This window comes from Acipenser ruthenus, chromosome 12 (assembly GCF_902713425.1).
Source record: "Acipenser ruthenus chromosome 12, fAciRut3.2 maternal haplotype, whole genome shotgun sequence".
Taxonomy (NCBI): domain Eukaryota; kingdom Metazoa; phylum Chordata; class Actinopteri; order Acipenseriformes; family Acipenseridae; genus Acipenser; species Acipenser ruthenus.
In genome coordinates, this window is record NC_081200.1 from 7907949 (window position 1) to 8052127 (window position 144179).

At 35.2% G+C, this 144179-nt stretch overlaps 2 protein-coding genes across 5 annotated transcripts; both read left to right on the top strand.

Moving 5' to 3' along the window:
• Positions 1–40287: 40287 nt before the first annotated feature.
• LOC117417393 (phospholipid scramblase 1-like) lies at positions 40288–50827 on the top strand. Of its 3 annotated transcripts, XM_034029531.3 has the most exons (9): positions 40288–40486; positions 41469–41501; positions 42313–42363; positions 45130–45215; positions 45816–45858; positions 46505–46725; positions 46963–47124; positions 47487–47648; positions 47959–50827. In XM_034029531.3, the coding sequence occupies exons 2-9, from the start codon at positions 41489–41491 to the stop codon at positions 47983–47985; spliced, it is 765 nt and encodes a 254-aa protein (XP_033885422.3). In that variant the 5' UTR covers positions 40288–40486; positions 41469–41488; the 3' UTR covers positions 47986–50827. The 3 variants fall into 3 exon arrangements, with proteins under 3 accessions (XP_033885422.3, XP_033885425.3, XP_033885424.3); XM_034029534.3 differs by lacking the exon at positions 41469–41501; XM_034029533.3 differs by lacking the exons at positions 40288–40486; positions 41469–41501 and adding an exon at positions 41525–41998.
• A 12891-nt stretch (positions 50828–63718) lies between these two features.
• On the top strand, positions 63719–99954 carry LOC117417148 (procollagen-lysine,2-oxoglutarate 5-dioxygenase 2-like). 2 transcript variants are annotated; one of them, XM_034029019.3, is made up of 20 exons: positions 63719–64045; positions 78194–78285; positions 78897–79033; positions 81104–81267; positions 83365–83477; positions 84236–84299; positions 84394–84491; positions 85112–85213; positions 88306–88431; positions 88524–88645; positions 88932–89036; positions 89667–89792; positions 90457–90598; positions 91465–91527; positions 93897–94010; positions 95086–95151; positions 95441–95545; positions 96210–96356; positions 97266–97391; positions 98862–99954. In XM_034029019.3, the coding sequence occupies exons 1-20, from the start codon at positions 63940–63942 to the stop codon at positions 99015–99017; spliced, it is 2274 nt and encodes a 757-aa protein (XP_033884910.2). In that variant the 5' UTR covers positions 63719–63939; the 3' UTR covers positions 99018–99954. The 2 variants fall into 2 exon arrangements, with proteins under 2 accessions (XP_033884910.2, XP_033884911.2); XM_034029020.3 differs by lacking the exon at positions 91465–91527 and having other exon boundaries at positions 63720–64045.
• Positions 99955–144179: the final 44225 nt, after the last annotated feature.

Sequence of the window (144179 nt, forward strand, 5' to 3'; positions counted from 1 at the left end):
GTTACATACCAGAAGTACCTGACTGATGTTGTTTTCAGGGTCACAGAAGCATCTTGATGGAAGAGGTTTAAAGGTAAATAACAATTGGGTTAGGTGGGTGGTAATTTTGATAAAATATAAAATATGTTTACCAGTGTAAAGGTCACAACTGCATTCAAGTGTTGTTTCCATGTGATAGTCTCTGGTTTAATAAAATATACTTTATTCTAGAGCAGTAAAATAAGTTAACTTTAAATACATTTACAATGTAAGTAAGTTCAGGTGCAACTTGTTCCTGAGCTTTATTATTTTTAAATAATAAGAATATTTTACTATATCTACAGTAGCTGAATACGAAACAGTTCCAGACCATATATAACTACAGTACAACCTAATGCTCACTGAAATTAGAAATTAGATGGTCAATATGTGTATAATATCAGCATATCTCCCTATAAACTTCAAAATTGCTTTCCCAGTACCACAAAGTACCTCGGCCCAATTTAAATATTTCAGCTAGTTTTATATTTGGGTCAACATATTATTGACATTTTTCAATAAATGTTTGTTTTTCTTACCAGAGATGACAAACTGAAATATGGCCTACCTGTTCATATCACCCCAAAGACACCATTACATATAGTCAATAGATTAGTGTGCCTAAAACCCTTTCAGGGTATTTACTGTCAACAGTGACTGACAAACGCATTAACAAGGAAGCAGGCCCCAATTAATCATTTCAATCAGGGTACACATTTATACAAAGCACAAGGTCTCCTGAAGTGATTCAAGCCAATTTAAAGGGTCACAGCAATACATGCTGCTGAGGCTGTGGCTGCACAAAAGTGGTAGTAGCCTGAAATCTCTCCATCAGTGACCTTTTCTTTCCGAAATGCAAATAGGTCATTACAGATGACGCTAATAAATTACCCTTATTAAACCCACAACCTGACATAGCTTCATGTCTGCAAGCTTGGCAGTGGACACAAGAAAAGCAGACAGTGATGTAAGGCTCTTAAAATTAAGACTAAATTATGAAGGAAAGACGTGACCTTTTCAGGAACAATAATTAAACCAGTGCTATAGATGGGTGGAGAAATGTCAGCATGCTGAGCATATTTGTTTTTGTATACATATTGTCAAATTAAAAGGACTAGGTGAGTTAGTGAAGATCTACTCCAAAGCAAATCCATGCAGTATTGTACCTAATAGACAACTACATGCCTTTTGTTGTTGAACTGTTTTCCAAATCAATGCAGACAATGTGAAATATTTTCAAGTCTCAAGTTTGTTGGTTAAGCTTGTTTCGAAGGCACCAGGGACAAATCCAAGGCACTATTGAGAACAAAAGCAACAAAAGAGCTACACAATAGAAATTATTATTATTATTATTATTATTATTTATTTATTTATTTATTAGCAGACGGCCTTACCCATGGCGACTTACAGTTGTATACAAAAAATATATATCAAGAATGACAAAATACAATGACTTCAGTCCTAATAAGAGTAAATACAAAACACAGTGCGATTTTATATCAGGGCAGTTCAAGAGCAGATAAAAGTGTTGATAGTTACATCAGGGTTAGATATGAGTGCATCCAGAACGAGATAGCAGACAGACAGGTAGAGATACGGGAGGGGATTGTTTGAAGGCAGAGGGAAAGAGGCCAGAGAGGAGAGGTGTTGAGATGGGAGATGAAGGGGAGTAGAGCAGGAGCAGCAGCTTGAAAGAGGTGAGTGGAGAGGGGGTCCTGGAGGAGGGAGGAGAGGTCAGAGTCTGAGAGGGGAGAGAAGGAGGAGAAGGAGGGTGAGTTAGTAGGGGAGACAGGGGGTGTTGGGGTTGGAGTGGGAGGGGGTGAAGGGGAGGGAGAGGTGTTAAAGAGTTTGCTGATATCAGAGATTTTAGAGGAGAAGAAAGAGGCAAAGTCATCTGAGGAGATAGAGGAGGGAGGAGGAGGGGGAGGGTTGAGGAGGGAGGAGAAGGTAGATAATAGTTTCTGGGGGTTGTTAGTGGAGGATTGGATAATAGATTGGAAATAGGAGCGTTTAGCAGAGGAGCGAGTAGAGGAGAAGGAGGAGAGGAGGGAGCGGTAGAGGTCTAGGGTTTGGTTCTCTTCCATTTCTTTTCAGCAGAGCGCAGCTTGGTTAATATTATACTCTCTCATTGTTGCTATCAGGCTATTAAATTGCTATCCTATTCTGTTTCATTATAATGTAATTCAGTAGAAAGCTATTAACTTTCAATAACTGCCTGTAGGTAAGAACAATGGTGAAAAGCTTTATAGTTGATGCTGGGGAATTAAACTGACAGTTTGACCCAGTAACCAACATGTACACTAAACACTGTATGTGAATTGAAAATAAAATTACTGTGCTTGACAGATATAATAGTTTAAGTGATTTTAAATTAACCACATCTCAATGACCATATGTGAGGAACACACAGATTCTCCTGCGATAAAAAAGGCTCAAGGGACTCATTATACAGAGAGTAGTAACTACAAGAAGAACTTTGTAATTGATACTACGTTAATATATTGTAAGACATGCAACCTAAGCATATTCCAGCTATAGATGTTTAACAAAATATATTACAGATTCATACAAAAAATAATTATAATACTATGAACCTGATTTGCCAAGATCTCTGCACCAAAATTAAGTTTGCAAATTACATTTTGGTGTTAAGACCTTGAGAAATCTGGTCCTATGTATTGTATAATCTATATAAATTCATGCTAGTAAATCTAATATTTTGTTCTTTTAGAGTACTCGATAAATACTGTAAGATGGAACTGATGTGCAGAATCATAGTCTTCATTAACATAAATTCTAGACCAGTCATAAGTCTGACTTGTGGTTGAGAATTTCAATATTTCTTCAGCAGCCTCCAGCTACAAAACATCTTGAACTGGTTACATAATGATCAAAGCAGCACAACTATCTTCTCAGGTTTCTGTATATACAGTAAGCTCTTTCAACTTAAAGTATTAATGGCATACAAAGGTTTGACAACAAAACAAAAAAAAAGTTACATATCTGAGCTCTTTTTTGTGTGCTGCAAGAAAAATACATCCCTATTGGATCCGATTATGAACAAATGCATGATCAGAAGCCATGAAACAGATTTAGATCCTGCATGGGAACTGCAGTATAAGGAAATGAAGCCTCATTTTGTGTAAATCTGTGTACATATATATATATATATATATATATATATATATATATATATATATATATATATATATATATATAACAGATGGCTGCAAAATATCCCCATGAAGGTTAGCTGTCCTCTTTTTTCCATGGTCCACTTCCATAAGAAGGATCTGCTCCTTTTTGTGAAGGCCACATACCTGCTGTTAATGCCTTATGCTAAACCATTGTTAAATGTCTGATTCCACTAAAAAACAAGTGGTGTGTGGCAGACTTTCAGTTGTATACAGTCCTTTATTCAATGGCATTCAAAATGCTGTGACTAATCAATGCGGACAGGTTTATAGTAATTTATGGTGTTTTTTTATTACTTCCGAATTAGGATAATCGCTATATACAAGAACACATGATCTGGTGTAAACTGAAATAAAGACATATTTTTATTTTTTGCTATCTAATGCTGTGGTATTACAAACAAGATATGAAATTCAGATGTTATGCTAGCTTTACAAAAATCCCCATTACATACAAAACAGCGGGGTGGGCTCAACTGATCGACATAGTGGCAGATATAAATACTGGAACTGAGATAATTAAACAACTTGTGTATCAAAGTTATGAAAACTAAACATCTAACAGTGCATGTAAGTCTGAGAATGTGATACGCACTGTAGAGGCTCCATTGCAGATATCAATTGAATGCACCCCAGTCTCTATTTCTTAATATAACCAGGTAAAAAAAAAAAAAAATAGCGAACAAGTTCTCATTAGACGGCTCACACTGCAGCAAAGACAACACCCTGTTAGTATGCATTACAAAATATAGAAATAAAACCAATGTTGCATACATAATAGTTATATATTTAAAAAAAAAAAAGAACCACATAAGTAAAAACAATACAAAGAAGAAAAAAGAGTCCCCATTCACTGCAGAAAACAATTACAAGTCAATTGCAAATCCAAGTTATGATTAAAAATGTAAACAGAAACTTTAGTAAATTGGTTATCTATCTATCTGTCTATGGGTATGTCTAAAATGTTATCACAAAGGGAGCACAACTAAAAAGTGAATAGAAAAGAAACATGTTTCTAAAAAACGAATGAGCCCTATAAAGATGCAAGTGGTGAAGCTAATTGTAACGCTTATGAAACTAGCAGGACACAAGCTACTCTAAAGCATTCCTTTATAGTTTTATACTGTTATTTCTGTCTGGAAATGTGCCTTTGCTCATGTTTCAAAAACAAAAGTTTGGATTGTTTCCCAGAAAAAAAGGGATTCATTTAATTTGCAGCTACTTTAGATTAAGCTAATGCTATATAAAAAGGTTGATCCCCGGAGGTACATATCGTCAGTCATTGATGATGTGAATTGAAGAAGTGCATTAAGGATCATCATCTTCTAAGGTGATAATGTATGACAAAGTCAGATTGTTTAAAAACACGGTTTGGGTCAGATTTTGGACAGTTCGTGAACCAGCAGGAACCGCTGCTGTCTGGCTGAGTAGATAATGACATCAGCTGCTTCTCTCCAAAACAACAGGTGCTTTGGCATAAAAACTGTACTGTCTTACTGAGTCAATGACATCAGTTCATACTTCAGTTTAATTATAAACTACTTCTGTTAATTCTTTAATAATCAGCCATCTTTGTAAATGTCTGCATACGGTCGCTTAGATTAATGTGGGCAGTGTTTATATATTGTTAATCACAACCAGGAAGACTGAGCTTTTTTAAAGGTTTGGTGTACCTAATTGTAAGAAAGATATTTGAGGTGACATTTCCTAATACATGGAAGCTAAAGATTATATTAAAAAAAGACCCACCTCATGCAATATATGTTGTACCACCTTCTTATATTGTTTCAGTTTAAACATCAAAAGAAAAGCAACAAGAATCTACCCTGAAAACACTAAAATAACTATTCATATGAAGTATTTACTATTTAGAGATAATGACATGTGAGATTGTGCTGCTGAGGTATCTGGAACTTGCATTGAAAGCATCAATGTGTTACTGTACTTAAGTTTCACTTAAGAACAAGTCAGTAAATCTAGGGTTTATAAATCCCACTTTAAGAAAGTGCAGCTGAATTTACATAATTTTGACGTAGGTCTAATGTATTCTTTCCCAGCATTGCTGGGAAACAGATCACTCAATTATATTAACATTTAGAATTACTTTAATTTAAAGAATTTAAATGCCATATGCAATGCTTGGCTAAATGCCTCTTAAATTAAGTAATAAATTGTCCTTGCTTATATTGCTAAATGTATATCAATATTTTGAACTTCCTAAGTACAATGGAATAAATACTTCATGCATAAATATTTTCCACCAAGGTTATTAGTACGCAATGTGTTCCAGCTCTCCCAAACAAAATCAATTATTTATCTATGACAGACTTATAAGTAAGGAGTTCAAAACTAGTAATTTAGATTGGAAGCGAATTGGGACTTATGAATTTTTCATTAAATAAAAAAGGGAAAAAAAGAGGGCAACAATGTACAAGTAAAGTGGCATTTACTAAACAAGGGCCAAAGAATTAGCAAGGTTGATATTTTCAAAAACAGAAATGCATTTTTCAAGCATATATTTTCAAGGGTCAGTGATGGTAGCAGGACAAATTGTACACATTTAACCTTTTACTTTTTCACCAACATTCATCATCCTTGCAAAATGATTTGGGTAAACTTGATGACATCAGTTTCATATTGTAAGCAGTACGGCTGAATATAGGTATTTAATTTACTGTTGAGAATGAACCCTATATTGCCAGAATACTGGACATTGATTTGATATTGAACTTGTGTGCTTGAATTGTTTTCATTGTAATCATCACATTGTGTAGTTAACAGACAGCAGGATCCAGTCTTTGTTCAACAGCTCAGACACTGACTAAGGCCCGGACCAAATCAAAACTTTGATAACCTGCTAATCGCACTTAACACAACTGTATTTAATAGCGTTTTCTTTTTTTTGTAAGTATCTTATTTCTTCTACTCATAAAAAGAAAACGCTATTAAATACAGTTTTGTTAAGTGTGATTAGTGGGTTGTCAAAGTTTTGATTTGGTACCAGCCTAAGACAGACTTCAGAAAGTTACTTGACCTTTGTGTTATTCAGTCTTCTACACCTGGGCAGAAGCAGTTCTAGGATACCTGCATAGTTTGTATAGATAATCCAAAACACCCACCGTAAATTTGATGAAATTAAACTTGACAGTCGGAAGGGGAGAAGGATAAGACAAGAGTTTTTAGGGAATATTGTGGAAGACGATTATGTTTTTTTTTTCTTTTTATGAAGACAAAGTAAAAAACATTAAAAATATACTTATTGTACCACTCTTTATTCAGTGCAGTGTAAGTGATCGTGCACAAATTAATCTGTGGAACAAAATTAAAATTTTTACAGTTTTTTTTTTTTTTTTTTTCTTGGCCAGCACCAGCTTTCTGTTATTCGTTTTATTTTGACCACATACATGATAAAATGAAAATGAAAAAAAATACAGAAGCAGTTTCATTATTTTCTAAAGCAGAAACTCTCTCTGGAAATTGTAAGCAGATTTAGGTGAAACATTTGGATGACCATATGGAACTCTTAGTGGCGCCACGGGACCATGCAGCTCTGAAATCTGATCAGTATCTCCCTAGTGACAGCTGGAGTCTTTACACCATCAGAACATTTTTAGACTTCTAATTTGTCATAACTACCTCCTGTGGAAAAGAAATATGTTATATAGTTGGGTAAAAGAGTTTGAAGATACATAACTGATACATATATGCTGCTTTAAATGTATGTTTTTTAACGTAGAGCACAGCTATGCTTGCTTGGTATAATATTTTAAAAAAATCATAAAAATGAAAAGAAACTGTGACAAACATGCTTGTTTTCTGCCTTTCTGTTTCCAGTTCTCAGAAATATGAATGTGTACTCGCCTCACACAACAGAAACTCTGTTTATCCATGAAAATAATAGTAATAAAAAAAAAATCTTAAAACAATCATTTGCTGTTTGTTTTCAGGCCATTGTAAAATCCTGCATTTTGGAGTTTTCTTAAAAAGCAATGCTGCACAGTTTAACAATTACTTATTTTCTCCATTGTCCATTTGTAAATATCAATGAGAACTTCTGCTGGGATATTTTTGAGAGGTGCTTCATTAGGGTTACCATGTGGCTCCAGATTAACCGGACGCTGTGAGACAGAACGGGATTTCAAACTTGTCCCTAAATTGAAATAAATGAAGGTGTAAATGAACCATCCTTAGCTACAATTAAGAATGGTGCTTAAATAACCGCATGCACGTCAAATAATTGTATTATACTAAGAATGAATTGCAGCCAGTCGCTATTTTTTTCTGTTTGTTAAAATTCAATCGGCCATATTATTCTGCAAATACAATCAAAGCATCATCATCTCGTTGCTCTATCGATAGATTAGCTATTCGTTCATTAAGATCTGATCAGAAGCAGCTGATCAGTGTGAATTGTTTGCTGCGCCCAAGCAATTCCACCACAGCAGGATTAATCTCAGCAAAGGTGGAGCTCATTTATACGTGAATTACTTTCAATTTAGGGGGAATTCTGAAATCCCGGTCAGTCTCAAAGCGTCCGGTTAATCTGGAGCCATATGGTAACCCTAGCTTCATACAGTATTTGTGTCTAGTTTATTTTCGGCTTGCTTCCTGTAATTTGACCAGAAGACTGAGAGTATTAGTTTTCTTCAGCGATGGTTAAATTAAGCAGGAAGTGATGCCCAGCTAGTCAGAATAGCACCCCAGGATCCCTTTCAGTGGTTTTCAAATTCAAGTTTACTAAATCCTAGTGATGAGTAGACTATAGCTTTTTATTTCTATGAACTGCTTTTTATACTTGGCAGATAAACAAAAACAAAAACATTTGAAAAACACTTCCTTTATAAACACCCTGACTGCAAACGTCTATTGTTGCGATGCACTTCCGTCTGTCATTTTACTGGACCGACGTTTCATTGGACTTTTTTTCAAGCCAGATATTTTTCTTAGCACATTCAAATTCAATACCCCAATTCGTTCTGTTCACTTCTTAAATATGTCAAAAACAGAAATACATTGATGTCAAGTTGTGGCTATAAATGTGTTTGGGTAATCAGTGACAATAAAGGCCATCAAAAGAAGCTATTCATAATTGGAACTGTAAAATGCCTGGTCCAACAAAAGCCAAATTGCCAAGCAGATGTTGACGCCTTCTGATATAAACAATAGTAAAATCCATTAAATGCTCCCCACCCAACAAAAAAAAAAATCAAAATGAATGTCACTAAGAAATCTCTAACACGTCTTTAAATAAGAGTATGCTACATAAATATCCAAGTGATTACTTTCTCTTTCAGTATGTGCTTAAATAAAATGCTAAACTGTATGTACTATAGGTGAAATATCTTGAATAGTCTTGGTGTCTCGTAGAGGGAATGGGCAAAGTGTTTTTTTGTTGTGTAGTAATGCTTCCTTATGCCGGTTGTGGATGGGATCTCCACAGGAAGCCTGTGTATTCTCAGGTGGGTTCCCCCAAGGTATTTATTAAATTAATGGGTATAGCTTTGAGGTTTTTAAAGTATGGAACAGCCGGGAGAGTGTTATCGTAGCATGACATTACTTCGTTGTAAGTGTACTTTAGTGGTTTATTTGATTATTGACAACTTTTTTTGAGAAAGCAGAAATAAACCATCAAAACGAATGGACCTGATATTTTAGTAGAGTGGGCCTATTTTCTTCAACAGCTGACAGAAATGAGACTTGGACTTGCAAAGAATTGGCAATTGATGCATAACTGGCAATTGCGGAAGATTTAAAATAAAGAAAGGACTGTTGAGGAGGATATTGCACCTACACAATTATTCACAGAAGATTTGAGCCTATTTAACTATTTATATATGTAGGTCAACCCATTTCCCCACATATACATATGCTTGCTGTTGAATAATTTAGAATGTATTTGCATCCTTTCTTTTTGTGTATTCATTTTTTTATGTTTTGAGTACAGTATTATATGTACATGTTCTAATACTTTAAGCTGAAATCTTTAAAAAAACAAAAGTGCTACAAAGGTGTATGTATTTTTTTTATTAAATGACTAGCTATTTTTTATTATCTTCTTATAGAAACTCCAGTCCATCATTTTCAACCAAATCCTTTGTTCCCTTGGAAATGACAGTGATTTATGCTTGTTGAAACTGGCTTGAGATGTCCCTTAAATTGTGAGCGGTAAACAAACTGAGCTGCACTGTAGTTTAGCTCTCTAGTGCAAGTATAGATTTAATCTGCCTCTAATAAAGGTCACAACTCCTGAGAGCTTTTTTGCTCAGCTCCACATCAAAGTGTAAATCCGGTGATTGCTGCAGCTGAAAAGGAAGACAATAAGACTGCATTTGTAAATGGTTTCTATGGCTCAGTGTGTATAAAACCCTCCAAGAATAGATCATAATACTTTAGGTTCTATCAGGACCTCAGATCAATGTGCCAAATGACCTTTGCATTATATTCACAGCGATGCCAGTGATGTCATGCAATCTATCTGCTAGTCTACCAAAAGAATACAAAGAAAGAGTAGCTCCATCCAGCACCACACTCCTACTGTGCAACAAAAAAGACAGCATTAAAGCATCATCTACAAATATATCCACCTGAAAAAGATATATGATTGATCTCTAGGGATTAGGGACAGATTTTTCCTGTATAAAATATGAACTCTACGGAAGCTGGTTATGGACATCTTTGCTAGAAATGTTACCAACCACAGTTGAAGCAGCCTTTTATTTACATGTAAATAATGATCAAGATGCAGCTAATTTCACATGTATTTAATTATAAGATTTATATATTTATTTTGTTATGCAACTGTGTATTTATTTATTTATTTATTTATTGTATTTATTTATTTCTTTGTTTGATTGTTTGTTTATTTCTCTTAAAAAATGTTGTTGCAATTACTCAATTTTGATTAGTTTATGAAGGCAAACTAGTAACCTTTCATTAAATGTTTAATCTCAAACCCTTAAAATAAAAACATTTAGACAAATTCCTTTTAAAAATATGAAACACACACACATGCATCAAGCTCCATGCTTTCTCTGCTGGACAGTAAAAAACAAAACAAAAACGGAGCTCTCCATGTATCTCTTCATTCTGTGGGAAGGGGTAGAACTTGGAAGCGGCTTGGTGTGGAAACCGAAAGGATGGGCGTTGGAAGCGTTTGTTTTGCTATGTTTGCGTTTGCTGTCAGCTTGTCTGTCTGTGTCATGGAACTCTCCCTTTGGAGACTCCTCACAACAAAAAGAGGCTTCCCTTCAGACATAATAGAGGTGTTCCTCAGAAAAGAGCAAGCTGAAGCCATCTCTGTATACTGCTTTGTCATGGCGAGAGATGTTATAATTGCTGTCTGATTGATAGGTTGTCAAAGGGGTTATTATGGGCTGTTGCCTTGGGATGCCCAAAGTTGTTGATAGGAGAGAAATGGTTAAAAAAATGAATAAAGCAGATAAAAAAAACAACTACTGGCGAAGGGGTGGCAAGGTCAAGTATCAAGCGTTTCTGAAGGCTTTGGAACCGTTGAAAATGTAAAGCAATGAGATCACACTGTATTATATTGTGTCTACAACACCACAATGACCCAGCCATGACTGCTAATGCCCCTCCGTCACTAAGGGTGTTAGAGGAAGCAGGATTACTTATGTGTCCCATTGATTCGAGGGTCAGTTCCATTGTGTTGGTCGCTGCATTAATTATTTATTATGTAAACCTGGGGCTTAGGATTTGGGAAAACATTTGTTAAAATGTGAAAATATGTCAATGCTCTGCACTCTAGTGTAGGCCTGTAAGGGTTTGATATTAGTCAAATTGAAATCTGTTCTGTTTAAAATGTATATGTTTTTAAATTTAAAAAAAAATCTATATATTTTTGGTAAATGTATTATCAGTGACACTCGTCAAGAAAACATATATCCACATTTGCTTCAGAATGTGTATGTTCCCAACAAGTTTCTCTGCTGTTAAGTTACCTACAATTAAATTGGACCTATTTTAAAGTTATAGTCAAAATGATGTTGACAGAGTTTAAGACATGGCATTAGACAAGATTACATGACAGGCTTGCATGACATTTCTCACAAGTGATGTTTAACTCTTGTATTTGCGATGTGTATTGAACTCTGATGGGATGCCTTTCTTTAGTTAAAGGCAAAGGAGGGTCCAGGGAGGCTAATTCCCTGGTGACGTTAAACAAATTTAAGGTTAAGTATTTGTCACTGTGCTCTAGTTATAAACAGTGTCACTCTACACCAAACTTAATTGTCAGTTTGTTTTTTCAAGCTTCTGCATTATGCAGAGTTTCCCTAAACGGTCCCTAAAGGTCAATTAGACCTGATGTTGCACTTTTTTTTACCAGAACAAAGCAAGCTTGTGTCCCTTTATACGGCAGTCTGGGGAACAACATAATTAGCAGCTGTAACATAGTTTGTTTTAGTAAGCTTAATTAGTTATTCATTCATGGTTAATTGTTAAATGACATTGTTTTTCTTTTATTATTTTAACCCCATTGTTAGCAAATCTTCAGACTTTATTTGAAAAGGTGACGTCATGTACAGTACATTTAAATCAAATGCAAATATGTCTCTGTTTTACTTCTTCAAATCTCTTAGGAGAACTCTGGCCTTTAGAGGGAAAATAATTATTATTTTATCATTAGACACGTATTGTATCTAAAAAGACAAATATGTTATTTTTCCTGGACAATCAGAAATATCATATATCTCCTTGCAATCATTTATTTTCTAGACATTTTTCTTCAATTTTTCACCTGTTATATGTGTGAAATATTCAGAAACTATGATTAGCCAGCTCTACTATTTACTAGTCGCAGTAACCTTTCTGTTGTATTTCGCATCTTTCAATGCATAGTTGTCAGATTGCTACTGCTCTTCCAAACCTGTGAAAAGTCCTGATCCGCAAAGAAGCCTTTCCTGAGGTACTGCACCTAACGAACTAATGAACTACTCTGTCTTTGTCACAGATGTTACACTAAGGATGGGAAATGGTTGCTCTTTATTTATTAGTGTTCTACCTGTTTTGGCAGATACCAAGCTCTGTTACCAGCTTTGTATGACAGCAGTTTTTATTTACAAATTTTGTTTTCTGTACAGCCATCCTGGTTCCAAAGTTTTCAGAGCGGAGCCACAAGATTTGTCACAGTTCTGTGTCAATAAATTCTGGTTCCTGCTAGTGTAGCTCACTTAATGAAATATCAAATAAGTTAGGAAATTGGGAAGGGTTGAATTCTGATTTCAGCACAGTGTAGCATTATACACTTTGAAGCACAATTGAAACAATAGCATAAAGCAAAGAAGAACAACCTTCTTAAAGTATAGGGCACTTTTGGCCAAACTTTCATTCATCAAATTTCTAAATCTTTTATTTTATTTTTTATTGCTTATTATTTCTCTATTTAAAAAGTAAGGGGAACAACAACTCAATCATTCTTATAGTAGCTCCTGCTCAAGGGCCAGTTTTGGCTGAATGTCAGATTAATTTTTGATAGAAATAGACAATTATACTGTGACAGAAACCAATGCCTCTGCTATTGGGTTGTTAATACATATTGCCATTACAAAATAATATGTATTTTAAAAATAGCATGGGCATTGCAGTACTTGGTCATTAGTCTGTATATATTTGGCATCATCCTGTTAAAATGACTACTCAGAACATATATGTTCAAGATAATTGCATACCATTGTTTTGATGCTAGAAACTAGAAGGCTTTAACATGTCAAGAAAAAGAAGAAAGTTGTGCATTGATGTCTCAGATCACAAAGCTGTACATGACTGTCTGCTTCTGATCACAGCCAACACTTTGAAGTTTGTGGTTTTATACAAACATTGGAAAAGACAAGGCTCTCACCTGCGGACGTTTTCCTTGCCTTGTTCCCACATACACTATCAGAAACGACTTGTTTTTATCTCTCCTCATCTGACTTTGTTTGTTTGACCGTTAGCTGTTTAGTGCCGCAGTCAAACCAGTGATATAAAACAGGCAATAATCCACAATAATGTCTACATTGAGAACAGCAAGAAATAACACTTGCGTAAACATGCATGTGTATAAAATCAATTCATAGATGCATACATTTTTAATTGAGGCTCACAAAATAAAAGCAATTTTCCGATTAATAATCGCTTAATCAATTAGCTGTAGTTCTTAGGTTGTATTTGTTTTCATGATCGTTTAGGCTGCTTGAAATTTAAGTTTCTGTTTAAAGCAAGTTTTAAGATTCTGATAAAATGAATATTTAGCAGTAATAATGAATACGATTAGCTTGTCAAAGTAAATGTGCTGTAACAAAGCATTGGTCCAAACTACAACCCCACAATGTTACAGGCTGCATTCTTCCAAATCCTATGGGCTTTAACACCGCACACACTGTACACTTACTGAGAAACAGTAATGTGGACTTGGACAATGTAATGGCAGGAAAACACAATTCTCACTAATGTATATTTTAAGGTGTAAAACTAAAACGTTGAAATAAAATGATACAGTGTCTAAAAATATCAGAATTTATTCTTGATTTTCTTGAACAGATGGCGGGCTATTAATTTATGCAGAAATCATTATTTGCTATTATATGGCAATCAGTTCTGTACAGAACGGGTTAATTAAGTGGAGCTGGCTGAAATCAGGCCTACACCTGTTACAAAGAGGGAGTAAATGTGGAGTGAACATGAATCATTCTGTTCAGGTGAAAAACGTCTGGTTTATAATCGATTGCCTTCGATCACACCTCCCAAAGTTTGTGGTAGCCTTAAAACTTTTCAGCTTCAGTTCACAAAGCAGACTTAACATTCTGTAACAAAAATTAAGCATTTGGCTATTTCACCTTTTACTGACCTTAAAAAATATCTGGAAAATACCATAAACCAGCATCTAGAATAAGCCTGGGAGTAAAATAAACCATAGCTACATAACAATATGTGTACTACTGTATATTAATGCCTTGTAGTTACAATGTGGTAAGATACATGTACGTGTCATCAATCTGTAATACCAGATATCATGTTTTACAGTGAAATAAGCAGAACTATATAACAAATGTATGTGTACAATAGTTACGGTTTATGGAATTATGTTGTTAGGTACAATCGCTTTAACCAAATTAAAACTTTGACAACCCGCTAATCGCACTTATCAAAACTGTATTTAATTACGTTTTCTTTTTTTTTGTAAGTATCTTATTTCTTCTACTCATAAAAAGAAAACGCTATTAAATACAGTTTTGTTAAGTGCGATTAGCGGGTTGTCAAAGTTTTGATTTGGTCCCAGCCTAAGTCTTGTGTATCTAAACTAATTTCTTTTAATATCAAAGATCAAAGTCACTTTTTGAACCTGCTTAATTCACACTTCTGCCTGATCCTTGTCTTTCTGACTACATAAGAACATAAGAACATAAGAAAGTTTACAAACGAGAGGAGGCCATTCAGCCCATCTTGCTCGTTTGGTTGTTAGTAGCTTATTGATCCCAGAATATCATCAAGCAGCTTCTTGAAGGATTCCAGGGTATCAGCTTCAACAACATTACATTGATCAAATAGTCGACTCCATGTCTATTACTGGGTGGTACCTTTAAGTTAGGTCGCCTAGTCAACTTGCCTAGTTGCCTAGTCATAATAGACAGGCTCAATTCTCTGCCTAAGGTCCTTCTAAAATTATCACTACAACTGCCGTGTATAGCGAATACTTAAAAGTCACCTTTAAATGTTTACGTCTGGCACTGACCTGCTGCTGTTGTAGTCTTTCTTAATCCAGTTCGACATAATGCTTTTGCCCTTCGTTTTAAAATAAAATATGTTGTATAAGGAAGTTGCACCAATGAGAAAATCTTGTATTGTTAATAAGAATGAAGTTCATTTAAATGTTATGATAGTTTTCGTTAATGGTTTCAAAGCAAAAGAAAATAATGAAAATGTATTCCAGAGGCCTGTTCAGGGATGAAGTTGGAGTGGTTTTTGAGAAGTAGGTGGTGCAGCTCATAATGATTATTTCTAGAAGTAGCTTCCTTAAGATTATAAAAAAAAAGATACAGGCTGGCTCTAACAATATCACAGAAGCCTTGGTTTTATGGAAATGCCTGCAGTGTTTCCGTTTACAGAATTGTCTACAGTATGTGTCAAGAAGTGGATTGAGTAGTAACGGCTTACAGGCTCACAACAGCAGTTCAGGCTACATTTTGTATTTTTAAAGAATCCCCCTTAATTGTTCAATTGCATGACTTACAATCCGATTTGAGAAATTCCTTATGTTTTATGATTTACATTTACATCATAATAAGATAAGTGATAAAACAGCAGTAGGCAAATATTCCATTGTTATTGCTGTAGCATCAGGACTGTTTTTGCCAAAATATAAGGCCCAAATCAGTGCTTCAGTTACTATCTATTTGGCACAGGTTGCCTAGGTAATTATATAATGTGTCCAGAAGGCTTAAACCTCAAATCTTGAAGACAGCCTACACTAAGTATTTTATTATCCTGTTATCACGTGTAAGCAAGAAAAAAAAAAAGAAAAAAAAAGAAACCTTCTCATTATAACTTAGATCGGGGGTATCGTATGAAAATGTGTCATTTTGTGGCAGTAATTTTAGAAAGCTGCTGCCGCCACACTTTCACGGACTCATATCTCATACGTTAATTGAGGTTGCGACTTTACATTTGCAGGGTTATTTAAACACGGTATGGTATATGTGTTGGAGATTATGATATTGACAACTAAAATAAACAAAATTTGCCCAGCGAACAGTGTTCGTTAGTGAAAGAGAGACTTACTGAGATAGTACGTATCTGTATAGAAGGCATGCAGTTTTACTCAAGATATTGTAACGAGTTTCTGTGTCAAAGTACAATCAGCCCAGTGTACTGACAGAATAATGTCCTAAAGATTTGTATTCGTGCTGTCATTTGTTTCGTAATAAAAAAAATAATAGGGTGATTTGGGGAGGTCAAAGTGTCCTATCAATGTACAAAGATTAAAAAAACAAGCAGCGTAGTTCTCCATCCAAATTCAAGTAACACAGTGAGCGTGGAAAGCTGAGTGAAGCACAGTTATCATTCCCAATCTGTATCTTAAATATGTCCTATAAAATGTTAGATTTCAACAAATCTTTCTATGCCATTTATATCATTTGATAGGGCCTTGTATTGCCAAGGGGATTAAAAGCATCAAATCTAATAGTAGTGCATGTAAGTCTTTATGTATATTTTGTACTTTAGAAGTGTGTCAAATGTGAGAGAAGGACATGTTTTAAATAGACCCCTCGCATACAACTAACAAACTAATAACCTTTTGTGAACTTTCCATTTTCATTGAAGTTTGCCTAATGAAATATTAATTTATTGTTGTGCCCTAAAACTAAATTTAGCTTAAAGAACCCATATACTGAATGTTCATATTTAAGGGGAATGTGCTGTAGTTCCCCAATTGGGTATTCAACAGCACAGAACTTCTCCAATGCACTAAATGCTTACATGAGTTTTTGAATGTCATCTCTTGGCAAATTATAGCTTTCTAAATGGAATTCCTAACTATGAGGTCCCATCACAGCAAGGAGTTTGCTGTATATAAAATAATCAAAAAGCTTGAAACTGCACTTGGGATCTGTGCATCTAAGTTCAGCATGTTAATGGAGTGTGCAAAATACACATGAATAGAAGACTAAACACATACAATCAAGATACAAAGTTTCAAGCCGTCTCCTAATAGTCAGAGTGTTGTGTTAATAATCAGAACCAAAAGCCACTCAAAATGTAATTTAAGATATATATATATATATGTTTTGTTGAGGTGTTTTTCTACTTCAATTTACCAAGACACATCAACAGCAACATGGGAATGAACTTAAAACTGAAAAAGGAAAGAAAAGGTTAAAAGTAGCAAACCTGCTGATTTGCCTTCACCATTATTATTTATTTCTTAGCAGACACCCTTATCCAGGGCAAATTACAGTTGTTCTAAGATATCATATTATTATTATTCATTTATATACAATTACCCATTTATACAATTGGGTATTATCTGGAGCAATTTAGGTAAAGTACCTTGCTGAAGGATACAGCAGCAGTGTCCCCCACCAGGGATTGAACCCACAACCCTCCGGTCAAGAGTCCAGAGCTCTGAGCCCTAACCACTACTCCACACTGCTTCCCATGAGGATTCTATTGGAGCGAGTGGGGGGAATTCATTTTCTAGATTTCCATCACAATTTGCACGATATATTATTTTCATTTAGGGATTTCAAAAATAAGCAAGCATTTGCCGTAAGTCAAACAAGATTTTTAGGAATATTAGAGTAATTATGGGAAAATGTTGTTGAAAATGTATGGCTTGTTTTAAACACTTACACTGTCATGGTTAAAATCACATTAGGTATGCTTTTGCTAGGCTCTGCGTGGCATAGACGAGATTCCTGAAGTGCTATCTTGCTGGTGCAGCCATTCATTCCCCGATTATGAAATGATGTAGAGCTGCTAAAGATAAAGTTTCAGAACCTAGGCTTTGTACATGGTACTTCAAAATTCTTCATCAGCTTGACCTGTGTTTTTTACACTTAGGTCATAAAGTTACAGTTACTTTGTGGATCTATGTGGTTATTTTATTAACAATGAAAGTTTACATGAAATAAAACTACACAGTACAGCGGACATAGATAGTGTTCAGGTCTATTGTTTTAGGTTAAGAAAATGTTCGTTTAAACTGTTTCTAATAAAGTATGCATTGAACAAACTTGCTTTACATTAAAAAGTCATAACAAATTTAGGTTGTGCTAACCTGATAATTTTGTATTATTCCCTTATATTACCCTACATTGATCTAGTCAGTAATAACACTTATATAAGGGAAACAGATTACGTATTCCCTTATTAATTACTTTGTATACATGTATAAACCTCATGCTAGATACATGTATTTACATTTCATTGAAATATATTGGCATACTTCCCTTAAACATAACCTTGTATGGATCAGAATAAAACATGAAAACATATTTTGAACAATACGATTTAAAAAGATAATTCTCTTCAGGGAATAAAGACAACATAATTATGTGTAGTCAACAATATTGTATGTAAACCCATCCTTTACATTAACACACGCATACTCATCCTTTACATTAACACACACATACTCATCCTTTACATTAACACACGCATACTCATCCTTTACATTAACACATGCATGCTCAACCTTTGTGTAAAAATGTTTAAAAACTATAATTATTATTTGTTTATTTAGCAGATGCCTTTATCGAAGACGACTTACAGAGACTAGGGTGTGTGAACTATGCATCAGCTGCAGAGTCACTTACAATTACATCTCACCCGAAAGACGGAGCACAAGGAGGTTAAGTGACTTGCTCAGGGTCACACAATGAGTCAGTGGCTGAGGGGGATTTGAACTGAGGACCTTCTAATTACAAGCCCATTTCTTTAACCACTGGGCCACACAGCCTCCTATAAAAAGCAGTTACATGAAATCAATACATGTGATCGAATTTAAAATGTGTAGAAATCCTTAATTTGAGATGATTAAGTATTACAAATGAATTTGAAGATCTGAGCTTTCATTTTACAAACACCTCTGGCATCCAAACTGCCCCCTTATAATCTGTGTGTGTGCCGGGACAAAATGACAACCAACTGTAATGTTGTTGAAGCTGACACCCTGGGATCCTTCAAGAAGCTGCTTGATGAGATTCTGGGATCAATAAGCTACTAACAACCAAACGAGCAAGATGGGCTGAATGGCCTCCTCTCGTTTGTAAACTTTCTTATGTTCTTATGTTCTTAACTAAATCCAGCCTCTCTCTCTAGGAGCAGTTCTGTAGTAAACTAAATGATATATTTAAAGGCCAAGGAGGTGCTGTAATTATTTCTGGATTTTTGGGAGTTAACAATATTACAATGATAATTTCATTACCAATATAAAGAGATTTTAAGATTAGTTTGAAAATATAGCTGTATTTAAATAAACCTCATTCTTTATTACTAATTAATTTAAGGGTGTTCATTTTTAAAGAACATAAACTTTATATTTTTAGAGAGCAGTGAGATATTAACCCTTATATTTACACTCAAATTACAGGTAATTGTTTTTGGATTATATATATGTTTTTTTTTATGCATTATTCAGTTTATTAAAATGGAATGTGTTGTTTCTAATTCTAATGAATGAGACTTTTTTAAATTTAAAAACCTTTCATTAATTCATTAAGTGAAGAAGCTGTTACTTTTTAATTGAAAATGAGCCACAAGTTTTCCGACATATATTGCTTTAGTTATGAATGCAGATGGTGACATAGTTTCTGGTTATTACAGTGTGTGCTTGAAATTGATGACCAGATGTGCCTTTAAATAATAGTGCTAAAACAAGGATTTAAAACAGTTATATAAATACATTTTATTATTAACAATATGAATTTCACATATGTCGCCATATGTTTTGCAGGTATGAGGCACCGAAGGGTGGATATTTGATATCATTATAAAAAGCAATTCTGCCAAACAATTACAATTCAATTTTAGAGCAAAATGGCAGAGTTCTTGTCTTGGCACACATTTAACACATAATAGGAATGTTTTGAATTTTTAAATATTACAATGTAATATTTAGAAATGGTTCTTAAATATGAACTTTGGAGACAGGTATGCTACAGACACAAGATTGTATTATAGGTTAGTTAAGAATTCATATTTATTTTATCAAATTCATTTTACGAATACAAGAATAAATAAGTGAAGGGTTTTGTGCAAACATACCTACATTTAAAGTACCAGTAGACAGTATGTACAGTACAGCATGTAACACTAACAACGCAGAATTTAAGATAGGATTATTGAATTAAGGCCTGGGATTTAGGGCACATTTGACAGGAACTTGATATAAACAGCTTTAAAAAGTGGACATATATACAGTAGCTGATCAATTAACTACATTAGGTGGAGGCTGTGTGGTCCAGGGGTTAAAGAAAAGGGATTATAACCATGAGGCCCCTGGTTCAAATCCCACCTCAGACACTGACTCATTGTGTGATTCTAAGCAAGTCATTTAACCTCCTTGTACTCTTTTGGGTGAGACGTCGTTGTAAGTGACTCTGCAGCTGCTGCATAGTTCACACACCCTAGTCTCTATAAGTCGCCTTGGATAAAGGCGTCAGCTAACTAAACAAATAATAATAAGAATAATAATTACCAGTGTCAGGGCTGGCCAGTAATCTTCACACTATTTAAGAACATAAGAACATAAGAAAGTTTACAAACGAGAAGAGGCCATTCAGCCCATCTTGCTCGTTTGGTTGTTAGTAGCTTATTGATCCCAGAATCTCATCAAGCAGCATCTTGAAGGATCACAGGGTGTCAGCTTCAACAACATTACTGGGAAGTTGGTTCCAGACCCTCTCAATTCTCTGTGTAAAAAAGTGCCTCCTATTTTCTGTTCTGAATGCCCCTTTTTCTAATCTCCATTTGTGACCCCTGGTCCTTGTTTCTTTTTTCAGGTCAAAAAAGTACCCTGGGTCGACATTGTCTATACCTTTTAGGATTTTGAATGTTTGAATCAGATCGCTGCGTAGTCTTCTTTGTTCAAGACTGAATAGATTCAGTTCTTTTAGCCTGTCTGCATACAACATGCCTTTTAAACCCGGGATAATTCTGGTTGCTCTTCTTTGCACTCTTTCTAGAGCAGCAATATCCTTTTTGTAACAAGGTGACCAGAACTGAACACAATATTCTAGGTGAGGTCTTACTAATGCATTGTAAAGTTTTAACATTACTTCCCTTGATTTAAATTCAACACTTCTCAAAATATATCCGAGCACCTTGTTGGCCTTTTTTATAGCTTCCCCACATTGTCTAGATGAAGACATTTCTGAGTCAACATAAACTCCTAGGTCTTTTTCATAGTTCCCTTCTTCAATTTCAGTATCTCCCATATGATATTTATAATGCACATTTTTATTTCCTGCATGCAATACTTTACACTTTTCTCTATTAAATTTCATTTGCCATGTGTCTGCCCAGTTCTGAATGTTGTCTAGATCATTTTGAATGACCTTTGCATTATTTAACATTTTTTGATGAATATGTATGGGATCTTGTTCCTCTCATCTGTGGTTTGCTGAAAATGAAATACTAAATACAATAATATACTTAGCACATAAAAAATGCATTAAAATGTAATTTCCTTAAAAATATGTTTTTAATGTTTGAGCTGCTAGATGATATTGCTTTATTCTGTTTTGAAGTTATACAAACTTTGGTCATTTGTTATTTACTTATTGTACATGAACTGTTACTAACCATCAGCTGTACAGTTTATCACAGCAGCCAGTGAAATCCCCATCACGATCCTGGAGAAACTGAAGTGTAAATATGATGTGATTGGTGCAGTATTCTACTGCCATCCAATGGTGACTATGCTCTATGAAATACTGGCTGCATATTGCAATGGTGCAAACAGCATCATCAACTCACATCACGGTCATATTCATTTCAGAATCATAATGTCATTGTGATACTCTCCTTTTCTCTATTTTGTTGTCTACAGTGATTTAACTGAAAAGCATAATACCTGCTTTACCAATCAAATGTCACTTTATTGTGTTTACCCTGAACTAAAGGTAATTGCACATTTGTAATATGTATTCATCCTGTTTTGTGATTACATCACAATTATCATAGTAATGTTTTTGTGTGTTAAAAATGTATACCAATTTGTATTCAGCTTAAAATTGCAACGGAAAGTAATCATGAAGCGTTTTGAAGAGCAGTTTCAGTTCAAATATAGTGCATAAACAGCAGTGTTACAGCACAGTGCCTTCACAAACAAAGCACCAGACATGCACATGATTTCTTAATATTTATTTTTAAGTGGCGACTAATCCACGACGTATTCAAATATTTTCAAAATTAGTAGTTGTACAACCACTACTCTAAGCTGCAGCATGCAAAGACACTGTTACATATAAACTTTCATTCAAAGACCACAGAAAAACTTTTTTCCTGAAGATACAATGCTGGTGGATGCTTTGATGGCTGTGAGCAATTGATTTCAAGCATGAGTAACTCCATAAGAAGCAGCTCCAGGCACAGCTGTAACCTTGGCAATGGAAATGGTGAAAATTTCCGATGATCTTAGGCCAGCCATATTCTAATTCTGTACAAATAAGGACTTTAATAGAACACACGTGAACAGGGGAAAGGCCTATTCAGATCTGCTTGGAGTACATTGATGTGTGAATCTACAACAGCAGTAAAAGAAGCACAGCGACATAGCTTGTGGTAAATGGGATGCAATTTTTGTAACTAAGTCGTGGAGAATCATAAACATTGCTGCCTTAGTCAATAACAGTCTAAATGAGTTATTGGACCAACTCCTTCTCATTGAATGTTAGACCATTCTTATTTTTGGAGTGCATCCCCAGTTCAGGATTGATCTTTGAAACACTGTCATCAATATGATCAGAAGATGAAAGGGATTGATCACCATAGGTCCAAGTATTTATAAGTCATTGCCAAATGCAAGCAATCAGTGAGGAGAGTATTGATGTCCTCATATTTGTTTTCTAATAATTTTGGGCTGAAAAGTGTTGATCTTGGATATGTTACAGTAAATCATTTTGTGTTCATGTTTGTATCTCTTATGTTAGGTAATATGTGAGCATTGTTAAATTGTTAGTATAAAGGCCGCTTATAACCAGATTTTCAAATTGCTGGTAATCTGATAATAATTATAATTTAAAATAAAATTCCTTGTGTTCATTTGTAACAATACTGGTACCCCAATGTGTTCATAAAAAGATACAAAGGTCTGTATGTTTCACAGCTGTACACAGATCCAGTATTCAGAATTCTAACTCTTAATGTTATTGAAATCTTACTGATTAGGAACGAACGTGTTATTGCTGTTCTTAAAATCATCAAGCTGTGAATGCGGTACTCTATCTCGTAATTTCAAAATGGTGGGCTATATTGATAGGCGACGCTGAGCTGCAATTGCATTTACAAAAGAGCGATAAAACATTCCTATCTCCACTGTGCAAGAACATGACCATCTGGTACAGGCATGCTTATGTATACCAGACAGTACATTTAACCCATTGTTGCATTGCGTCCAGCACACTGGATATGTATTTTGTGGTGAGATCAGATTGTTTAGATGATTTTGACTATTTAAACAGACTTAATGTAAAACAAAAAAAAAAAAAACGGTTTATTAAAAATGCTTAAAATGTAATAAGATTCTGTAATAAATTATCCATATAAAAACGAGCGTGATTTAGCTATGAGGATGAAAAGTGAATTGAGCTGCCCCTAAAATGTCATTAGAAGGGTACGTATCCTCTTACACCAGTATATTGCCATCTCAACTAAAATGAGAAAAGAAGAGTTATTGCTGCACTAATCAGAATTGTTGCCAGTCTTCAAAATCCAATTATGTTTGCATTTCTAATAACACTGCATAATTGCAAAAATAAATAAATCATCTGCAGCTCCGCAATGGAGATGGAATTGCAATCTTTATATACCAGTATGAATAACTATAAACTGTAGCATTTTTTGTTAATATGAACAATTTACATTTCTTATTATTTATTATTATTAATATTTATGTATTTATTTATGCTGCTTAATGCAAATTTCAAAACACCCACCATTATATTTACTGTGCACAGCAGATATCATATGTGATCATGATTTTTCAAGACTTCCTTTCAAAATCATCAAAATTATATGTTGCTAGAAGCAAGGGCATGAAAGGTTCATTTTCTTCAAAGTGGTGCAGTCATGTTTCTGCTACAGTGTTACCAATTATCAATTGTCTGCATATAATAACCATATGCTATCACATTCCATATAGCTTTATTTGTAGTAAGAATTAATCCATAAGCAAAGCAATAGAAATATTAACAGAAATGTAGTATAGACTTGTTCCCTCAACAGTTTTGTGTCATTTTCTTCATGGATGTCAGAGCGACATCAATGAAAAAACCAGCTGAACTTTATATAACTGAAGCCCTCCTGCCTGTCCTTTCCGTCACCCCTTCATTAAGGGATTTGTTTTGCTTATTTCACCAATGAAAAAGAAGCTCAGTGTGTCACACAACACATTGATCAAGTTCATTATCCCCTGCAGGGATGCATATCCCTGATCACACCATTTCTGGAGTACACAGATGAAGGCTACATCTTAAGAAAGTTTGCATTGTTACAATATGTTCTTGAATATACTATATACTACATACATATAGACTCCACCCCCCCTACCCCTCCCCCTGGATGATTTATATAATGCGACTATTTATATGTGTGTTTTATAGTAACACATTAAGTGTACCTTAATTAAACACAATAAACACATACTGTACACTGTACATCATAGCAAATGCACAGGTAGTTGTGTTACAATGCAGCTTGTGCACGCTTAATGTGTTTTATGTATTTACCTCACAAAGCAATTTTATCACATTTACCTTAATGATGATGTTCATGCAGCTTTCAGCTCTGTTGTCTCAAGTGTTAAAGCAGACACATACCAACACTGCTTTCCACATGAGTACCTTCACTCTTTCACTTGTGTATGCACTTAACCACAACAAAAGACATCTAGTTTCTGCATTAAACATTCAGTAAACATTTGTATTACTTCTAACAATTTAAAAAGGTTGGTAGTACTTTTTTTTTATTTCGATGGACTACGCACACTAAAAGTGTATGTTGCTTGAAGAAAATTCTAAATAAAATGTAAAACATTGCACGCTCCACTGCCTTTGTACAAAAAACGACGCATCAATACCTAAAGTGTCTGGGGAGTTCAGGACATGTAACCCTTAGCATACTTCAAGGTATAAAAGCAGAATATTGCAAGCTAATGTAAGTTAAATAAGTGTGGAGTTAAATTGGTTAGTGGATACCTCAGTGTATCTGTCCAGCAAACAGCATCACTCAGGCACATGTACTGTACTTTTAAGTTCACTCTTCATATCTCCTGCTACAAGAACTCCCAAACCTCTCTGCAGGTAGTTTGCTATTGCAGACTATTGGAACATATGTTTTTTTTCCCTGAGTAAGGTCAGGAAAGGGTCATTCATTCATAGTGATACAGCATTTCTTTATCCAAGCAGGAAGCGTATTTTAACATTTCCCCAAACACAACATCTCATGGCATATGATGAATTATCTTTTGTGCTTCTGCATTTATACATGAACGGTCCTAAGCAGTTTGTAATTGTACAAGGATTTTTATTTTTTATCACTTCATGAAAATGTTAGGTTAATGAACATCCTCCTTTGTCTGGCGAGACTCTCCAAGTGCTGTTTATTTTGTATCTGTGTATTTCATTCAAGAATGAAATCTATTTTTCTTAAGACTCTAGCGTGTAGTTGGAGCAGATTTATGAAATCTAGCAAACCTAATTCCCTCCACATACGCAGTTAATTAGACTTTATCAAATGTTGAAATAACTGTAATAACCTTTACTGTGAGTGTTTAGCTTTTACAAATTAAAGCAGTAAAAAAAAAAAAAAAAAAACATAAGGCACCAGAACGGTCTTTGTGGGTTGTTGTGTGCAGCCCTGCAGTTATGGATTCTGCTGGAGAAATGAGATTAAAAGTTCAGTAATGTAAACAAGCCTAGCTCTTTGTACAGTGCTATAAACGCTCGCTTGTAGAGTGTGTGGTCGTCGGTTACATGGTGCAGTGACCCAAATCCTTAAAGAGTGATGCTTGCCAAGTTAGAGAGGTAGAGTGTAATAGGCAGTGTTGTGGAATGTACTGTGATTACACATTCTGACCAGCTGAGATAAGGTTTAAAGTACTATAACTGGTCATGAACACAAGCCTGGCTCGCTCCCAGTTGTTGCTCAGCCCCTGTCCTGTTACAGTAGCAATTGTATTTTTATTTATTTTTTGGTTGCAATTGAACTACATGCATACACATTATTATAAATTGCATTTAAATGATTGCTATCTTATAAGCTCTTGGAGAGTGCATGGTCGTCTGCTGGTTGTATTGAAAATTTATTTAGAAATATTTGAAATACAATGCTATAGATTAAATGTTTCTGTTGCTTCCTGGGACATGTGATGTACTTCAAACTCACTCCAGTGGTCTAGCTACAGATTAGACCATGTGACCTGCAAAGGTGCCAGGATGCAGCAGTTAATCTACCCCTTTGTATAATTAAAAAAAACAAATGAAGAAACAAAATATGCTTATCACAATATAAAAAGGGGGGTAGTGCAATAATATTGTTAATAAAGCTGACAAGGTAAGAAAATATATTTTAATTGGTTAGCAGTCTTTTAGCATGTTTTTTTTTTTACTATAAACAAAAGAAAACTAGTTATTATATATTGTTTTAGTTCATCTATATTATTATTATTATTATTATTATTATTATTATTATTATTATTATTATTATTATAAAAGGCTGGTAAACCTAACACATGTTTTCTTATAAGGACAGTTAGCAATAGCAATGTAGTCTTTGGATTTCAGTCCATTCTAAGGGTATTACAACACCTCTTGTAATTTATCATATTACTGAGAATAAAAAGGGGCATTCGGTTGATGATAATGTCCTTTGAAGAAACATGCAACTGCTGGATTAGTCCATGAAATAAGCCCTTCTCTTTCATCAGATAAACTGTGGCAAAAAAACCATAATGCATCTTTTTTTTGCTACTTTCTCTGTGATTATGCTAACAAGCAGCGCGCGGAGAAAGGATTAGGCTCGATCGCCAATCAGAGACAATGCACAGCGCTGTCTTTATGGGGGAAAAAAGGTGCGAGGAGATATAGGCTATAGAGAAGAAATTATTATACCAGCCTGCAGGAGGGCTATACGACTTAGTCAGTAAGTCAGGCCTTTAGATGCAGGGATATAGGTAATGCTTAGTCACTATTATGAACTCTACAATGACATCTTAGAACACCTTTGATTCTAAAGCAAAGACCTTAATGCAAATATTCTTCTGACAGGTTCCACTTAGTGTTTATCACTCAGCACGGCAGCCATGACACCTGGCTGAGTAAAAATCGCAGTGGGAGTCTTGCACTCGGCCTGCCAGCAGGGTGTGGATATCTGCAGGAATTGAAAAGACTAAAGAGGCAAGCCACATCTACAGAATAAAAAGCTACTCCAATTTTTTTCTTATTACTATAAAAAAAAGTCTGTTCTAATGGAAATAACCCGCACAGAAATAGGATGCAAAAGCTTCTATTCTTTTTGCGATAATAGTTGGTTATTGATATAGTGTTCTATACAGGATATGTAGAGATAAAATGTTTTTTTTTTTTTTTAAACAAGCTTTTAACAATGGACTTTTTGAAATGTGAGTAAATCAGTTAACAGTTAAGATGAATGTTATTTGAAGTTAAGCATTAAGCAGTCCAGGATTCTGTTGGGCTCACTGTTTTAAATTAGTAATTTGTTGTATCTCAAATACAGTCAGGACTCACCAGTCATATTTGTTTTAGTACAGACGACTAAAATAACCCATTTTAATAACTGAGATAATTGGTGCAATTGTCACAATACGAATCATTTTGAAAAAGTAACAGGCATTCTGTATACCTCTGTTTAAAGAGAGTTATACAGAAGCATTGTTAAGTTTCATTCAACCTGTAGCTATCTGCTTGAGGGCTAACATTATCTCTGTATTTCTCTCAAATACTTACTCCTGTTTGTTTGAATTCATTTACCAAATGCAGTTATGCAAGATTTGCCAGTTGAGTTTTATAAATAATAAATATCTGACATTCCAATTATTGTTAGGTATTTTTAATAATTACCTATGCAACCAGTCCAAATGTAAAACATGTTTATGTTTGCAATGTGATTGAAATGTTAGATATTAAAAAATAAAGAAAATGATTAAAATACTTTCTAACTGCAAATGGTATATTTAAATATTAAGTCATAAGTAATTATGCAGAAAGAAATATTCATCCCTGTAGTTAGAGCAATTATAAAAATTTCCATCAAGGGAATTCCCAGCTTGATTTTTTTTTTTTGTTCTGAGCAATAGTGATTAACATTATGGTTATTAATTGAAGTCATTTACCAAGACTTGGGGTATTTTTCTTAGAATGAGTGTCAAGTTTTTGAAAGGTCTGTTAAGAATATTAATACAAGATAATATGCAAGTAAACACATTGATTTTATTTCTGTTTTTCTTTTTTCCCCCCCAAGTTTGAATGGCCAGGAATCTTGTATAAATAAAATGTGCAAGCACCCTTTTCTAATAATGCTCCTGGTATTTTTTAAGACATTACAGTATAAATTATAGAAAGCACAATGACACTGCTTGCATATATTACAATTTCATATATTTTAGTTTTTAGCTTTTATATTATTTAATTAGTATTCTTTTTAAAATATTTGCAAAAAAAAAAACAACAAAAAAAACCTTTTAGAATTGAATTTAAACAGAAATGTATCCAAGACTGTTGACATACCATTAAATACATTGTATTAACATAGACGATATTAGATTTGGTTTCTTAATATACTGTAATATATTAATTAGTGCCAAATGCCATAATAAACACAAAACTGTAGTACTGTAAATTAGATGTCCTATATTTTCCCCTCAGGGTAAATTGCAGGCAAATTGTAAAATGTATTACATTGGCAATTTGCCCACCACGGAAAATCGGGCCTGATATGTTCAGCCTATTTAAAATAACACTTTAGTCAATGTTGTAAACACATAACCTCTTTGTTGCTCGGGGATCCCATCAAATAAACAGTAACGTTTTCAATACATCCCCATACAATGATTTTAGTGTTAACAGGGTTATTGTGTACATAACTTAAAATGCACAGCTGAAGTAATTGTTTAAACATTGTCACTCCTAAGACAAACTACTTCTCTCTAGCGGGGATACTTTTCTGCCAGAATACAGACTGTTTTGCTGCATAACTGAGTTGTAAGGCCATTATTATTCACTACAAAGAAGTGTAAATACCTATCTGCTCTGCAGATATAGATTGCTTTATACCAAGACAGCAGTCCTGGGACCAGTGCCCAGGCTGCCACTTTGAATGTCTATTTGTATGCTTGAACTAAATTAAAACACAAAAACCCTATTACTTGCTTCTGCACAGTTTTAGCATGGAAGTAATACACACATGACATGAAGCTTTTAGAAAAGCTATGACCTGTTTTAAAATCCACATGAGTACATAGGGAAGAACACAGCAGTTGTCCTTTCATAGAATGTTATTACAGGGGAAACTGGGGTCAAATTGCAGAAGTGATAGATGGAAGGTGCTTTGAAATAAGTAAGTTCTCTTTTTCTGAGCATTACACATTGACCTTGGCTGCTCTGAGAATTACATCCATCACTCGCGTGAAACCATTCCAACATGCTTAACTAGTCTTCAATATGGCCAATTAGGAATAACTGAAATAGACTGATCTGCTGTGTCAGTATACAGAGGGATAGATTTTTTTTTTACATGCATTTTCTTATTTTTCAAGTCTGGGGCAGTGTCATATTTCAGCACAGCCAGACTGCAGACACAAATGTTTTAGTACCTTAATACGCCTCACACAGTAACCAAAAATCAATACCGTACCAATACCATAGGCTTGTGATCAAAGAATAAAGTAAAATGATAAGAACAGCAAATTATATATTTAAACCATGGAGATTTTGTAATAGGCATTTATGAACATTTACTGCTAAATACATCATATATTACATTTTTTTAGTTAGGTAAACATGTATGTGATAGGCTTACTTTGTTATTGGCATACAGTATAGACAATATAAATGAACAAAACTTCAATTTATAATAATAAAGCACTCCAGATGATTAAGGTTCTAGTGAATCCCCATTTGTATACCTTTACAATATTGAACATTATGCAACAGGCACACGAAAAGCATTAGCTCAGGATTATAAAATGCAGAAATTGTAAATTACTATTCCACTTTGTGGTTACCATAGCTATACCATAGGATTGTAGTCTGAGCCCCCCCCCCCAAAAAAAAATAAAAAAATAAAAAACGAAACCACATATCATGTGGTCTGTTTTACAAGAAGGAAGCGTGGTTGCTTGGTTTGTTCATACATTGTGTGAGCAATCATCTCTAATGGTTTACGGGCAGGAAAACCATTAACACAGTATTTGATTGCCTTAATTATTTGCTTTGGAAATAATTTACCTAAGCTAGCCCAACTGAGATTCTGTTCCCATTGAGTTCCAGCTTGTGTCCATTTATACAGCTGTGTGGTATGGAGTCACACAGAGGTAAAGTGAGTTCCTTGAAGTCACCAGCTGAGTCAGTGGCTGGGCTGTGAATTTGGGATATCCTCATTCTCCCACTCTAACCACAAAACTACATTTTGTGCTTATTTCTAACACTGACATAGCTGGTTTTATATACATATATATATATATATATATATATATATATATATATATATATATATATATATATATATACACACATGGATACATGGGTGAAGGCTATATTTGCATCCTGAGCCATTTGAAAAAAAAAAGGCATAATACCACAGTAGTGACGTCAAAAAGTGATCATTCCTCTAGAGGAAATATACTTGAACTTTGACTCATTTGACTCCTTGAGACCATCACTTTCAATTCAAACACAAAATGTCACTTTTTCAATCACTCAACAACACCCACAGTACAGAAACATTCATTAATGATCAACAAAATGATAATATGAGTAAAAAAAAAAAAATGATGTAAAGCTGGTACATTCGTATCTCAGAGAAGCTGGAGAGGAACGGGAAATGAAAACAAGGTAAAGGCAATCATCCAAATAAAGCTGAAGCACTAACAGATAACGGCATAGAACGTCTGTACAGCACTGAGAGCCTATGTTTAAAAAAAACAACAACTGTACTGCTGAACTTCGTTTTCTTTAATATTAGCATCACAAGGGAATCTGTAAGATAAATTAGTCGACCTTTGGTCTCAGAAACCCTAGATGGAATTATTTTCCTGTAACTCACTGAAGCCCATCTATTATTCTATTGATATGGAATTTGTAGTTTATATATATAAAAAAAAAAACTAAAAAAACATCAAAACAATTCCAAGTATTATTTTATATAATCCAGGTTTAAAATATGTTTTCTTTGCTAATATTTGAGATGTTTGTTTCATATGAATATAGGAATTGTAATGTTCTCAAAACTACAACTTGACACACACCAGTCAATGTAAACATTCTGAACAGCTAACAAGCACTTCTTTAGATTCAATCAGAAATATGGACAATTGGAAAATCTTATTATTCTAAATATAAAGCATTATCTGTAAGGACATTGTGTATTATTATTATTATTATTATTATTATTATTATTATTATTATTATTATTATTATTATTATTATTATTGACATGCAGCATCTGATTTCTATTGGAGATTAGGGTTGTGTTCTGGATTCTTGTACCATTACTGAAGTGAAAAAGCAAGTCAATGTCTGAAATGGGATTTGAACCCAGGAGCTCAAAACACTGCCTTAATATGTAAAATACATAATTATGCCAATAACAATAATATACAAAAATTAAATAAAAACCAAGTGATGATAGGGCCCTTTATTCTAATACACTATTGTTGCCATGTGACAAAGAATTCCTGAATATATTATAATACGTCCAGTATAAGATAAAGCAGTGTACTGTAAATAAGACATAAAGCATTCATTTTGTTAGGGCAGCAAACACACCCTGCACAAACTAAAATGGAGAGGGCTTGTTCTGCACTAAATCAAAAAACTTGGAGTCATAGCACCCTCTATGTGTGCTTGTGTGTACTGCATGTCCTACTGCTCTAATTGTCTGTGTGCCTGCAGCTACAGAATTTTAACAGAAACCATAAAGGGAACTTCTTTAAAGGTTTCATCAACTGTGACTGGCCTCAGTTGGCAGTAACCCATGTTATACAGGCCACAGTTATGACATCCTCAAAGAACTGCCCCCAAGGAGGCAATGTCTAGAAGGAGAAGATCTGCTCAGAAGTTTCCCACCTTCCCTGAACCATATCTGCAGAGCCACCCCAGGAGGGGAGATAGCAGCTTTGAAAAATAACACCTTTGTTATTCCAAGTGTTAGAGATGAAGCAGAATTTGCAGATGGCCCTGAGGTTTTTGCATCCTTCACCAAACACAGATGGAAACAAGGCTCTTTGAACTGCACAGAAAATCTTTTACCGTGGCTTGCAAAGAGGCAGCCACTGGTGGCTTCAAACCTGTAATTTTATGGTCAGGTGGTGATAGCAGATTGTTTTTGTAGCATTAGGAAACAGATGTACTTATAAACATGCCTTTTAGCTAAAGCATTTGGATATTTCAGATATTCTGTAAGCTGATATAATATTTAGTACTGCTTCTATGGGCTGTCTACAGTTCAAGAAATGTAGCAACTGTGCAGTGCTTAACAACAATACTCTGTAATAATCTCATTTCAGATTGTACGTTATTACAGGTTATTTGCATGAAACCTTAGACAAACGTAGACAAACTTTTATATACTGTACAAATGTGTCTCACATACAAGTAGTTCATGGACAACTGGGAAACAACCCAGGTGTTGGAAAACCTTAAAAGTTTGTGTTACTGAGACTGAATATAAATCATTCTTCTGCTAGTGATGGTGACAGCACATTTTCACCAACAGGGGGAAGAGAACAGCATGCTGAACTTATAACCTGTAGTTTGAAATCATTTTTACAGACGGCTGACAGTTTTTAAGATTTCACTTTGACAGCGTGTTATTGATGCCTCATGCTACTTTCCTTTGCTAGGCAGAGGCCTGTTCCACTCCTGGGCTTTAGCACTTGATGAAGAGAATCTGTTTTCTTGGCTGCGGTACTGGAGCAGTTAAATCTCCATTACATATTACTAAACTGGGACACATTAAACTGTAGATTGAGTTGATTTTTCTAAAACTTTTATGTACTGTAAATGCAACTACTGTTTTATTAATGTTGGACTGCAAATGCAAAAGCAAATCTAAGGGGCTTCACTTCTATGTTGGGACAATGCATATTTGTCATTATTATGATTATTATTATTATTTTTATTATTATTATATACTGAATTGAATACGTAATTGTTATCCAAATAAACCTCTTTGAACTAAACCAGTGGTTCCTAAACTATGGACCAGGTCCATCCTACTGAGTGGGCCATAGATGCAAAATCATCCCAGCAAAAAACTTGTTGACTGTTGCACGTTTACCAAGTTTTTGCTCCAGCACACAACTACAATGAATAAACATTAATCATTTTTCAAAACTAGAAACAATGTTCTCAATATGTTTATTTGGGATCTCCTATTGTACTTGCATTTTTAACTAGTTTATTTTTTAAATTGTGCAAACTTTGCACTGTAGTAAGAAAACACTTGAAGTTAATCATTTTTAATCACTCAGCAGTAAGTTAATGGAAATATGACAGTGTGAGGTTGCTAATAAAGAACCCATTCAATAACCAAATGAAATTATTTTAATTTTTCATTAAAAAAAAAGGCAAAAAGTATTTCTTGATTATTAAAGTACATTTAATAAATGCATGTTTAGGATGTACTAATGAGGAGAAAAGAATGATGATGATTTCTTCATGTTGGGCTGCAAGGCAATCAATAGCAGCCCTGATGTGCTTTATTGATATTGCAAGAGCGCAAAGTGCATTGAGAATAAAAAATGATCCTGGATATTACTTGAAATAATGTTTTAATGAGTGGCGCTGGCACATTGGTTGATGTTTACACAGCCACATACAGTTGTTTGCTGGTGGGGAGTGTGAGGGCCTGAAGGAAGTGCTGGTTAGAAAACAAAATAATCATGCAACAGATTTGGCAATGTTCTGATACTTCTGATACGTTACTGAAGTACTCTGCGTCATTCATGGGGTTATTTAATTCTAAGAGGTACACTTCTGACGTAGTTTGCAACTTGCATGCATCTTTATCGTTTTATTAACTTAAATTGGTATAGGCCTACTTATTTGCTTGTTGCAAGTTTACTAATTTAAAATGATCTGAAATTTGCATTTTATGAATTTAATAATTAGTAACAATCTATTATGCAATTACTTTACTTCAGACACTGCTTGCAGCATAACATGAATCACTGAGAAGGGCCAGATGCACAATTGAATGTATGCTTGTATGAAGAGAGGACATCCTGTATTGATACCCATACCATTGAACCCCCCCCCCCCCCCCCTTATGATGTTTGCAATCAATGTGAATGGCTCTGATGATACAGTATTGGAGATAGAGTCAACTGAGTTGAAAGGTTAAATAACACTTGATTTCTGATATATAAATATTAGAACAACAGACCCTTTCAGACTGATCTCAAATATCATAAAAACATAAGGTATGGGTAAAAAATATTCTAATGTCGTTGCTATACGCTCTTTATAAATGTGTATACTGATACTTTCAATTGTTATCTATACATTCAAGATAGGCTCTAGTTTACAGTATGTATTGGTTGTGACAATACTAGTGTGAGCACTATTATTAGTAGTAGTAGTAGTAGTAGTAGTAGCAGTAGTAGTAGTAGTAGTAGTAGTAGTAGTAGTAGTAGTATTGTTCTTAAATTTAAGTTGATCCAAAAAAAAAGGGGAACACAAAAAAAAACTGGAAGAGGTATCAAAATAATCGAAAGGTACACATGGGTCTGCAGGCATCACTACATGCATGGGATCAAAGAGAATAGGAGGGTTTGGAACATTTCCAAAACAATTATAGTGAGCCTCCCTGGTAACTAGTGCTGTGTGGCTGTGTGAAGCTCGTTGCTTACCCTGAGATAACAGCACTGTACTGGCATGCATCGGAATTAAAAAAAAGAGGACGCACCGCACACGAGAGGATATATCTGTAAATATCCAAAAATCTTATAGGCTGGCAAATGCGATAGTGTGAAATTCTGTTTCTAATTCGATTACAGATTTTACATTTAGAAAACCTTGTTTGAAGATTTTCTTGAGATAGAGACAAAAAAGGATAGCTTAATCTACTCCTCGCAGGACAATTACCAGCAGAACAAACATCTGTCTTGTTAATTGCAACAATCTCATATAACTGAACAATATGCACACAGGCTTAAAATGCTGCCTTTGTTAACATGCAAGGGGTAGTCTGTAACAGAACTGAGTAAAGCATTCTGCAAAAGGAGATTTCCCTAATGATTAGTAAAATGAAATTGTAACCTCAAATTGTAATCCTTTATATACTGTATGTATATATATATATATATATATATATATATATATATATATATATATATATATATATATATATACTGATGCACAATGAAAACACAACAAAGTTTTACATCAATAGCTCATTGGGCACATACACAATGTTATTTACATTTTAAATAGTGAGCAGATAGGTTTAGCATATTGCAAATATATTAAATGATTACTTTTCACAGGTTTTTACGAAAGAGGACATGGACAACATGCCCCACATGTCGACCTGTTCCTATCCAATTTTAAATAACTTTAGCATAACAGAGGCAGAAGTGTTAAAGGGACTAGAAGCTCTTAAAATAAACAAATCCCCCCAGTAGTACTCAAAGAAATGAAAGAAGTTATTTACAAACTGATAACCAAGATCATGCAACAGTCTCTTGACAAAGGGGTTGTACCGACAGACTGGAAAATTGCAAACGTAATATCGATCCACAAAAACGGAGACAAAACTGAACCAGGTAACTACAGACCAATAAGCCTTTTATTATATGTAAACTTATGGAAACTATAATAAGATCTAAAATGGAAAATCACCTATATGGTAACAATATCCTGGGAGACAGTCAGCACGGTTTTAGGAAAGGGGGATCATGTCTAACTAACCTGCTTGACTTTTTTGAGGATGCAACATTGACAATGGATAATTGCAAAGCATATGACATGGTTTATTTAGATTTCCAGAAAGCTTTTGACAAAGTGCTGCATAAAAGATTAATTCTCAAGCTGAATGCAGTAGGGATTCAAGGATGCATGCACATGGATTAGGGAGTGGTTAACATGTAGAAAACAGAAAGTACTGATTAGAGGAGAAACCTCAAAATGGAGCGAGGTAACCAGTGGTGTACCACAGGGATCAGTAGTAGGTCCTCTGCTATTCCTATTCCTCTAAATCAAAAATATTCACACAATGATAGTGTTGTTATCATTGCATTATCAAACTTTATCAAAAGAACTGTACCTTAGAAGTAGAGGAAATATAGTCATGCTGAAGTCACCTTTGTTGTCAAGGATAAGTGAGTTTTTTATGATATCACTGTTAAAATGCAATTAAATCAATTTCTCAGCCATTAAAAAAAAGGAAATCACAGGCAAGTTACACAATACAATACAGAAGAATACAAAAATCAAATAGCAACCAGAGTACTAATGTGCTACTGTAATGAGTTATACAGCAATATGTGACTCTAGTGCACTCTGGAGACCCTTGTAGCCACCAGTAGCTCCACTTTCTCATCCTTCAGCCATCTCATTCCACATGGGTGTTCCTATTTGGTGTTCCTATTTAGGCTTGTTCAACAGACTGAAGAAATCAAGACGTGATACCGGCATCTAAAAATAAACACAATTGTTCATTTAGATCCTCCAGCATTTCTCTCCAGATTCCTTTACCTCCCCTAGGTCCATATTACCTACACTATAAGATTACTGCCTCTTACTCTAAACACATTTAACACTGTTCTTTGTGAAACATAAGAGTGGATGCAGACACATATACCTAGGCCTATAATCAACCATCTACCGAAGGCTGCTGTCTTGATTTAACTGTAGGAAAATCAGATTTTCTTTCTGTGTGTGTGTGTGTGTGTGTGTGTGTGTGTGTGTGTGTGTGTGTTTTTTTTTTTACATATCAAATATTACATTTGCACAGAAACAACATAATCATCCCCTCCAGTAACATCTAAAGGGCATGCTTGCCTGTTCTTTTAATTTAACAGGTTATCAACTTTAATGACGGCTTTTAATGGCAACCACATTAACAAAATAGCCTTTTTTTCCAGCTGAAGTAAATGTGTAAACCAGAACGGTGGAGAAAATGAATGTTTTGTCAAGTGTCCAAACAGCAAGCCAGGGGTGCAGTGTTAGAAGAGGAGCAGAAACTGTCCGGCTATAATGTGTAAAAAGGTCACTTTGGTTGAGTTCAAACAGACTGCAGGTGTCTCTACAAAGGCTGGTTGTACTGAATTTGTTTGGACAGTTGTTGCTTGGGAATGTTGTTTAATTGCGAGCTGCTGACACAAGCACTTGGATCTTTAAAAACAAAACCCTTAACTGTTGCATTGTGATTGTTATTGCTTATTAATGATCTGATTTGTATTTCAGATTTACACTGTAAAGTACACTTACTACACTTTTACATATAAAACCAACACTGCTACTGTCCATCAGATGAACAGCTATAGATGAAACTGGAAGACATGCTGCAGAATTTAAATTCAATTGGTTTTATTGTTTAGTAGCAACGTAACATATAATAAGGACCTATTTTAATGATATTTGCAAATCTGATATTCTCAAGTTCTCATTTTAAAGTATTTTTCATTGTATTTAGTAATGTTAGTAAGTGAATATAAATTATCCCTGAGGGAGCCAGGGATAATTTATCCTCAGCGTCGTTTTAACATCAAGTGTGCCATTAACAGGATGTTCTACATGTACACTGAGAAACACTTCTTTAGAACAGTTACCCACAGCTAATTCTGTTCCACACACACTTGCAAAACCTTTTATACAATTAACTTTCTTTCATCATAGCACAAAAGACACTCTCTTATGCATTCCAGTTGGTGTACATATATTTTCCTACAGGTGAGGTGTATGGAAGAACTGACTGTGTCCATTGATGCAGCATTTTATAAATTTATACCACAAGCGTGGGTATATCTACATTTTTGTTATCCTATTCGAGTGGGATAACATGCTTACCGGGCCTAGTTTTGAATGTGTCTTTGTTTATATTCCAATCCAGTGGTGTACTGCTGAATACTTGAAGGACTTGATGTAGATAAAAATGTCCAACTATTGAGCGTGTAACTGAAAAAGATAGAGACAATTTTGACCTAGTTGTAGCTGTTCTTTTTTTGTGGTTTGTACGTGCATGGTTTATATTATAGTAATGGGGCTATTGGCTTGTACTTTTGATAGATACTATTCTGTAACTGAACAAGGTGGTGTGGTTAAACAAGAAAAAAAAAATATATAACCTGTTTTCTCTTGTGGTTTTTCACTACATGCAGCCAATTTTGGATGCATGAGAGAAGCGTGGGAATCACATTACTTGAACTAGTCTGCACAGCAAAGCACATCAAAAACAAAAAGGGGTTTGTAGGTTTTAAAAATGTTCACTTCAATAAAAACAAAACAAATGTAATCAGTTTCTATACTATAAACTCCAAGAGATGCACATCCACTTCCCTGTTTGTGGTGCAGTTCACTATGCTGTACTGCAATAGATGTACGTACATTATTGTGAATACATCTGTGCAGAAACAGAGATGAACATGTATTTTTAAGAGAATTTCCTTCACAAAACTAAAATAAAAACTAAATTAAAAAAATGTTGATGTTCTACAGTTCTACCACAAGATGGCGCCAATGTCAGTAAACTTGACATAACATACACCCAGTTGAATTCAGGATTTGAAACAGTGTTGTGTGTCATTTCTATAGATACTGCGCACCAAAACAAAGCAGCAGATTCCTTACATACCTGATTAAAGTTGCAAACACAACTGGTCAGACAGGCAGACTAAATGGCGAGTTGGCATGTGCGTCGTATCCACGAATACACGAATCATTGATGCCACTACAATCATGACACTACAGGTCATTCAAGGGGACAAACTTGTTGGTTTCCCCCGCAGCTTTCTTGAATTCCTTATTGACATAATCATTAAAGTGTTACAATGCATCCCTCCGGATCAAAATAGAACACCTTGCAGTTCTGATATGGGCAGCCCATGGTAGCCCCACACCCTATTGACAATGTATTTGGCAGGCTATTCCTTTGACAATCCCTTATAGTGTAGTTGTATTCATATGTTTTTCTATATGAATCAGACCAGACTATGTATATTTTTAACCATAAACACATACTAAGTATATTTTTAATCTTGATCCTTTTCCCTAAGTGTGTATGTAAATGCGGTGAGATGACCAAACCCGGAGGACAGTTTAAACCGATCTGTTTAGTGCCATTAAACCAAATACAGATCTGTATTGATATTCAACAGTACCAAAAAAATAAACAATAAAATTAGTATCTATTGAATTTTGCAACACCCTCCCGCTGTGACTTTACTCCAATTACTGTAATTACATTGTGTACTTACTTTAAAAAAGACACCAAAAAGTTAAACTGCAACAGCATATTATAATACGTTGGCAGTTCTCACACATAGATAAAGCATTTTCAATATAATTTCTTCACTATCTTACAATAAAAAATAATGGCAATAAAAAACATACTACTACAATTACTACGTTTAAGTGTAGAATCAAACTATTATTAACGCGTGAGATAAGCAAGCGTGTGCGTGAGCGAGATAACAAGCAAATAGACTTGATATAATACAGAATCTATCTGCAGACTTTGTACTTTTAAATAAAGCATCATTCGTATTGCTATTTGTCACCTTTACCACAAAACCAGATTGTACTTGAAGTAGATCTCATTTAATCGGGACTGTCTTTAATAGATTGAATCGACCATATGTAAAAATGAACGTAACAGTCCAATAATATAGTCCTTTGTTGCTTATTTTTTGATAAGGGTTTCTTGCTTTTTCAACACGCATGCAATTTGAGGTTTAGCACTCGACTTGCATTCCGACTAGAACGACCTGATGAGGTCTCATTTGTTCTCTTTTTCCTTCAAAGTAACATTGGTGACTGCTGTTGTTTTAATTTAATTAAGTAGCTTAATATGGATCCTGACGGGTAATAAGCATTGATAATATTTGACACATATTGTAGCCCTATGCACGTGAGAGAGCATAGGGCTAGGCGTCAGCTGCAAGCGAGCCTGCCACTTGATAAACCCACGTGATCATAACAAGGCGACCACAGAAGCCAGACGTCGACATTAGTGCAGCAAATGATATATTTTGAAAACACCCAATTGGTCTACAGCAGCATAAACAATTTGAGTGCTCTGTATTCAGGTTGCTTTGTATAAAGCTAAAAACAACTTGTATTTGTGTGATTGTGTGTTGTATCAGCTTGAGTTTTTGGGTGAGTACTAAATTTACAATTTACAATGCAACGAGTAACAAAAAAATATGAAATAAATGCGTTTAGAATCAAACAGGTTACCTTATCCTTGGTTGTTTATATGCACTTCAGTGTCTATACAGGCTACTCTGTTTACTGGAAGTCTGGTAACTATAAGCAAATAAAGTGATTCGGATTCATACAATTGGCATCTCAGTGTGAAGACAAATCTTACGAAATTAAAAGCATTTGTATTCTACCAAACACCAAGATCCGAAAACACCGTTGAAATGTACTTCCCGTTAGTTCCAGATTCAGTAGCTATCACCGCATCAGACACAACGTAGTACAATGAGGTGTATCCACTGTGCAATTGATGGTCTATTACTCGATACATATTAATATAAGTATTTTAGTAATTACTGAAGTCATTTAGTAATGTATTCCCTACTGGATCGAGATATGTTGGGAAAATTTGACTAAAAGCTGCCTACATGAGGTTCTATAAATTACTATTCTGGTTACAATACCCTTAGCATTAATCATGGACTATCGCACTTGTTACATTTTCCTTTCTTAACGCAGACCAAGGTGATTGGGCAATCCAGCAGTTGAACTATTTAATCAGCTATAATACCTGGAGTTGTCTCTTTGACTAGTCACTTGCTTTAATCGTTTAGGCTAACCCTCACATAAAGAGTTCACTCATGTGAATTAAGCGTGTAAGAGCAGGTGCACAATTACTACAATGGGAGGATCCATCATGTATAACAATTGCCCTCAGATGACACCATAGGACCTTTGTCTGTAGTGACAACCATTTTTTAGATTTGAAAATAGTAAGTGATTCAGAACATTTTGCATTTCCTATTGAGATCAGTTAGTTTGCTGTAAGGAGGTTATATGCTCCATTTAGAAACGCAGAAAAACAAGCAGAGCAGACAGTAGAGCAAAATGTGCAGATGCCTGCAAACCTTATCTCAACGCTGTGTTTGTTTTTCAGGAAAATAAGTGGGCACTGTTATGGAGTACTCGGGTAAAGTGACTTTTCCATATGTGTAGAACCAAACATTAACCTAAAGATATAAGAATTGTTTGCAAAATGCTGTTACGATATATTGCCACCAGATGGTAGCAGTAGTCCAGTTAGTTAGAAGATGACACACCAGTTTTATCACTGACCACACAGCTACTGTGAAGCCCTAATGTACACATAAGAGGAAATGATCTGCTTTAAAAGTCAGGGAACTCATGCGATAGATAAAATATTTATTACAGATTAGAAACGATAACGATTTTATGCGCATTATACGTTCTAGGATAACACATTTAACATACAATACATCTGTGGCCTTTGGCCTCGCCTCAGGAATCTGACCATAATTTTTCCGCTGATAAGTGGAGAGGCTGATTGTAGGAAAGCCATGGGCAGGGGTTAGATAGCTGCCCTCCCCCTTAGACAAAGCCAAAAAAACAGGTGGACTGGGGAGGAGTAGGCAAACCCTAACGGACAGCAGGGAGGTAATGGATCAGGTAAGATTTGAATCCTTTCCCTGACGATCACTGGACAAGCGATTACGTTGTTAGCGATAAGGTACTGCTATTTCGATTGACAATTGTCTTGTTATCGACACTTAATAAGCTTGATTTGAATGACTGATTTAAAAGTGAGTTCCCTGCCTGAATCACCGCTTTGCTTCATGTTAGTCAATTAATGTGAAATGCTCTGTGCATCAAATGCTTGCCCATCACCTTTGTGTGAAGTTTCATAGAGAGGCAAAATTGTATTTGGATGGAAAGTGAACTATTCTTTGAGGTCCTATAAATTGTTGCTATCGTAATTACAGGTGATGCACATCCATGTCCAAATCATGTACATCCCGTGCCTCAACTACCAGGTAAGTGTCACTTTGTGCTGTGTGAACAATTCATGAATTTGATGAGCAATCTATTGATTGCTGTGATTGCTTTGATTAATTCAATATTCAGATAATTAATAAACACAGCCTCAATGGCCGTGGGAAGGCTGCTCATCAATTGATAGATTATACATTTATGAATCGATTACTTATAGTGCACTAGTCTCCATGTATTAGTTATACTTTATAGTAATTTCAAGAAAGAAACTGCAAAACAAAATATGATAAGTAAAATAAATTTTATCCATTGTACAATGCAATTGATTCTGTATTATTGAAAAGATATTAATATATGTACTTAAGTAATTATTTGACATCAAAAGTATATTCTATTGGCTAATGGAAAGCTACTTCTCTTACTACACAGTAATTACAGTAGTTGTAACCTCTCTTTAAAAATCATTTAGAGTTAAGAATCGTATATGTTTTACCAGACATTTTGTTTAACTTAAAGCTGTACACATTCTGCCAAGGTTTTATTCATATTGCAGTGAAGCTATTGATACTGATGATCACATTGCTGATAAGGGATAACCACACAAAACACATATTAAAGGGTACATAAGGACCTTTTTATTTTACTGTGTTACATGTTCCCATGTGTTGCTACAACTGTTTACGTAAGGTGTGTGTTTTAATTTATTTTAATTTTTTTTCATTTTGACCACTTTTTTAAATTTTTAAATTGCATTTCCTGCCTCAAGATGGCTTCCCATGTACCTGCATGGACCTCTCAGAACTACATTTCCCATCATCTTCCTACTCACATATGTAACTGAGATGGATTTACCAGTGAGCTGGAGGATGATGGGAAATGTAGTTCTGATAGGTCCATGCAGGTACATGGGAAGCCATCTTGAGGCAGGGAATGCAATTTAAAAGTTTAAAAAAGTGGTCCAAATGGAAAAAAATAAATAAATTAAAACAATACACACACCTTACGTAAACAGTTGTAGCAACACATGGGAACATGTAACACAATAAAATAAAAAGGTCCTTATGTACCCTTTAACAGTACAAGTAGAATGTTACACCTGTTACAACTGTCGTTAACCCTGGTGGGCAAAATAGATGTGTAAATATCATACATTTTTTGTAATATCATTCTAACAAGTTATTGTAAACACCCTTTTACATGCAATGCACGTTTAATTTATAGCATTGCTCTTTTTATGACTAACACCCAAAGTATTAGCATAACCTCTCTTTAATTACCGGTACTATAAATTAACACCCACTGGCTTAGTACTTAGAAGTTTGCTGTAAATCCATCTCATAATAAAAAAGTACAGGGTCAAGTAGATTTCTTTTAGCAAAAATAGCGCTACAGTCATAGCATGCCACCTCTATTTTTGTTGTAAATGTAGCTCTTGTTATGTTGACACTGCACTCTCACTTGTCAAGGAAATGCATCTGACCAGACTTACATGCTGTTGTAAAAAATTATTATTCTGTAGTGGCTGAGTTTCTGCTCAAGCTGAAACAAAGAACATCATCACAACTGGTTTCACAAATAGCTGAGGGCCTGCAGCACGTTGGAGAAAACATGCTTTGCAACCCCTGCTCTCTTTATGAGTTTCCATACTGTAGGATACTCAGTTGAATAGAAATGTAATTTGCACAGATATTAAATTATATCTGTAAGTGCATGGAGGTATCCGAGGTAGAGGAAACATTGTGGATTGTTCAGTAGCATATTATGGTGCGGCCTGCTGTTTATTAAACCAAAATCACACACTACCAGACTGTTGGCCAAAGAGCATGACAACATTGACATTACAACTGCAAAAAGACATCTCGGTTTCGGTTGTTGCAGGTACCATATGCAATGTGTACTGTATTGTTCTGAACAAAAACATAAAATGAAAAGAATAAACTTCAGCCACTCTGTAAATACATACACACTGTAAGATGTGATATAAACTTAAATTCTATTCCAAAAGCCAACAGTTGGTGGTGCTGTGGTAACAAATAACCTTTTTTTTGTTTCCTTATTTAATGGGCAAAATAGCAAAATGTACTGTTATTTACACAAATTCTGAAAGAGAAAGTGTACTTTTCTTTATATTTCACACTTAATAATCCATTTATGGGCCCAATTTCCAAAATTTTGTCCTGATTGACGAGGAGGGAACATGTCTACTAATTGTTATAAAACTAGACTAAACATTTAGGGTGGCTCAGGAAAGTGCAGTTAAAATAATTGGCTTGTTTCTTGCTAACATACTTATGCAAACACAATGTTCTTATGACTTGTAATCTGTATTGTAGATTTTTTTTAACCAGGAGATTTGCCCATTGAGACCAAGGCCTCATTTACAAAGGTGTCCTCGAAAACAATAAAATAAAGACAAATGCAATGCATAAAAAACCTATACAATTATGAATGAGTAAATCTGTATAAAAGTCTTGAGGATTATGTCTTGTGTGTTCTCATATTTTAGCCACACAAAACCTCTGCTGCTATAGTATATAGTCAAAATTTGAGGGGTGTGTTTATATTAAGCAAACAGACCTTTTACAGGTAATGACTTGATAGGTTACCAGTATATTCATTGCAATAAATAAATAAATAAATAAATAAATAAATAAATAAATAAATAAAGCATTCTTTATTGGTCTTTTATAAAAAGGATTCCTTCAGTCAGCACCAAGTCTTTAAAAGTACCTTCATGTAATGAAACAGTGGCACACACCACTTATTGGTTTCTTACACCTCCCTGTTGCTTTCTGTTACAATCCTAGTATACATTCCACTGCCAACTATCGAATCAATGCCAGCACCACAGAGGCTTGCAGGCTGTCCCCCAGGACTGGAATATTTGACACAGGTAAACAGTATACTTAATTCCCGTAACAGTTTATTGGTGTTTTGTATTTATTTCCTTTTTTTTTGGATATGTTAAATATATACTGCTCTATATGTTTTTACCTGGTAAATGCAAGGTGAGTCCTACAGTTAGATTGGCGTTCCTGGCTGTGCCAGGTTGCTGGTTTTTGCTGTGGATCTTGGAGCAATGCATTGGTTCTGGCACACCCATAGATTGGGAAGGCTAAATTGTCAGGGACTGCCTATAGGCTAAGCACTCAGTGCACAAAAAAAACAATTTTTCAAGCAAGTATACTAAATAGACTGTTCATTGAACAAACTGCCATTATATTCTGAAATCTAAATATGTATATTATTGCGCACGGATATAACAGACATTCTGAGTTTATCACGAACTGGAGAGTGATAACATACATGCTATACAACATATTCACAGGAGCTTGGTATTTTATCCAAGTAAAATGAACCACTTTATAAAATTGCAGTTTTCAAATAAAATTGATTCCTGTTTACATGCCCTTGACTTGAAAAATATCCTTTAGCTATGCATATACTTACATTCTCAAGATTTGTTATTTATTTTGATGTAATATCTTTTCAGATTGATCAACTGCTTATTCATCAACAAACAGAGCTTATTGAAAGTAAGAGTGTTATCTCCCTAATGTAATTTAGATTGAAAACAGAAAGTGTGGTTTCTCAAATGTACAAAATGCCACGATAGGCTATAAAAAAGAACCACAATATATATATATATATATATATATATATATATATATATATATATATATATATATATATATATATATTCCCTGAAGTGTGTTGTTGTTGTTATCTTTGAAAATAGTTATTAAAATTGCTTCAAAATTGTGTAACTTTTAAAAATGTGCCGCTATATATCTCAAATAGACAGAGTTATTGGTCTGATATTTTGATTGTTGATCAGCACAATTGATATTGATGAGACAGATGAGACTTGGCAGATATAAAAGTCCCTATACCTCTATACCTGGTTTAACACAGTCCCAACATAGACAGGAATGTGGCAAAATATAGGTGAACTGTACATGCAGTTCAGGCATTGACACAGGAGCTGTTCAATTGAGAACATTTTACCCGTCACTCTGGCTGTCATAATATTCCACTATTCAGTATATGAAACTACCCCTGAACCTTATCAATATTTAATGGAAGGGCTACCATACTGTACCATTTAATGAGAGTATGCACATTACAAATATCTGCTATAAAAAACAAAAAAAAATAATGTTATCTTTGTTCTTTAATTAGTTCTTCTAGGCTGCGAGAGTAACAACAAATATCAAATTAAAAACAGTTTAGGACAAAAAATATTTTTTGCGGCGGAAGAAAATGACTGCTGTACCCGAAACTGGTGTGGGCCCATGCGTCCCTTTACCATAAAGGTCCTGGATAACTATGGCCAAGAAGTTTTAACCCTGAGCAGACCTTTGAAATGTGTTGGCTGCTGCTGTCCCTGCTGTCTTCAAGAGGTAATAGATATTTTATGTAAAAACTTACTGATACATTTTATTTTTATGTTCATAAATGTAATGCCAGATATCTTTTATGTTCATAAATGTAAGTTATCATTCTAAATTAAAATAGCTTAACTTTATGTATTTTTTCAGGAAAATGTATAATCTGATTCAGAGCTAATTTCCTAAAAATTAATGAAATAAAATACCCCTGTAGTCATTAATGAGTTTTTTTTTTTTTTTCTTTTACAGTTAGAAGTACAAGCCCCACCAGGCAATCCAATTGGTTATGTCATTCAAGACTGGCATCCCTTAAAACCTAAATTCACCATTCAAAATGAAAGAAAGGAGCCTGTCCTGAAAATGGAGGGCCCATGTTGTGATTGCAAATGCTGTTCTGATACTATCTTTGAGGTACATACAGGTGAAAAAAAATCGTTACCGTCAAATCAGCTGAACTATAAAATCAATGCAGACAATCAATGAATGTTCATATAGTTATCAACATTTTGTCCTTCATGATGAGTACCGGTTGAATGGCAAGTTTCTAAGTGGGTCAGATTTACCCCCTGGCCTGATTACAGCTTGGACGCAATGTGGCATAGACACCACAAGGTGCTGTAGGTGCCTCCAGAGGTGTTAAACCATTTAGTACATATATTGGTATAATGAAATGTAATGAAAGTTGCTTCTTGGAAACCCAACAGCATATTTATTTATCCACTTTTCTGATTTTAAAAAGTTTTGAAAATCTAAAATTATAAAACTCTATGCAGGTGAAATCTGTGGATGAAGCTCATGTAGTTGGCAAAATCTGCAAGCAATGGACTGGCTTTTTTAGGGAGACATTTACCGATGCCGATAATTTTGGAATACAGTTCCCTATGGACCTGGATGTTAAAATAAAAGCAGTAATGATTGGTGCATGCTTCCTCATTGTAAGTATATAAATATTGCATTTTTAGATTTGTTGTCAAGGTAAAATAGTTGCTTATACAGAAGCTGTACAATCTGTGGGTTTTTTGTGTTTTTTTTTATTATTATTTTTTACTCCTTGATTGTGAACTCAAAGCCACTAATGTATTTTTCAGAGAAGACATGATAAAAGAATAACATATGATTTAGTCACAGTACAACGCATAAAGACATTTTTTCTGATTAAGCAAATTGGATATTCAATGAAATGTTCAAATAGGTTTGCTGATTGTCTTTTTACTGTAATCTGATCAGTTTCCTGTTTATTTTCAGGACTTTATCTACTTTGAGGAAAAATGATGGCCAAGGTTAACGCTCATTCTGTATGTGAGAATCAAGGTGGTGGGCCCACTGCATCCATTTACCTTTTGGGCATCCATTTGAGTTCTGCAGTAAGTTTAGTATGTTGCTGGTAAATAATGATGCTGGCCTGATGGGATCCACAAGGAGAAAACAGAAGACATTTCTCTCCAAAATGTTACCACATAGTTTTTAACTTGAATAGCTATCCCATCTATTGTATGTTGCTTTTTTATTATAAATGTGTGTTTCTCTTTTTTTAAAAAGGAAAAAAATTAATATAGTACAGCTGTGGCCAAAAGTTTTGCATCACCCTCTATATAGAATTAACACATTTTGCTTCATACAGATAAGTTATGTTAACATATTGAATTACATACTGCTTTGTAGTTTTCCATATACTTAATGAAAAACTGACACAAATTGAAAAAATTGACAACAAGAAATACTATACTACAATCATGGCTTCCAGTAGACTTTTGCAATATAATTTTGTAGTTTCTTTCATTACATGATGTTAACGAAAAGTCTAAATTTGTTTTTCTTTTTTTTATTATTATTATTATGTCTCAATCCTAAAATTCTAGCTAATGCTAAATTATAATATAATAATAATAATAATAATAATAATAATAATACTAATAATAATAATAATAATAATAATAGCATCAGTAATAAAACAAACTTGAATAAAATGGATGCAGTAATTGTATCAATTAAATATATGATTAAAACCAAGATTTTTAACCATTTTTTCATTGCGAGATAAATCACGATTGATTTTTTTGACAACCCAAATTAAATTTCATGAAGTTGAAGCATACTGTCAAGCCTGTGTGGAGTATCAAATGCATTTTATTGAAACATCTGTTTTCTGAGAGATTAAAACCATGGCTGCAGTAAAATAAATAAAACATATATATTTGATTGCAGAAAGCAACTGTTGTTGTTGTTCAGGGTCATTTATTTTCTAGTGTTAAAATATCCCTTTTGCTTTTTATAATTGATCAATTTTCAAAATAGGGCCCCATGTGTTCAAAATACATAACACATATTCTTATCAGCACCTTTGCCAGTACTGAACCCAAAGAAAAAACAGTTTTTAGCTTTTAATTTAAATAGTTTGAAATCTGCCAACAGAAGTACTAGATTACCCTCTCTTCATTGACCACACAATTCCGACCCTCTCAATGTTAATAATCAGAGTAGCTCAGTGAAAGAACCCACTTTGCTCATGCTCAGTGCGCTGCCCAGGTACTTAACACACCCACGTTGTCTGACTTGTAGGTTGTTTTTATTCAGAGAGTGGCAAGCAATATATTGCATTATATTAAAACCTGTAATGAGAGTTGAAAAAATGGCCGAGTACTTGATGTAGAATGGAGTGGGACATTTCATTCTCCACTAGATGGCGATGTTTACTTTGTTTTCAAGGTTTCTTAATTTTGAACTTTTCCTTAAATGCCATGTATATTTAAGCTAAATTTAAACCAATCCTCCCTCTTCTACATATGAAAAAAATGGGTTTACACAGACTAACTATTGACTAGTGTCACTAGAGTAACTAGTTTTGTGGGTAACGGCAGACATTATCAAAGAACCCTGTGGTTTATGACCTCATCAGTGGTCTATACCATTTGTGGCTGTGATAACTCACAAAAGGAGACTTTAGGGCATGGGGGGCTGGGGTCTAGTCAGTTAGTCTAAGCAGCAGCAAATCAAAATAGCATCATTGAGTTGTAAACGTTCATATTTAAGGCTTTACCCTTTAAGGATCAAGTTTTGTGATGTCTGATCTGCAGATAATTACAGTTTAAAACAAGCAACTTTAACTTAGACCAACAAGATCACTCCAGTCGTTAATGCAGTAGGCTAGCAAACAGTACAATACAGTGTGTAGCCATTTTATTACAAGTACTCAGTACTTGGTAAAAAATCCATCCTGCGAATCTCTCTCGCATGCAATGTTTTGGTAATGTTGTGCATTATTATTTATTATTATTTATTTCTTAGCAGACGCCCTTATCCAGGGCGACTTACAATTGTTACAAGATATCACATTATACATTATTTCACATTATACAGATATCACATTATTTTTACATACAATTACCCAGTTATACAGTTGGGTTTTTACTGGAGCAATCTAGGTAAAGTACCTTGCTCAAGGGTACAACAGCAGTGTCCCCCACTGGGGATTGAACCCACATCCCTCCGGTCAAGAGTCCAGAGCCCTAACCACTACTCCACACTGCTGCCCTACTAATCCTTGGCAGCCATGGTCTTCCTCTATCAGTCAGACTACACTTACCCAATCAATTGTCTCTTGGAAAAATGTCCATTACTTAAAGTCGCATGAGCCAGTGTTCCTTGACAAGTTAAACTCTAAACTTTTTATAACATGCAAATATACAGAAGTAATTATGAAATAATATGCTGGCTTTTATTTTAAACGGTGTAGAAGCAGGATTTGATTTAAAACCTTCATGTAAATGTGCTTTATTTTGCTCTTATCTGCCCCCTATTTTACTGCATTTAATACTGTACTTCAGAATACTGTAATCTGCCAAGTGTTTAATCTGTAGTACTTTGTATTTAATCATATCCTGATGTAACAATCACTATTTAATCATATCCTGATGTCACTATCACTATTATCTGCTGTATTATTGAATTGTGGTTTGTCACACTTGAACAAAAATTATTGTATTTCTTGCTCTTATTGTATTACTTGTATTGTAACACTTGAAATGTATTTGCTTACGATTGTAAGTCGCCCTGGATAAGGGCGTCTGCTAAGAAATAAATAATAATAATAATAATAATAATAATAAGAGCTATACAGAGTACCAGACGAATAAAGCATTTTGGATGTTTCCCAAACTGAGATACTTTGATTTTATTACAACAGCTTGCTCATCGAGTTATTGAATTAAGACTTTTGAAGCAGTCTGTGGAAAATGAGTAGAAAAGCTTGGCCAGCATTGTCCTGTCAAACACTGGCACTTGACGATAAGAGAAGCATCGCGGTCTTCTCTTGGCAGAGGGTTTTGAACCAGTGTGGGTTTTTTGACCTTGGCTACAACATGAAGCAAAGCACATAACTGCTTGTAAACCAAAACCATTCATTTCAATTATGTACATTTCAGTGAGGCTGCAATGTTCATTTCAGAATCCCTTTCATTGTGGCATCCAACCACTGTTGATGCAGATGACCCAAAGGCTTGCCACCAAGACTGGAATATGTACAAATACTAAAATCCCTTTACAATAGCCATTGCTTTATAAGAGTTTTAATAGTAGAGAATTACACCCATGCAGCTTTAATTAACTCTCATTTTTGGATAGCATTGAAAAGCAAAGAATAAAAGTTTACTGAAAAAGCTTGGTAAACATTTTACATTTGCTTTACAAAGTAATCTGAAAAAAATGGAAAAACAACAGTGTAATTAAAAATAAAATGACATTTAGCAAATGAATCATACATGCCATACTTTATATTTATTGGCAAACTGTTTTCCGAAAAGCCATCAAAATGACTTACCTGCTTACCTTTCAAGTTGGTTGAAATTGTTTTTGATATTGGTGTAAGGATTAAATATATAATTAAGGCTTCTAATATAAATGTTTTATGTTCACCACATTGTATCTTGACCAGTGGCTTATTCTTCCGCGGGTAGATTGTGTTAGAGGTATTGTACTGTATGTGGGAATGTTCACGCATTCCTCAGTCCTCACCAACATAGCATTATGCACTGTATGTATTTCCTGTCATTAGCTTTCTCACAACTGATGTGAAATTACTTCTGTGGCTTTTCAAGAAGCAAAACTATAGCATTTAAATGTGGTGTTTTCTTTTGCCTGCCAAAAATGACTCCCAAACCAACAGCTAAGGCTTTTCTTATGAGCTGTGATTGCTAAAAACATGTTTTGGATGATTTGGATAATATTAAAAAAAAAACCAAAAAAAAAAAACCCAGAAGACAGCATTAACATTACATAAATCTTAAACATGTTATCATTTTCAGAAAACAACTTGGACAATTCTGAAGTTGTTTTAAGAATAACAGCTGTGCTAACACAATCAAACAGAAAATAGGATGATTTAGCAGGACGAAAGGCTGATCCATGTCAAAAAAATACTAATAATTAATCCTCAATGACTGTGTGTGACTGTATGAATATATGACTATATTTCTATATTTATTTAGACTTCAGTTTAAATAATAGGTTAGTGGTAAACTATTGTCAATTGGAGCTTCCTGGAAATATGCATATGTTGAGGGAAAACAAATTTGGAAATGCCAAGCTTTTATCACTTAGGGGTCTATTCTGACTTTGATTCACACACTAGAAGAAGGTAGACCCCCGGTATCTCATAACTTAAAAGGATGAGTCATAAAACTAAGTCAAATAAACAAATGTTTTTGCTTATTCCTTCATCAGAGAATGGCGTGGACTTTCATCATGGACTTTATTGTATACCTTGCAAAACTACAAAACCCATTCACGAGAAAGACTATCATGTGAAATGTTATTTACTGAACCCTTACAAAGAGATGCTTAAGTACTGCACTTAATTTTAGTGAAGCACAGTGAATATTATGACATGTCTATTAAAATACTCTAAATACTGTGCACTTAGTACAGACACAAAAGTAAATCACAACAGAAATAAATGCAATCATGTTGTTTTTAAATTTAAAATCATGTAATTTCGTATTATATTGATTTTATTAATTTGAAAATGTCAAATACTTATTCACACTAGCATTTTACTGAATATAAACACAAAAGGAGGGTTACAACCCTTAAGCTGCTATTCTACAGTTTTGATTAGTATTTTGGCAGTAAAGATACAAGCAAAACCAAGTAAAAATGTTAAACTGTAGAGTTGAATCGGACCATGTTGATGCTAATTAAATATTTATCAAGGAGATGCTGACAGAATATTAAAAGTAGTTGAACCTGCTTTGTGATTTGGAAAAAAAAGCCTATCAGAAATGATGTAAAAAAGATATATACTAACCCTGTTTTTTGAATTGGTCTTTATGGGCCTTAACCTTGAAAATTCTTCTTGTGGGCGTTACGCAACGTTAAAACAAACCTTTTTTGTTCTACACACACACACTAAAACACTGTTTTTTGCAGAAAAAATGGCTAATTCTTTAAAAGCCATGTGTTGGATGATGTGCTTGCTTTGCATATACGAAAAAGTGTGCCTTGTTTCCATTTGCCCCCAGCCAGGACTATAAGTGATTTGAATCAGCCCTGCTTATTGCTATTGGTAGCAGACCAATTTGAACTGAGATTGTGTTTGTCCCACTTCGGAGAGCAGCTGGCAGAATTCACTTTCTCCAAAGTGTTTTGAAAGAGAAAGTGATCTGGCAATGGGATAAACCGGGTTGTACATACATTTATTGAACCTTGAAAGAAAAATTCCATCCTGGATTTAAAGAGACTATTTATACTGTATATATCTTCATAAAGTTTTATCTCTTAGTTGTTTAATGTTCTACACAATCCAGTTTAATGCCCCACACCCAAAACTGTAAAACATACATCGTTTATAGTGGTGGATATTCAGTCTTGCTGACGTTATTTGTTTCCTTTTATGGCAGAATCGCTACTTTGACTCATAATGCCACATGTAACTTTCTTACAGCCAAATTAATGCCAAACCATGATCCTGTACAATTGCTTAAGTCAAATGCTACCTAAACTGACCAAGTCTGATTTGAAGATTCTGTGTCTGTCTTCAGTTCAAATTAGTGCAGATGATGAAATGTATTCTGAGCAATAAAACGTAGGAGGATGATTAATGAATGCTGTCCTGTGGCTTTTGTCATCATTAATGTTCTTTTCCATTTCCAAGTATTTTAGGTTGGAATAAGATAAATATATACAGTACCATACTGTATAATTATGCCATGTACACAGACTACATATATATATAGTTTATTACATTATTTTCTAATGTCAAAAGAGTAGACGTTTAGATGTGTTCATTGTTGATTGATTAAAGTCAATGCAATACTATTTCAAAAAGTTTTTCACTGAATACAGTTTTAGAATTATTGAGATTTTTAAACTTGGAGATTGACTTAAGAGAAGAATTAGTCAGTGGATTGGAAGGAAAAGTCATATTAGATACAATACAAAGAGATAATTTTCCCTGGCTCTTTCAGGAGTCTTTCAACTGGTCAGCTGTATAGAAACACAAGTCTTAATCAGTGGGTTTACAATTCCCTTATGTGAGTAGCCTATACAGTTTATGTTTTTTATTTAATTCATACTTTGTGAACCATATTATTATTCTTTGTTTATTTAGCAGATGCCTTTATCCAAGGCGACTTAGAGACTAGGGTGTGTGAACTATGCATCAGCTGCAGAGTCACTTACAACTACGTCTCACCTGAAAGACGGAGCACAAGGAAGTTAAGTGAGTTGCCCAAGGTTACACAGTAAGTGAGCTGGGATTTGAACTAGGGACCTTCTGGTTACACGCCCTTTTCTTTAACCACTGGACGACACACTACAAAGAATAAAAAGGCTGTGGAAAGTTAGATCTGTTGCAAGAATAAAAGTTATGATTGAGGTCGCTGAAGTTCAATTGTTTGTTTAGTAACCCAATATGCTCTTTTTATCATTTTGATAATATCAAATTTAATCTACTACTGCGCACCAACAACACATTTGGAACCATATTCTTTAAAATGTATTGTGTTCTCTATATGAAATATAAGAAATATAAGAACTATAATTGCCTTCTTCTTCAATCAGGACTGGCTTCTGTGGTCAGGCATGTATCCTACATTTAGATGAGTCCATCCCTTAAACAGTGCCTATACAAACAGCTTCAAAAGTCTGGCACTTCAGACAGGAAAATAAATTCAGTATTTTTGACAGCACGAACATTTAAAATGAAGTTATTTCCACAAGAAGGATTAGTGGTATTATGGTTTTAACCAATTCTATTTTAATCAGGCCTCATACAAAAGATAATTTTTATAAGCTAAAGCTAAACATGTACACTGCATTTCTATCATTTTTTAAAAGTTGCAGATATGGGGCTTTTTTTTTTAAAGCAAATGAATAATTGGTACAAGTGCAAACCTAGCAAGGTTGTTATTCCATATGGAAAAAAGTTTTGAAAATGTATCCAGTGGTGATAGTCTAATTTCATATTGTTTGTAAAATTATTCTCCTAAAGCTTATTTCTAAAACAACAGGGAAATGGGGGAGACAGTACATATAAAAAAATAGCACAATACAGAAATACAACATAATATCAAGACCAAAACAAGAATATTACAACAAGATACAATAAACTATTAAAACTAAAATATCAAAGAAAGAATTTACCTTAATTAATTGAATGGAAGTTATCCAAGGGGAAATGCCATAATATGCACCTGATCTTACTCAAACAACTGTGCCTCTTTATCGGGATCACCCACCAGTTAATAAGTATTAACATACTTCTCTAAGCTTTCCAGTGGTGGCCTATGCTTTACCATGCTTTGACTATGGTTCTTTCCACTACGCTTGCTTTAACGGTAGTAAACTTTTATATGTTTCTAAGTTTATATTCTCAATGAGAGAAACCTTCCTCTGACTTGAGTTCAAGATTGACAGTAGTGAACAGTAACCCCTAAGCAACATTTTTAGGTTCACTGTGTAAGGTAACTTTCAGTCAAATGTGACATCTGGGATTCCCTTTGGGCTCTGCAACTCTAGAGATAGCACGTTATAGGCAGGTCATTGACCCTTACACAAGACCATTTGTTTTACCACGTACAGACCTTTCCTCATTAAAATAAACGATTTCCACCTGGTGTGTCATTATATTGTACTGTAACAAGATGTAATGGTGGAACAAGGAGAGACTTTTGATAATGCCTGAGCCTTGCACAGCAACAGAACATGAGGTGTACATGCTCTTTAAGATGCTGAAAGGAGAGGACTTATAGTAGATATGTCACTAGAATGTTTGTAACAAACTGTGCAGCTGCTAGAACAGTGTTATATGGAGGCAGCCTGGGGAAAGGCCCTGCAGTACAATCCCCTATATTGCAGTTAAAAAGCAGGTGTAGTAGCAGTGAGACCATCCCCCTGGGGTGATTTGTATTAGTGTTAATGTGCTCTGTGAACTGTTTTAACTACAGTTAGCTAACAGGTGGCCAGTCTGTGTGTTATGTTTTATTTTTGACAGTACATTTAACCCACTGACAAATTTGCAATTAAACTGATTGCAATTAATATTCTGGACCTTGGTTTTATATGACTTTTTACCCATGTTCAGGTTGTTTTGTGAAAATGTACTCAAGTTGTGGTAGTGTATTTGATAGGACCAGATTTGACCGACTTGGAAACTTCCCGATCCAGCTACTTTTAAATGTGGTTCTCAGTGTCGGTTACAGTAGTTACTTTTCAGACAAGTAACTACTGTAAATGTGGTAATGTATTACATTTTATGTGAAAAAAGAATAAATAAGTAATAAGGTACAATTGTGTTCAAGTAACTTGTAACTTTTTAAAATGTAACTTCCGCCATGGATGAGATTTCATTGATTGCAATTGTAGATGGTTTAGTGAACTGTGATGGGCGCTCAGGGCCAGATTACTGTGATGAGTGCTCAGGGCCGAAGTGAATAATAAATCCGTGGCTGAGGGCAGCCCTTCCTCCAGGATCTAAGCGGTCGGTCGACTCCCGTCTCGGTTGCCCAGCGCTTGACTGAGCGGCCAAAACAAAAGAAGTGACATGAGAGAATAAGACACGGAGCCTTTATGTGCTTGCTGATGACGTGTTGGTTAGAGGCGATTTCTCTTGCAGAAAAGCAACTAAGTTTACAAGGTTGTAGTTCTGGTAGTTTGTGTTGTTTCATTTAATATCCACATATCTTTACTGCACATTAGAGACTTGCTTAACACTGGCTAGATATGCACTTTACAACTGTTCATGAAATGTTAAACTATAGGAAGGATATCATAAGCATAAGATGAACCTTGTCTAGTTTTTTTTTTTGGTTTACCTCTTTATGCTTGAGTGTCTAAAGTTATGGATAAATACCAGTTCGGTATTGCTGGTTCCTTTATGGAATAATGCTATGTTTCCATTTAAGATATATCATTTGTACTGTAGCTTGGGCTAAACATAGGTTCATACTTGGCTGTTCTTTTTTTTCTAACTTTTGATCTATTTAAAATATATAAGACAAAAATGAGGTAGAGACACAAGTATATCTGTGCAGTTTTCAGTGGCTGTGTGATCACTCCAGAAAGGCAGTATCTGTCAGTACACATCTACAATATGCCATGAGATTCCTCAGGCTGCAGGGAATTCTGACCCTTTCCTGGTCATCACCTTTAGAACACCTGTAGGATAACCTGGAATGTGTACCAGCTGGCTTATCTGAGGCAGCCTTCAGTTGGGAATGAATCACCATCACTAAATCACTCAGGTGAACATTAGACTTGTGTAAGAGACCGTGCCTTGTATCAAATCTAAGAGGTGTGTAATCAGTGCCTAATAAATTATAGCAAAACATTTATTTTATGGACCTAACCAAGAACATCCATGTTCCAGAAACACTGAGGAGGGGCAGTGTACTCGAAACTACCACGTCAAAATGTCTTCTTCAGGCTTAGAGCCCCGTTCACTAAGATTTATTTAGTCTGTGTTTATGAATAAAATATAATTTTATATTCATGAGGCTTATTTGACATTCTAGAACAGTTTCATTTATTTATATATATAAAAAAAGCAGGCTTTGAAAAAACATTCATCAGGTAACTCATGAGTTTATTTTTTGTAAATAGGGTCCATAGTTTCTACAGTGGGACAGAGTAATATTATCCTTGGCAATCTGCGTCTGTTTTTTTTTTTTTTTTCTTAATAGACCATTGACCCAGTTTTATTTCTTTATTTCCACTAGCACTTTCTTTCGTGTAGCAGTAGAATAACTCATTTGGGTAGTATATGCATCCAGCTGTGTGCATCCATTGAATAGGAGGACATGCGATAGGGTTGTCTGCATTACTGTAATTTCACTAAAAATATACTACAGTTGTGCCGTATAAACACAGACAGAACAATAAATAAATTGCATGCAGCACACAACAAAGTATCCTAGTAATATATTTGTGTAGGGGAGCTTTGTAAAATAATTTATAATTTAAGAGGTAGACAAATGTTTCAGCTAATTCCTTAATACATTTCTGATGCAGCCATAATGTCTGTCATCTAGGCACACATCACTCGAGATTTATGATTGAGTACTTGAAGTTATGAATGAATGATTCAGTAATTTGTAATCTTCCTAGGGTATACCGATTGCTTAGGGAAGCAAACTCTTGAATAGGTCTAACTTAACACATAGTAAATCTTGCATAATAATACATATTATCGGCTATTTTAAGTTCAAGATATTGTTAAGTCAAGCTAAAGGTTTATTATACCATGCCATGATTTTTCGTAGGAACCCTTAAATTGACCAGATTTATAAGTTTCTGATTTCAGTCTTTGCCTTCAAATGGTAATGAATATAACCCTTGTGCAGTTTCAACACAGCAGTGATTGTTTTGTGTTTTAATATCTACATTGGTTTCTAAATGTACCACTTATTAACTATTTTAGGATACACTTCATGCTGTCATTAAAATACAGTAATTGACTCTTTGATTTAAAACAGGGTATTATTAAAGTGTCACTGAAATGTGTCCAGTGATACTGTGCGGAGTGCTTTTGTACAGAAAAGGGATGAATGTGTTTTAAATATACTGTAGGTTTCTCATAATTTAATAGATCCAGCTTTAAAAACACGTGTCACAGCTAATTAAAGTGTCCAGATAAATTGCAGATATTTTAAGACTTTCAGCATGTGGAATGGGTAACAGTGCTGTCGGTCCAGTCTTTAAAGTATCAAAATTGTCGTCATGTAGTTTCCAATTGGGAATGATCTGCTAAAGAGACTAAAAGGAGATACACGGATGAAGTGATTATACATGTATGGAAGGACAAAAAAACTTCAAGAAAATGTCCATTGATGGCAAACCAGTAATTTAGCAATACTCTTTGAATGCAACATGATTAAAGAAGAGTAAATGAAATAAAATCTATTTTAGGAAGCCGTCTTGTAATTATGGCAAAGGCTCAATCAGACTATGAAAACACTGGAAAGGAGGGATGGGTGGCTCATTACTGGAATTGAAAAACAAAATGCTAGTGCTGGTACGAGTATGCAAGATGACTACTCAGTACTGAAGACTGTATGGAGTATTGGAAAAGGAGGTTTCTTCTGGTTTGTGATATAAGGATTCTGTTACTGGTGTAATGGCATATCCTCCACATTTTTTTAAATGATTGTGCTTATTGAGATTGAAAATTATTAGCATTTCAGAACATTCCCAAACTAATTGTGTTTATATAACTTTAAAACAATACATGAGGTTACTTACTAACCATGTACTGTATGGGCCTATTGAGCCCTGATTCTAGATTAAATGTTTAGAAGACATTCTGCTCAATCATTAATGACAATGTATGGAAATACTGCCTTTAAAATAGCTATCAGATGTAGACAAAACACAAGTGAGCCATACCTGCTGGGAAGTTATGTTAGCATGTAAAGCCTTGCAATCTGTACAGCCCCAATGTAAACAAACCTGCCACCTATCTAATCATCATACAACCTATAAAGCTGCTTCGCAGTTTTCAACAGTGCTGTAAAATAAAATAAGTTTGGAAAAGAAAAATACCAGTTTTACTAAACGTACAGCTACGGCCAATTTGCATCACCTAGAATTTTAGGATTGAGAAAGAAACTACAAAATGATATTGCAAAAAGTTTACTGGAATCCATAATTGTAGTACAGTATTTCATGTTAGATTTTGAAATGTCACATTTTTATATGTTCAGCAGTTTTCCGTTAAGCGTATGGAAAACTACAAAGTGGTATGTAATTCAATATGTTAACGTAACATTATTCAGCAGATTTCATTCGACTTTATGAAGCAAAATGAGTGAATTCTATAGGGTGGTGCAAAACGTTTGCCCAAAGCTGTATAAGGTTTGTGCATTGTGTACCGTGAGTACTAGAATAATGAGGAACAGATGTTGCCTGTATTCCCTGGCTGTCTGGAGAGGACAGAGTTTTTAATTCAGAATGTCTAAATAAAGGAAGGTCTGTATAATATCACATTTTTAAATGTCACAAACTGCTAAATAGTATTTCTTCACTCAATTTGAATAACGAATATCATCCTGTTGTCAAACATATAAGGTTATGAATCACATTTTACTAGAACTCGCAAGTGCAGCTGTTGCATCAATTTCATTGAAAGCTTTCTGAAACAGTACTGATTGTAACCGTGTTTCTGTAAAGAACTAGCTGTATCATGTTGGTATCACTGATACGTAAGAGTGCCAAGGTGGAAGCCCTGCAGGTGTAAATAATGTGTTTGATGTGTATTGTTCAAATACAGTTTAATTACTTTGAATTTAAGTTCCACATGGTTGGGTCTTGAGTGACTAATTGATGGTCAATCAAACCTCAGCCACAGGGAAACCAAATACATTGTTGGGAGAGTTCAGTGAAGGTGATTGCCCAACCTGAACTAATAAGGTCTGTTTATTTGGAGTGTTTTCTTAACTGATTTGTTTTGTTCAAACCTTTCATTTGTTCCTGTGTTTTGTTTGGTTTATTTTGTTAATTGGTAAATAAAAGGGCCCCACAGCACGTGACACTATCCTGCCACACTAAGATATTCTGTGAAACAATGGATCAACCGTCCTGCTCTTGAGAAAGTTTATTTTAGCTTTTTAAATCCAAGGAACAAGGCAGCCACATCAAGACCTTTGGGCATGATTTGTGAGGCTGGAAAGACAAGATGGGGGTTGGCACAAGTTTTTCTATGGAACAAGTTTGTCTACACTAGATTATTGCAAACTATTTCATGATGTGTTTCAGTTAATTATCAGTCCTAAATGTATGAGTGTTATAGCTCAATAAATGATGTTATATAAAAAATGTAAAAAATGTAATCAAACGTTACTGTCATTTTAAGGTGGGTCCAAATGTTATACAATTATAGAAAAGCTGCAGTGTAGAAGTTCTCTAACACATATAATGTAGTTGCAGGAGTTTATTAAAATAGCCATCTGAGAACTACAAAATGGCAGATGTGCAACTATAATATGTGAAAATACAGCTCTTATTACTAAGCCAGTAGAAAAACAACAGAAAAAATGTCTAGTCAGCAATACTCTATTTCTGACAAGTTAATCTCAGACCTAATAAAGTGCTATGTTGTTTACATGTGTTTAACTGAACTGTCCTCTTTATTTAATGTATAAGGAATAAGGAAGCTGGCGCTTGGTATTAACATCCCCACCCACACTCCTGAAGCCATGTGCGGGACAGTGGAAGAGTTTCAGGCAAGTACAAAATTACTTTGGTTGAAATAGTTTTATACATAGCAGTTTGAGACAAGCTTCTCCTAGTCAATGTATATTCATCAGTCAACTGGTTTATTTATAATTAATACTAGGGAAAAAGTGCATCGTGAAATAGTGATGTTTGGCCCATTCAAGATCAGCATTATATGTTTTTTTCCCTCTATTCAAATTGGGTGGGGGTGGGGGGGCTGCAAAGTTCATGAGTTCCATGGCCCTCACTGTACCAGTAGCTGAATACCATACAGAGGGGGGCTACATTTACACTGGTTAAAAATCACTAGCCAGTGTAAATGTAAAACCATTATTCGTGGACACCTGAACTACAATGCTACCAGCCAGTCGACCACATCTAATACAAAACACGCTGACCCCTGGTCTATTGATGTGAGGACAGGCCAATTAAAGTGTAATTATTATTGTATTTTGCCAACTGTTGTTGTATTTTGTTGTTTTTTAAAACACACCTCTACAGAAAGCACATTTCTTAAACTGCTATTATATAATAATATTAAATAAAAACTGCTGCCAGGATTAGATACAAAAGCAGAGATTAGCACACAGGTAAATGCACAGTATCTGTAAGTCGCCTTGGATAAAGGGTTCTGCTAAATAAACAAATAATAATAATAATAATAATAATAATAATAATAATAATAATAATAATAATAATAATAATAATAATTATTATTATTATTATTATTATTATTATTATTATTATTATTACTCAACTCCCTGTTTATTAGTGCAATTAAAATACTTTTTGCATCTTTAAGAGGATGGGACATACAAATAAATAACCGACAGCCAGACTTACAAATTATCCCTCGAAGGCAGCATTATATCATTAATGTAAATAATTGGGGGTAATAGAAGGTGGATACCTAGGTGCTAGTGCTAACCCAAAGAAGGCTTGGATTACATTTGAATTATGCCATTGCTATTATAATAGAGGGCTTTTATGAAGCACCTAATCCCAAAAACTGTAATACAAATAATTGCATGTAATTATACTACACTTACCCTAATAGCCATCTTTATCACAACGTGTGTTTATTTTGGTACATTATGTAACACCATCATTAAAGCTTCACCCCAGATACAAGTAGTTAAAAATCCAAAAGAACTCTTACAACAGCAATTTTAGAAACCTGGTCAAGTGTATATGAAAGAAGGAAGGGCCACAAAAAGAAAAGAAAAGAAAAGAACCCTTTGTTATAATAGTTTTATGTTGTGGTTTCTGATAAGGATACACGTATATATAGGTCTTGAAAGTAAATTTTAAAAAAATGTATATATCAAATCTAGACAGCTGGAATTTCACGACTCCCCCTGGGTCCACTGTAAGTAATGTACAGCATGAATTACTAATCAAAAGCAGATTAGCAAAATGATGAACAGAATGGTCAAATTAAAGGGTATAAACCAATACTAATTTTCTAATTTGTTAAATGTTCTTATTGTAACTGATGGGTTGAAATAAAAGTGAGATTTCCAAAGTATGGATTACACTTTAAAATGTTCAAACATATACAAGCATCGGAATACATCATACGTTGAAAAAAGGGTACTAAAGGCATTAGACAAAACGTTGTTCAACTGAATTTATTATTGTGATATGCCTGATCTGTATCGTTCTGTACAGGTGGGGGGCATTCATATACAGCACCGGTGACATATTACAAGCTGTATACTGGTATTCATTTTACAACAGGTAGGTTTTCCGCATTGGATGCCTTAATAATAAGACAATATCCACATACCGTAATGCCATTGTCTTTAAATTATCGGTCTATTTCTCTAACAAAAGCATCCCCTTTCTTGTATCAAATTGGAGAGGGGGGTAACATTGTAATCGCTTGTAACAAATGAACCACGTCGGATTCTCAGGAAAGACTATGAAAAGTCTCATCTAAATAATACTGCCGTCACACAACCGGGTGTAGTAAAATCAACACTTTCACAAGCAGTTCCTTTGACCCAGGTGCTGACCACACAAGAGTAGTGTACTTTTTTTTAAAAGGGGAGTGGGAAAGGGATTCGATGACTAACACAGCTGTATTTACAATAAAAAAAACTATTGACGTTTTTACCTTCACAAATAAAACATTTGTTTGCTGTTGTCCACTTTGTCACCAAGACGTGTGGATTGTGTATATAGCAGCATTGCAGCGATTGAAACGTTTCGCCACTTGCAAGAACACACTGTTTAAAAAGCATTTACAGTTCCACGCCTTAAAACGCCCTCCTGCCTCTGACACAGTATTTATAGTACCTACGGGCTACGGCAAGTATTCCGTTGCATCCTCTTACACAGAGGGTTCAGGGAAAGTTTGCCCAGGAGCTGCAAGTTTCCCTTTTACCATTATTATTATCGCGAGACCCCGAGGCTGTGTGTTAGCTTTCGATTGAAAACGCTCTCGCTGATCCGAGAAATAGACCAGAGATTCCAAGTTGCTCACTGTTTTTCACTGAGGGAGTCTGTGTGAGGGCGAGTATGGCGTTGGAGTACATGCAGTTGTTTTATCTCTTTATTTTAACGGTTTTACAGTTTACTCATTCACTGCAGCCTGCGAACTCGGAGCCAGTGCCAATTCCTACAGGTGAGAATAAGATAATTTTTTTTCTTTTATACAAACCTTATTTCAGTGACCTAAGACAAGGTCATACCACTTACAACTTACATATAAAAACCAGTGTGTTACTAACAGTAGTTACTTTAATGTTTTACTAAAATAACCCACACACATAAGGATTCACATTTTTTTTTTCTTTCCAAAAGTGGATATTTCACTGCTCTGTGTCTTATTTTTGGTTTCTGTTTATTCTGAAAATGTATAGTTCAGTCCCCTTAGGAATGGACAGTCATTGCCAAACAAAAAAAAAGTGACTGAACCCAGACTATACTGATATGTATAACATCCATAGTATCCATAAGCATTTTTTTGGGCAATGTGGATAAAATATATTTTGAACTGGTACTGCCTTGTAAAGCATTCCTAATCACTAGTATAAATTATTTTAGTACATTTCTCAATATTTTCATTAAAGATTGAAAGTTCTGTACATAAATGTCAAATTTGCTTACTTCTTTGTATGGAAAGCAACTATAATGATGTGTATGTTACTAAAAAATAGGATAGTCACACATTGGTTCATCTGTACACTGTAAGACCTCAGAATCATTAGAAACCTGAAATACTGCACTTAAATGAGCTAAAAGACATATTTAGCATTACCTAAATGAAGCACTGAAATGCACTTTGAATAACGGTGATAAGGGTTAATGTTACCATTGTCTGGTCTATTCAGAAGATTTTTTTCTTGCTTGGAATAACTAATAAACTGGATCTTTTCATCAAAGGAGTAACACTTTGTGCTAACATTGCAGTTTACAGTAGCTATAAAAGTAGGCTGTAAAAGCTGTTTTTCTTAATTGCAATATTCTCTAAACTCCAGTATAGTTGCTGCTATGTTTCTAAAGTGTGGCACTTGGCTTCCATATGGCTGTATAATTATGTCGTCTACTGTTTACAGCACTTACTTAACAAATGACAAGCTCTACCCATTTTAAATAGCCAATAAATGTCATTTGTCGAACAATTCAATTTACTAGGTTAGCAGATCAAAGTTAATTTGTTTGAAATACATTTTCCTTTCAAACATTTAAGAATATAATTAGAAAATCATAGCAAATAAAAGATAGAATGAAAGGGAAATAACCGACAGTATGTATGTATTTGGCCCTGGAGATAATATGCCAGGTACTATATAATGTGATCAAGACATCTTCAGTGTCAACTTTTGCCAGTGTTCAATTTTGTCTGGTAAACAGGGTTACTGTGTTCTTTCTGGGAAGAGTTTTAAAATGCTATAGGAATTAAATCAATATTAATATTAAATCATGTTTTAGAGCATCTGTAAGTTCTGCAAGTGATGATGGCTGTTCCCACTGTGCATTTTCCAAGCACACTCCTGTGGTTAATGTCTCCAGGAAACACTAAATGCATGGTTTCAGTCTTTATTATTTACGATCAATAATGGAATCTGATCATTTAAAAAAAAAAAAATCTGAACTTCATATGAAAAATGGTTTAAACTTTGAAAATAGTATATTGTGGGGAGTGCTCACCAGATTTCTTTCTTACTTACTCTGAATGGTTACAGTAAAACATGGTTACATGGGCCTCGGTTATGGAGTCCAACTGTAACTAAATCCATATGTGTCATTTAAAAAAAAAAAAGAACTTTTTTTTATAAGGTGTAAGCTTTTAGAGAAGCTCATTGTGCTTCATATACAGACACTGTAGAAAAGGCTCTTACTTCTCAATTTGTATATATTTGTTATAAAAAAAAGTCAGTTTAGTTCCTTGTTTGTACATTTAAAAAAAAATGAAATAAAAAAAACATTTGGAAGGCCACTAGTGAAAGGTTTAAACTCCAATCCACAGGCAACAGCTTAATATTGGAAACACTTCTCTAGAGGGCATGAAAACATTTTAAACATGTGATGTGAGGTAAATGATGCCTTTTGGCCAGTTCAAGCTGAGAAAATAACACTTTTTAATCACTATCATCAATTACACTCTAATTATAAGGTTGTGAAGTTTTACTAAACAAATGGTGGTGCATGCCCTTAGTGACAAAGCTACTGTGTTTACAACAACATTCTCTGCAGAGATAGCATTATATTTGCAAAGTGAACCTTAATTTACTGATTGTAGTTGCTGCTTGGGATCATTTTAAATAAATGGTAGTTGGTTATCCACCATCACGCTTCTCTGAAACCTTGAGAATTCTTCCCCATTTTATGTCCAACTGTCCACAAACTTCTAAAAGGCTGAAGTACTGCACTTTCAATCGCATTACACATACGGTCCATGGTCTTTTCAGAATAGTTCCTAATAAAGTGGCAATTTCCTGTAGAATGCCAGTTTAAATATTGACTGGCAGCTTTTTAAGATTTTCAGTAAATGTGCCTGTTCCAGATTCTTTTTACCACCCTTTTATCTACTGTGTTATTGCAACACCAGTAGTGTAATTTAATTCCGAATTCTGTGTGTTTTGCCAACCACCTACTGCCCAAATTAAAGAAGAAACTCTCCCATATGTTTTAATTGTGCTGCAAATCATCATTCACTGCAGCAAGGTCAGTGATTGGACTGTCATTAGTGGCAGTCTGATTTTTATGTTTTTGGCCAGCACCAGAGGTAAAGTGGCTTACAGATGCTACAGAACGGCCTGCTCTGTGTCATGATAATTTAGGAATGGACTGTTAAGAGGTGTGTTGGGCCAACAGTTATTTTAAAACATATATATATATATATATATATATATATATATATATATATATATATATATATATATAATGTAAACCAATAAACAGATGGATGTTGCACTGCTGTTGACATTTCTGTGATGCTTTCTTACAGACATAAGTTAAATGTTTTTCAAATAAATAAGGGACAGATTTGCTAGGACTCCATTTTTACTCTTGTGCAAAGTATTTCCAAGACTAATATATAGGCGGATACACTAGTTAAGTTATCAAAGGCAAGTAATTCGTTTTTAGATCTGGGTACTACCTACGCGAATTTAACATTACATTTTGAAAGCCAAGCAGTGAACAAAGTCTAACAAATAGTCAACCATTAAAGCCGAAAGAATACCATTTCACAAAAGTTTAGTGTCAAAAAAATTAAAATAAAAATCATGGGATGTAAACTGGTATCACTGTTGTGAGAAAGCAAGCAAACCATGTGATCTTCTAAATTTCAGGAATTTCCTGTGTTTTTTTTTTTTTTTTTGTTCTCAGCACTTGAGAGGATACCAAGAGATTCACAGACTTCCTCCATGAAGGGTTGGGGGATTTATAATTTTATCACCTAATCCCCTCATGTTGTGACTTTGCCTGAGGAAAAAAAACAATAGGGCCTGTGGGGCATTTGATCAGTTTTGTGACTTTGATTTTTGTATCCTCTCCTATTGCCTGAGGTGAGAAGGTTGTTTGCCAGACTGCATTGCAATGGGTGAAGACTGAGAGCTGTGACAGCACAATCACTTGTACTGACTGAGATTAATTAACCACTTTGTACAAATGTGACTCGACCAGTGTGCCTTAAAGTTTAAACTGCAATTTACAACTTGAGGCAGAGTCATGGATGCACAATTGTTGTAGAACAGTTCAAAAATGAGTATAGCAAACTGGCACTAGCATTAAATGACTGCATTGTATGTTACATTTTTTTTGGAAATAAATGTATAGGCTAAAATAAGAAACAGAAAAACATACTATACTGTTTGCCAAAATTTAAAAAAAAAAAAAAAACTGTGTAAACGCATCTGGATGGTTTTATGTTTTTTGGAAAAACAACTGAGAAAAACTTGAAACACAGGCAGGATTAATGAATTGTGTGAATTTGCGTTCTGGAAATAATTAAATTCATCAGGAATTAATGCTGAGGCGATGCCTCGATTTATCCAGTGCATCGTATGTTTGACAGCTATCGATAGTCAAGCCTGTGCATTTGTGCAAGCCTGTGCAGGGTTTAAGCAAAGGAAAGATTTTATTTTTTTTATTAAATTTGGAATCTGCAATCATTTTTTGCATTAAGTGCAGAGCTTCTCTGCTCCCCTCAGGTCTGACTCACTGAATCTCAATGCAGCTGAGCTCCCCTTCTCCACCCTCCTCTGCCCCATGGGAGTGTAGTGATGGGCTTGCATCTGTGCAGGAGTCTTCAAAGTAACAGTGCAAGTTAAGAGCGTTGTGCTAGAATTACAAATACTGTATCGACCGAGCTGCAATGCCTTCCCCGATGTTTGACAATTATTTTCTAAAGTAAAGAAAGCAATGTTTGGGATACTCCGGTAACACAACTCATTTGCGTGACCATTTAATGAGATGCAGAGGTCGCACTAGCCTTTAAAAATGTGCATTTGTAAAAAGCATACCATCTCAAAATCTGTATTTCCAACCAGAATATCTGCGTTTTTACATATTGCATCAACATAGTTATATTATTTTCCAGTGTAACTATTTCAGATTAACGAAGTTAACATGCAAAACAATACACAGTATAAATAATGTTAGTAGAAATAGACATAAAGACAAGCTTACCATGAAATGTTTTCTTTTGAAAATCCTCCATTCACAATGTAAAAATCAGTGTTGTAGAACATGTACCAATGTCTCTGCGGGTAGCTGTCAACATCAGAACTATTTACAGTTTTACTGTTTAAAGGTTCTTTAAATTGACCTTTTAGCCCCCAAGACCAATTTTTTTTAAAGATGATGCAGGGAGCAGTGGAACCATTTTTACACGTTGCATTGTATAAAACTACTTAGTAATATAAATGTTGTCTTTTACATCTGCGTTTTAAAAACTCAGTGCTGTTATTGTTTTGCGTTTTATTAAAATGTCCTGCATATGTAACGCAGAATTCTGCATAAACGCGACCTCTGGAGATTACACCCTACAAAACTTAAAACAAAATCTGCATTTGATTTGTGTTTGTTTAGTTGGGTAAACGGCTTATCCGCCCTGATGTCAGACAGGGACCTTACGAAGTATTGTTTAGTTAGTGCTCCAAGTCCAACTGAGAGCTAGGTTTATTTTGTTTGTTTTGTTTTATTTTATTAGCGGGAGTTTCCCCACTGCACTGTAACAAAAATAAAACCAACACCAGTTTTAAACTGGAAATCAAGACTCCATCTTGATCATTTACACTGCCCTCGGCCACGTCACATTACAATTAGCAAAAGCGCCTCTGTGCATCAGCAGTTTTAATACAGTATTCAAATGTCAATGGTGCTCAATCACTGAGGACAATACATCAATACTCAAGGCTGAAGAATCCTATTTTACTACAGTATAGTTGAGAATCGATCGTCTTGTGAGGGTGCCTAGTTTAACTGCCATGCAGTGTTAAGTGTAGTGGGCTTTGAATTAAAATGGCATTACAGTACAGTATTTTACTGTCAAGACTACCACTGCATTTAAGCATCTGTGGCTTACTTATTTTCAGTTGTGATGCAAATCACAGTTTTTCACTGTTGTTATTATTATTATTTATTATTATTTAGTCATCTAGCAGACGCATTTATCCAAAGCGACTTACAGAGACTAGGGGGTGAACTATGCATCACAACTGCTGCTGCTGCAGAGTCGCTTACAATAGGACCTTGTTTTTACATCTCATCCAAAGGACAAAGCACAAGGAGGTTAAGTGACTTGCTCAGGGTCACACACTGTGAGTCAGTGGCTGAGCCGGGATTTGAACCGGGAACCTCCTGGTAACAAGCCCCTTGCTTTAATTGCTGGACTACCAACCCTCCCATGCGTCACTAAGCGGAGATGCAAAGCTCTGCAACCCCCGCCCCCCCCCCCCCATATGCACATCACACAATAACAGTGCTGTACTCCATATGTATTCACTTTCACACAAAAAAAACATATCTGCACAATGCAGTGGTGCAATCACTGTCTAATGACGAACAATGCAGTGTTTCCTGCATCATTCAATGCACGAGCCACGCTGTGTACGTGCATAATCACGCAAGATGTGATCAAATTCAAATTAAAAAACAGCGTCATTGCACTTGATACAGTACCATATTACATGTAGTCAGTTTGCCCTGAAATGATTCTTATAAGCGGATTGCTTGATTCTTACAAGCAGATTATTTTAGCATGGTTAGTATAGGAATGATTTTGTCCCAGTAGTTTTGATTGCTATATGCGGTTGATACTTTTATCAGTGATTCTTATAAACTGAGTGCACTGTATATATTTTACAGTTATAGAGCCTGGATGCAATTTTAACATGGTCAGCATTATCAACATCTCTGTTTGGTTTCACAGACCTCAATAAGCACTGATACTTTATGTAAGGTAGGCGAGGATTAGTGTTAATCGGTGTCTGTGAAACCAGACGTTAATGTAGCCAGAGATATCTGGAGACTAGATGGATTTCTGCTTTCAATTGAAAACAGTGACAACAGCCAGAGAATGGCAGCACATTTATTTTAAACTATAGTATTATTCAAAAAGCTTTTTTGATTTCAGTTGCAGCTGAGCCATGATAATTGAAATTCTAAGTAAACCCCATAAGGGAACTTTAAATCAGCATTAGCATAATGCTTTCTTAATGACTGGTATTAAGACCTCATCCACAAATGCTTACTTTCAGCAAAATTCATTTGCATAACAATTACCAGCAGCATTGATGGAACTTTACTGTCTTAAGTTCTGATAATGATGATGAATTACATAATCACATACGTTTAGCTTACTTATACCCAGCCAACAAAAAATGTACTTCTTCTGTTTTCCCCTTATTCCCTGAAGCAATCATAGCATATCATTTTGAACACATGTAAATACATTTACACCTTATGGATGAGCAAATTCTGGATAAAGATAACAAAATTCTAAAACTGAGATAAATGGTACCTGTTTGAAGAGATTTAGTGAATAACACTAGTACATTCATTGCTTTCTATTACGTTATATTTCCTAGAAACTCCAGGAATTCTGATAATGGTGGTGTGGCAGGGCTGAGGCCTGACCCTGTAAATAGTATACTGGTGGTGGTTTTTAAATAAAATGTGTTTTTGTGTGATTTAGATATGGCAGGGCTGGGAGGTTAGATTTCCCTCCCTGTCTAATGGAAATGTCATGTGCAGCAGGTGGCCAGGTGTCAGCTAAATGATTGCTAATCAATTAACCCCAATCACCTGCCTTTAAAAAAGGGTCTGGAAAGCTTGGAGGTGATTGGGAAGAATCCTCCCGTCTGTGTGTGGAACTAGCGTGAGCTAAACACTTTAACCTGATTAATTTGTACTACTTTAGGGTAGGGATTAATTTAGGGGATTAATTTGTGTTGGGGAGAAGGTTCCTGGAGCGGGACCACCCTTTTAGTGGAAGCAGCACTTGGCCTGTGTTTGGCCAGCTTTTGTTTTGTAGCTGTTTTCTCACTGTGTTTTGTTTTTGCCTTTTTGTATCGAATAATGTGTACACGGACATGTATGTCCTTCCACACTAGGACTACCATTGCGGGTACCCTAGCGGCAGCCAACCACCACAACTGCCTGATTGTGTGATCTTTAATACAATCTGGACATCTGTGCATCATTTCAATATGAAACCTTCAGTCTTTCTTATCTCTCAGCGGATACCCACACACTAACAGAACACCCCTGTTACAGGTGCTTTTCTAGCAACAACATTGTTTAGTCCTGTGGAAATCATTGACTGCTTAAAATGCCCCATACAGTGAAATTGAGAAACATGTACATTTTTTTTTTTTTTTTTTTTTTTTTATACTTTTGTATTTATATTGTATTTGGGGTTTGAGTCAACTGGAATTGCTTCAGTTCACATGGTTTATACATTGCATGGTCCATTGCGGATACTTTGAGTTTTTTGGCTTACAAAATGGGTATGTTTTACTAATCCATCAGGTCAGTTGAAAAAATAAAAAATAAAGACTTTGCTGTAAGCGTCTGGTAGCTGAAATAATGTCTGCCTGAAAAGAACGTCAGCTGTTCCATTGTTTAACATGCTTGCTTTCCGTAACTTGAATCCTGTGGCTTGGAACACTCATATTTTGTACGTACTGTGCAGAAAAGATCATTTATTTATTTATTATTTTGTGCCTTATATGTTAGTTGTCTGTATTGTAAATATTTAACTTGAATACTTCTAAATCTTACCTGTGTGTCTGGGATTTCTGCCATCAGTCTTCATCACCAGGCATAGCTGGAAACACTTCTAGGCACATTAGTCTTTAAAAAAAAAAAAAAAAAAAAAAAAAAAAAACAATTGGAAAGAGAGGTAGCCCCTATAAAAGTTTATGGTGGTGCATCAAGGTCAAAACACATGATATGTAAAAAGGCACATTGAAATCATGATAAAGTGGAAAGCAATGAAGCATACAGAAGTCTGTAAAATGTTTAAAAATGTGTAAATCACTTTCTTTCCCAGATGTATGCATTGCTTAATTAGCTCAATTGCATGACTCATTTACATTAGCATATGTCTAATCGGCCAGCTGACCACAATAAACTACCAGTAATTGATTCCATATCCCTTACAAACGTTTCAGTTACTTTGTGTGTATTGGCAATATGTGTGTTTATTTCAGCTATTAAGGTTTCGGAAATGTTAAATAAAGTAAATTGACTGGAACACCTAAACGTCATTTCATCCTGAAAAAGGTAACAGCCAATGTGATCTATTTCAATGTTATTTTAGTTAAGGTGTCTACAGTAAGTATGTCATTTTGGGTGGTATGCCAGTAACATCCATTGGTGCAAAGGAAAGGAAAGAAGAAAAAAAAAGTTTTTTTATATATTAGTTGAATGGTGCATACTTTTTTTCCCACAAAGAATTGCTCATAATATTGCGAGTATAGCCAATGAGTCAAGGCATTCACTGCCATGTGAAAGTTTATCTAGACTATCCTACCCTGCGTGTTATAGAAGGTTTTTGGCTTTAGTCTCTGTCTCTTACAGTAAAGAATGCAGTTCAAACGGACACCCAGACTGATGCATGGAACTATTGACTGTTAACAAGGCACTGTCAAGTTTTTTTTTTTTTTTTTCTAGATGTCATCATTTAAAACTGAAGCAGGTTTAAGATTTCCTCTATAATCACGACGGAGACAAAAGTGTCTGCTTTAAAAATTAACCAGAGAACCAGAGGCTAAAGTATAATTTTGACTGGTTGGCACGTCAAACATAATTGGGGTAATCACAATAATTCCATTAAGTATGGGTGTGTGACAAAGTGGCTGAGTGGGAACAGGTGCAGGAATGATACAGTGCGGTAGTTAAACAGACAGAGCCTTGTAATCCAGTTTGGACCAGTGAACTTTATTTTTATTCCAGGTCTGGTGACCTAAACAATAATCCCCCCGCAGTACACAACAATGTGTACTGCACGGGGTAAACAATAACGGGATTGCAGTCCCAACTAATAAATACAATATCTGACCCGCAATAATACATACACGGTCACCAGTCCTGGGTGCGTGCAGTAGGGCTCGTGGTGGGTGATACAGGTTATTTAGTGACTGTTGGTGAAGTGCCGTTCCGGCTTAGTGCTGGCCCTAGGCGACAGCTCCAGAACTGTGTTAGCTGCCTGGTAATGTGCAAGACAAGACAATTACAAGACAAAACAAACAAAATACTCACAGTACTTTTTATGATTAGGAACGGGGTCTCTCACAGTCCTTCTCAGTTTATTTACACAAACCAAAACGAAGGAACAGATTGCGATTCTCCGTCCCCTTTTATGCTGTCACACATGACCCCTTGGTAAACGAGTGCAATCGCCTCTCCAATCTGCGGCTGCCACGTTGTTTCCCTTCCGGGTCAATGCGTTATAGCAACAGAGTCTCGCCCCCTTCCTGGCTGGCCAACTTCCCTTGAACCCTGGGAAAGAACTGTCAGGACAGCCTATCCAAGGAACTCTGTTCTCGCTGCTTAGCGCCCTCACAGGTTGTGAAGGTGATTTACAACCAAGAATCATTGTATTTCTGTCACAGGGTGTTACTGGGATATCTTCTCATTTAAAGGCATTTTAAAGGTAGCTAAATGGCATTGATGAAAAGGTATTATGTCCCTTGAGCACATTTTGCAGAAAATAACATCTTGGAGGTATATTTAGCATTTGTATGTTTATTTAATTAGTAGTTCTAGACAACATTTTGAAATTCTGTTAAACTTCTGAATATTAGACAGTTAAAGTATGTTCTTTTCAGCTTTCAGTCTAGCTAAGAACATACAGATCAATTATTCTAGACTTGATAAAAATTGTACATGATTTTCACCCAAAAATAATGTGTGGAACATTGTGCTGGTTGAGATTGCAATAGCTAAAATACCGGGATCATTCAAGATGAAATGGGATGTTTCCCTGGGGCAATGAGCCTTTTATCAGTCCCAACATTTGTTTATCTTAGTATGTAACTTGTTATAGACCCATACATTTTATTATTATTATTATTGTTTGAGAATGCTTAGCATATATAACACTTTTAAATTACCAGCATAATTACAGTAGTCATAAAAAGTACTTACCGGTAATAACACCATGACAGAAGTACTCAGTTCTTTTGAATGTGAACTCAGGAATACTATGACTGGTACACACTTTGTAAACAATTTTGATTTAATTAGACAAACACAAATATATTGTAACGAGATGCACGGATGTATGTGTTTCTGTTTAAATCTATGCTTTATGTCTTGTGTTACTGTAGCAGTGTCTGTTTTAAAATAAATGTGTTGAAAGCTGGAACCCTTCTGGCACTTCCATTAGCAAAAACAGACAGCCATCTCCAATTTGAAAAAGGGGGCTGAGTGCAGTGCATTGTAGATTAAGAAAAGTACACTTGTAAACATTGGCAATGTTTCCATTGGAAGTCCATATATTTTACAAACAGTAGCTTCCAATGTAGTATATGTTTTTATTTTTCTATCAGTTTACATTCCAGTACAGTTTTTACATTAGCAACACAGACCCCGATTATTATTAATGCAGACCCCGACTGGCACTAATCCTGGACAATCTTCCATAAGGCAATACTAGGCATAAAGTCTGAGCCTTGAAGCAATGTTTAAAATAGAGCTGCTTAAACTCAGAGGTTTTCAGGTCTTAAAAGTTCATGAAACCATGTTTGTGAACAACACGCGTTTTATCTCTAAGCTCACAAGACCAACAGAAATCAAGGAAAAGCTAATGGAAGGCATAGCCTTTTGAATGCAAAAAAAACAACTTCACTGTATTTGCCAGTCAGCAGGGTAGGAGGGCCTGGGGCAAAGCCTTTGGAGTCTGTCCCTGTGGTGTCAGCTAATCAGTGGTGTCCATGGAAGCAGTGAAGCACATAAGGAATCTAACACCCAAGCTCCCTGAGTGTTATCCTGGAATGACCCTCACTCACACTTAATAATAACTGAAAATGATCTTACTATATCCCCCCTCCTAAAACCACCAAACACACAGGTTTACTTTTGTGTAATGCACTTGATGTCAAGATATCATCTTATGCTTTCATCCAAGATTACCACTTTGTTAACATTCTTTAATCAACTGAATTACAAGCATGACAACAAGTTTGACCTCTTAAATAAATAGGAATGGGTTCAAAGGTATTTGTCTTCAGTTGAATTAGTTGAAATCAAGATATTTTCTGTTTATATATGTCTGTTTTGATTTCCTGCCCAGTGTCATGATTCTCAGTTATCAGACAGGGGTTCTGATTTAGATGAACACTGTTTGAAAGAGTAGGGAATAAATTATATTTTCCCATTAGTAGAGGAAACATTTCTACTGCTATCCTTTTCTAATGCAAATAGTCTTGCAATATTTAATTATTTGTAAGGTATACATATATATATATATATATATATATATATAATTTTACATAAAGCTTGTTACAAAAAAGATGGTTAGAACGACACAAGTCTGTAAATTAGATTAGTTTGCCACATGCAAGCTTTCAGACCTCTTTTTATTGCTCAAAACCCTCTACTGCATCACTGTCATACAAAAAGAGAGTGTTCAGCCGCTGGCTAAGAATTTGCAGTTGTGGTTTATCTCTGAGGCTTAGCTTTGTTTACATTCAAGGCTGGAAAAGCTGGAAACGGCTGCGGAATTTAACAGATTTTGTAAATCAATCTCTTGTGATAAGAAAACACCCAACAGCTCAGCTTCAAAAGTGAATATGAATACTGCTCCATGAACATGTGTTGGGTAATATTTGTTGGTAGTTGCTACTGTAGAAGTTAATTGGGACTTTAGATTACACTCAGACACACAAGTACTGTATGTAGTTGATTTCAGCTTTTACAGCCGACTGTTCCAGCCTGTAGATTTATCTACTAGCTGGGATCAAACCAACCATTGTGTAATAGGCCTCACATTCTTTGGATTCCTGTAATGAAGGGATTTTTTTTTTTACTTGATGGATGATGTCATGCAGAAAGTGGAACAGTGCTCTCTACGAAGATAGAGTTGCAGGTTCAGCTTCAGTGCCAAGGGTGCTTGGTTGTATTTCACTAGGGCAAGTTGTGGTCCTATTTCCCTGTCTTCAATCAATTCTTAGGAAATGTAGCCTTAGGAAATGTAGCAGAGGATAACCCCTGCTGTGCTTCACTGTAAATACCCAATAGTGAGAGAAATCCAATAGACAGGAGCAGTTTTGGATACAGTGAAAATCATGACCTTATGTTTGAACTTAGCCTAAGCAGAACCAAATACCTGCCTGAACCAAATACCTTTGCCAGGTGCTTCTGTAGAAATAATTACGTATGCTTGGGTTTTGACTGTGGATATGTAGAGCTGAATCTCTTGTAGTCTTTGCACATGTGTCGGTCAGCAAACTAAAGGTACTGTAGTTACAGCAGGGGCCCCCACTTACATCATCTGAAGTGTTCCTTACATTCCCTGTATGCTGCATACCACTTTGAGCAGCAATGCAAACAGTTGTTAATGTTATCTAATTTGTACAGCAGTAATGTGTATAAAATCTGATGTACAGTAACTTCAGCATGTAACCGACTGAGAAATACAAATAATCTAACTGGAGTCTTATCTAATTGACAAAAAAAACAATATAAAGGTTTGGTTGTCAGTTCTGTTGTCCGATAACGATGCTACAAAAAACTTATAATATATTTATACTGACAATAATAGAGAGAGAGAGAGAGAGAGAGAGAGAGAGAGAGAGAGAGAGAGAGAGAGAGAGAGAGAGAGAGAGAGAGAGAGAGAGAGAGAGAGAGAGAGAGAGAGAGAGAGAGAGAGAGAGAGAGAGAGATATATGTATATGTTTTTTGTAATAATATATTATTTTTTTTAATCAAAGTTTTAATAGTTGTCTTTTTCTGTACCATTGCCCTGCTTTTTGGTTGTGTTGCATTGTACTGCAAGCCTGGTTATTACAAACTGTAAGTCAGTAATTAAAGGGGAATTAAATAAATCATGTATCCTATGCAACCCAGAAGTGCAATATGAGCTTAAGAAAGCCCCACTTCATTCTGCTATGAAGTTTATACACACTCAGCCAGAGGGTGGGATATTAACTGAGACCTCACCCTGACTGAAATACCCCTTTTACTGTGAGAAACAAGCCTCCATGTGATACCTCTTACCTGCACTGGCCAACCATGTCTCATACTGAACTCTTCTTCTACCCCAGGCAGACTAATTCAAAATTACCACATCCTGACAATTCCTATTAAATTAAATGCCAACAATAGGAAAAAAATAGATAACTAGTTCAGGAGTATTATGATAATGTTTGTGGCATGCATATTGACTCTCCTTATCCTTACTGCAATTCAAGTTCTTTTAAGAACAATACACTATTTTTAGTTCTACTGAATTACAATAACTATGGGATTGGGGTGCCAAAGGAGTAAAAAATCTAAGTTTTAAAATACTGGTTGTGTTTTCACGGCAACTTCTAGTTCTCCAAAATTTTTAAACTGCTGTTGGATCTTTTTAGTTGTATTGAGTGGAAATGTAGTGGCCATCTCATAAGTTAAATACATGTTTTCAGGAATAATCAACAAATAGTAAGATTCAGAGGATGTTGCAGTTTATTGCATTCTGGGCAGATGGCGACATAAACCATTTTATACTGACAAAAATAACAAGAATAATAATACAATTATTATTATACCTAATTATATTGAAGTGTTCTAAAATAACTAATATATAACTTCTTCTATTTCTATTTCTCAGACAAATTGCTTGTACTTACTGTTGCAACTCAACAAACAGATGGTTTTCTTCGTTTCATGCAAACAGCGAAGTACTTCAACTACACTGTCAAGGTAATGTGTTTTAAAAAAAATCCTCTTAAACTGTGAAACAAAGATGCACAGATTCAGTATGCACATTCACTAATTCTCTCATTGCTAGCCTTCTGACCCTGCTCCTGACAAGAAGCATGTGCTGTACATGTTTGGTCCTGCTCTCCCACCTGGATAGAATGTTCTCCTGACACAAGAAACACATGAGTTCCTTTCTATCCAAACATTCCGTGTATTGCTATGGAAAAACCTCTACATGGCCTGATTGTTATGATTGGAAGAAATTTGGATTTTTTTCAACAATTATCCTAATCAAAATGTGTGGTCTGATTTACATAAATACTGGCGGTGTTTGACTTTCTAATTAATCATTTTGCTCATCATCATCCTTTAAAAGTCAGGTGTGTTTTTTTGTTTTGTTTCTTCATTTGATTCCCCCAATTAACAGTTGAAAATGTAAAGATTCTGTACAATCTGGTAGAACTTTTTATTTCGTGTGCAAACGTCTATGCCTTCTAATGAAGTAAGCTGTTTTCTTTATTTATTTGATATGTTGTTTTTAGGCTTTAGGTCCACGTCATTGCAACCCTTAATTGACATATCTTTTATATCATGGTTTTCCTTCTTTACAGGTACTTGGAATGGGGAAGGAATGGAAAGGTGGTGACGTAGGCAATTCAATAGGTGGGGGACAAAAAGTACGACTACTAAAGGAGGCAATGCAAAACTATGCAGACCATGAAGACCTTGTTGTGATGTCTGTTGACAGGTTGGATTCAATTAATCTTTTTGACATTTACTACCAGTCAAAATATACATACGTTTGGTTAAAATAACCAGTGAGGTCTAGAACGACAGAATTAGCATATCCTACAACTTCATTTAATTTGACATTATGATGGCTTTCTTCCTCCCATGCTTTTCCTATGACAGGAAATGGCACATGGCTTCATGTTGTAGAAGGTGTTTGTTAAATAATCTTGAAAAAGAGATGGACTTTTTAACTTGTCAGTCAGGTGTCAGAGTTCTACAGCCATGGTGGCAGATGTGGGTGGAAGGAAACCACACTTTCTACAAATGAACCATGTTGAGTCAATGCTGTGATTGATGTCTTAGGACACTATCTGGGTGGCGTCTGGTGAACCAACACAGTTCTGCAAATGTAAATGTACTATGAATTAAAGCCTGAATATACTTTGTATGTAAGAAGAATTTAAAACTTTGCAGGGGTGATCTTTAATAAAATATAATGCATGTGATTTTATGAAACGCAGCCTTTATAACTACACTAAAAATATTTCTTACCTTGTTGTTGTAGTAAAACAAGCCATGCTTTTCATTTATTTTGTCTCTTCGGTCACATCAGTCATGTTCCTTTTAATGTGCAGACATGCACAAACTCTAACTCAAACTCTATCTTTAAAATATTTTATACCACAGCAGACAAATAGACTATTGGGAAGTTGCCATTATAGTCTTTCTTTAAATTACATTTATTTAAATGAAACACCTTTTTAGAAAATGATTTATAAAACCATATAATTACTATAATTTGTAGATTTTGGAATCACGTCATGAAATATGTGAGCCGTGCAGCCCTTTAAATTGAGTTTTTATATAATTATACCAGTACCGAAACAAAAAAAACAATCGGCTAGTCTTCTGAAGTTGCTAGCAACAAACCATGGTGCCATTGTGGTTTGTTTAAGAAAAGAAACATAATACATGGTTATTTACTTAAATAACTTGCTTTGTAAATGACTAGGTATCCATTCATAATGAATGCTTAAAGTAAAACACCTTTCTTAAAAGCTGTTTATTATACAATGGGAAAATGTTTCTTAATTGGTATAAAAGGATGACTAAAACTGCCAGGAACACTCGCAGCATGAGTGTCAAATTATGAATTTAAAAATAATAAGCACACTATAAAAACTAGGATTTTGTGTGTGTTTCAATCAAACATTCAGTTCATTATTTACCTCCAGCTTTAACTGCTATGGGGTTTATTTTAATGATCTAAACAATCACTGTTTAACTCTACTTCTCCAACTGTATATTACTCCACAGTGGTGATTTATTAACCCATTAACATTACTACATACAATGCAAAAACATTTTTTTTTGGTTTTGCATAGTTGATGGTTTACAATTGCCACCTCCTGAGCAAAGTTACTAATCGGCTTTGTTTTAGCTGATTTGTATAACAATTCTAAAAACAGATGTATGTTTAGTACAGAAACTTCACCTGGGAGCAGTTTCCTGGGAAGATTTGATGTTGTGGAGTTACACCAGATATAAAGAGAACTACATATGTGCTTTTGGATCACTCTTACAATTGCTTGTAAATTCAATTTTCCTTTTGGGTTAAAGTCATGTAAGAGTCAACATACAGGTTGACCTCAAAATGCATTATCAACAATGCCATTTCCCCTTTGAACACACTATTGATTTAATAAATATAATAAAATGTTAATAGTTATATGAGACATTTACTTGTCGTTTGGTAAATTGAGTATCACTGTATAACAGTGAAGTAACACAGGAGCTGTTTTTTTTATTGAATCCCTTCGTTTGTTAGTCTACTTCTAGTTCTACTTCTTACAGTTCCATATCTTCTAACTTTTCTAAGCTGTGTCTAGGATAAGTATAATTTTGCTGTAGCCAAATTGATTGCATATGTTGAGTATTTAGTGGATGTTTACAATGACCGTTTAAAGGATTTAGGAAAGGACTTCAGAATTTAGAGAAACCACCATGAGCATGCTTGGTAAATGATAAGCTGTCCTTGGAAGTATCGTTGGAACTTTTAGCAAACTTTTTTTCTTTTCCTTTTCAGTTATGATCTCATATTTGCTGGTGGCCCTGAAGAGCTGTTGAAGAAGTTCCAGCAAGCAAATCACAAAGTGGTATTTGCTGCTGAGGGTCTGGTTTGGCCAGATAAGAGGCTGGCTGACAAATATCCATCCATCCGGAGTGGGAAAAGATTTCTAAACTCTGGAGGTGAGATAAGCAGGAGTTTGCTGGGATTGATTCAGACCTCTTATTATGGGACACAATCTAAATTGGGATCCCCAGGACATGTCTGATCTGACACTGTAGATGCAACCGTCAGGGATTTCAGATGGATGAAATTTCATATGTACGTTCAAATAATTCACATAGTTAGAAATGACACATAGCAACTCAAATTTGTCATTAGGTAGGCTACCTAGAATCAAAACTTTTTAGAAATATATGTAGTAAAATGATTTCACCTTACTGTATCAGGTTTTTTTTTCTTATTAGGAATTGCTTCTACTGTTAAGTTGTGCTGTATTTATGTTTGGTTTCACAGACATAGATTTTGGACTAATTTACAGAGTTTAACAGTAGGTAATAGCTGTTAGTGCCTGTAACAGGGTGTCTTAGTACCTGCTACTTTATTTGTGGGTGTCCGCTGAATGACGAGAGAGACTCAGAGGGATGCAGTTGACAATGCCACTCAGGCGTCCAGGTTTTATTCAAATAAACAACATGTGGTAGTGACAGGTGGCCGCCACTAGGGTACCAGCAATGATAGCCCTGGTGCACGAGGACATACACAGCCAGAGTGTAATCAAAATAAGAGCTCCAAAAATGCAAAACAAAATACAGTGAGAAAACAGCTAAAAACAAAAGTTTGCCAAACTCTGGCTTAGCGCTGCTCCCACTAAAAGGGAGGTCCCGCTCCGGAACCTACTCTGACACACTAAAATAAACTGCTGTGGGATCAAAATCCCCTAAATTAATCCCTACACAACTCACTCACACTGGCTCTCCACACAGTAGTGAGGCTGCATGCTTGCTGAAACTAGAACAAAAGAACTGGCTTTCCAGCACCTTTTTTATACCATGTGGCTGGGCTTAATTGATTATCAATTAGTCAATTAAGCCCCAGCCACATTCCGCACATGGATTTGGCAGAGTTGGATTTAACCCCATCCCTGCCAAATTTAAATAAAAAAATGTACAACTTTATGTACAACTGCAAAAACCTGCCATTTCTAGTGCACACTTATTCTATGTATTTTTTTAAAACTATACATACACAACAATACAATACATTATTTACACTTGCAGGGCTTTTGCCCTGCCACAGTGCCCTTAAAGGCTTTTGAGTAAAACTACAGTATTCGCAGTACACTGTTTTCTCAATGTAAATATCGTTTTGTTAACTGGAAGGAACTTGTGGTCATTCTGTGGTATTTCCTGCAGAGCAGACTAAATACTAGTTCATTCATGTCTCAGGATAAGGTGAAAGACGTATTCATTTCAGTTTGTCAATGCAATCTAGCCAGACGCTGTTTTTTTTATCGCCATCTTAAACTGTAAGGGCAAATTTCCCCTGAACCACTGCATTCAGCAATTTGTGGTCATTCGTGTTTAAATTCACATGCCTATTATCCTGCTGCTATTTTGAATACCAGAATTACTGTTTTCACAATGGTGGTTTGCTCTTTTTACCAGAACCTTATACAATTTACATTTTACAGACATGTAAAATATTTATTATGTGATGTTTCATGGTTGCTTAGAAGCAAATGGGCAGTTCAATACTTTATGTACAAGATGTTGTGCTACTAGTTTTACACTGTAGACTTCTTAAAGGCCAAGAACTAAGTGATCATGGCTGTTTACAAAACTTGCCAAGACCTGAAGTAGTTGTTGACAGATGTTCGCTTGAAGTGTAGTCACCATTTAATGTGTTTATTTTGTTTGTTTGTTTTTCATCCATATTCATATATTTTGTTTCTTTGTTCTGCTATTTTAAGTGGTGGTAAAGGTGCCAAAGATTAATTTAGCAAAGAATGAATCTGTATCTCATGTGTCTGTTTGCAATGTTCATTCCTTATTTAATAAATACATTGCTGATGCTGGTCTTGGAAGATAACCTTTTTCCTAACACATTCCTAATAAAATGATCAATTACATTTTGAGCTGGTGAATTTTTAGGGGGTGTCAAATTCTCTCTTCCCATGGCCTCTTTGTTATTTATTATCTCAATGTTAAATGTATTTCTGGCCCAAATATTTTAGGAGATGTTGACTACAGCTGATTTTAAAATGGTTTGTTCCACAGGAATTATTGGTTATGCACCACATATTAACAAGATGGTGCAACAGTGGGAACTTCATGATAATGATGATGATCAACTTTTTTACACCAAAGTTTACCTGGATCCATTACAGAGGGTAAGGGAAAATGTAACAAACATTTCACCAAAAAGCTGATAACTAACCATGTTTTAATTATCTTGTTGTTCACCTCTACCACATGAGGAAAACAACTTCTCACTTGAGTTTATGAGTTTATGAGTGTATTATGGATTAGACCCAATAAATCCGGTCACTACAACAGTTTATAGTCAAACAAGACTTTTATTAACAGCATTGTAACAGAAATACATAGCAGAGCAGGTATATTACCTTATCACAGAGACAGGACAGTAGTCTTTACTTGCTGTTCTAACACCAGACTCTAGCAATGCTTTATTTATACTCTTCTTTCCGGGAGATACTAATCTTACACAAGGTTATTCATAAAATGGTCATACAGTCTGTGTCTGCAGCTGCTGATGTTTTAAAATGGCCAAGAAGAACCATGTAAACAACAAATTATACAAATATTGCCCAACTTGCATGTAAAAATTCTCTTACCAGTTTTTTTAAGAAGGATATCTATCCTTATTAAATAACCATGAGAACTCTTTGTAACTATGTTGGTCATCTTTAAAGTGACATTTTGAATAACAGCACTGGTTGTCAGCCAGCTGCTGATGGGCATCTCATTAAATGGCTGTCACATTATTATTATAACAAAAGATGTATGAAAGGACTGAAAAATGTTTTCTCCCGTAAAGCCGCTCTAGAATTTTGTGTGAACTACACTGTACAGATTCTGGGCACATTCGTTTTATCAATTTGAATAATTTTTCTCCTATAAATTTTAGGAACGCCTGAACATAACTTTGGATCACAAGTCCCAGATTTTTCAGAACCTCAATGGAGCAGTAGGTAAGTTCTCAGTCCTTATTTAATTCAAATGAATTTAATCTAAAGTATACATCATATTAAAGATAACAATGTTTGTATTGTTATTGTTTTTCAGATGAGGTCTTACTAAAATTCGGAACAGAGAGAGTGAGAGCGAGAAATGTTGTGTACGACTCGTTGCCAGTAGTCATTCATGGAAATGGGAATACCAAAGTGAGTCATGGCTACGTAGCTGTCTGAACATGAATGTAGTAGATTCACACCTGCAGTCTTTTATAAAATAGTGTTGCTATAAAAAAAACGTATGGCAGTGTCGTAGGCAAAGGTGAAAGATCTTTATATAAAGAAAATGAATCCAGATGGTGCTCCAAATACTCTCATATGGGCATCTTGAACAAAGTTACAAACATGTGTTTGTGGTTTGGAGATAATCCAACTGTAACAATTTTCTAGACACAAGGACAAACATAATTTATATTGGGGTAAGAAAAGTAGTTTCATTTCTATTAATTTTGTATATCCTAATTGCGATCCTATAAAGTTAATGAATGGAATGGCTTTACATAGATTGGCTTATTGGGTCATAGGTGCTGGATTTGTAATATTTTTTACTCTTTCCTTTGTAAGCCATCATAAGTAGTCATCAATCCAAAAACTTCAGTAAAAATAGCAAATCATAGCCTTTACTAGATATGGCATGCATGTAACAATCTGGGAGTGTTGAAATGTATTTCCTCAAATTTCATCGTAGAAGCAAGTGTGGCATTCTGTTGTTTCTTTTCATAAATGTGTATTTGTATTAACTATTTATTTGCTTTTTTTTCCCCAAACAGATTTACCTAAACTATCTTGCTAATTACATACCTAATGTTTGGAACTATGAACAAGGATGTGGTGTTTGTGATAATGACCTCTTTGATTTTACTGATATTAAGGTAAGTCACTGAATTTGCAGTTTTCTATGTGTTATATTACTTACACAGCACAGGAGTTTAAAAGTACTTGCTTAATATGATAGGTGTAGACGGATGCTTAGAAAAATATAACTTCTGCTAAAAGTAAAACCTCTATTGAATATTTTGCATATGTTGTTGTCAGACACAGAAGTAAAGGCATTGCAAGCAATTCTCTGAAATTTAAAATTTATAACATTCAGACTTGAAAAATAGGTGAACAAAAAAAGCAGAACTAACATAACTGTAGTTCCAAATGATCATATCACTTTCAGAGTTTAAGCAAGTTTTGTAGGAATTTGTATAGTTTTATTATTATTATTATTATTATTATTTATTTCTTAGCAGACACCCTTATCCAGGGCGACTTACAATCGCAAGCAAATACAAATACATTCAAGTGTTACAATATAAGTCATACAATAAGAACAAGAAATACAATAATTCTCAAGTGTGACAAACCACAATTCAATAATACAGCAGATAATAGTGAAAGTTACATCAGGATATGATTAAATAGTGATAGTTACATCAGGATATGATTAAGTACAAAATACTACAGATCCACTGGGAGAGTTACTCTGAAAATGTATTAGTGGGTTCAGCCAAGCATGGCTACTAACATCAGTTTTAACAATCAGTACAGTATAAGTCCCAGAGGATTTGTTCTAACTACGTTTTTTTTCACGAAGATGCTGGGAAAATGAGCGGTCACGTGTTTTATGGAAATCACAGTCCAAAGTCTGGAAACTCCTGTCTGTTATGTGTCTTTAAGTGTCTGAAGTAACTCAGGCATTCCAAGACTATAATCCTCCTGTATCAGAGCCAAAAAAGGCAAATAACCATACAGTTTAATGAGTTATGAAAGCTGTAGTTTCATTAGTTTCAACAGAGAGCATTGTGATATGTACAATTTTAAAAGCTATTAGATTTGAAAAACAAACCTCATTAAATTACAGTCCCGATTTCCTAGCAAATGTCCCGCGTCCTGATGCATAGGAAGAAAGTCACGATATTTACACGTAGAAAATTCTGCACAGTAGAGTTAGTGAAAACCACACGCTGTGCTCTTCGTGCGGCTGACATATCTGCTGATCACTAACTTACCGGTATACAAAGGTAATAACGCTTCATTGTGTCTATGTTTACTGACATGCTGGTCGTGCGGTGTTGAGTTGAGGGGATACATCTATTGGGGATACATCTAGTGTTTTTTGCATATGACCCCTCCCATGTGTATGATGTGTATACCCCCCCCCCCCAGGGGACAGGCATCCTGCTGAACAGTTTCCAAATGTTGGCAAGTATGTAGTATGCATGACTGTGGTAAGTGTGGTTAAGGACCACATGAAAGTGAAGTGAGAACGAGAAAGGGGATGTCTAATTTCAGACAACTCCAGAGATGAATCTCTGTTAGTATTGAAGGTGTCTCCTGTTATCTTCAGAAGGTAATCAAAACAGCATTTCAGTATGACATCCTGGTCCTTATCTTTAGGGTCCTCCATTTCCTTCTAGATCACTTCACAAATATGCTGTATTCTATGAACATAATACAAGAACTTCAGGCTGCCAGAAATGGGAACAAATTACCAAATATTAAAGTAGGAAAAAATCTCCACAAGAGGTCAAGTGGTTTATTTTTTTAAATATGTTATCATGTTACTGGCAGATTTAATAGATTTCACTCTTCAGTACCAACATCATGAAGGCCCAGTGAATTATTCATGTTTGGCTAATAGAGGCAAATTCCAGAAGAGAAAGAAGCCAAAGTATTTATAACAAAGGCTATTTCTTTTTCTGAGACACAGTGTAAACATAGGTCATCGCCATCTGTTGCTATGTACATTTTGTGACTTTGACATCTGGACAGAAAAAGAAGGAAATCTCATCAGGGAGAGTTGTTTTTCAAATGCGGATCCTCCCTTGCATGTCCTGAATTTTTCATCTATAATTAAGGCTTGTCTGCTAAATGTACAGAAGTAACCAAAATTCCAGGGCAGGCATGCATTCTAGTAATTTGACAGTGTATATATATATATATATATATATATATATATATATACACTTTTTTTTTCATCCTGAAAATGAAATGCACATTTTCAAAATCAACTATTACCAAGTCCTTTACACATCATTTTGATTGGTGGGAAGAGACATTGGGCCAGCCCAAGCAATGTGGCTTCTTGTCCCCCCTCTCTCTCTCTCTCTCTCTCTCTCTCTCTCTCTCTCTCTCTCTCTCCTCTAGTCCAACACAAATTGAAAGGCAACTTTTGCTAAACTTTGGAATCCTAGGCTTTTACACAGATTATATTTCTCATTTATCACAGAATTTAAGACAAACATGTCCAAGCTTGATTTTGAATCAGCCCAAGTATACAGTATAATACATATGGTTAATGTATACAATATGCTATTAAACTGTCGAGATGGAATGTTCCCTAATGTATTTACATTTACATTGTATACATGTGGCATCTCTTAACACATGTTATCTGTAGTTTATGTTTTAAAATGCGTGGAAGACTTTTTCCTTGTATGTATTGGCTTTGTACTTTAATCTTATGCCTCCATTTTTTTTTTACACACAGGATGTGGTCTGTTTTACTTTTGACAAATTTTTATTATTTAAGATTGAGGTTTCCGAATAAAAACAAGTTTTTCCTCTTTTTAAACCAGATCAGAACAGATTTGCCTATGTATATAAAATGTACAGTATAATATACCTACCAGGAGTCTGTGTGGTCCAGCGGTTAAAGAAACCCTGAGCAAGTCACTTAACCTCCTTGTGCTCCGTCTTTCGGGTGAGACGTTGTTGTAAGTGACTGCAGCTGATGCATAGTTCACACACCCTAGTCTTTGTAAGTTGCCTTGGATAAAAGCATCTGCTAAATAATAATAAATTAATAATACATGCAGAGTGCTAAAACATTATGGCAAACATGACATGACTGTGTGAGAAATGAGACCTGACAAACAATATGTGTTCAAAACTGTATATACTGAAATATACAATACTGTATTTAGTTTCAGCATCTTTCATAAGTTGCTTGATCTTGTTTAATTTCATTTATCAGGACTATCCAAGTGTGACTATCGGTGTGTTCATTGAACAGCCAACTCCCTTTCTGCCTGAATTTTTTGAAAAATTACTGACCCTGGATTACCCAAAGGATAAACTTCATATCTTTATCCATAACAATGTGAGTACTGGCTGCAGAATTCTGAAACCCTTTACTGGAAATTCCTCAAAATGAAGCCAGTCACTTAACTGTAACTGTCCTCCCTTGTGCAGGAAGTTTACCATGAAAAGCACATGCAGAAGCTGTGGGTGCAAAATAAAAATGTGTTTAAGAGCTTTAAAGTTGTGGGCCCTGAGGAGAACCTGAGCCAAGGGGAAGCCAGGAATATGGGAATGTAAGTTATTTTTTGTTTGTTTGTTTTTCATTGTGCATATCATTTTTTGAACAGGCTACAGTATATTCATAAAGTTTGAATTGATTGGGGAAAACATAACTAACTTTAATTATCACCAGTAACAAAAAACAACTGTAATTACCTATTTAAAAATAATCTTACTATGTTTTAAATAATATGTGTTTCACCATGGTTTTTCTAAAACCTGTATATTGTCTGAATTTTCTAGCTATATAAAACAGCTTTATATTATAATGGAGTTTCATTTTCTATCTCTTTCTGCTAGGGAACTGTGTCGCAAACGTGAAAGCTGTGACTACTATTTTAGCATTGATGCTGATGTTGTTTTGACAAACACCCAGACCTTGAGGTTGTTAATTGAACAAAACAGGTATGTGTTGGTAGATACAGTGGAAAGATACATGTAGACTCCCACATTCTCTTCCCTGGTAACTATTTTTCCTGAAGTACAGAAACCACAAGAACAATTTAGAGACTGAAAATCCCATCCAGTTTAAAAATAATCGTGGATGTCTTCCTGTTGGAATGAGCAGATGGTCTCAGTATGAAGTAGAGCTGCCACAGCTATAAACGGCACTGAGCAGTGAAAACAAAACAAACGAATACACTTTTTTCAAAGTGTGCCGTTAAACAGATGTCTCTTTGGTTGGCTACCCGTATACTGTAATACTTCTGGGCACTTAGGAAAATATTTTATGATAGTGGCAGAAGTTCTTTAGCTATGCTTGGATAACCATTCTTGGTGAAGCCAGTCATATTTATTTTTTTGCCTTTACTTGCCTTTACCTGTTACTTTTTATAATTTTTACATAGGGATTATAAAGTAGGCACAGATCACAAAGGCATGACTATAGAGCTTAAATAAAGAGACCTGAGAATAGAGTTTATCATCAATTTAGGAATGTTTATTTTTCCAGAGCAGCAGTGAAAAGTTAACTTTTTTTTTTAAACGGCCTAAATTACTATTATTTATTTATTTATTTTTATTTGTTTCCTGCAGAAAAATAATTGGTCCTTTGGTAAGCCGTCATGGAAAACTCTGGTCAAACTTCTGGGGTGCCTTAAGTCTGGATGGTTACTATGCTCGCTCTGAAGATTATATCGACATTGTTCAAAGCAAACGAGTGTAAGTTTTGCATTATTCTTTGCCTGAGAATTGGTGTAAGTTACAAGGTGTGTAATTACAAGTTGCTAATGATACCAACTCCTCAAGGGAAACAAAGCCAAACAAACTAGCCAACTCCTCCCCGGTGATTAACCATTTCTATACGTTTTTTGTAACATCTGTTTTTAAATTTATTAACATTATTCTTCAATAAATGCTGTGCTGCCAAAACTGATACATGTTCTTTTATTGTACAATATCGCTTTAAATAGCATTACAAATCATGACCTTTTGTTTGTTTGTTGTTTGTTGTAAATACACAACATTATAATGTGTTAGAATTGAATGAGTTACTTTTCTTATGTCTGATTAGTATCACTGATCTGCTTATATCTTGGTGAATGTTTAACAAATATTCTAACGTCTGAACCAAACCGCAGACAAAGTTAGTTGTTACTTGATCTCTTCCATATGGAACATGTGCTTTGTATGTCAAACATGCTGCCAAGGATTTTCCACTAGTTTACTGGACTTTTAAAAATAAGGTTGGGTCATGGTTTTATTGGTGGTTGGAAACACACAGGAACTTGTAATGAAAAGCTGATATATTTGTATGACAGGAGGAAATATACATGCATTAAAAAAAAAAAGATGTTCTCTCTTTTTTTTTTTTTTTTTTGTTTAGTGGTGTATGGAACATTCCATACATGGCTCATATCTACCTCATTAAGGGCGAGACTCTCAGAAATGAATTGAAGGAGAGAAACCAGTTTGTTTTAGAGAAACTGGATCCTGACATGGCGCTCTGCAAAAATGCTCGGCAGCTGGTAAGATTAGCAGTGTTTCCCCAATGGCATCTGCAGTTTTACACAGCAATACAAAGACACATAAAAATAAACTATATAGCTTTAATAGTAATTAGTGTTTTAATGTAATACTTTAAGTTGTATTTATACATTATAACTTTATATTAAGCATTTTAATTTTTTAAACATAAACAAAGTTGTCATTTTCAAATACTTCCATTTTTTATTTTTATTTTCTGTGCATGATGTATGGTTTCTTCATTTTGAAATGTGTGTTGAGAGCTAATGTTAGTCAGGCATTTCTAACTGATTGCTTCAATTTTAACATCTTGAATGAACAGTAATTTAAGCTATCGCTGTCAATGTGCCAATGAACCTTTTCTCAAAAAACTGCAGCTCCACTAAGGGAAAGAAAAGTTGGCAAGTATAAATGCCCTATTTGTTTTTTCAGGCATGACGTCTGTCTATGTGTGGTATTTTGTATGGTTGTAAAGGGATTGCTGCTCCAGTTCAACTACCATCACCCCAGTTCTTACTCTATACTCACCATGTGCCCATCTTAAGCTAATAAGACTTCAGCTGGCTTCACATTCTTCTTTCTTTCCCTTTTTCATTCTTCACCTTTTTTTTAAAGCTATTGTGCTGTGAGCTCTTTCAAAATGTTGCAGTAGCTGATTTAAAGCATCTGCAATCAGTGTTTACATTTCTCCCATGTTTTAAGCTTTGCTTTTTGGCTGCATGCTCTATTTAAAAGAAAACACATTCCAGAACAGCAGCTTTAAGAAAAGTCCACTGCTTATGGCATCTCTTCTTTCCTTTTCGAGGTGTATGTAAATAGATATACCCTTATGTTACACAACTTACATGGTGCCTCTCCTTCATTTTAGACAATACAAAGGGAAAAAGACTCCCCTTCTCCGGAATCATTCCATATGCTCAGGCCCCCAAAGGTTTCATTTTGTTTTAATTATTTTTATATATCTGAATTTTACATGAAGTATAAAGTTTATGAAGGGTATAACGGTACATTTAAGGACTGCTTCCCTTCTGCTAGCCAACATAAAACATAATTTTAAAAAACTCACCAGCAATTTCATTTACTAGCTTTTTTATCACCAATCAGTGATTTATGAGGTTTATGATCCTGTTAGTTTTTTTAATCTATTTTTCTCTCGTGTTAATCCTAAACTATTGTGGGGATTGTTATTTCAGAGGGTATACTTTGAATATATAAGTAGCATTTTAATTATCAGTCCTGTGGGCTCTATACTGTAAAATGTAACATAATTAGCACATAAAACACAATTTCTAGTGTTGCAAACTAACAGTAATGTTTGTTGACTTGAAGTGAAAAACTTATATACCCAGAATTCTCCAAACTTCTATTACCAATTGAGTCCCACTTCTGAAAATCTGGTGAAATGCTTAATGTTGAATACAAGCACAGTAAATGAAGGATTTACTATAAAGCATCTAAACTTGCATGCATTGTCGACTCTTTAGTCTTTTTCATTATGTGCCTGATTTTTAAGTGGTTAAAATTAAATACTGGTAATACTAACAAAAGCACCCTGCTTTTGAGGGCTTTGTTTGCTCTGCAAACAACCACTGTTTTGTCAGTATCCAAATCCAGGTGCCATACAAGACAAAATATTGTGGTCTGCTGTGTATGCAAAACATTTTGTAATTCAGATCTTTTCATATTTTAACTAAAATAAAACTGCAAGCTAAAGGGAAGCATCCTGTTTAGATTGAACTGTTAGTACTCGTAATAAATTATAATTGGTAAATGTACATGAAGTTGGTGTGAGGCCAGCTGTAGCCCAAACTCAGCCCAGTGTACACCCCTGCATTCCCTGCAGCTGTCTAACCACAAATCACTTAACCATTTCCAGTCCAGGTTATACATGCTCCATTTAAGGGCCACTGCTGTCTGGGCCTGCTGACATTTGCCCTTTCAGAGTAACTAGAACATATTTTAACTAGATGTTAAGCTATTAAATTATTTAAAATGCTATTCTATTCCAATGCTTTCTCTATTTAATTAACATTGTAACTTCAAAAAGAGGGACCCGAGTTTGCCTTAAAATAAGTATTTATTATTATTTATTTATTTTTAGAATGTGTGCGATTTATGAAAGAACTGTAACCTGGCCTGTAAATAGTTAACTATGAACCCACACTTTGCTGCATATTAATTAATCTGAATATTTCACCCTGGATCTAGCCTTGGAATAGCCTTGCCATAATAGTAATCCCACTGTGTTTTTACCCTGCTCCCATTTCCTTCATTGCCTATAAGCTAATTAAATATTCTAATTATTTTTCCAGGTGTGATACAGGTCCCTTTTAGGTTGCGTTCACACTGGGTCAGTTTCAAACAAACTCGTCCTGGTTGGTTTCGTTTGACACACTGTAGCTTGCTATTTACACTAATCTGCGGTCAAAGATACAAGTTTATTTGGATGCAAGCTAAAGATCGTTTTCTTTTTTGTTTTTGGTCCTTTTCCCATTTTGTTCAGGACCGAGTTTGTTTGTGATCACAATGCAGTTTTCAAGTACACTGTTTATAATATGGTCTGTGAACCAGATGTTTACAATATCCTACAAGGCATATTGAAAGATGGCAGCTATTGAAGGCTGAAATTAACTGTGACCCTAATCTAGTTCCCTGAAACACTTTGTTTTTTGCTCTAATTGTTTCCTCAGAATATGAACTTTCCTCAAAATGTTTACTTCCTAGTCTGGTTACCTTTTATAGTTCGTTTCCTATGTGCAAAAGGACCGAGTCCAGCAGTTGTTCATATTGACATTTTAGCAAGCAAACCAGCATTTGCCAAACAGCCCAAGACCACCTCTTTAGGTGGACTCTGTCCGGTTTGTTTCCCAAATGGACTTTGTTGTTCACACTTCACACCAAATGTACCGAACCATACCAAGTGCGGACCAAACCCTCTAAATTGACCCAGTGTGAACACAGCCTTAATCAGAATTTTAATCAATGTAGATCTGTGTGTTTAAATCCTGATTCAGCTAACTACCCATTCTTTTCAGGCCGATAAAGGACAAGGAAGTGTATTATTTTTTGAAGTATATGTCTAGTATTAAAATATATTTGCAAAGCATAAAGTATTAAGATATTTGGGGTGTTTTTTGTCAGGTTTTGTAAACTTTTTTTTTCTTTTTTTTTTCTTACAGCAAGTTCAAAAATATTATTGGAAGATAGCAAGCTGTTCTTTTTCAGGAATATGTCAGTGCTGTGTAATGTTTTACATTCCCATTTCCATCATAAGTAACTTGACTTTCTTATTAACTATAGGGAGTTTTCATGTACATTACAAATCGTCATGAATTTGGAAGGCTAATTTCAACTGCAAATTACAATACATCTCATTTCAACAATGACTTGTGGCAGATTTTTGAAAACCCAGTGGTAAGTGTCAATGGAAAAATATGCCTGTACATATGTATGTCCTATAGAGCCTTTGTGAGCCTGAATAACATTGCTGATTTTAATGTGGCTAATATATTCCTAGAGAATATGTATCTAGAGATACCCACACTAATTTGATAGCATTATAACTATAAGACTAAGGCTGGGACCAAATCAAAACTTAACAAAACTGTATTTAATAGCATTCTTTTTTTTGTAAGTATTTTCTTTCTTCTACTCATAAAAAGAAAACGATGCTAAATACAGTTTTGTTAAGTGCGATTATGGGTTGTCAAAGCTTTGATTTGGTCCCAGCCTAAATCAGTTTTAAGTTGAATTCATGTGACCTCAAGAAAAAATTGTTATGTCTGGAACCTACTATCCTGTTCATAACCTAGTTATCAAAGTTTTGTTTTTTTAAACAGAATTCTGAAATACTTTATCAAGCCCACCACTTATACAGTCATATACCTGCCCGTTGATAAATAAGCTTCAGCAATGGCTATGATTGAGAGGGATTTTTATTCACACATAAAAAGTATGACAATGTGAAGTTATCTCTGAAAAAAAATGTTGAGCAGTAATATCATTTGTTGGTTAATGATCCGGAACATCAGTGCAGTCCTGATTTGTGTTAGAAAGAAAAAGTAGCAACACTAAACTGTTTTTTTTTTTAAATGTATTTAAAATGTTTAACTATTAATATATATATATATATATATATATATATATATATATATATATATTGAGGTGAACATCATTTTTCTATAGGTGTTCTGGGTGTTTTTCAGATATTACAGACATTACTAACAAACAAACGTATCGTAAATATTAAACAGCATCACAATTATTAAAAACAGTCACCTCACACGGCACAGCTCAAGTAGTAGCGACAAAATAACATGCGAATGACAATAACTTTCTGTTTTCATACCTCTGCCTCTGCAATGAAATGCAGTGATTTCTCAAGGGTCTGTGAAGTCACAGTCGACTGTTGGAGCTCAGCCTCGTGGTGTTTTCCATTAGAGATGTAGACGCCAAAAAAGATTATTTATTTTTAAATATCTCATTACAGGATTGGAAGGAAAAATACATTCACCAAAACTATTCCAAAATATTTACCCAGAATCTGGCAGAGCAGGTGTGTATCATTACATTGAATATAAATTGTTTTTAGAATGAGTGTTAGTAACACTTTTTTTTTTTATGAACAGGCCTTATTTCCTATTGAATTGATGTTCAGATTAAGCATTTTATCGATTTACCCACTTTTTATGCATCACCAGCATTCACTTTTTTATATACAATTGTATTTAGAGATTAATCAGGTGTTCAGTCATCAAATATATTGTTTTAACTGTTGTGTTCACACATACTTTTGATGAAGCATATAAATCAAGTAAACGTGAAATCTTTATCATTCATCGTAGCCCTGTCCAGATGTATTCTGGTTCCCTATATTTTCTGAGAAAGCATGTGATGAATTGATAGGAGAAATGGAACACTATGGAAGCTGGTCAGGTGGAAAGTATACGGTAAGACCAATTCAAATCTGTATCGGACACGTTTATCCTATATGTTACCCTACAAGCATATCATACCAAGCAGTGTACTGTATAGAGTGACACTGTCTAAAATTGTTATGTCTGGAACCTACTATCCTGTTCATAATCTAGTTATCAAAGTTTTGTTTTTTTAAACAGAATTCTGAAATACTTTATCAAGGGAAAGCAACAGTAGTATGAAAACAATAGTAAATCAGGGATTGTTCTTTTTTTCCTCTAATTTGTGAATTATGAAAGTGTATATTAAAATAGATCAGGGCTTCCGAGTGGCGCATCCGGTAAAGGCACTCCGCGTGGAGTGCAGGTCGGCCAGGGTGTCCTCGGCTCACCACGCACCAACAACCCCTGTGGACTGGCCGGGCACCTCCAGGCTTGTCTGTAAACTGCCCAGAGCTGCGTTGTCCTCCAACACTGTAGCTCTGCAGCACAGGGGTGGTAGCGGTGAGCTGAGCCTAAAATACAATTGGACATTTCAAACTAGGAGAAAAACGGGGTAAAATCAATTGGCAACTACTAAATAAAAAAAAAAATACATCAATCAAAATTGGCAGCAATAATTAAATTAGCATTAATATACAAATTATTTTCTCCTCCATAACTTATTGTAATTTTTTTTTTTATTTTTTTTTTATAGGATAAGCGCATTTCTGGTGGTTATGAAAATGTTCCAACAGATGATATTCACATGACGCAAGTTGATTATGAAAAGGAATGGCTACATTTCATCAGAGAGTTTATTTCTCCAGTAACACTCAAAGTTTTTTCTGGCTATTACACAAAGGTAAGTTTGTAAGTGTGCTCTAGAACAGAGGCTCATGGAATTTTTTTTTAGTTCTCATCATTATTGGGAAAGAAAAAAATAATGACACTGGCATTATTTCAAGCTTCAGCTTAATGACTGCTTGGCAGTGCAATAACAGTAAATGGTGTGAGATTTATTTTTTATTCCATGTTATTCCATCCCTTCATAGTAATGCTTTCTGTATGGTGTCTGTGAAGCTTTTGTCAGGCTGTTGTGTTTTTTGTTTTTTTTAAAACATAATTTAAAAAACTAAATGCAAATGATTTTGAACTTAACCTATTCATTAACATATTACTATAGTCTGTCAAGACAACTAATGCATATGATTGGCAGAGAGTAGCTGCATGTTTTTTAATGTATAGAGTAGTTTAATTTCAAATGCATTTGGCTTTCTCCTAACACAGCCAACCTAGGGTGGCCAGACTAGAAGTATTGTCATCAAAGACTGATTACTATAATTATCAATGTATATTGCATTGGAATGAATTAACTTGAAAGTAATGCAAACAGGTTTATCACAGATTTTCAGTATATTCTACAAAGTAGCCTTACATGTAAAAATTTGTAACGATTTACCTGTCAATGGACAGTTTGGCAATAGGTACATTTGCTGCACGAATCATTAAAATAAAATAAAACTCAATTTGTAGATTGTAAAGCTTGTTTTGTTAGTTTGTCTTTAATATCTAGCTGAAAAATCTTATCTAGACCTTTCATAGGCAGTTTTTTTATTTTTTTATTTTTATTAAACAACATACAACTGAGATAATAATATTTATTTTAGAAAGTCATTCTTTTTAAAAATGTAATGCTGTCCTAACTGAACTGACAAGAGTGTAACTGGTTTGAGTTTCCATAATGGATGGTTTTCCATTGACTTTGATGAAGGGCTATGCATTGCTGAATTTCGTTGTGAAGTACACTCCTGACAGACAAGCATCATTGAGACCACATCATGATTCCTCAACATTTACGATCAACATCGCTCTTAACAGTAAAGGAACAGATTTTGAGGTGAGTTTGTCAGTTCACTAAAAGTATTGATTATCTTCTTCAAAGTAACAGTACAGAACCATAACCTATAAAGATAATCAGTGAAAAACTTTCAGTGTTTAACAGTGCATTTGCTAGTGTGGGTTCATGAGTAAATATAGTTCTTTCGTTTTCATTTTTTTGTCAATTTGCAACCTGCAACTTGATGACATGTGAATTTTTTTTTTTTTATCATTTTGTATAATCAAAAATGGCATTGAGTATTTGTGGATGGTGCATTCTGATTGGCACAATACCTTTTTAAAACAGTATTTTTTAAGCACTGTGCTTTATCTTTACAAGTTGTACCGCACTGTATTATGTCATAGAAACGGGTGCTGTACAGCAACATTGCTTCATTTAAAGAATAATTCAGTATTAAATCCCTATGATGAACAACAAGAGTTGTTTTTCGTGTTTACCTGTTTGTATCCAATTCATTAAGAAACAGTAATATGATTGATTGTCTGAAATTATTAAACAAATTCAGTACATTTGTAAAGCCCTGTGTATATACTGTACTCCTACTTAGTTTAGATTTTTCTTTTTTTCCTTACTTTTTGTATTTATTTTTGTAGCTGGCCTGGGGCTTAAATGTAATGAGTCTTATTTTCCCCAGTTCTTGAATTTACCTCGCTACAGTACATTATATACTGTAAATTGTACTTGATTACAAAGTCTTAGACCCTTTGCTATTACAGTAGGTCACCATGTACTGTTCCATGTACCAGTCTGCACACATGTGACATTCTGGTAAGGTCAGAGGTTGCACATATTTCACTGATCTTAATATTCCAGGGGTGTGCAATTTAAAAAAAAAAAAAAAAAAAAAAAAACCTTCTTGTCCAAGGGACAAAATGTTAGAAAAATCTACTTGTCCTTCTGAAAAATCTACTTGCCCCTTCACCATCCCATAAAACACACACACACATACAAATATCATATCACTTTTACTAAAGAATGAACACAACCAATTAGTGATTAATAACAATGTTTGCTTCAGGAAATCAAATAAAGAAAATGTAATTCAGTCCAAACAAAACTGAGCCCATCTAATTTTTGTGCATGACACAAACAAAAATAATACATCAGACTTGTAGGTAGGAGATCACTATATTACACTTATGGAGACATTTCTGAAGAAAAATAAATTTGAGTACATTTTAAAACGTATTTTTTACATTTAAACTAGGTAATCGTAGGGTACAGTTCATCATACTGGAAAACGTTATTCTCTTAATAATCTTCTCAACTGTTTAAAGGGGGAGCACTGTATACTGGAACATCAATTTCCACCTGCACTGCTGTTATAGCATGCACTTTTATAGCAGTTATGCATCTGGTGTGGAGGATTAGAAATGTAGGACAATATGCAATTTTCATCAGTAGCAGACACACAGAGCCAGACAAAACCAACATTTTAAATGCAATTGTTGTATTCTTTTGTTACAGGGTGGTGGCTGTAAGTTTCATAGATACAACTGCTCTCTTGAATCTCCAAGAAAAGGATGGAGTTTTATGCACCCAGGAAGACTGACTCACTTGCACGAAGGACTGCCAACTACAAATGGAACACGATACATTGCTGTTTCATTTATTGACCCATAAACTAGGAAGAAATGCCTTTTCTTTTTTTCTTTATTGGAAGTTGCTTTTTTTTATTTGAACACACCTTTTTTTTTTTTTTTTTTTTTTTTGCAAGTGGTAAAATAGTGGAAACCAAAAGTAGACCCTCACGTATTTGTGAATGCATTCGACATGAAACAGTGAAATAAAGCAGTAATTTCAATGCTGTACAAAATGATCTAATTTTAAGAAAATGCTACCTAAGGAATCTGCAGTGTAATAAGGGGAAATGACTGAAGATATGATTATTTAGCTGACTAATAAATACATCTTCAAGTAAATGTAAAAAAAAAAGTGTAATAAAAAAGCAAAGGTATTTTCAACATACTTTTGAAATGTTGCCATTAAATAATTGAATGGTGTTGACTCTAAAATAATTTCTAAATTGATATTATCGAGATTCTTGTTTTATTATGTTTTGGCTGAATTTTGGATGTTCTTGGAGATTACTGTTATTGCACATGCATGTTGCTATTGTCATTTTATGTTTTTTTCTGGGTTTTTTTGTCATCAGAAATACGTCTTACTACTGATTATTTCTTGTGACACTGTCAGTGTTATCAGGATACTGTGCCCATGAACTGAGAGTATTCAATTTTTGTAATTTTGCACACCAGCTCCAGAAAAATATTAGAACACTGGTGCTATGATATTCAGGATTTATATACAAATCTATTACAACTTTTACTTGAAATTGACTCAATTTAAACATGTTTTTGTTTTTAAAAAGATTGTTAATGTCCAACTTGACAATTGTTATTGAACTGATTATCATTTCAAGGAGAATCAAATCTGTTGTATTGTTTACTGTAAGAGATTTACCATCTTAAACGAGCTGTACACCATGAACACATTCACCAAATTAACGTATTATGTCATATTGATGTAAAAAAAAAAATAAAAAAAAAATAAAGTGTTATTTGTCCACAGGTACAGTAAGATGTTTTTGTATGTCCTTACTTGTATCTAGCAAGAAAAGGGAAATCTTTTTTTATGATGCTACATTATTGGTGAGGTCAGGATGCTACATTATTGGTGACTGAAATTCAGAAAAATAGGTAGCTTCAGACGCTGTTATAATTACAAATATTTTGCTTATGTAAGATTACGTTTCCAAAAACCGTTGATTAGTGAACCTTTGTGTATTTCGGGGGGACTGGAGCTGGGACTCCCCCCCTGTGTTATCCCTGTGGCCTTGGAGCATCAGCCGAGTCTGACCTCTCTCGACTAGACGACTCAGTAAGCCAGGGAGACCTTAGTTTGTCCTCCTATCCTTCCTTAGTTTCCCCTTGGGGGAAGTCCCTCGCTCCCTCGTAGGGAACCCCTACTCTATTACTAAGTCACAAGCACTTTGTCTTCATCCTAGTAATCCCTTTACGCAGGCCTGGCTTCGGCCTCATGAAAACAGATTAAATGGCTGCCACACACACCCTACACTCACAAAGTAGCATTGATATGAGTACATAGATTGTCTGTGTTTTTCAAGCAGAACCAGGGAAGAAACTAATTATTTTGATGAAATTATATTCTTTGTGTGTGTGTATGTATATGTGTATATATATATATATATATATATATATATATATATATATATATATATATATGTGTGTGTGTGTGTGTGTGTGTATATATATATATATATATATATATATATATATATATATATATATATATATATATATATATATATTCCAGTTATTTGGACTTTAAAAAATGTGATATGGAAGATAGAGTTTAAAAAAACATGAAATGGGAAACCCTATTCCTCAGCTGTCTTCCCTTCCAAATCTATTAATTTTGGTTGACCCAGAAATGTCCTTGCATGAGTCAAGTTCCTATGAATCACAAATTGAACTGTAAAAGCTGACTTTTACTGTAAGTCCTTGAAAGTGTTCAATGACTTTCCCCAATCCACCTATGTGGTAAGCCAATCAGAAATAACACTAGAAAACTGGTTAAGAGACCTGAATTATATTTTTGTTTATTGCATTAATCCCAGCCAGTCAGACAATGACCCTCAGTATTCTCATTCAATCAATTAACCAAACTGTCTAAATCGTCTCTAATACTCTACCTACATGCTGCATTCTGTAACTAATGTACAATGAACATCCACAAATTGCACTTTCAGCACATGAATAGGATATATACCAAGAACGCTCCTAGCATTCCTTTTCTTCCATTTTGTTTCAATAAACCAGAAGGGTGGTTTGTTAATGAGATGGGAGCTTGGCCGTGGGCCAAATTTAGGTGCTAAAAAACCATTTGCCATTGTCCTGTCTCATTCATTATTGTTAATGATTATCGATGAGTAGAACTGTTTTAGAAGTATAATGTGTGTGTATTCATTGTTTCAAGACAGAAAATTCCCTCACATGTTGGTGATTGAGTGAGAATGCATTCTGTAACAATATGTTTGGTATTATAGCTATATCTGCACCGCTTTTTTACATTTTGCAGCTGTTAAAGAATTTAGACAGACCTGTTCAAAGCATTGTTCAATATAATATTAATATTGTTCTTACCGAAGACAAATATAGAGACACCTATTGATTACTCCAGGGGAAAGATCAGGATGAGGTTGTACAGTTCATTATCAATATTACAGACAAGAGCAGCATGATTTGTGGCACTGGACTTTGATTCCCAGCAGTTAAGAAAAACAGGAAACTTTCTGGTGTTTTGCGTACTGTTAAAAAAAAAAAAAAAAAAAGAATGAAAACACAGACAACTGTAAGTAAAGCCAAATGTTGATTTACAATTGCTGTGAGAAGTGTTGGATCTCCATTAGAGTTTTCTTTTTTTTTTTAACCTTTTCATTGAACTGTTAAGTATCATTAAATGCACAAAATATGTAGCCAGAATCGTGCGAGGAGCAGAGCTGCTTGTGAATCCCAGGTTGAGAAGGAAAGATGCTGAAACGCACAATGGAGACAGCAAGCTCTTTCTTTAGACCACAAGTGGTGGAGTCACAAGAACCTGCAATAACAGAGAGCCCTGCTTCTCTAACAAGATCAAAGGAGAGAAGAGTTCAAAGCTTGGCAGCAGTTTAACCTGGCACTAACAGAGAGGCCTCTGCACCCATCGCTATAGACATCCATTTAAAATTCCTCACGGTCATTTCCCAGCCAAAATAGCACTTATTGTTTGTCAGTTATAATTATGCAAACTACACTCTCTAAATGATGCCAGTGCTTTTTGGTATAGCCTTAGTATCAGAATGCACAGCTAAAAATATGTTGGGAGTCTTTTGGATGAAACACTGAAGACTACAGAACTGGTATATATACAGTCATTCATACTGACTTACAGAGTTGTGCTTGTTACACAAAACCTCAGCTTCCATGATTCTATTAAGGATATTTTATACAGTAAAATTTGAACTACTAAATGTACATATGAAAAGTAATCTGGAATGTAATTTAGTGTAATGCAGTATACACTTGTTTATTTACACAAAAAATGTGAATCTGTATAAAGTATTGTAGATATACAATTGAAGGAGCACTCTTGTAATTTACTTGGAAGGATTTCACACCCACAGATTGAAATCTGCAGACTTGAGTCAGTGTGACTTGTTGGTGGAAAAATACTGAGACAGTGCAGAGTGAGCCAAGATCTGGGAGTCTGCTTGAACTGGTGCTGCATGACTTCTCAGAAAGAGGAGAAATATATCAAGACCAAAACTAATACTGATCAGACTGAAATATGCCTGGACATCCTGTTTGACACTTTGGTACTGTGAACAATATACAGAACACTGGTATTTAATGGTACCCCAAAAGAACATGAAACAGATTGATGGGTATAGTGTTTTTCATAGCATGCCAGTTGCAGGTTTAGGCTACACATGTGTTCCATTGAAGATTGAATAAAGCCTAGATAGGGAACTAGATGGGGATACCTGCAGATCCCCATCTAGTCTCATATAGAACACAACTATTACATTTAATTATACTGTACTTCGATAGCGGTATGTTATGAGAGCGTGTATTTGTTTACAGTTCATCATCCAGAACTATACCATTTTAAACTGCACAAAATATCACTCTTCATAATTTTACACATCAAAAAATAACCACAGAATTACAGTCATTCTGAATACAATATTGGATTAAAAAAAAAAAAACACTAAAATTAACAAATAATAAATTAATTTATGAACTAACATTTTAGTTTCAGCACAGAGAATCTGCCATGGATTAGATTTATTGATTGCAATTTTAGTGAACTGTAATGTGCCCTCTGGCCCAATTACTGTGATGGGCGCTCAGGGCCCAACTGAATAATAAATTCCGTTGGTGGGTGTGCAAAGGCTACTAGCATGAGACCGGCTGGAAAAAACATGAACAGTTACATGCATCCCAGTGCTGCAGCTAGGAATTGGCTATGAGCCACCTCCCCCGAAAAGACAAGGCAGCCAGACCATGAATGACACCTACCCCCCAAAACACTGAAACATCAATGAAAATGAGCGGCTGGACACGGCCCTTCCCCCAGAGCATGACTGCGCTGGGGGGCAGAGCCCAGCCTCTCCAGCCTGACCACGCACCCCGAAGAACTAAATACAAACCGCTCAGCACTCACGTAAGGAAAAACCCCCTACTCGCATATTTTTTCTTTTTTAGAGGGAAACCTCAGGGAATCCATGGCTGAGGGCAGCCCTTCCTCCAGGCTCTAAGCGGTCGACTCCCTGTTTCAGCTTCCCAGCGCTTGACTGAGTAGCCGAAACAAAAGAAGCGACATGAGAGAATAACACACGGAGCCTTTATGTGCTTGCTGATGATGTGTTGGTTAGGGGCGGATTCTCCTGCAGAAAAGCAACCGAGTTTACAATTCCATAGAAAATACATACATGGAAAAATATTACATATTACCCCATAATACACAATTCAACCAAGTGAAAGAGACTGAGTTATTGATTATTCAATGAGGCCCATAAATAGCCAGAAGACCCTCTGCAAGGGGTGGATTTGATCCCCTTTACCCCACTGGGTTAAGTCACAGTCATATGTTTGAACTGCATTTTACAATACCAGGTAATCCATTGCATCAACCACTTATTTTAGAGGCAACCTTGGGATAATCACAAGAGTTGGATAGTACAACCCAGGTGATTCCACTGTGCAATAAAGTTCTGCGGATTATACTGAATAGGCATCGGTTGATTAAAACCTATAAATCCCTGTTTGGGGTTATAATTAAACCAAAATAATACTTACTGGCAGATAATCATATACTGTGCTTACTAATGCCAGGTTTCACTCTATAACACAAGCTAAATCAGTGAAACACTGGGCCCTGTGCATAAAGCTTTAGCTCATGTGTTATTTACAAGCTGTTGCTAAGGAAGTCCAGAAGAGTTTCATTATAGATGATATCCAATATTAAACTTGGGCTGCTGTCAGTTCCATTGGCAACACTATGTAACACAATTTTTGTTCCTGGGTAGTAAGTGTTATTTCCTGATTGCTTATGCCTCAAAAGTATAGAAAATGGCTATTATTCCCCACAAACTTTGCTTTTGTGACCAGGACAGTGATATTTTGAAATTTACCAATTTCCAATGAGAAAACGGGCAAATTTGTGTCTTTTCATTCACATAAAGTCAGAAAAAAACAACATATGAATCCAAATTAACATGTATTTATACTAAAGTAATACAAAAATGACTACAAAAGATTTAGAAGTGAGTAGTTTTTCGAGATTTACGATTATACTGTAAGTTTGTGGGGAATAATAGCCATTTTCTATACTTTTGAGGCATAAGCAATTAGGAAATAACACTTACTACCCAGGAACCAAAAAAAAATTAAAAAATTGTTACACGGTGCAATCTGCAATCCAATCTTCTAAGGCATGTTGTTTATGAATTTGATGAATTTGCACGCAGAGTGATAACTCCGTAGAATACATTACCTGTACCAGTCCCAATGGCGGGATACTGTGGTGAGGGTTAAAAACCAATAGCTCTTGATGCATTTAAGTTAGTTAATTGCTTGCAGGCTTAAGACATGGGCAGTTTTGTATCTGTGCGCAATAAATACATTTTAGATTTAATATAATTCCTTGAAATGTCATCCACTGACACAAAGTAAATACATGACAGTATAATAACAATCAGGAAAGCATTACACAACATTTATTCAGTCTGTGTTTAGTCTGGAACAGCAGCGGAACGCAAAATAATGACAAATCAGCTGCATATGTGTCAGGATGCCAGACTTGCATAGCGGTGCCTCTGAAAATAGAATCCGTGACCTTGTGAACGTTCTCCTTCAGAGAGAAGTTATAGGCATTTATACGCACAAGAATTAGGTAGCCTATGAAAAAGTTGTAGGAAATCGAATTGATTTTAATACATCAGTTCGTTATGTTGAGAAAAATGCAAACATGCGTGTGATTCGTGCACAGTATGAGCAATACAATTATTGGATTCTAAATGGGTTCTTACTTGAGTTGAGATATTGGCTTGGTCTTTTGTGATCTTACTAAACTCTTATACAGAATTAACCTAATTGAACCTTCTTATATAATGTGTGCTGCTCAGATTGTTAGTTTTTATATAGGTATTTTAATTATGATTTATGTATGTGAAAACCTTATATTATGGCAACAATACATAGTTTTTAACAGAATACTTGTCCAATATATTTTAAAGGAAATATCTTTGACCTAAATTCTGTGATAGCTACAAGACATGGAATTACCTTTGACACCAGTATATTATAATTTTGATTGTGCTATTTGTAGAGAGGTAGTTCAGATATATAAATGGAACACTAACCTACAGCTGTTTGAAGTTACACCTGCGGAATGTTTTTTATGTTTCTTCAGATACACATTCAGAACAACAGCCAAAGCCATTTAAAGTAGTGCCTGTGATCATCTATCTGGTGCCAAGAATACATAAATCATGGAAGACAGTTCTCTTATACTGGCATAACAAGCCTAATTTTCACCTTGCAATATGAAACAAGCCATCAAATGCTCTACATTACTGTATATATCTCCATTTTATTATCTTCATTATCATTATTGGAATATACTGAGAAATCCTTAATATCCCATGCAGTGTATAAGATCAAGGCATTAGTGTGCATTGTATGTAGAATGACTTTTCCTGAGACATATACAGTACATGCAGTTTCAATAGTCCAAATGAAATCACCACACTAATATGTCCCAAAACATTCTGTTCACCCAGCTAAGTTAATAGAATTTGTGTCCATCCAGCTGTACAATTCAGACACAGCTGGAGTGTAAGGTAAAACAATTCTAGCTGGTGATATCCATGAGGAAACCACATGTACAGATCTTCCCTTGTCTTCCCATATCTACTTTTTTATTGGAGTTATTTTTTCTTTTTTCTTTAATAGTTTAAAGGAGGTAAGATTATGCTGGATTTCCCTCTATAGGCAATTGTTTATGTCTTATTTGACCATCTAAGCTCTTGGGGAGGAGGCCCATTATTTCAGATATCTCTTTAGGAAGCAAAGGCTGTCATGCATCCAACACTGGGTTGTAAATAACAAAATGTAGAGCAACAGGGGAAAATGTTAACTATCGTCTTAGCTGCCATGCGGGAGACATACAGTATTTGTTTGGCTGGGCAATAAAGCAAATCGTGAAATATTAAAAAGGAGTTTTAGACACAAATATATTTTTCATTGACATTGCTTTCAATTTTTTTCTTATTGCTTTATATGCTGGGAAATGGCATCCTCGTATGAGGTCATCATGCATTTGAATCTTCCATCTGTCCCCATGTAGACTAGAAGAGTTTTCTTAATCCGTCCCCATAGGGGGCCTCCATGCCTTTCAGTCTACTGTGATATCAGTCATAACTCATTCATCAACTGACTGATCTCAGCACAGCTTGCTGCAATCTGCAAACTTAAGAACTACTGTATTAATAGCGTTGTGTGACCTGTACTAATAAGATGTACATGGTATATATATATGTGTATATATATATATATATATATATATATATATATATATATATATATATATATGGGTAATCGGGATATGCAAATATAAGCATTACAAGAGACAATCAAATGAAAGTGAAAGTTGACAAAAGGCTTTTAAAAGCGTTTTAAAAGTCAAAGCACAGCAACTGCAGACATGTTTCGCCCTGTTTGGGGCTCATCAGTGAAGCGTAATTGTACTTTGACTAGTGAAAAGCTCAGCAGAGTAAGTATGTCGCCCTGGATAAGGGCGTCTGCTAAGAAATAAATAATAATAATATGTATATGTATATATATAATTATGTTCGTAAAAAAAACACCAATTCGAGCTATGATTGGGTGACCCAATCATTAAACAAATTCTCCTGCATGATTCAATGGCTCATGGAATGTAGCGCCAGTACTAGAATGACTTTTCAAGGGATCATGTCAGAGGAAGTGACACAGTTAAAATGTCCAGGTCCAGCCATACAATTACAAACTTGACAATGCATTTTTGTATGGTGGAACAGACCCAGTCTAAGAAACAACCCGCATTAATTAGTTTCCAATAGTTTGAGGAACAAAAACGTATGTGGAAACCTTGTGTTTCACACCTTTAAACATACGTTTTGTTTTATAGAATAAACGTCCAGTGCCTGGTCCAAATATTAAAGACAAATCATACAATTGTGAAAGGGAGTTTTCATCTTGAAGTACTGGAAGTCAAGCAAACAGTGACACAAGTTTATAAATACTATTAAAACCAGGTACTGTTGTTAAGCCAGTGTTTGAGCCTCTGATCATTGCCCTGATCCTTTCAGTCTGTTAGATTAACTACTAGGTCGGGTATTGAGATGCACATTTTAAGAGCATTGGCATACAGTCAATTACAATGTATGGTTCTTAGGGGAGACCTACAATAAACTACCACTATAACTAAACAGCAGTGAATAAAATATGTTTGTATTGCATTGGTGTTAGCCATTGTGATTACGTTATAATTTACAATAATTATCTTTAATGAAGTAACGTAAAAACATTGAACTACTATTCTTTTCACTTACAATTTTTAAACAGAAAAAAAGATAGATACAGTACATGAATAAGAAATTCCAGCTTCACCAATACATTTAGAAATACGTTTGACTTTTTTTTTTTGTTGTTGTTTTATTTGTGTTAAAAACCAAAGCAATTTGGTGACACTGATGTATTGCAGTATGTTGAGGGACAAATTGTGTTTTCTCTGGAAGTTCTCTGGCCTTCTTTTAGGATTATCTCAGTTATTTGAAACAGATGCTTACACTTGGTATAAACAGTGTGGCATATTAATTCAGGAGCTGATATATAGTAAAGCTTGTCTGGATGAGAAATTGATAACACTTTCCATTCCAGGGTCCAGATTTCTCACGTAAGCAAATTGCCCACACACCATACATGTTGTATGGAAGAGTCACAGCAGGCCTGGGTCCTTGTCCCAAACATGTTCTAAATTGTAAACTGAATTTCAATCAGGGTCTGAAGTTGTTAATCAATTTATTGTATATTTAGTACATATTCAACGGAATATATCCCAGGACCAGTAATTGCCTGCAAACAGTAATAGCCTCATTTGCTGTAATGCATAGAAAATTATTAAAAGCACACGTTGTCAAGGACCCTTTGTGTGGCCTTCCAATGAAGCCATTGATGACCAGTTTAATTGTGAATGCAGTTGCGGCCACATCATTTAAGATCAACTTATGTCAAAACTAAAGAGATGCTAAAATTGAGCATGTTCTCTTGTTGATAGCTGTTGATTCAATGGTTGAGGACATTTTTTATCACATTTTTCAACACATTCAGCCCTATGTTTGCCTTCAGGTTGTGTTGGGCAGTTGGTGTGTCCAACAGGGTTTATTTATTCCCAGAGAAAGTAGATCACTGGGACCTCTATGACGTATTCACAAGCAGGTATGCTCATTATTCCAAGTACTGTAGTCAATGATTTAACCTATGGGGCTAAACTGTATCATTTCAGTCAGGAAACAAAAACTGGTTTTAAAGCTGCGTACAATGGTCACTTATTCTGGGCCCATGAGGCTCAGCCTGTTGCCAAAACATGTCAAACAGAGACCTCCAAAGACAAGAACCAGCTGTGGGGTGCACAAGAGGGAGGAGGTGGGAGAATCAAGATGATATAAGGAGAAGGATCCGGTCCGAATAAAAAACATGTTATGCTGCTATGTGCTGAATCTGTGGAAAGCGTAAAAAGAGCTGAAACAGTTACAAAAGTAAGATTCTGTCCGATACTAATGTAGATAAAATCTTATTTACAAGAAAAAAATACTTTATTTCTATTTAATAAGTAGCAAATGTAGTTCAAAGCAGCTGTGTAGTATATATACGATTTGAGGTAATAAATCATTTTTAGGGTATTTACATATTTGTTTCCACTGCTGAGCTTATAGAAAATACGTATCGCTTTTAATTGAGAGACAAATGCCATCTGGTGGTTAAAAATAAACAATTTAACTTTGTTCTATTCCAAATATGAAATACTGTTTAAAAAAAAAAAAAGTAAAAAAAAAGTGTTCTGTTAGCAACAGCTAAAAATGCCACCGACAAGGTACAGTTCTCCCCAGACTTACAGAAAAATCTTAGTGCAAATAATACTAACTAATAATCTTGACCTGCAGTATGTAGCACACACAACACTACCATAGCCTAACTTGCCATCCTTCCTTTCTTTCTTTAAGCCTTTAAGTACAGTCCTACCTTGATATTTTACTATCAGTGTTACCTATAATAAAATAGTGAAATATTAAAAACAGTGGGCCTGTATACATCAAAGTATAGCACATTACAATTTACCACAAGCTTTGTCTGTCTAACCGTGAATAAATTGAATAAGTGAATTATCAAATCATAAAATAACAAGGGAGCACTGTATGGATTAAGACCCTGATGGCCTCATTCACTAAATATTCTTACAATTAGAAATAAGGCACACATTAACACTATCTCTTAACGCACGACTTATTTCTACAAATAAAGTGGTATTCAGTAAGGTAAAGGCCCCTTATTTAGGCGTGCACTATGGAATTCATTACCACACCATAGCAAGGTCTTTATTTGATAAGGCATGCCTTAAGGAAAGCCTCTATTATTTATTTATTTATTTATTTATTTATTTATTTATTTATGTATGTATGTATTTATGTATTTATTTATTTATTAGCAGATGCCCTTATCCAGGGTTGTTTACTATCCTACACACAGAACAAGTGGAGGAACTGCCATGGCTGATAGACAGACAGACATCCTGAGAAAACACAGCAAAGTTCAGGTACATAAACATTTGTGAAAATCCTTATAAATGTGTATATACAGTACTGTGCAAAAGTTTTAGGCAGGTGTGGAAAAATGCTGTAAAGTAAGAATGCTTTCAAAAATAGACATGTTAATAGTTTATATTTATCAATTAACAAAATGCAAAGTGAGTGAATAGAAGAAAAATCTACATCAAATCAATATTTGGTGTGACCACCCTTTGCCTTCAAAACAGCATCAATTCTTCTAGGTATAGCATTCAGCCTATTTAAATGGAGAAAAGTAGTCACTGTGCTGTTTGGTATCATTGTGTGCACCACACTGAACATGGACCAGAGAAAGCAAAGGAGAGAGTTGTCTGAGGAGATCAGAAAGAAAATAATAGACAAGCATGGTAAAGGTAAAGGCTACAAGACCATCTCCAAGCAGCTTGATGTTCCTGTGACAACAGTTGCAAATATTATTAAGAAGTTTAAGGTCCATGGAACTGCAGCCAACCTCCCTGGGCGCGGCCGCAAGAGGAAAATCGACCCCAGAGTGAACAGAAGGATAGTGCGAATGGTAGAAAAAGAACCAAGGATAACTGCCAAAGAGATACAAGCTGAACTCCAAGGTGAAGGTACGTCAGTTTCTGATCACACCATCCGTCGCTTTTTGAGCGAAAGTGGGTTCCATGGAAGAAGACCCAGGAGGACTCCACTTTTGACAGAAAAACATAAAAAAGCCAGACTGGAATTTGCTAAAATGCATATTGACAAGCCACAATCCTTCTGGGAGAATGTCCTTTGGACAGATGAGTCAAAACTGGAGCTTTTTGGCAAGTCACATTAGCTCTATGTTCACAAACGAAAAAATGAAGCTTTCAAAGAAAAGAACACCATACCTACAGTGAAACATGGAGGAGGCTCGGTTATGTTTTGGGGCTGCTTTGCTGCGCCTGGCACAGGGTGCCTTGAATCTGTGCAGGGCACAATGAAATCTCAAGACTATCAAGGCATTCTGGAGCGAAACGTACTGCCCAGTGTCAGAAAGCTCTGTCTCAGTCGCAGGTCATGGGTCCTCCAACAGGATAATGACCCAAAACACACAGCTAAAAGCACCCAAGAATGGATAAGAACAAAACATTGGACTATTCTGAAGTGGCCTTCTATGAGTCCTGATCTGAATCCTATCGAACATCTATGGAAAGAGCTGAAACTTGCAGTCTGGAGAAGGCACCCATCAAACCTGAGACAGCTGGAGCAGTTTGCTCAGGAAGAGTGGGCCAAACTACCTGTTAACAGGTGCAGAAGTCTCATTGAGAGCTACAGAAAACGTTTGATTGCAGTGAATGCCTCTAAAGGTTGTGCAACAAAATATTAGGTTAGCGGTCCCATCATTTTTGTCCATGCCATTTTCATTTGTTTTCTTATTTACAATATTATGTTGAATAAAAAATCAAAAGCAAAGTCTGATTTCTATTAAATATGGAATAAACAATGGTGGATGCCAATTACTTTTGTCAGTTTCAAGTTATTTCAGAGAAAATTGTGCATTCTTCATTTTTTGTGGAGGGGTACCAACAAATTTGAGCACGTCTGTATATATATATATATATATATATATATATATATATATATATATATATATATATATATAATGTAATTGTATATGAAAATAATGTGATATCTTGTAACAATTGTAATAATAATAATAAATATATGTGTGTGTGTGTGTGTGTGTTTGTTAACGAGTGCCTTATGCTTTAAGTTGCACCGTATCTAGGTTGATGAATAAGGCGTAAAATAGTGCACACCTTATCCTAGGAGGAGGCACATTAAAGCATAAGACCCTTTAGTAAATGAGGCCCTGAGTGACTATTAATGTTCTACAGTATAATCTTCATTTTTATCAATTATGTGTCATTGCATTCTGCTGTCACATGATGGCAACCTTGAGCTATTCCCAGCTGCTTGCTGCGTTATAAACAGCTTATATTACATATTAACTAGTTGAATCGTTATATTATACACCTTGTGTTGTTTATCAGAGGATACAATTCTAAATTGTGAAGCAACTACTTGCTCACACACACATCATGTTTATTTTTATTAATAAAAAAAGTGCAAGACTTAACATTGCCAAGCTGCTGTTGATGTAATGCTGCAACAGTTTGTACATTGTCCAGCTGTTTTAAAAGGAACTGAACATATCTCAAAGGATTGTATTCAAATAAAGGACTGGAAATGTAAACATTTTTTCATTAAGTTATTACAGTACACAGAGTAATGTAAGCAGAGTAAATGAATGGCCAATTAATCCATGAGCTTTTAGTTAAAACAAAATGCATCTATTTATTTATATATATATATATATATATATATATATATATATATATATATATATATATATATATATATATATATATATATATATATATATAAAGATCACAAACAAACTAAGTCACTCATAACATGTTGTGAAAGAATCCAGAGAAATACAAGGTAAAACTAGGTAAGAAAAAAAGGAGACAGTTTTATGAAACCAGGGCTGCAGATCAATTGCTTTTGAGGTCTTTTCTTCTAGGAGCTTACAAGATTCTTAATCAAGGAAATCAAGTTTAAGACCTAAGTCATTTATAAATAAAACCTATTACTGGAGGTGAATTGAAAATCATTCATCAACAAGTGCAAAGTTTCATACAATGGATAACACATTTTCCCTCTCGCTATTAGTGAGACTATTCATGGTTGACTGGGCTCATACGCTGTGACCTTCATTTTAAGGCATGATTCAAAACTCACATCATTGCACTGGCTTCTCGGTTTCCTTTTGATCTAATTCCTATTGGAAATACTTGCTCACAGAGGTATGTTGATCCAAAGTTTTCAAGAAAAGCCTATACAGTCATATTCCTTCATTTGATGAAAGGCACTGGGCAAAGAATTACACACTTCAAAAGCTATTTCATTTGGTTTCAGACCATTCAAGCATTTGCATCAGCTCAGACTTTTCCTCTTGTAAGTTTTCCAATTCACTTAGCAGATCTTTTATTAGTCCACATTAATTTGTCCCCCAGAACAGCCTGAGACAAAAAGACATGCACTAGGAAGAACATGCTGCAAAATCTCTGTTCATTAACCACTGCTTTCCCCCACATAACTGAAGGCTTTTATGATATTAGGGAACAACCGGGACAGGGACCTTGAAGAATGGAAAAAAGCTATTGTATGCTTTCAGAAAAATGCTGAACTGAATTTTATTTGACTTTCAATAGTAAACAAACAAAAAAAATACAGCTGCACAATTGCTGAGGCATTTACAATTGAGAATAATAACAATTAACATTGAATTTACTGCGTAATGGGATAATTGGCATTATGCAAGCTTCATTAATTGCTCATTAAAACCAGAAACTGCTTCTAAATAATTAATTGAAAATGGTCCCAATAAGACTAACCAACCGATCCCCAAGATTTCGATTGCATCAATGCGTTCTGGAAACTGAATTTTAGACAGGCTTTAAGGCCACTTGGGTTGGGTTCAAATGGTATACTCACAGTCACATGCATAAAATAACTGACGATTAAGAGGACTTTCACATTTTCACATTTTTCCTTTTCTATCATATGATCAATCATGAGCATTTGAGTAGAGTTTTGTACTGGTTGGATTTAAAATACATCTACTGTGTGCTGCTATCAAATTAACAATTAATGTCTGACACAAAGGACATTAGTCATTCCCTGATAAATAATTGACCACGGCTACATTTAGGTGTCCTGAGCTGAACGCAAGAGCACTTAACAAAGGACAAGGTCAGTTATCTTGCATGAAGGATCACTGCAGTGTATAGTAATGCTATTAGAAGTTGTACTGCATTTAGTCGAGATATATCACTATGCGTGTGTCTCCAATGAGATTGCTACAGAATTACAGCAGGTGACATGAGTCCCCATCAAGTTCTAATATACCAAGTTCATGTAAAAGGCTGTAAGAGATGACCCAGCAGTCTCCTGTGGTTACAGCTGACACGTAAGGGAAGTCAAAAGGAACTAATACCCAGTTCTGCATCACAGGGAATTTCTAACCTTCGGCACCTTAAAAACTGCCTGGAAATCAATTAGTTCCCAGCAATTGATCATCCTTCAGTGCTTTTTTTGTACTATGCGAGCAGAACACAAATTTGTAGCTATTTGAGAATATAAAAAAACAGATAACAGATATCCTGCCTTTTTTTAGTCACAATACCATCAATTCAATTCATAATGACCAGATAGTTCAAAACAACCAGGAAGAAAAATAACCAGATTTACCTAAGGGGTTAGATGATGCTAAAATCAAAAATTAAGCAGGGATGACTAAGTCAATACACACTAGGGTAACTTTTCAGGTCTACTGCACATAAAATAATAAATAATAATCTATTATGCTCATACTTGTAGACCAGATAATTACTTTACTTGTCTTATCGACAACATTCAAGTTAAATAGAAAATAAAAGAAAATGCTTCACTGAGCAAGCTGCCTTCTCTTGCTGAAGACTGGCCTCCAACCCAATGTCCTATCACTGCCCCATTACTTGTTCGAGGGTATACCGACCCAGCAAATTGATTTAGAAAGGGAAGTATAACGCAAAGTCAATGGATTTTTTTGTTTTCTTTGGGTTTGGTTTACCAGCTGCTAGCCTTGAAATCAGATTTGGAAAATCAATGGTTCATGCCTGCAGTATTCATGCTAGCCCAAATAACCTAGTATTGACTAATGCATGGAACAGTAGCCTACTACAAAAAGTGCAAATAGTTCTTAATAGATTTTACACATAGAAGCAAATATTTTTACTATAAGTTGAACTGCTCTTAGTCAAACTCACTCTTAAATGTAATTATTTACTGTATTCTTTAGTTTGCTCTTATTTGAATTTGATCTTATTTTCTATTGCTTTTACTGTAATTTATAACTGCTCTTATCTGTAATGTGATATTCTATAATGTGATATTTTGTAATGCGATACTTTGTACCGTGATATTTTGTAACAACTGTAAGTCGCCCTGATAAGGGTGTCGGCTAAGAAATAATAATAATAAAAATAATAATAATAATAATAATAATAATAATAATAATAATAATAATAAAAAAACCTGTTAACATATATGACTACCAGTATTTAAATTGCACCAAATGAATTAATTACATTTCACAGCACAAATAGTGAAAACTATAGATATGTCAGTTTGAGTGCTAGAACAAGCTAGTGCCTATTTGTACAGTACGTATATGAAAAGGTCATTGATTACAGTTTATGTTTTTTGTGGTTCTTGCTGCGGTGTATAGTGGTTGATTCATAATTCCCTTACCGTAACATTTTAATTAAATGTCCTGTGATATATTATTGTAAAATGCTATTAGGCGAAACTCCCAGACCTCTGTAAATAATGTTATTCTCTCTTTAAGCATTCCTCTGTCAGTAACTGCATTACCATGTGCCATCAGATGCTTGTTCGAAACTACCTTTGATAATATTAAAAAAGGCCATTTGGGGAGAGAATTTAATGAGGTGAAAATATAGTCTGAAAATGTATTTTTACGCTTGCTGTAACTATATTTTAACCTGAAGAAACCTGTTAAAATATATGACTACCAGCATATAGTATTAGGCAGTTAAAGAAGAACAGAGAAAACTGCCATTGGCAGTTTTCATCTGGGACATTTTTCCTCTGGCAGGATTACATGCGTTGTTCTTAAGTACATTCTTTCTAACAGCATATAGCATTGTTCATATTCCTTAGATGACCATTGCCGTAATCAAGCTGAATTGCTTACAATTAAATTGATGCAGAACCAACATTTCATGTTTTTAGGCCAAAATCTAAATCAAAATGCATTATACTAAAATAACATCTAATACACATCTATCTAGTGTATTATAAATGTGAACACTGTGGTTTACACCATTGGATGAATCATTTTTGCATGCTTGTTAATGTACATGTTCACCCTTTTATGTACCGCAATCATATTACAGTATATACTGTATAATACTGACCAATGCAAATAGAAGTCCACTCTATGCCTTAATAGCCACATGCATTTGCTATTGTACTTAACACCTTTAAATTGACCAAATTATTATTTATTTTCTTTCTAAAAAATATATATTAAAACAAGTACACATATATATATATTGTAACCGACCAAGAGGAGGAAGGGGAAAAGATGTAGTCAAGGAGGGGCCAAAAGACTACATCCCCCAGAATGCCACGGGAGGGAGCCAGGATGGGGTACACCTGGCTCTAATAATAAATGAATGCCACCTGCCTGCTGTTGTGCATTGTTATGTGTAATGGTGTAAAAGTGGTTTTGTTTCTGGTAAACGGGCTTAGCTGTTCAGGTTGTTAGTTAGGTTCCTGAACAGTTTAGTTAGCGCTCCAAAAACTGAGTTAGGTTTTGTTTGTTTTTTTGTTCATTTGGCTTTGATTTCTGTAATTAATAAAATGGCACGAAAGTGCTGTTAAAAACTTCAAATTATTGTGTCTGGGTCTGATTTTAAGGGGCTACGAACCTTAAAATAAGTGACATATTTCACATTTTATATATATATATATATATATATATATATATATATATATATTAGGACAATTTCAAGAGATTATTGTAATGGACCGGTCTAAATTGAAAGTTGTAATTCAATTATTTTGACACAACACACTCGGCATCCTTTGGTGTTTGGGGAGCAATAGGAAATTAACACAAATCAATGAGAAACGAAAGCCTTGATAACGTATTGAATCGGAGGTATTTCATGTTTTCAAGCACGATCAACTGGGAATACCAATAATATAAATGCAACCCCTACAGGTTTGCAATAACCTTTGAAACTGAGTTTCACTTTCAATGCATTCCACTGCCCCTTTTGCTGATTTCATTCCTCTCCTCTATTACTCTCTTATACTTCCCCAGTCCCAGTTTAGGACTGAAGTGTAGAAAGTGTATAGCAAGTTAGATAAATACACTCGCCATGTCCTGTAAAAGAGAAGAGGCAAATGATAATGATAATGATAATCAATTAAATATGTAAGGGAACCCAAATCAGACTAGTTGATGCTTTCCTGCTTTCGGTATATGGATGTAAGATGAAAGCGGTTAGCAATTAGGGACGCTACCCTTATACTGTTATTGACCCTTCATCTTTACAGGACCGTGTCACAATAAAATAGCTTTTGAAGATGGATTATTTTATATATTTTATATACTTTTCTGAATGGATGCAAAATGACAGAAAGCTAAATAAGAAAAAAAGAAAATGAACAATGAAAAACAAAATGTGAATTATTTTATGTTAAAATACACACCATACAAAGCTTATGGAAGTAAAGATACTCTGAGAGGAGTTCATTAACAGCTAAGAATGGACCGGTTTAAGCTCCAACTAAGCACTGAAGTAGCAGTGAATTAGCACTGATCACAGAGCTTCACAGGAAGAAACAGTTCCTTAAGAATGACAGGAGATGCCATGAGTGATTGTTTAAAATAAAGTTGTTTTCAGTTTATATTAGTATTGTTTATTTTCAAAGCGGCCATTTAACTGTAATGGACCAGTTTCATAAAGTAAATGGGATCTATAACAGACATTAGTTAGGCCTCATATACACTGCCTGCCTGCATTTTTGAAATTGTGCAATTTTATTTTAATTAGTGAATTAGTGAATGGCTGTCTATAAACACTTTATTGTAATTATTTTTTAAAAAGATTTTACCGCTCATCCGTGAAAGAGTTTACAGTGCCCAATAACAACAAAAAAAATAATTTGGAAATCAAACAATTTAGAAAGAAAAAACAATATTAGTTGTAAATCAAGCATTGTGAGTTTAAACATGTATGAAATTAGAAAGGTGATTAATCATTTTCTAATTATGGATCCTGGATTAGGCTAAAAGCCCTTTTCTGATGTTTATCTGAATGGCAAATATCTGGGGATATTTATATATTTTGCTAGAGGTTAATAAATATTGCAGAATGCTTTAGAAAAAAAATGTTTTAAGTTTATTTGCTGTAAAAATTGTTATTTTAGTCCCACATATATAATAATATGTAGTGATTAGAAAAAGAGTAGGGTTGCTTTCAGGTTTGTTTTTTCTTAATCTTCTGATTACACTATTATTATGCTGTGCTATTTGATAACACAGCATGAGGTGAAATAGTTCTAAAAAGAATACCTAATTATCTTGTCACGAATCAGGACTATTTTGCATTACAAAGAGAAGAAAGTGTGTCCAGATCAGCTGATATTTACAACATCGAAATGCTCACCAATTTGCTGTTGTGTTTAGTTATGTGCTGCTCTGTATTTATCTTTAAAATTACAATGTTGGAAATGGAAATAATAGAAAATAAAAATATAAACTGCTTTCTCATTGATAACTTGAAATATACTTCTCTGTTACCTGTGGTTTGAAACATGAAAATGCATATCTGCAATAACTAGAACAACACACTAATATCATACATGATTTATATAAACCACCAGCTTTTCTCTAATGACAAGAATATGGAAATTAAAACATTATTTTGTTCAGCAGCGACTGATCTGCCTGGCAGCCCTAGTAATCACTGTCTTCACCGTGGATAGATATAGTTTGGTAATATTTCCCAGTACTTTCTGTAACTGTTCCAATTGTGGAATACTCTCTTACTTAGTCGTAATTGTGGAGTTGTATCTATATGCTTACAATAAAAAATTGACAATATTTTAATCTAATCCAAAGAACTCTGTGAATCTGCCCTGTGATGTCTACATTGGGTTGATTTTTTTGTTAATCGTTAATTATGGAAGCACACAATGGGCTGAGTTTGATTTAGTTGCTGTAAGGTGCTAGACCAGTGACATAAGTAAGGAGGTTAAGAATTTAGGGAGATTGATGGATGGATGGGCAGCAGTAAAGAGCAGGGTGTTGAGTGGAACTGTAGTGTCTGCTGAGCTACACGATCTGTGAAGAATGCATTAGGAACTAGGCCTCTTGCTCCAGGCTCTAGTGGTTCGTATTGTATTGGCTTGCCTTAAGAAAAGTGTCCTGAATGGAATTTCTCTGTGATATACACATTTCCTGACATTTCCTGACAGCCCAGTCACCTCAACACAGGTGAACGGGACAATCAAAAACCGCAATGATGTCAGAGTGAAGACCAGGGGTTATCTACCACTATCTCTTTTAAGGCTGTCGAGACCAAGCTGAATTTCCAAGATCAAGTTACACAAAGAAAACAGAATGTGTGGAATTTCAATCTCATTTGTCCTCTGTAGCACCCTTGTTTTTTTATGCCTTCCTGATTGGTTTAAAACAAGTCATATGGCATATTTATATATTTTCTACTGTACTGGAGCCCAACAAAAAGTCTTAAAGTCAGTATGGGTATGAGTCAGAAAGTCTTTGTGATCCTCTGGCAATATCACTATTTTTTGCACTGTAAATCAGGTGTTATTAATGTCACAAAATTCTAAAATTCTTGTATTGAATTTGAGCCACATTATTGCAATATACATGGGAATTTGTGCTGTTCAATGAGGATATGTATGTTTCTCAGAAGTTTCTTATGCTTTTAACCCTACACTTTTGTCCGTAAATATACAAGGCTACCCCATAAAAGAGCCTGACTCTACAGTACATCCATTTTAAATGTAGTTTAATTGCGAGTTAGCTGGCAGAAGTCTTACACCTTTCAAGAGTTATGCTGTAGTTTATAATGTTAGACATACAATTAATAATTGATCATTTCTGTTGGCATTTTAAATCTATTTTTGAATTTGTATTCATATGGATTTCTTGTTTCTGTATATTAAGGCTGTAGTGTTTTCCTGGTGGAATTGAGTGTCTTCGCAGTTGCATATGGAAATCATAGTTATATTGTTGAGTAGAAAAGGTCCCGAATGAAGCTTCTAAAGGTGTACAGCACAAGTCAGCTCCACTGTGCATCGTTATCCAGCTGACAGATGGTTACTCAGCAAGACATTCTGCAGATCAGCAGTATTTGCTTAATAAAATACTGTCTGCATGTACACAACTTCAGTTTGTTCATTTGCTTCAAATTAGTTGAGTTCCCTTTGAATGGCATAAAAGAAATGAAATCAAAATATTGAAAAGTGGTTGTCTAGATTGCTAAATTGTGCATGCGAAACCAACATTTCTCTTCTGATATTTTGTTATATGAACTCTAATTGATATGGCACATTCTACATAATGCACAAATGGCAGCACTGTCAACCATGGTCCAACCATAATGACTTCTTGGTACTTATATCATCATAATTACAGAAATCAACGGGAAGACCATTTAAGATTAAGATACACGTTTTAGTTATTAATTTCTAATATACATTTATTGAGCCTCTTGTGTACAGCACTGTAGTAGAACCAGTCAGATTACAAGATATCCATATTGTTAGTTCTCACAAAGTTCATGAGTTATTGCAACTTTTCAAGAATTCTTAAAGGGGAGGGGGATTAGAGATCTACAGTTTTTTGTTATTTATAACATTTACTTTTTCTTAAACTACCTTCTAAATTAAATTTAAACTATACTGGGCATTGCACATTACAATTTTACAAACTGTACTCTGTACATTAGAAAGACCATTTCCCTATTAAGGTCAGCTTTCGTTATTCCTTGACTAGGCTGTCCTCCTCTATGCCCAAGACTGTCCTTCCATAATACGGCCGTCTCCTTTCATTTATACGAATGCATTTATATTGCAAAAGCTAAAGCAATATTTTGTGGCCCAGACTCAAGCATGATGGAGGACAGCCGTTGCAAGCACAGAGTGCATTATTAATCTATTTCAGCTTTTTAGCTAGCTTTTCAGTTCTGCCACAGTTGCCAACACAAGAGAAAGTAACGACTCCTCAAGCTCAAATGCACATAATATGTACCATATGCACACTGATTTGAGGCTAGCTGGGACCAGCATTCTGTCCTTTCATAATGTATTTAAAATTGAAAATAGATCTCTCATCTAGCACTAGCATAGATAAAATAAAAATAAAATACCACATATATAGGAAGGCATACAGTTAAAGATTGGAAATTTGGGATTTTACATGATCTAGCTAAATGTGAGAAAAAAGAGATTTATCTTGTACTGTCCGCTCCTACCTTCTTTCTGACAATTACTTGGAATGGTTGAAGTGAGATGTGTCTACACACAGGAGACAGCTGTTACAGGAATGTCATTTCCTCGTGACTTAGCAACACATTTCAAAATGTTCTCTTTGTATGTTATTATTTTTTAATCATTTAGAAGACACTTTTATCCAAAGCGACTTACAGAGACTTGGGGGTGAACTATGCATCACAACTGCTGCTGCAGAGTCACTTACAATAGGACCTTGGTTTTATGTATCATCTGAAGGACGGAGCACATTAAGTAACTTGCTCAGGGTCACATAGACAGAGTGGCTGAGCTTGAACCTGGAACCTTCTGGTAACAAGCCCCTTACTTTAACCACAGGACTGTGTAGTCCAGTGGTTAAAGGAAAGGGCTTGTAACTAAGAGGTCCCTGGTTCAAATCCCACTTCAGCCAATGACTCATTGTGTGACTCTGAGCAAGTCACTTAACCTCCTTGTGCTCTGTCTTTTGGGTGAGACGTAGTTGTCACCCTAGTCTCTGTAAATTGCCTTGGGTAAAGGCATCTGCCAAATAAACATAAACATATCCTATTAGTTTCTGAAGCTGGTAAGCAACATTTTTGTAATAATTTTGTGACCAACATTTATTGATGAACTAGGCCGCCAATAGAGTTTAGTCCCTGTTTATCTAAAATAGTGTAGTCTGCCATCTGCAGGGCACTGACTGACATTACATATATTGTTTTTAAAACCTTTTTTTCAACAATGTGTTTGGTTTTCCTTAATGTAATGTAAATAGTATTCATGCATATAAGAAAACCCAAGATACAATCTAAGTTAAAGGCGGCATCATTCATTATATATCTGCTGCTGGTCCGATCAAAGTAACATTTTTAAACAATCTTTTGAATGCCTAGTATATTAAAAGAGCCACTCTCAGCTGATATTTTAAAAAATCATTTAGATTTTCAAATGCATTTCACATATTTTTCTAATAGAACCTTTCTCTTTCGTTTGACTATTTCTAGATTAGGTTTATGCATACATATTTTAATGTGTTGAAAATTGAATTGATGGGAAGGGATCGACTCACAGTGATTGATAACATTTCATTACAAACCAATTCAAATTTTTGTAACAGTTACAGTAACTATAGACTTATCCAATTATGTTTACTGATGTTTGGCAATTTCACAGTGGCAGTTCATATATTCAGTTTCAGCCAGTTCTATATAGCTGTAGGCTAAAGTTGATCAAATTTAAGCTTAACTGACAATAAAAAAAAACCTACCTATTCAGTCGACTTCCATTTAAATGAAATCTCAAAACAGATATATTATGTATGCCAGCCGCAACTTGATTTCAGACCTTCAATGTGCTCGGAAAGATTTTAAGGGGAAATAAATGGATTTTTGAGAGGCTGCATTAAAGCATTTACTCTAGTATTCATGATAATATAGAGTGCAAACCATTACCATCATAATACTGTTTAACATGGCTGTTGAATTCAGAACATATATACATCTATCAAAAAGGAAACAAAGAAACAGCCCTATTGAAATAAATGTATTAAATGCGTTGGTGTGCGATCACATCATGTAACCCTCTTGCACGGGGAGACCACCAGAGCTGTCCCCTTGTAGAGCCAATCTGGGTCTACTATATTGATAAAGATTGAGAATGCCTGCTTGAGGGACGTGGGTATCCATTTGCTCCACCTGAAATTAGATTTTTTATTTTTCTTCTTATAGAGCTGCATGTAGATGTTGAGCTATGTTTGATGTGTATTTTTCATTAAAGAAGCAGGGTCCCATAAGGCTTTTAAAATATGCTTCTGAACTCACAAGCCCATGTTGCTTTTTATGTGTTTCTTGGAAAATAGTCTCTGCATACAAACTGCCGAAAATGGAAACACAGGAATATGTTGATTTTTGTTTTGCATCTCTACTGCTATAGATGGGTTCTGTGTAACATATGGTTTGGATAACTTGAGCCTGTTTGGAATTGAACAGCAGTTCCATGATTGAAAGAAGACAAAAAAATAATAAAACCAGTTACCCTTTAAACAAGACTTGGACTGTATATAGACCTGGATGTGGAAAATGATCATGAGCAGAAATGTCTATTTCTGCCAACTCCATTGTATTGCTGTGGATGCTTGTATATTGCCCATACATTTTGTCTTAGACTATCACAAAGTAAATAGAACAGCAGTGTAACAACCTATATTAGATTGCTCAGACTTGTGTTGCTGTGGTTACTAATTTCAGTATTCTTATGTTACATGTAGAGAGTTACCAGATTGAAAACCATTTGGTGAGTGTCATCAAAAAGTAGGTTTATGTAGGTTTCAGCTATTGAAATATATCAATTACTGCAGAGGGGGCACCATTTACATGCACCTTCAAAATATTTTAAATACTGTATGCAGAAAAATTTATTTAAACAACATGTAGTCAAAAGTTTACATACCCCAATGGAAGTGTATCATTTCTAGAAATTTCTTGAAAACAAATAATTATAGAAAAAATATTTTGTAGCAAAAGTTTTGCTTTTGTGGATGAGGAAAAAGAGTTACAAGAAATAGATGTCTACAATTATTTATTTCAGCATATATTTTTTTTTTTTGCAAAACTCCAAAAATGCTAATTCAAAACTGTATATATGCAATATCATATAAAATATCATCACAAAAACTATTGCATTTTTAACTGTAGCTAAACAATAAAATAATGTGTTAAATTCCAGTAACAGCAAAATACCTATTACTTACTAAAGAACTTAATGGCATGTGCCTTGTACTTAAACTGAAAAACTGCATTATACTGAAAGATTGTTTGTCAAGGTAGAATGCTATTTTTATATAATTCCACTTACTGATGGAAGTTTAGTTTCAATTTAATATTTGCCGTTTTATTTATAGATTTCTTTCATGTTTACATCGATCATTTTGGTGTAATTCGATTCTAGTTGCCTGGTAACCAGTAATGACAGTGTTCATCCTTCTTTTCCAGGTTCTTATATGTAGTATTATTTAGGCCAAATCCTACCTCTTGGCTGTCATGCATTTTGAAGACCAATGAATCTTTGCACAATGTATTTTTATATATGTATTTTAGCTCTTCTTACTCCTTTATAATAGAGAATAGGAGAATAGGAGAATATATTCCTGAGCAATACCTTTAGAACGTCTTACACATATTCTTCCATTTTAACTTTTGTCACAACTATTATAATAATAATAATTATTATAATTGACCTTAATTTAAGCATTTTTCCATTTCCATATTTCTAAATAAAATATGCATTTTAGTTAACAAACAAAATGAATGTATATGGTGTCATTCAAATGATAATTGTTGTATTAATAGACACTGTTTACTTATTACACTACATAACGTTAATTTTGTTTGGTCTCTTTCACATACTAACAAGTACAGACCATCCAATAATCAAGACAGTCCCATTGACATGTGATAATATGATTTGATTCTCCAGGTTCTATGCAAGTGAATAGGAAACACTTGCGTCCCATAAATAAGCACACACCTGCCTGTCTCTAGAAATACCAATAGCAATTAGCAGGTTGTTTACATGCAAATTAAAAATGTTCTCAGCATAAAACTGAAAAAAGTTCTCAGCATAAAACTGAAAAAAAAAATGTGTTGCACTCAATCATCATGAAACATTCTTTCAATAGGATGGGGTTTTATAAATAATTGTAAGGACGAAAGTAATGGTTCAGAACTAACTATTAGAGAATATGGTTCCATAGGGGATATTGAATTCTGTTAATGCACTGTGCAGGCAGGATATTGCTGACCAGAAAGCGGGGGAGACCAAGTGATGGGATATGAGCTAGGGAAAAGAAATGGTATTGCGATTAATACACAATACTTACCTTAAAGAACAAATAACTTCAAATAGAATTGTATTTATTTGTTCCACCTTTACACCTATTTTGTTTGCAATGACCGAGAGCGGTTCTAGGCTCTGATTCTCCAATACTTAGTTATTATCATTTTTCTCTATATCTGTCTTTATCTGTCTCTAGTTTGTTTGAAGCTGGTGAAGAGGAGGAACAGCTGGAGGACAGGAGACATCTGGAATTAGGGGACAGCTGCTAGTGGACAGAGGACAGCTGGAACTACAGAAGAGGTTATCACTAAATGCTAAAGAGATGACTGCTGCAGAAGGTGGAAGCTGACAGACATTGCTGAACACTGAGTGACTGACATCTTCAGGACAGCTGGATGACTGCATATGACGGATATCAGGGATTTAAAATTATACAGTCAAAAACAGCTCCATGAAAGACATTGATGAAAAAAAAATAATAATAAAAACTGTCCAAGCCACACATACATCAAATACAGTATATAAGGAACATTGGATTCATTTTGTGGGTGTTTTTACTGTATAAAATGATTAGTGTGCAAGTTTTATCATAAATTGTTTGGGTTGTCTATTTAATAAATGACCGCAAATGTATGTTAATTTTAGACTGCTAATGGCTTCACTACACAGTACAGTACTAAAGCAGTACAAATGGGTGCTCTACGTCTATTGGATAAATGATTAAAAAACTGACTATTAAGATAATCATTATGCTTCTCTTTAAGAGTTCTTAAGATAAGTGCCCTGGTGACCTATTTATGGGCTGTTCTGGTTCTTACATGGTAACTACTGTTTAATTACATGAAATAGACTTGTGTGTAAGTGTACTTGGGGATAGATTCACATGGTATCCTCTCTGAAGACTGCTATCACCTCATGTACTCAATGTGCCCTGTAATTATCACTTCATTCTAACTTTAGCAATACAGCATTATAAGAACATGTAAACATGGCACTTACAAAAAAAAACATGACATGATGCTTTGCACAAACAATGTACAATGCTACTGAAATAAGTTTATATTCCTGTTATAAATGTCAGTAATGTGACTAAATGATCTAATGTTGGAGGGATCAACAAAGGCCAGACAAAGAACACTGGAGCCCAGCTACAGTTGTGGGGATATGTTTATCTACTCAAGCCGCCCAGACGACACAGGAACAAGGAAATGATAAACTGGGGTACATTTTGACCTTGTGTATGTTCTGTGTCTGAAACAATATTATAACACATGCCAAGAAATTGATAGTGTTTTGATATTGTTAGGTAAACATTGCGGAAGCCGAGTTCACAAAGGGCCCTGTGTTCAGTTGCTTACCCTCATTATCATTTATTGACAATGCGCTCTCGGCCGATGCTTATTCATTCGTTTTAATCCATTGTACCACTCATGGCTCGGCGGCTTTTCGGCGGGGGAATGGTGGCCCATAGTCACTCTCTATCTGCGGCACCGGGATTGCATGATATCGCTCGTGCAATCGCCTGGTCGGCCAGCATTGCAGGTAGCTGTCGAGTTCCCAGGGACGGGCCTCTGGCCAAATCTATTCTCCGTTGCTGTTGTGTTAGCTATTCGAATCTGGTTAATTGTAGCTACTCATGGTTTGTTGGCCTTGTCTTTTGGGAGAAGGTGGCCCATAGCCACTTTCTATCCAGCCAGCAATGCGGGTAGCAGTCATCACCCTGGACAGGGCCTCCGGCCAAATTGATTATTGCCATTAAATCATATGTTATATTGCATCAATCACTACTCAATTGAATTCAATCATATCGCAGATTCTCCTTCCTGAATAAAACCTTGACATTACAGTGTTCCAGACAAGTAATCTAAAACTCATTTCAGGTTTGAAGAAAATTGTTTACAGGAAATGTGAAGGTTCAAGGCTGAAACAAGAGGCCATCACCAGAGTCATGATTGAAAACGTGAAAAGTGAAAAGTCCCAAATGGGATGAAACAGAACCATACAGTGTCCTCGCTGTATAACACTGTATGTGGAGCCGACACTGTACAGGGCAGTACAAACGCTGTTTTAAAAGAGGTGCTTGTAAATATCACAGCCATACATGTATGCATGCAGAGATCCCAAGGTCATAAAATTCAACTAAAATGGAATTAAAACAATTACGGGTGAGATTTGGGAATTAAAAGGCATTGTCACGTCCTTTGTTTTAGGAGTAAGACCTTCGACTGAAATGGGGGAATACCTTCAACCGTTTATGTCCCGCCTCATGATTAGACACCTGCATAACAAGGGGCAGATCTTCCAGACTCTCCCATTGGTTAAGCTTACTCAAGACCTTCAGACGAGGCAGAGAATACATTCAACTGTTTATGTCCCGCCTCCGCTCACTTCTTATTGGACTGCCGCAGAGAAAATGCAGATTTTCAGTTGGATGATCGCATCGCAGGCCCTTCAGAAAACATTAGAGTACATTTCACAATATATAAGCGAGCTTTGTAAATTGACTGCAGTGGACGGTTTAGTTGGCGCTGTCTGCTCAGCAGAGAATACCTTGAAGGCCCTGATGGCATGCCACTGGTTATCAGATTAAGTGTATCACAGACTGTATCAGATGTAAATATTGATTTAAATGATACATGTAGAAGGACACACAGCAAAACCAAACAAAAAGCAACAGAAAAATGCCACTACACAAATATATAGACATAAAGGACAATCAGTAACACAGGATATACAGTGACAAAAAATGGTTGAAGATAGATGCACAGGCTACCATACCTTACAACAGTGTGGTTGATTCTGGTTAATGTGAGGAGCAGAAGATTCATGAATTAAAACACTGAGTTTCATATATTTACAGCATGCATCACAGCATTAGATACAACTGCTCCTTGTACTGTACAGCTCCAAAAATTAAAGCTTTTTACAATAGTTAAAAAAAGCATTTTTATAGGAGAAAACTCTTGTGTAGATTAAATTCAAACCTGGTCGGAAACACACAAGTTAATTTCTTATGCCCTTCTCTCACACTTTCAATTGGTCTTATTGATCTGTATGCTAAATAATACGGATTTAGCTAAATCAACACATAATCTTTACTTAGTATTCTGAAGTAGTTTTTATTGATTATATATATATATATATATATATATATATATATATATATATATATATATATATATATATATATATAGGCAATTGCTTAGCAAAGCATACAAATACTTCAAAAATGATGCATTCAATTACCCCAAATCTAATACTGGCTGAACACCAAATACATATTGCCTGAAAGCATTATTTCATGTCTTAAAACTAAGTGGCATGAATATGCATTTAATTGACATTTTATTACATATTTAAGGAATAGTTCAAACTTGTATTCCTCATTTTCTACCAGCAATTACCCTTTATTAAATCACAAAGATAGATATTTAAATTACACGTTCATTTAAGAAGTATTTTTCCCCAGTTCAGTTTAATTGATTTATCTGGACGCCTCGGGAGAAGGAAAAATATCCTGAATAAGCGGCTGTCCCAATTAAACGAGAGGCAGTTGACACGCCCTTGGTCACACTTTTTTGTTTCTTAATGAAAAGAAAAAATCACATTATGATTAAATGTTAAATACATCATTTAAAATGTGAGTCAATTGTTTTTTTATTATTCTTAAACAAAATGAATCTCTGTTTTTTTTTTATTTCTACATAAAATGAAAAAGAATGAAATCACATCTTATCACAAGGCGAAGCACCTGCAATGTTGACACACCAACATTCTTTGCAATAGCAGCCTGAGAAACCACAGGAGACTCCTCCTTCTTCAAGAGTACAACGTGGTTTACGCAATTTACGCAAGTCACAGTGGAATCACGTACTCACTGCACTGTGCTACACAACCTGTCTTGCTCTGAAACACGATCTCCATTCATCATTTGAAAATACTGTATACCAATTAAACGAAGTGACTTCTCAATTAAACGACATAAATAGCATTGGGCAGAACCGTCTCCAGAGTGGTATCCCATTTAAGCAGCAATCCCGATTTTATCAGTATCCCGATTAAGCAGCGCCGACTGTACTGCAATATTCAGCATATTACATTACTATTAATACTAATATAACTTTAACAGAACAATAATTTAGTTTAAATTTAGGCACTAAAATGAAGTGTATCCAATTCTTAACTGCAAGCGTAAAACAGCAATTGTAAGGAAGCATGGTTTAAAATGACTGTTGAAATTAATAAATATTAGCATTAATGAAAGAATGAGTTAAGATCATACAATTCATCATAATTGTCAATATCTCCTTGATCCAAGCATGATTTGACTCATGTGTCAATAAATATTGAGCCCAGTCACCACAATCTGGTAACATCTTGCTTGTCTCTGTAGACAGCCAATCAAAATCCTCCTAACCTAAATAACTGAGACTCAATGCAGCTCCACTGAGCTTGGAGTCATGTATGAGAATGCCAGAATAATGAACATCTGTTGTTGATTGTTTGGAAGACCACATTGGTTGAGGGATTTTCTTGACCTTCAATCTGACAGGTCATTTCACATTTTGAAATTGAATCAGTCTGAACTCCAGTGACTACAGTTAAAGTCAATGATCATTAGACTCAAGGAAACACCATGCTTGTGGTCATGTACTCAAATAGCTCAGCCCACCCTCAGTGAGCCTGGGCAGGCATCTTTCAATAGAGCCTACTAGATCAGGTTTCTCATCATAATCTCTGCACCCAGAAAAGCTGAACTTACTGCCACAGAGAAAAACGATATTCACCAATGTGGTAGTATGCAAGTTACTATATTATACTGTACACAACCTATTCCATCAGCAACTCATTTTATTACCAATACTGAAGACCCAAATAACTGCATGCAAGAAGGAATATAACCATTTGCATAAAAGTGAGACATAATAAATGGTGAAGGAGGTTGTGGCAGGACAGTGTCATGGCACAAGGGCCAAAATAAAAAGTTCAAACAAAAAAAAGTAAGTAGGCTGGGCATTAGCCTTCACTATCAAGATGCAAAATCATAAAAAAAACTCATAGCGCGCACGCACGCACGCACAAACAAAGGATTTCTGTCTCCTTATACACGTGGCCACTCCCCAATTAGCACCAATTGTGGAATGACCACACCTGTGACTGCTGGCAGTGATAGATTTAAGCCCATCCCTGCCAACCTTACATTCCCACACACACTTCTGCTCTGCCACAGAAGTATGTTCTGTAATTAGTTTTTAAGGAGGTTGAGACAATTTAAAGAAAAAAGCATTCCGAATAAAGCAAACAGCAATTTAATTATTAAGAAGTCCAATCAATTCATGATCAATGTAACTTTTTTTCTGCATTAATGCAAATTGGTAGGGCTCCAGCAAATGCCAACCCTTTTAGTCATTCCTCAAGATAAATGCTGAACAGGAGCAAATGAGGAGTAAAATTAATCAGCAAAGATGATGCCTTTTAATGGGAAAAGTTAAACAAGGCGTCAGAACCAAGGCTGCAAAGCATAATTCTTGCTCATCATCCCCTTTCTTATTTCTCTTGCGTCAATGGAGTTCACATTACATAAAATTAGCCTCTTTACTGGGGGGAAGTATAATAAGTGTGTACAATGAGCCTGTAAATAAAGGCAATTCTTAAACATTGAGTTACTAATTATGTAGAACAGTGGTTTTCAACTCCGGTCCTCAGGGACTCCTGCGTCTTCTGATTTTCATTCGAAATACGCACTCAATTACTTAACTAAACCCTTAATTGAACTAATAATTACCTTATTTAGGCCTGTTTTCTGTTTTTCAGCTCTTAAACAGTTGGAGATTTCAGCTTAACTCTAAAATGTTATAAATAACTTGAAATCTGCAACTTTGTAGGAGATGAGAACAATTAAAAAGGTCTACTTAAGCTAATTATTAGTTCAATTAAGGGCTTAGTTAAGGAATTGAGAGCTCAGTTGGAATGAAAACCAGAAGACAGAGGGGTCCCCAAGGACTGGAGTTGAAAACCACTGATGCAGAAAATTAAACTGTTACAGGACACATTACACCCATCTCTATCAAATACCTGAACGTTATACTCACCTTCATAAAGTTTTTCTTTTAAATCGAAATGAATAAAAATAACAATAATAACTTAATTATAATAAGAGTATCTGGTTTGTGATCTTGAAGACGTGGGTGCTAATCCTGTCATTCTGTATATGATTCTTTTTTGATGGATATTAATGAGAAACTATCTTCAAGATACATTTTGACAGTTTTTTCACTTAACTTTTTATGATAGTTGTATTTGTTTGATGCAGTTCAGAGTGTCGTTGCTCTATTTGTATTGATTCTTGTTTGTTTTTTTTTGTATGACCTGGGAAAGTGATTTGAACTGTAAAAAGCCCAGCGATTGATCTAAGTTGCTCAATCAAATCAACAGTAACAATTCCAGAGACACGACTTTTGAAAAACAAAAACGAGATCAGTGAAGGGGTCAAGGGGCACTGGTAGCCATAACGGGAATGAGTCCCTTATCATTATTTTATTTTTCCCAGACTAAAATAATAATATCAGTTGTGTCCTGTGTCCTGACTGCTTCACTTTTGCATCAGTCGCCTGAGTCAATCATATGTTTTTCACAACTCATGTCACATCATTATCCAGGGTTATAGCCCCACAAGTCTTGATATGAAGTGAAATGGGTTGATAGAATATTTTGGGCACATGAAGATTGGTTTTGACATGATGTTTCAGTAAGACTCTAATTGACACAGGTCAACGACCTGCAAAGCATCTCAACGACTGAACAAAGTGTTGCTGCCTGCCTCTACTCCCGACTGTCCAATACTGTAGATGTCATTCCGCTTCTATAGTCCATGAGCACTGGAGTTCATATCAGCATGAGAAATTATAAATGAGTGGGCTGCTTTCTATAACAATTTCCAATAAACATTTGAAAAGGGTTCCTTCCTGTACAATAGGAATTCAACATTTTACTTTCTTCGCATAAATACTGATATTTCTTTCTCTCCGAGAATACCCAGTCCTGTAAATAGCCCATCAATAGCAAGTTAACTGTTCTGTTGCTAGAGATTTGTACCACTTGTCCATTCACAGCCCATTGTAGCTGGCACTCTTGTCCCTATAGCTCAGCTAGTACTACCCAAATATGAAAACCCCAACAGGAACAAAGAATAGTTGACAACTGTAGAGGATAAGCTTCCTTTCTTGAAAATCAGAAGTTCAAGTACCAAGTAAAAATAATATTTTCCTGTTTTTATTTTTACTGGTAATATTACACAACAACGATCACACATAACTGCCAGTTACAAGAAAGAGTTGGAATTAGAGAAAAAGTTTACTTGTTTCCTACTAGATAACCGGCAGATATATAAAAAGGTGTGCAGCTTTACAGCAATGTGTTTTTTGGGGTTTTATTTAGGATTGTAGACTGTTTCTTGAACTAACATGATCAGGCATTGCCTGGAATACACTAGTCAGAAGTCTATTGCTTTAACAGCGACAGTTTAGTGAACATCTTCACACCTACTCAAAATGGTCTTTCTATGTTACCATTTCCCATGGTAGTGCAATCAATATTTACAGAATTTGCTCTGATGAAAGTGACTTTAAACTTTGCCACAAAGCTCACAACTCACAGGTGTGGCTTCCTTTGAGTTTCTTGATTAATGTCTGGTTTTAACCTTTGCTGAAGGTGACATAAATCAGTTCCTTACTGTGAACTTCCATTCCACCTTGAGAACACCTAGCTTCTTATCAGTATTAATGGGTGTCCTCCTTACTGAGCCAAAGCTATTTCACACTTGGTTAGCTTGTGTATGAGACTGTCTCCTGCATTGTATATTTTGTAAAAGCTGCCTAAATATTTCTAATCACTATGCAAAACCTGCTATGTGTAGTTACATACTAGATTCTGTAACAGTAATTTATTTGCATCCTCTTTGTCAATAATGACTCAATTATTGTATTCGTTTAGGATGTAAAGTGTGGTCATGGAATTTAAATCAGACAAAGTTTGATGTGTCTTGAATGCAAAAAGAACAGATGGATAACAATGTTGGGAATAAATAATAACAAAACTTAATAAAACTAAAAGTGTGGCACACAGCTCACTAATATAAAAGAAAACTGATGTTGATGTTATTTTTCTATTTATTTAAAGAAATCTCAGAAAAAATGTTGGGCTATTTACTCCATCATGTGCACATTTTCTTCTTTCTTTTATGAATAAAATGCACTTTGATATACAGGGGTGAAATTCTGCCGGTACTCGCCGGTACTGGGTACCGGGACTTATTTTGATGATTTATTTAATCTGCTATTCATCCAATGCGGCTGCATTCTGTCCACTCACACAGTTCACAGTTTCTCAAATACGCTTTCATTCAGCACAGTTTGTGCTGCTTGCATTCTGTTTCCTCATAATACTTCTGTTTCTGTCAGCTGCTATTGGACACCATTAACGTCAGTATAATCACTGCATGTTGATTGGCCGAGCTTTAATTTTGGCATGAGTCATAAATCTCCGCCCATTTCACTTTGTGTCAGTGCTCATTCTTTTTTTTTTATTGATAATCATAAACATCACCAGGGTATTATTCAAAATAACATTTATACAATTCAACAGTTTTACAGATGTTCATGTTTGTATATAAAGCTATTATTATTATTATTATTATTTATTTCTTAGCAGACGCCCTTATCCAGGGCGACTTACAATCGCAAGCAAATACAAATACATTCAAGTGTTACAATATAAGTCATACAATAAGAACAAGAAATACAATAATTCTCAAGTGTGACAAACCACAATTCAATAATACAGCAGATAATAGTGAAAGTTACATCAGGATATGATTAAGTAGTGATAGTTACATCAGGATATGATTAAGTACAAAATACTACAGATTAAACACTTGGGAGATTACAATATTCTGAGGTACAGGATTAAATGCAGTAAAATAGGGGGCAGATAAGAGCAAAATAAAGCATATTTAAATGAAGGGTGATAGTGCTACCATGTGATATTCCACTTCTTAAGTAAAAGATGCAATATTTGGTTTTATTCCTTTCTATTTACATTTGTGGATATGATGCTTAGCCTGTAATATAAAAAAAAATAATCAAGAAATCCAGATGATTTTGGAAATCATAACATTTATATCCAAGATATTCTGCCACTTTGCCGTATTATTTGTTTGTGTTATTATTTCTGAGTTGAAATATTTTCTTACAAATGTATTGTTGTATTTCACAGATTGCAATGTTACTCCATTTATTTCAGGTTCAATTTCCTTGATTATGTTGTAGTTAGCATTATAACATATTTAATTTTTTTATATGACTAAGCAGTGGTTGGAATAGCTTTTTTAATCATTTCATATTCTCCTTGATATAATATGGCTCTGGTCTTTTCTATTAGAGCGGCAGTGTGGAGTAGTGGTTAGGGCTCTGGACTCCTGACCGGACGGTCGTGGGTTCAATCCCAGGTGGGGGACACTGCGGCTGTACCCTTGAGCAAGGTACTTTACCTAGAATGCTCCAGTAAAAACCCAACTGTATAAATGGGTAATTGTATGTAAAAATAATGTGTAAAAAAAAAATGTAATTGTATGTAAAAAATAATGTGATATCTTGTAACAGTTGTAAGTTGCCCTGGATAAGGGCGTCTGCTAAGAAATAAATAATAATAATAATTTGCATGTCATTTTCTAAAATGGCAAGTGATGTGTGGGACAAGTAGGGACTAACATTAAAAAAACAGGATCAAGAAAGTGCTGCTTCAGATTTGGTAAGCGAGTCAGAATTGGGATACAGATGGAGATGTGCATCACACTTTTCAAACACTGGCCCAACTTGCAAGGTATATGTTAAGCATAGTGACCAACGTTTTGTTTTGTTCCTAGTATTCTAGTATTCTGTTCTAGTATTTTCTGTTATGAGGACTGTAATAAACAAAAACCAAATCAGTGAGGTGTTTTTTCTGTGTACAATGCCCCCTTTTCTAAAACAGTTTATTTAAGTTGAATGTGATATTACTTTATGAAAATATGTCTTTTGCTGCTTTGTTTCTTGTGCAGAAACCACAATACCAGGGATAAAATAAAATAAAAGTTATTTTTATACTGTTTCTGCCTGTAAAATCTTTTTCTGGAATAGATCATGGTAATTATTCTACACAGAAACACAACAGAGAAGCACACAGAACATGTAATTGTAAGATAAGTAATACGTACAGAATAAATTAAAGAATTTATATATATGTTCTAATCCAAGGCTATTATTGTGGCATGGCCAGGTCCTGTTGTAGGTGAGTACCCAGGGTCTGGAAAGTATGGGAATGATTTCAGAGAATAATATGGAGATTAAAATGGCCAAGTACATCATTAGTCGTAGTAGTGCCTTACATAATAAATTTGAGTTATAATTGATCAGTTATTTTTAAGGCTTATTTTGTATTTATAAATGTATTGTGTACCAATATGTATACATTTTTCAAATATTTATTCATTGGCACTCAAATTGTCTCAATTTTTAAAATGTTCACACCTGGCTGTGCATATGATTACCTGCACTTTTCTTTGTTGAGAATTTCAGCTCTGTTGAAATGTATTGATAAAACTACTCTCAGTACAGTCTATGAAAGGTTAATGAATATCAAACTTTATTTTATTCATATTTGAAAAATACATTGTGAATTGGGCCACTTAATGGAAGCATGTTTTATTGATGTCTCTGTAGATTTTTGTCGGACCCTTCAGGTAATGGTTGTTTCTTAAATAAACATCTAAAGAAGTGCTGTGTACTGTATGCTTCACTTCTATGAAATATTCAAGTCTGCAGTTCTTATTGCATATTTTGCCCTTATATTACACTGCATGAACAATTCCTTATTCTAAATTAAAACTGTCTTGGTAATATGACATTTAGTGATAAAATTTATATAACAATCTTTTGTCACTTTCCCTGTGTTTTTCCTGAATTTTAAGGATGGAGTGCCAGACTTTGCCAAATGCATTCATTTTGTATGAAATGTGTGGTCTGTCTGTTTTATTTCTGTTTTATTTATGTTAAATATGTTTACCTTAATAACCTCTAGCACGTGACAATTTGTTTAAGAGTCACTTCATTAAAAAATAAGCTCTAATGAGACTTCCAGGATAAGCTCAGTGGAGCTTCACAGCCTCTCTGCAAGGGGATTCTTTCTCCCTGACAGAAATGAATCCTTACTAAATAACCAGAAGGTTGCTGTTTAGAAATCTGCACCTGACAAAACTGTTTTCCACAGACCTCGTCCTCAACCACACAACCTCCACTTTCGTAGACATTCCCTGAGGAGGCTGCAGAAAGATAGCTGCCATTTTACTGATCTGATCATGTAAGGTTGTTTCTTTCCCTGGCTTCCCTTCTCCCCGTCGGCGCATCATGGCTAGCAGCCAAAAGATATATATTCAAAACTCTATCCTTTTTGCTGAATGAACTGCTGAATGGCCAGGTCTCAGCCTTGAAATGAAAGGCAGAACTATGAAAGGCCAAATGATTTATCAGTGTACAGTGAAAACAAAAGGACACATTTGCATTGCCAAATTATTTATATAAAGCACATGTTCAACCATCGCCAGCTATCGAAAATGTTTAGGCATTGGTGTAAATAAAATGCTATATTACCTGGAACAGTATGTGACATACAACTGTTCTTAAATTTGGCAAGATTAGTATATACTAAACTAAAAAATACAAGACTATAGGAAAAGTGAACATCATTCCAATGGGTTTAGACCTTATTAAAATGCATCCCATGAGAAAATGCATTAAAAAAAAAAAAAACCACACACAACTGGAAAGCCCCTATTATCACATCTAGATTTGATGTTCCACTACATACACCATTTATGTTTAAGATATATCTTATGGTATTACATAAAATACTCTTAGGATCTAACAGACCATGAAATAGCATTTGCAAGACTAAGCATTGAGCCAAGATCCAACAGAAATTCAATTTGACTGTCAAGATATGAGGCAGTATAGATTGTATGCTTCTATGCCTACACTGCATAATGTCTTCTGGCAAAGGCATTAGTAAAGAGAAGTCAAGATTACATGTAATTGTAAAAGTAAATCTATTTTGTTGCCATTTACCTCCTTTTTTAAATTTCGCAGGGTTTTGATCCTCTTCTATGTGTTCCTTTTATTTTAAACAAGAAAAAGATGTGTTGATCAGACAGAAATCAGGCATCACCATTATAGTACCCCCATAAGCACAGATCACAGGAAAGTGCATATCAAAACTTATCAGTGCTGAATTATGTATGTGTTATTACCCTGAATTTGAATGAATAGGCAACAGCATGCTGACATATAAACATTAAATTACAGCCACAGTAACACAAATGTAGACGGTTCATATATTGTTTTTGTATTATTGTGTGTTAATAACTTTTAATGAATTTTGTATTATTTTTTTTTATTATTTATATATGAAGAAAAATGTTTTGTACCAAACAAAAATAATAGCTGTGCTTACCTAAGGTAACATTAGAAAGTCCAAGACTGGTGCTAATTGATGTCTGTGAAATCTGTTTATGCAGCAAGTAATACTAAAAAATAAACTTAAACAGTATTTTGAAAAACGTTTCAACTGGAAGTCTCTAAATGTATTGAATACTGTTTAACCCCTTGATGTACACAAGGAATTGAGCAGTTGTTCAAATGGTTTCTTCTTAAAATACATTTGAGTGTGTTCTGTAATTGAGTGTTTTTATATGAAAGATGTATCAAATAGCATCATTTGACACATACATTTTATGACTGACAATGCACGAGAATAGGATTTGTGCCCTATATATAGTCTCTGAAAAATATAGTCATAAAGATACCATTAACTGCAGATCTGTATACTGCAGACCTTCTTGTAGTACTGGAAACAGAACCACTCAAAAAAGCACACCCATAAACTAAAATGATATACCAATAAGTATATCAAGAGTATGGTCCATTTTCTTGATTATTTACTGAATTGAGCATGTTATTTAGTCTTTCTGTAAAGTGATTTAGTGCTGAAAGAGTTTATATGGGACTGATGATGAGCTGGTGAGGCTTGTTTTCTAGCTCACCCACTCGTATTCACACCTGACACACAGAGCTGAGGATTTGCATACAATCATCTATTTTAATGCATTCATTTGGGAACATTTAGCATGTCGTGTCTACAGCTATAATTATATATAATTATACATTCAGCTTAGTCAAGTGATGGCAATACAGGCACCAGCAATGGATATTGAGGGTACCTAAAGCTTACCCAACCCGTTAAGTAAAAATGCCATTCATTTCAATTCTCCCTGTAGCAATAGAACTGTCACCTGTTAGCTTTGAAATGTGTTATCAACACCAGGTGAACTAAAATGTAAGCTAACTTTACATCATTTACTTTCCAGACTGGGAATTCAATATATCAGACAGGACTGAGCACATTTCAAAAGTTTCCCAATACACCAGGGTCAGTCAGCATCAGAGACAGATCAAGTAAAAACCGATCAAATGTTTTTGATAAGCTCACTGATATTGAAAATGTGACAAAAGAAAAGGCAGACTGCAATTCTGGAATGACTGATTTCAGCTTTACTAGATCAGTTATAGCAAGACAATGTGCTGGGAAGAAGAAGCAAACATCCAACACTGGAGTTTAGAAGAACGCGCCGATCCCAAACTCACGACATGTACTGTAACAGATGCCATGCACAGCCGTGTCTGGAACAGGAAACTGGAGAAATGCTTTTGGAAAGTGGTTGTGGGAAATCATTTAAAAGAACTTGTGTCTTCCACACACTGCAATACATTTGAGGATGCCAGTGTTGTACTGTAAAGCCCGATCATAGAATTACAATAATATAAAATTGTTCACAACCTATGTTCTTCTTTTATTATTATTATTATTATTATTATTATTATTATTATTATTATTATTATTATTATTTTAGGTTTCCATGTACAATAACAACATATTTTGTAGGCATATCTTTGTGTTTATATAACTTTATATGGAGGATATGAGGACTTTAAATGTTTTTAAATTTAGCAAGCTTAAATAAAACACGTTTAATAGTAGCTGAAAGGCGTGTTTGTGTTCAACACAGTTTGCCTTCCTCTATTACACACATTGTGTGTAGGTTTGGTGCTTTATTAATACAGGCGCCCGTGTATACTGTTTAAGTGATTTTGTGTGAGGTTGTTTTAGTGCCAATTAAAGACTAAAGACAGTTCAGCTCCTGCTGGTGAAGATTAGTACATCAGAAAACACAGTTGTCAGGACCCTCAGGTCCAACTGATCCCTACTGTCAATGTCTGCTTGATTTATTACTCATTTACAAAACAAAGTGACCTGCAGAAGATTTTAGCAGGGTTCCAGGTTCTCTCCCTATAAGTGGTTCTCTGATGTGGACAGTTTGATCTCTTAAAGTAGCGGAGTGGCTGTAAGATTATTTGTAAATAGGTGTGTGCGAGCAGGCACCTATACTGTGATCAAAAACACTGTGGTCCATAAAACTTGGATGTCTGTCTTGGTATGTCTGGTTAGCTGCCTGTGCATCACTGTTAAAAGTACTGTGGTGGTGTGCTGTTGCTTGGTAATGCATGGCTTTTCACTTCAGGTTGCCCTGTGACAATATCGTAGAATATATTTAGTGGAATAAAAACAAATTGAAGTTTTATGGGTAGAAAGCAATTCCAGGTACACCTAATTGTACAGTTCAGGTGTCTAGTTCCACCTTTGCAAGCTGTATTACCATCTATGACAGCTCTCTGCAAAACAAAAAAAAATAACTGTATCAATGAGCATTCTGTGGCACTGAACACTCCGAGACAACTCCATAGATACTGCAGGTGCTAAATAGAAGTATGCATAACTTAAACCTAAACCTGCAAGGTTTGCATGATGAGCCATTAACTTGAAGCGCCCCTAAAGTAAAGGTGAAATATTGGATGCAATTATCTTTTTCCTTGGGGGAATATATTCCCAAGAAAAAATATCTCCAGGACTTTGAATGATATCTTATTTCTCTTCATTACGAAAAACCTTGGAAGACTAATCCGCCACAGTTTCCTCTGCCATTGAGCATAGATAATTAATTCCATGGTGGGGGGGGGGGTTGTAATGTATATGACTTTATTATTATTTTGTTTTCAAATAAGTTTTCTTCTCAGTGAGCCAGTTATACTAACAAACCTATGGAGTTATTCTTTGAAAAATAAAAATGAAATAGGTTCTAATTTTGTATTTTAAATTAAAGTATAAAATATAATTCCAGATTGCCCCATATTTCAGATTAAGACCAGGGATTTTGTTTATCCTCTTTTTGTTATCTGAGTCGCAATGTGTAAGTAGAACTAATACAATGGCATGGACAGTTCAACTGTGATTTCTTAAAGCTGCAATAATAGGAACTTTTACCTTGGTACTGTGGGCTGAGGTCTTGGATTAATCTTAATCCTGCTTCAAGCCTTCTGCGTGGGGAAATCCTAAAAGGATTTCTTCATACACACAGCTCATCAGTGATACTTTTTAAATTTGTTGGTAGCAGAAATCACTGGGACATTAGTGAAAGAAATTTAAGAACAAGGATTAGTCGATTGGATGGTCATGAGGGATCTACAGTAGTGACTGCTCTGCACAATGTATACTGACTATGGCAGTAAGATAAGAAATATTACTGAAAGCCTTTGAAGTGTTTCAACAATTTACTATGAGAAAATCAAATTGCTGGATGTGCAAACATCAGAGATATTCATTTGTTAGGAAATGCATACTGCTGAGTCACAGTTATAAATCTACCACTTCGGTACCATGCACAATTATGGAACAACTTTTCATTAAAAATAAAATAAAGATACTGTTTAATCTAATACTGCTGTTATTCTATCAGCATTTTTTTTATACAGCAGATTGAGAGCCTGCTATACAGTGCCTGTGAGAGGGGAGGGATCTGGACTGGCAACCAGGCGCATGCATGAGCTTGTAGGGGGTTCAGACACCTTGTGTATTCCACGTTGTCAGGCAGTGTCTTATTGACAGGAGTCAGCTGTGAAGGAATCGGATGACGCTCTGTCATTGGCTGGGGTGTGGGACTATACGGGGTGAATAGCTAAATAAAAAGGCACCTTTGATTGCTCCAGTGTTTCAACCTCTGGCAGAGGCTTCAGGGAGAGAAAGCAGCTAACCAAGGTGTTGGACATGACACGACCTGGGTCATCTGGCTCGCAACTGCCCAGCCATGGAGTGTGACCTCACTGGGCCAGGTAAGCATGTTCAATTATCTCAGTCACTCCAGCAAACGAGTTTTGTACTTCCTGTGACAGTGGAAGGGACACAAACTCAGGCTGTCTTGGATTCAGGGTGTGGTCAGTCCCTAATACAAGAAGGGTTGGTCTCACCGGGGCATAAGCGATTGTTGGGGTGGGTTAATATTAAATGCATACATGGGGATATTTACACCTACCCTAAGGTCTGGATAAGACTACAAATTGGCACTATAATGACACGCATACAGGTAGGCTTGGTTCCTCAGTTTCCACATCCCGTTATTTTGGGGCGGGACCGCCATTGTTAAAGAAGGAGGAAGTAATTGGAGATATCTTTCCCTTCCGCAACCCGGCTTGGTTTTGTCAGAGATTTAAACCCAGAAAAACAAAAAGGGAATGCCGGGCCGCTAAAAATGAGGGCTGGCAATGGAGGGGGTCCGGTCCTGTTTGGGTGGGGGCGGTTGGTGAAGGTTCTGGGGGAGGTGGAGGAGCCAGCACAGGGGCCTGTACCTTCCACCTCCGCTTGGGACCGAGCTGACCCAGAGTTGGAAGCCTTCAGTGCTGAGTAAACTTGGAGTAACTTTCCAGTAATATAAATAGTAGTATAAATACAGGGGCCTTAAGCCCAACCAGTTCCGTTTAGTTCCAGCTGCCTAAGTGGATACATATCTGCATTTTTCTGAGATGGCATCAAGGTCATAGGAGACTTAAAAATGGTGGCATTCCTGATGGGTCTCCAAGGTGGTTTTACCAAGTTTCCCTGCTATCTTTGCCTTTGGGACAGCAGGGACACCAAGGCGCACTACCACAGGCGGGACTGACCACAGCGGACCGAGTTCTCTGTGGGGAGGAACAACGTCAAGTGGGAGCCACTGGTGGACCCCCGGAAGGTGCTGATGCCACCACTGCACATCAAATTGGGCCTTATGAAACAATTTGTCAGAGCTCTAGATAAGGAGTCGGCAGCCTTCAAGTACCTTCAAGACTTCTTCCCTAAGCTGTCTGAGGCAAAGGTCAAAGCCGGTGTCTTCGTCGGACCACAGATAAAGAAGATCCTGGAGTGCAATGAATTCCCCAAGAAGCTCACTAGTAAGGAGAAAGCGACTTGGAACAGCTTTGTCGCAGTGGTTCGGGGCTTCCTGGGCAATCACAAGGCCGAAAACTATGTGGAGCTGGTTGAGACTCTGGTGAAGAACTACGGCACAATGGGCTGTAGGATGTCCCTCAAAGTCCATATCCTTGATGCTCATCTTGATAAATTCAAGGAGAACATGGGAGCGTACTCGGAGGAGCAAGGCGAGCGCTTCCACTAGGATATACTGGACTTTGAACGCCGCTACCAAGGACAGTATAACGAGAGACTACATTTGGGGGCTGATTCGTGAAAGTGATTTACAGTATAATCGAAAATCTCAAAAAACTACTCACTTCTAAATCTTTTGTAGTCATTTTTGTATTACTTTAGTATAAATACATGTTAATTTGGATTCATATGGTGTTTTTTTCTGACTTTATGTGAACGAAAAGACACAAATTCGCCCGTTTTCTCATTGGAAATAGGTAAATTTCAAAATATCACTGTCCTGGTCACAAAAGCAAAGTTTGTGGGGAATAATAGCCATTTTCTATACTTTTGAGGCATAAGCAATTAGGAAATAACACTTACTACCCAGGAACAAAAATTGTGTTACATAGTGTATAATGATTTCAAATTCTGAGTTTGGCTGCTGGGGCCCCCTAAGTGCGTGGGCCCCTGTGCAACTGCACTGGCTCCACCGGCTATTCCTCCGCCACTGGGACAGGACTGAAGTTTCATTCCTGTGTCACTCTCTAGTTTTCCCAAACCCTTCCTCAGTGCCAAATCCTGAATCCTGATACATGGAAATTGTACCCAATTCACTACATTAGAAAATAAAAATATATATTAGTTAATGAACTAATAAAAACATGACCACAAAGGGACTTACTTGGACACTCACTCATATCATCTGAAGCAGATATACAAACCATTATGCTTTTCAGTATGATTTTTAATGTTAGTCTATTCCATTGATCTAAACGTGTCAGAGATACTCCCTACTGGTAAATAAAAATCAATCATGTAGTTCATGTAAATCCCCTTAGTGCTTTTCTGGTTTTTTTAAGATAGCTATAAAGTTAATAAAAATGCCAGGGAGAGTAATTTATATTTCTTTGAACAGTGGCAATATTTATGTGCACAGCCATTAGGATCAATTGAATAGCCCCACAGTGCTCCTTAGAGGTCGCCCATGCAAGTCAACGTTTTTTAAATCAATACCAACTTAAATAGGTTTACATTTTGTAATACCTGAAATTAGTTTGTAAAATATGTGGTCCATCTTTTAAAAGCATAACGCTGCAGCATAAGAAAATCCTGTTTTCTTTTTTATTAAGTTATTATTTTCTCATTTGGTAAGACTGGCATGAAATGTATTATTTAACAAACAAGAGTTCATTAACTACTGGATTGTAAAATATGACCGTTAAAGAATGGTTCATATTTTTCAGGCTTTCTGGTAGCAACAGTACAATAGTCCGGCATTGTCTATACTATATTTGACAGAATTAATTTAAAAAACTTGT

Bases quoted from the DNA above. Each gene is read 5' to 3' on its own strand.
- LOC117417393 (XM_034029531.3), top strand. The intron at 47,125-47,486 runs GTACATACAGGT...AACTCTATGCAG, and splicing joins GTTCTGATACTATCTTTGAG to GTGAAATCTGTGGATGAAGC. The intron at 47,649-47,958 runs GTAAGTATATAA...GTTTATTTTCAG, and splicing joins TTGGTGCATGCTTCCTCATT to GACTTTATCTACTTTGAGGA.
- LOC117417148 (XM_034029019.3), top strand. From the start codon at position 63,940: ATGGCGTTGGAGTACATGCAGTTGTTTTATCTCTTTATTTTAACGGTT. The intron at 88,432-88,523 runs GTGAGTACTGGC...TCCCTTGTGCAG, and splicing joins ATATCTTTATCCATAACAAT to GAAGTTTACCATGAAAAGCA. The intron at 94,011-95,085 runs GTAAGTGTCAAT...ATCTCATTACAG, and splicing joins AGATTTTTGAAAACCCAGTG to GATTGGAAGGAAAAATACAT.